Source organism: Canis lupus, chromosome 4 (assembly GCF_011100685.1).
Source record: "Canis lupus familiaris isolate Mischka breed German Shepherd chromosome 4, alternate assembly UU_Cfam_GSD_1.0, whole genome shotgun sequence".
Lineage (NCBI taxonomy): Eukaryota > Metazoa > Chordata > Mammalia > Carnivora > Canidae > Canis > Canis lupus.
Genome location: NC_049225.1, coordinates 22,113,126 through 22,251,300, shown reverse-complemented (window position 1 = coordinate 22,251,300; position 138,175 = coordinate 22,113,126). Strand labels below are relative to the sequence as shown.

General features: G+C 52.7%; 3 protein-coding genes and 1 long non-coding RNA gene across 8 annotated transcripts; 2 read left to right on the top strand and 2 right to left on the bottom strand.

Annotated features, from left to right (window-relative positions):
- Positions 1–3,618: 3,618 nt before the first annotated feature.
- Positions 3,619–4,134, bottom strand: LOC100684116 (histidine triad nucleotide-binding protein 1-like). Its single transcript, XM_038533726.1, has one exon. The coding sequence runs from the start codon at positions 4,132–4,134 to the stop codon at positions 3,790–3,792; it is 345 nt and encodes a 114-aa protein (XP_038389654.1). The 3' UTR covers positions 3,619–3,789.
- Positions 4,135–21,023: 16,889 nt separating this feature from the next.
- PRF1 (perforin 1) lies at positions 21,024–23,571 on the top strand. The gene is made up of 2 exons (NM_001197182.1): positions 21,024–21,566; positions 22,432–23,571. Exons 1-2 carry the CDS (start codon positions 21,028–21,030, stop codon positions 23,558–23,560), a joined length of 1,668 nt encoding a protein of 555 aa, NP_001184111.1. The 5' UTR covers positions 21,024–21,027; the 3' UTR covers positions 23,561–23,571.
- A 3,044-nt stretch (positions 23,572–26,615) lies between these two features.
- On the top strand, positions 26,616–27,950 carry LOC119871625. The gene is made up of 3 exons (XR_005357584.1): positions 26,616–26,795; positions 27,053–27,203; positions 27,384–27,950. It is a non-coding gene; the product is annotated as an uncharacterized LOC119871625 (long non-coding RNA).
- Positions 27,951–40,779: 12,829 nt separating this feature from the next.
- On the bottom strand, positions 40,780–135,183 carry PALD1 (phosphatase domain containing paladin 1). Of its 5 annotated transcripts, none has more exons than XM_038534218.1 (20): positions 135,162–135,183; positions 76,421–76,634; positions 73,445–73,547; positions 72,307–72,486; positions 70,801–70,965; positions 69,647–69,807; positions 69,349–69,424; positions 68,479–68,630; positions 68,035–68,134; positions 67,773–67,877; positions 65,541–65,636; positions 64,979–65,107; positions 64,183–64,299; positions 63,910–64,065; positions 63,411–63,593; positions 62,173–62,313; positions 61,980–62,051; positions 59,873–60,013; positions 44,498–44,653; positions 40,780–42,535 (listed from the first exon to the last, which is right to left on the bottom strand). In XM_038534218.1, the coding sequence occupies exons 2-20, from the start codon at positions 76,603–76,605 to the stop codon at positions 42,383–42,385; spliced, it is 2,571 nt and encodes an 856-aa protein (XP_038390146.1). In that variant the 5' UTR covers positions 76,606–76,634; positions 135,162–135,183; the 3' UTR covers positions 40,780–42,382. The 5 variants fall into 5 exon arrangements, with proteins under 5 accessions (XP_038390146.1, XP_038390147.1, XP_038390143.1 ...); XM_038534219.1 differs by lacking the exon at positions 135,162–135,183 and adding an exon at positions 118,527–118,547; XM_038534215.1 differs by lacking the exon at positions 135,162–135,183 and adding an exon at positions 117,875–117,995.
- Between the last annotated feature and the right edge of the window lie 2,992 nt (positions 135,184–138,175).

Below are 138,175 nucleotides of genomic sequence, written 5' to 3'. Positions count from 1 at the left end.
CTTCCTCGGGGACACACAGCACTTCCTGCAGCCTGATGGCCCCTGTGTCCCCTGCCACAATGCCCTGCAGCAGGGTGCCCTTCAGCACCTGCCCCTGGCACTCCCCAGCCACCAGCATTACCTCGCCAGGGCCACATCCAGCTCTTGTGAGGAAGTGTCCCCAGTATTTGGCGGACAACACCCATCATGACTGGCAGGTAGGGCTGGACATGGTCCAGGTGCCAGGGGTCAATGTGACTGTGGCTGTGGCGGGCCCCCACTCCAAGGCAGCCAGTGTCAAAGCCCCAAAGATGTGCCAGGACCGGTACAACTTCAACACAAACTTGGTGGCGTATCACTTCCACAGGTTGTCAGGCACGGGGGCGGGGCCTGCTGGGTGGCTGGGGAGGGCAGGTGAAGCGCTCAATGTGGTGTCTGCTCCCAGTAGATGCTCCAAACGGTCGTTTTTGATTTGACCTTTTATCCCCCAATATCTACAGTATGCACCCTCCCCTCACTGCCAGCTCCCCTGCCTCCAAGATTCTGCACCCTGTATGCATGACTCCTAATTGGTGCCCTTCCCAAATTGGTGACACGGAGGCATGGGCGGTGGTTGGACTGGGGCTGTGTACAGGCCCTGGGAGAGATGGGGAGGTCTGGCCCCAGGCGCCAGCTGCAGGTTTAGGAAAGGGCAGACTCTCTGAGAAGACGCTGGGTGCAGTCAGGGGAGAGGCTAGGAGGAGGGGGAGGGAGCACATAAAGATGACCCCACTGGTTTTTGCCTTGGTGACTAGGGGCCAGTAGGAAGCATCCCCTGAAATGGAGAAGGGAAGTTTAGGAGGGAGAGGATAGAGCTCCTCTGGAACAAGGTGAATGTGAAGTTTCTGGGACAACCAAGGGAACCCACCCCCTCCCAACCCCCGCCTGCAGTGAGCACCCAAGCCTGGCACCCTGGGGCAAGGAGAGATCTGAGAATCATCAGCCTCAGGGTGGCAGCGGAAGCCACAGGGATTGGTGAGCTGACTCTGGGGCAAGCGCAGTCAGAAGAGAGGCTTGATGGTGAAATTACCAGAACACGGACTCCTAGTAGCTAGAGGTCTTGTCCTCTGAGTTTTCTGACTCCTGGGCAATTTACTGAGCATCTTACTGGGATAGGATTGATTTTTAACCCCTTTTGCACATAAATCTCCAGCCCCTGTGTGCCAGGGACTTAATTCCCATCCTCAAAATGCATTTGCGCAGTAGGATTCTGAGGCCTTCTGCAAATAGCACTTCCAGTGACTTCCCCTCCTCTCCAAGGTGGATGGATATGCAAATTACATCTCCATCAAGTCCCTTGCCAAACTCTAGTGTTTGGGGCTTTTTGCTTTTATCTTTTAACTTTGGGGGTGAAAAATTTCAAATATATACGAAAGCAAAGAGTATAATAAGCCTCCATGTACCCATAAGCCATCTTTAATAATTAACTTGTAGCTAATCTGCTTCATTCATACACTCCCCACTTCCCTACACACACACACACAGGCACACACAGTGCATCCTCACTGGATTATATTGAGGCAAATTATAAATAGTTCAGTATATATCTTTAAAATATAAGATCTCTTTAAAGGAAGTAAATTTTTTTTTGAAGTGTAACATATATACTGAAAAGTGTACAAAGAGCATGTGCTCAAGAAATATAAGAAATAGACACATCTAACTCATATAAGTACCTCCTAGACCAAGAAATAAAGAACTGGGTGCTGTCTAGAAGCCCCACCACGTAGTCACCCGATCCCTAAACCTTCACAAAATGACCACCTTTCTGCCCTCTGCTACCATAGATGAGTTTTCCCTATTTCGAACTTCATATACATGGAATCATACAATTTACATTCTGTTGTGCCTGGTTTCCTTCATTCAACATTTTACATGCAAGATTCATTCATAATTGTTTCCTGTACTCTTTGTTGGCTATTTTGTTTTGCAGTGTAGAATTCCACAGCATGAAAAATACTACCGTTTATTCACCCATCCTATTATAAATGGACATTTTAGTGGTTTCCATTTGGGCTGTTAGAAATAGCACTGCTATGACCATTCTAGTACACAGCTTTAATTGGGCATAGCAATCATTCCTTGGGGGCATATGCCCAGGTTTGGGATTACCTGACCATAGGATATATGTATGTTTATCTTTAAAAAATACTACTAAACACTTGTGTCAATGGTTTGACCATGGGTTGTCTGTCTTTTTCTTATGGATTAGTAGAAGCTTATTTATATTCTAGATTTTATTTTTTTATATTTTAGATATTAATCCTTTGTTGGACATGTCTATTAAAAATGGTTTCATCTGGGGTGCCTGGGTGGTTCAGTCAGTTAGGCATCTGACTCTTGACTTCAGCTCAGGTCTTGATCTCAGGGTTGTGAATCCAAGCCCCATGTTGAGCTCCATGCTGGGCTTGGAACCTACTTAATTAAAAAAAAAAAAAAAAAAAAAAAAAAAAAGTTTTTTCCTGCTCTGTGGCTTATCCTCTTTGCTTCATCCATATCTTTTCATGAACAGAAATTCTTCATTTTCATAAACTCTAAATTATAAATTTTTCCTTTAGTAAGCCCTTTTAAAATCTTACTTACTAAATCTTCCCTCACCAAGGTCTTAAAGATGATTTCTTATGTTATCTTTTAGAAGCTTTACTTTTTTTTCATTTGGTTCTATATCCATCTAGAATTTACTTTTACATGAAGTCCAGGAAGGTTCAACATGCATGTTTTTCCAATATGAGTACTCAAATTTCACATACCATTTATTGAAAAGAACATTCTTTCATTGCATTTCAGTGGCACATTTCTCAGAAATCTGGTGACCGTAAATGTGTGTCTGTTTCTGGACCCTATTCTATCATCCATTGGTCTATTTTTCTATATGTATGCCAACATCATACTGACTCAATTACTATAGCATTAAAATAAGGCTTTATATTTGGTGGTAAAAGTTCTCCATTCCAGCTTTATACTTCTTCTATATATTCTTGACTATCCTTGGCCTTTTGCATTTCCATATAAATTTTAGAATTGACCTATAAAGTTCCATATTAAAGCAGGATTTTATAGAAATGCATTATATCTATTAATCAAATTGGGGAGCAATGACTTCTCTACAACTTTGACTCTCCTAATTCATGAACATGGTATATCCCTCCATGACGTTATTTACCTCAGTACTGTTTTAAAGATTTTAAATTTTATTTTATAATCATTGCTGGCACACTGACTTGGAATCCAGGGACATTACTAATTTATTGTTAATTCAATTGTTTATTATTAGATTCTTTTTAATTTTCAATGTACTCAATATGTCATCTTCATAAAGTGATAATTTTATTTCTTACTTTCCATTCATATGCCTTTATTTCCTTTGCTTACTTGTTGTACTAACTGCAACCTCCTAACTAACCACAACCTCCAATACAATGTTGAATAAAGTTGATGAAAGGCAGCACACTTGTCTTGTTCCCATTTTCCGAGGAACAGCTTTTACTATGCCACCATTAAGTATGATGTCAGCTGCAGTTCTCATCTATTTTTAGATTAAGAGTTTTTATCATGAATGGGTATTAAATTGTATCAAATGCTTTTTATATACTTTTTTTAACGATGCAACATTGTCTTTTATTATGTATGGGTTTTAAAAATTACTTCCTCAATCTATCCATACACAAGCAAAAGTAAGTATACTGTTTAACATACTGGAACTTAGAAATATTGATCATTGCCTAGAGAAGGGAAAATTATCCCTAAAACATGCTTAACCAGGAGGCCAATTCATCTGCCTGCCTCCAAGAACATGAGGATGAACATGATAGACTGTCCCCCATCTGAACCTTCATTCACCATCATTCGATAACCGTTCTTCAGGCCCAGATCAACAGCACATTTCTTGTCAACAATCATTAAATGTCCAAGAAGACTTTCATCATCATCTTCTGCTACAGAGATCTGAGATATATGTTTCTTGGGTATCACCAGAAAATGAGTTGGTGCTTGAGGGGAAATGTCATGGAAAGCAAGACACTCAAAAATGATTTTGGCTGGGATTTCCTTGCGGATGATCTTTCCGAAGATCGTGTCGCCTCCAGGCTGCGGCGGCCTGAACCTTGGCGATCTCATCAGCCATTGTGGCCTCCGCCTGCATGGCCGTCCTGGGGAGAGCTGCTTTTTATAACTTGAAAAGGATCTAAAATCCAGAATATATAAACAAGTTTTACAGCTCAACAATAAGAAAAGTAACTTAAAACTTTTTAAATGAACAAGGTATTTAAATAGACATTTCTCCAAAGAAGGTACACACAATGACCAATAAGCACATGAAAAGATGTTCAACATCATTAGGAAAATGCCAATCAAAACCACAATGAGATACCCCTTCACATGCACTAGGATGGTATAATCAAAATGACAGCTACAAGTGTTAACTAGGTCGTAGAGAAATTGGAACCCTCATACACTGTTGGTGGGAATGTAAAATGGTGCAGCTACTTTGGAAAATGGTTTGGAAGTTTCTCAAATAGTTAAACCCAGAGTTACCATATGACCCAGCAATTCCACACCTAGGTATATACCCAAGAGAAATGAAAATGTAGATCCACACAAAAACTTATACATGAATGCTGATAACTCCCTTGTTCATAATAGTCAAAAAGTGGGAACAATCCATCAACTGATCATTAAATAAACAAAATGTGGTATAACTATACAATGGAATACTATTCAGACATAAAAATAATAAAGTACTAATAAATGCTACAATATGGACAAACTTTGAAAGCCTTATGCTAATTGAATGCACCCAGACACACAAGAACACATATACTTGTGCTATGGTTCCATTTGCATGAAATTCCCAGAATAGGCAAATCTATAGATAAGGAAAGTAGATTAATTGTTGCCAGGGACAGGTAGAGGGAGGGGAGGAGAGAATGTAGAATGACTGCTAATAGATAGGAGATTTCTTTCCGGGGTAATGAAAACGTTTTGATAGTAGATAGTGGTGATGGTTGCACAACATTGTGCATGTATTTAAGACTACAAAATTTAAACTCTAAAAGAGTCACCTGGGTATCCCTGGGTGGCTCAGTGGTTTGGTGCCTGCCTTTGGCCCAGGGCATGATCCTGGAGTCCCAGGATCAAGTCCCGCATTGGGCTCCCTGCATGGAGCCTGCTTCCCCTCTGCCTGTGTCTCTGTCTCTCTCTCTCTCTCTCTCTCTGTACTCATGAATAAATGAATAAAGTCTTTCAATAAATAAATAAATAAATAAGTGACTTTGATGGTATGCATATCTTAATTTAAAAAAAGAGAGAGAGAAACAGTTTTATAGCCAGTGTACAGTTAAATTGACTTATAATCCAAATTATTCTTAAAAATGTCTCAGGAAGACATCACATTGGAGACAGTGACCCTGACTAAATCAGTTGATTTCTATATAAAGACAATATTTTATACAGGATCAAAAAAGAAAAAACATTTTTTTCTAGATTTGGGATTATTCAGACATTTTATTTCTTTCCCTGTAAATTTTGGTAAGCTATTGCTTTAAGGAAATGTATTGATTTTATCAAAATTGTCAAATTTATTGGTATAAAATTATTCATGATAACTTCTTATGATCTTTTTAATGTATGTAGGCTGTGTACTAATAGTACTTTTTTTTCATTCCTGATATTGTCAATTTATGTCTTTTCCTTCTCTTTGTCTGTATCAGTATTCCTAAGGGTTCATAAATTTTATTTATCATTTAAAAACCAAGCTATGGCTATTGGTTTCCTTTATTGTATATTAGCTTTCTGTTTCATTAATTTCTTCTCTTCATTATTTCCTTCTCACACTGTTTTGTTTTAATCTGTTGTCCTTTTTAGCACCTGAAGATAGTTATTTTGATTATTGATAGTAAGTCTTTCTTCTTTTGATGTATGCATTTATGACTATAAATTTTCCTCTAAGCATTATGTTAGTCACATCCCACATATTTTGGTATATCCTGTTTTTATTATCATTAAGTTGAAAGTATTTTTCAATTTATACTCTGACTTAGGGTTATTTTGAAAGAATTTAATTCCCAAACATTTGGGGATTTTCTTTTATTTTTTTGTTCATAGAATTGATTTTAGCTTAATTCACTGAGTTATAGAATATTCTCTGTAAAATTTCAACCTATTGAAATTGAATTCATTTTTAAGACTTATTTTAAGGCCCAGGATACAGCCAATTTAGAAAAATATTTAATGTGCACTGGAAAAGAAGGTGTATTTCTTTAGCACATGGATGCAGTGCACATCTATTGGGCCAAGTTTATCAATCGTGCTGTTCAAATCGTCTATATCAATACCAATTTTATTGTTGTCTACTTAGTTATAGAGAGGAGGGAGTAAAGTCTTTCACTGCAATAGTGTATTTACTCTGTCCCACTGCTTGAGTTTTCTTCTTTAGGTTCTCTTTTACATAAGAGTTGGATCTGCTCTGTCTTCCATATCTATCACTTTCTCCAATATCTTTTCTTTTTCACTTCCCTATTTATTTTTATTTCTTTTTTATTTTCTTCCTTTTCATATATTTCTCTTATGACATTATTTGTGTTATTTGTTCACTCTTACATTCACTCTTTTTTTTTTCATTTCTGAAATGGTTTTTCCTTTTAGAAAAGTTGTTTTTCTTAACTCTACATGAGTTCTTTTCAAGTCTTCCTTTTGTGCCATCACCTCATTCACAAATCTTTATAATCCTGAGTGAAGCTTTAATTTCATAGCTTTAGTCATTAAAAAATTTTTAGCTTGTTTTAAAATATTAAATTAAAATTTTCATTTGTTTTATGGGCAAATCTCTCTAGAGGCTTTCATAGTCTGATGGCCTGTTATTGTGCTCATTAATCTCTTTTCTTTTTTTTTTTTTTTTAATCTCTTTTCTTATAAGGACACTGAATGGAGCTGGTTTCCTTCTCTGCAATCCCAATTCTGTTGTCCATGTTTAAGTAAGATATGCTTCCCTGTACTCCTACGTGGGGAAAATGGGAGAGGATTTCTTGGCCAAGATTCATGACTCTAGGGCTCCATCTTCTGTTGTACTGAAAAATGTCTTTGAAATTGGTTTCAGAGGAGTTCAAGAACTGCTTGCTCTGTTACCCTTCCCTACTATGTGTGTATGTGTATGTGCGTTGTACACACAGGTGTTCACAGAAACTGGGGTCCCCTACTTTATCTGGATCTTCTCCCTACTACACCATCCTGTTGTTTACTTCCAGCCATTTTTCCTCAGCATAGGGCTTTGCCCTACAAGAGATATTTGACTGATGAGTTTCAACTATCACAGAGAGATGTCATGTGCTCTTGGGAGAATTAATTTACATCATAATTTACATAATAAAGCACTTCCCAAGGTGCCTGGCAGATAGTATTAGATATGGAATATTTATAATAGTTATAATTATTAATGCCTACCTCCTTGTACGGTACATACTAGTCCTACCCCTAAACGCAAGCTATTTCCTTGATGTGGCTCTCTTTCTTGCCTCCATACCTCTGCTCCTACTATTCCTTCCCCTGAAAGATCTCTGTAAAATCTCTGTCACCTGCCAAGCCTTCAAGAGCTTCCCATTCTGGCTATATGAGTAGGTTAACTACACCCAACCAAAAACTGGACTACTGTAGCTCATTTCTAAACCACACATACTAAACCTCCTCTAAGATTTTACATCAATGACCTAACTTTCATCTAGATTTTTTATTCTATGCCAAGCCCTTTACATATATTACTTCTTTTTTTTTTAATTCTTTTTTTTACTTTTTTTCTTTTTATTTATTTATGATAGTCACAGAGAGAGAGAGAGGGGGGGGGGGCAGAGACATAGGCAGAGGGAGAAGCAGGCTCCATGCACTGGGAGCCTGATGTGGGATTCGATCCTAGGTCTCCAGGATCGCGCTCTGGGCCAAAGGCAGGCGCCAAACTGCTGTGCCACCCAGGGATCCCCTGCTGTGCCACCCAGGGATCCCCCATATATTACTTCTTAATCAGCACCCTGATTATAGGTATAACTGGGTAGATATAATTAGTGGCCTTATTTTACATATATGGACACTGAGGTTGAAAGAGATTAGATACTTATCCCAACATTGTTGGTTGTCATAAAAGCAGGTATTTTGACCAGGCAGTCTGGCTCCTGAGACTATAAGCTTGATCATGGTTCTACAACTCTGGATTATAGTCTCCAGGAAGGATGGAGTCCTGGCTTATATGCCTTTACACTCTCTCTGTAATCATCAGTTCCTAGCAGCACCCAGCACACAGTAGGTGTGGAGCAAAGACTTCATCAATGAGGTACAATAGAATGCGCACAGTACATTGTGTTGCTTAAATGCACAGGGATCTGGGGTTTTAGGAAGAAACTTTTCTAGCTGAAAGTCAGATGGAAAAGTCTCAGACACTGTTCAATTTCTTCCAAAGAGTCATTAGTCAGACTCTTACTCAGAATTTCTTTTTTTCTTTTTTCCATTCAGGTTTGAGCTCGGTGAGATATTTATGTTTTCACAAACCCTTGGCCACTATTAACTCATCACAAAACTCCCAGACATGGCCAGGCACAGCCCTGAGAACATTCACAAAAGCCACACCAATTTTCTAAACTCTATAATCTGAGGGACCGCCACTTTCACAGAGAAGTCCCAGACCTACTGTTCTTTAATAGAAATATCAGAAAATTGAAAGCTTGCTGATGAGTTAGAAATCCAATTTTTCCAGACATTGGAATTTCACTTGGATGTGGATTTACTAGGCAGCTGTATGTGAGCTGGACTCCTGAGAAAGCACTGGCCTTGAGCCAGAAAACCAGGGTTTGGTCCCTGCTCTGCCACTTGTTGGCTATGTAATGTTGGGCAAGTACTTCTTCTTGCTGATTCTCTGTTTTCCAATTAAAAAAATAATTAGAGGGATAATGACATTCTGCTTAATGCCACAACATTGTTAGGCATAGCCAAATAATGTATGTGATAGTCTTTGTGAGCTAGAAAGTCTGTGCCATACAAAATCAAGAGGGTAAGCTGTGGGAGCCATTTGGAAAGGCTGGGCTGCCATTTTTTCAACAGCCATGACAAGACCATTGAAGCAGATGGCTGGAGCCAAGAAGGCAGCCTGATGAAAGTGAAGAATGGAGCAAAGAAAAGAAAGGAGATGAAGACTATGTCATCTGAAAGAAAAATACAGAACGGACAAAAGGAGAGACTGAGGAGCCTGATGTCTTTCCAGTTTCTACAAGTGCCAGCATTCTGGGAGATTTCCATAGTAGGCTCTCCTTATAGCAACCTCATTATTTTCATTGATTTAAAAAAGTGAGAGGGACACCTGGGTGGCTCAGCGGTTGAGCTTCTGCCTTCAGCTCAGAGTGTGATCCTGGAGTTCCAGGATCAAGTCCCACATCAGGCTTCCTATGAAGAGCCTGCTTCTCCCTCTGCCTATGTCTCTGCCTCTCTCTGTCTCTGTCTCTCACTCATAAATAAAAAAGTGAGAGACTACTTCTACTACTCATTTCCATGATATGTACATTAGCAATCTAGAGTCTTGTTTTATTAATCAATAGAGATTAACAAGGTGGGATAAACTGCAAACCAAGGGAATACCAATGCCCTTTTAGTGCCACTTAAGTTGGATGGATCTCACATAAAAATGTTGTCAGGAGGGACGCCTGGGTGGCTCAGCAGTTGAGCATCTGCCTTCGGCTCAAGGCATGATCCTGGAGTCCGGGGATCAAGTCCCACATAGGGCTCCCTGCGTGGGGCCTGCTTCTCCCTCTGCCTGTGTCTCTGCCTCTCTCTCTCTCTCTCTGTGTCTCATGAATATTTAAAAAAAAAATGTCAGGAGCACCTGGGTGGTGCAGTCAGTTAAGCAACCGACTCTTGATTTTGGCTCAGGTTCTGATCTCAGGGTCATGAGATCAAGCTCAGCATGGGGCTCCATGCTCAGTAGGGAGTCTGCTTAAAATTCTCTCCGTCTGCCCTTCCTCTCATCTAAATAAAAATAAAATAAAATAAGATAATAAAATAAATTGCTTGTGCATGCTCTTTCACTCTCTCAAATAAATAAATCTTTTTTTAAAAATGTTGTCAGGAAAAAAAATGTTGTCAGGGCATGCCTGGGTGACTCGGCGGTTGAGCATCTACCTTCAGCTCAGGGGGTGATCCCAGCCTGGTGATCGAGTCCCACATCAGACTCCCTGTGAAGAGCCTGCTTCTCCCTCTGCCTATGTCTCTGCCTCTCTCTTTGTATCTCACGAATAAATAAATAAAATCTTTAAAAAAAAAAAAAGGTTGTCAGTATGTAGCTACCACAAATCTAGTCATAGCCATCATCTACCATGGGTTTAGACCTCTTTGTTAAAACAGGAAAAAATTTCCCCTTCATCTAGCAGTGTGTGAATTAACTGGTGGTTACTATCCTTACCAGTCTTTTGAATCTTTTGGAATGAAATAGAATAGAATAGAATAGAATAGAATAGAATAGAATAGAATAGAATGAATAGTCTAGCACATAGTAGGCAATCAACCAATATTTATTTCATTCAATGCTATTTCATTCAATGCTATTGAATGAAATATTTATTGAGTAAATAATATTTGTGAGATCAAATATTATAGAATAATTATTCTTAAAATCTATCCTGCTGCAAAAACACCTAGAAAGGCTGAATTAAATAGAACGACATGTATCAGAAAGCATAGATGAGATTGAAAATAAGTAATAGATAGCCCAAGGAGTCAAAACTGAAGAAGTAAGAACAAGAGAGAAAAGCAGGGAGACCAGCTCTGGATGCCCTGAGGTACATTCCAAACCAGGAAAACCAGATCTGAGTTATAATGACGTATAATGAAATAGAAGGCAATCATGTCTTGGGGAAGGGAGAGGGGAATGGAAGCTGAGATCATCCCACATAAAACTTAAATAAATTCTCCATAGGCTAATAATGTCAATGAAAGCATAGACTAGAAAAAGGATCTATTTACTAGGAAAGAGAATCAAGAAAGACACTTGTCTGTCTCAGTCTTAAATCTGAGTAAAAGAACAGTCTCTCCTAAAACCTAATAACCACAGACCTACCTTCTCAACATCCAAATTTACACTACTGGTATGGGGCAAAATATGCCAAGCCAACAAATGAACATAAATAGGTGGGTGGGTAAAACTGGGAGGTGCCTCACAAAAGCAAGTGGAAGCCTACTTTGAAAGAATATTCTTAGCCCAGGCTTTGCAGGATTTCCACAGATAAAGAGCAGCCAAGGGACGCCTGGGTGGCTCAGTGGTTGAGCGTCTGCCTTTGGCTCAGGTCATGATCCTGGGGTCCTGAGATGGAGTCCCGCACCAGGCTCCCTGTGGGGAGCCTGCTTTTCTCTCTCTCCCTGTGTCTCTGCCTCTCTCTGTGTCTCTTGTGAATAAATAAATAAAAACTAAAAAAAAAAAAAATGCAGCCAAGCATGAGCACACAGTCTAAACTACAAGCAAAACACTCACAATATAAGTCAGCAAGAAGTGAGGTGAGAGTCCATTGATATAACAAGATAAATAATCAGATGCACCAAAGTCTTATTATTCTCCCATGCCTAGATGTAAAACTTGAAGTAAGTATATTTGAATGTTTTAAAACCTTTTAAAGAATATAGTCACAAAGTATAATCACAAAATTTGGAACAGAATGAAAACATAATCACAAATTTGGAACAGAATGAAATAGAGATTTTATAAATAAAAAATAAGCCATTGAAAGTAAAAATTAACTAAAGAAAAATCTGGAAGACCACACATTCTATAGGTAAGACTGAGGGAAAACCAACTCACTCATGCATTGCTGGTAGGGAGAAAACTGAATACCAACCCTATGGAGAATGTGTGCGTGTGTGTGTGTGTGTGTGTGTATGTAAAGTATGTATAGACATGAATATATATGTGTGTGTGTATATGTAAGTTGTGTGTGTGCATATATATATATTTTTTTAAATGTAGGCTCTGCACCCAGTGTGGAGCCCAACATGGGGCTTGAACTCATGACCTGAGATGACCACATTTAAAAATAAGTGTCAAGAGTTAGACACTTAACCGACTAAGCCACCCAGGTGCCCCTGTATGTGTATAGTTTTATATGTGTTATACACAACAAAATTAAATACTCATAATGTTCTGATTCAGCAAATGAGTTATGTATAGGTTATTCAATTGCAACATTGTTTGTAAGAGCAAGACTGTAAATAACTCAAATGGCCATCAATAGGAGGCTGTCCAAATTAATTATGTTTCATCTATGTAATGAAATACTAGGCAACCATTAACAAATAAGAGAATGAGGAAACTCTCTAATGTTGATAAGGAAAGATCTCCAAAACATACTATTTTAAAACAAAATAAAAGCACAAAGCAAGATGTATAAATGCTTCCTTTTATGTGAGGAAGGAAGAAAATAAGAAAACGTTTTTACTAGTATTTGCTTACATTTATGGGGCCGGGGGGAAACTCTGAGAACACACCAAAGAAACTAAAAAAGAAAAAAAGTGGCACCCATGGAGGTAGGCTAGAATGGGGCAGGAGTGAGGTTATTCACTAAATATGTTTTTATATTGTTTTTATTTTTGCATCTTGGGATATGATGATTCTCATCTAAAAATCCAATGGGTGGATTACATAGCAGATTAGACACAGATAAAGCAAGCATTAGGGAACTGGAAGGAAAAAGTAAAGAAAACCAATGAGCACATAGTACAGAGACACAAAAGGCAGAAAACAAGAAAAAGAGTATAAGAGACAAGGAGAGAGTGGGGGTGTCTTTTGCATTTCTGATGGGCATTCCACAAGGCAAAACTAGAGAGAGCCTGGAAGTTGGGATTTATTCAAGGATGATGGCCAAGATGCTTTTCCAGAATGGTGAAAGATGCAAATCCTCAGATTCAGGAAGAATAAATCCCAAAGAGGATAAGTTAAAAAGAAATAAGATCTAGATACATACTTTGGAGTAAGATTTCCAATATCAAAAATGAAAAGATCTTAGAAACAGTCTCTCCTCCCTCAAAAAAGATGAATTCTCTATACGGGAATAGCAGTTAAACAACAGCAACGATCAAAGCCAGGAACAGAGAAACGACCTCAAAGTGTTGAGAGGTGTCAACCAACAGGGACTTCAAAGTGTCAACTCGCTGAAACTACGATTCAAAACTAAGGGTGAAATAAAGACATTTCAAGCAAACAGAAACTGAGAGCATGTGCTGCCAGAGACGCTTCTAGTGGGTGTACCTAAAGAAAAAATAACTATCCAAGGAGGCTCGGAAATGAAAAAATAGGCAGCAAAGAAACTGACAAATGTGTGAATAAATATAAACAAATGTTGACTGTCCTTAGTAATAGCACCCATGACTAAATTGGTACAGGAAAAGCAAGAGCCAAAACCTTGTTGAAGTACCTGACAACAATAACCCTGAGATGGGAAAGGGTGATTTTAGTTAACGGCATTCTGAGATCATGAAATCCCTGGAAAGGAAAACAACGGGAAACGTTAGACCTTGCTAAGAATGCATGTTAGTGTTTTTATGGGCAACCGCTAAAGAATCAGAAAGGCTCTAAGAGTAAACCAGGATAGAGAAAAAAAATGTAACTTTTTAAAAGTTCGGTCAATCTAAAAGAAAGCAGGTAAAGCGGTGCCTGGGTGGTTCAGTTTGTTGAGCATCTGCCTTGGGCTCCGGGCATGATTTCAGGGTCCTGGGATGGAGCCCCGTGTCAGGTTCCCTGCTCAGCGGGGAATCAGCTTCTCCCTCTGCCTCTGCCCCTCCCTCTGCTCGTGCATGCTGTCTCTCAAATAAGTAGATAAAATCCTAAAAAAAGAGGAGAGATCATGGGAAGCAGGACAATGATCAAACACATCATCGTAGAAATAAATTCTCATAAAACAGTAAATATAAATGGACTTAATGCAGGGTGGCACTGCCAGCTACTCAGATTGGGTGACATCACAAAATCTGACTAATTGTGTTTAACAGAGACCCATCTAAAACATAAAAACAAAGGGAATTTAAAAGTAAAACAAAAGATCTCTACGTAAGTACTAATCAAAAGATGGTTGGCACACCGAAAAACGGGTAAGATGGTAAACCTCATGTTATGTGTAGGTTACCACATTTAAAAATAATTATATTAAAAACGAAAGTTGGAATAGCTTTATTAATATCAGACTAAATTGATATTGGGGGAGAAAACATTATTTGGTATTAAAAAGGATTAAAGAATTTAATCCACCAGGAAGACAAAGCAATACTAAACTTGTTTAATAAAATAGCCTCAAACATGTAAAGCCAAAGTTGACAGAACTATGGTTGCAGGAGGAAATAAATCCACAGGTCTTGAACAATCTGTCTTCACAGTGGGAGACTTGAACATGATTTCCTTAGTCATGTATCAAGAGACTGTAGATTTGAACACAGTACCCTGCATCAAAAAGTCAGCCATCAGATACTCTTCTCAAGCACACAGGAACATTTACAAAAACAAACCACAGAGAAAATTTCAACCAGTATCAAAGAACGGCTGTCATCCAGACAAACATGTCCTGCTATGGCATGACTGCATTAGAAATCACTAACCATGGGCAGCCCTGGTGGCCCAGCGGTTTAGTGCCGCCTTCAGCCCAGGACATGATCCTGGAGTCCCGGGATAGAGTCCCACGTCGGGCTCCCTGCGTGGAGCCTACTTCTCCCTCTGCCTCTCTCTCTCTCTTTCTCTCTCTCTCTATCTGTCATGAATAAAAATAAAATCTAAAAAAATAAAAAAGAAATCACTAACCAAGTGATAGTATTTAAAACTCCATTTTCTTGAAAATGTAAAAAGCATATTTTTAAGAAATTCACAGGTTAAAGAAAAATCATCAGGACATTTGGAAAATGTTAAGAAACCAGGCAATAATGAAACTGCTTCCTACAAAACTAGAGAGAGGCAGTTTAAAAGATTTTTAGGGCAATGTAGAGACTTCAGTGTTTACATTAAAAGAGAAGAAAAATGAAAATTAATGAGCTAAGGATTAAACTCAAGAAGTTAGTAAGGGGCCCCTGGAGGGCTCAGGCGATTGAGCACCTGACTTGGTTTTGTTTCAGGTTATGATTTCATAGTCAGTCGTGGGATCCAACCCTGTGTGGACTCTACACTCGGTATGGAGTCTGTTTCAGATTCTCTCTCCCTCTCTCCGGTCCCCTGTTCACAAACTCTCTCTTTCTCTCTAAAATAAATAAATAAAATCTTTTTTTAAAAGTTAGTTAAAGAAAAATAGAAGGAGCCCAAAGAATACAGGGGAAAAGGAAGGAAATGAAAAGATAAGAATGAAATTGGTCAAATGGGAAATAACGCTTCAATAAGAGGATCAATAAAGCCAAGAGCAGGTTCTTTGGAAAAAATATTAAAAAGAGAAAAATCGTTAGCAAGATCTAAAAAAAGAGAGAGGAAGAGAAACAATGATTTTTAAAAAACTGATCAAAAAGGGGGCATGGCTAAGATTCAAAGATATTTTTGCTAAGAGCAAGAGACAGAGACTACTATAAATAACTTCATGGCCACAACAGTGAACTTTCACACATATTGGAAATGTTCCTAGAAAAATGTAACTTGCCAGAAGTGATACCAGAAAAAAGCCAGAAAAGCCGAATAGAGCCATTACTGTTGAAGATATGAGCTCAGTGTTAAAAATCTGTCCAAGCACAAAACTGGGGGCCGGTCCTCCACAGAATGGAAAAAGAGGAAAGATTCCTCAGGTCTTTCCATGAGGCTGAGGAGAAAACAGCATCACCATGGCGACACATCTAGCCAGTGAGCAAGAACCCCAGAGGAAGAGGGGACCAAGAATAATCACGGGATGAAGGGAAAGCCACTGTGACTGCATTTGGTATCTTCAGAGTAAGCACAATAATTGCAATCTACACCTCTGTTTTGCTGAAGGACCTCACCGATTATGGTTTTTGTGTGTAGTCAATACAGTAGGTAGAAAAAAATACAGTAGGTAGAGTTTATGTAGTAGTTTATGTAGTAAATGCAATCAGGAACAACAGCTTCCTCATGCATTCTGTGTAGCTTTTCTGTCAAGGGTAAATATTTTGTCACCTTAGGAAAATAGACATCAAAACCATACCCACGTGCAAAAGAATGAAGTTGGACCCTTTTCCAAACACAAAAATAAACTCTAGGTGCATCATAGACCTAAATGCAAGAGGTAAAACTATGAGACTCTTGGAAGAAAGTATGGGAGTCAATCTTCATGATCTTGGGTTAGGCAAAGACCTCTCAGCGTATGAGCGTATGACATTAAAAATACAAGCAACAGAAGGACAAACACATACTTTGGACTACATGAAATTTTAAAAAGTTTTGTGCTCCGAAGGACACCCTCAAGAGAGTGAAAAGATAGTTCAGAATAGGAGAAAATGTTGGCAAATTGGAAAAGGGTCTCGGATCCAAAATATATAAAAACTATTATAAATCAACCACAAAAAGACAGATAACCCAATTCAAAAATTGGCAATGGGCTCGAATAGACATTTCTCTGAAGAACATACACAGATGAACTATGAGCAAATGAAAAGGAGGTCCCCATCATTAGTCACGGGGGAAATCCAAATGAAAACCACCCTGAGATGCCGCTTCACATCCCCGAGAATGGCTGTCATTAAAAAGTCCAATAAAAGCAACGATGTAGAGAAGTTAGAACCCTCCTACACTGCTGGTGGGAAAGTAAAATGGTGCAGCACATAGGAAAACGGTTAAACATAGAGTTCCCATGTGACCCAGCAATTGCACAATTAGGTATATACCCAAGAGAAATGAAAAGGGCACCTGGGTGGCTCAGTGGCTGAGCATCTGCCTTCAGCTCAGGGCGTGATCCCGGGGTCCTGGGATCGAGTCTCACATCGGATCCCTGCAGGAAGCCTGCTTCTCCCTCTGCCTATGTCTCTGCCTCTCTCTGTGTGTCTCTCATAAATAAATAAATAAATAAAATCTTAAAAAAAAAAAAAGAAAGAAATGAAAACCCAGGTCCACACAAAAACTTATACACAAATGTCCACAACAGCGTTATTCATAACAGCCTAAAAGTGGAAACCACCCAAACGGCCACAATTAATGAATAAACAAAATGTGGTATCTTTATCCAAGGGACTGTTATTCAGCCATGAAAAGGAATGAAAGACCGATCCATGGTACAACTTGGATGAACCCTGAAAATATGATGTTACATGAAATAAGCCAGACACGAAGGTCACCTCTTACATGATTCCATTAATATAAAATGTCCCACACGGGGCCATCCAGAGAGATAGAAAGTAGACCAGAGTCTAGTGAAACGAGCAGTGACCAGTGATACAGGATTTGTTTCTTCTTCGTGATCCCGGGGTCTTGGGATCAAGTCCCACATCTTGGGATGGAGCCCCACATCGGGCTCCCTGCTTAGCAGGGAGTCTGCTCCTCCCTCTCCCTCTGACCTTCTCCCCTGCTTGTGCTTGCTCGCTTGCTCTGTCTCTCATTAAAGAATTGTTAGAAGGCCCAAAGTCCTCCATTTGATTTTATGGTTGAGCAAATTAACCTGGCAAGGGATTCAAACTCTACTGGCAAGAGTCCAACAATTTGCCAGCGAAGCTGAGTCTAGAACTTGTTCCCTGTACTTCACCTGTCTCTACTACAGAACTAAATCCACAGTCTCAGAAAACTTTATTATTTATTTATTTATTTATTTATTTATTTTAGTCATTTGCATGTGATTTTTATGTAAAGGTGACAGCAGCAGTAACACGGGCATTCGACAGGTATGTTTTGAATCATACTAGCTTCTAAGTATTTTTTATGTTTCTGAAAGAACCATGGCACGTCCCTATCCTTTCCTTAAACGTAGAGATGTAATTTCTTTTGTGCACTAATATCTAAATTATTCAACCCTGAGGGCCTTTCCCTCCCTGTTTAAACTTCATTTCATTCTCAATATCTGACATTGAGAGGTATCAACCTGTTTTCATCAAAAATGACAGATTTCTCTGAATGCCAGTCCAGGAATACTAATTCACCCTGGGCACTTACCCAGTAACAGTCTCTTAGAAATTCCAAATATTAAAAGAAAAAAAAAGTTCCAAAGATGTTAATATACGTCTTCCCGCTGCCATGCAAACAACAACCCAACTCCTATTCATGCCCATGTGACAAAACTAGGCACAGACAGATAGCAGGGGGTCAGGAGGCTGCAATTTCTGGTGGGGAGGGGTCCCCAAGAGGAGGAGACAGGGCCTCCAACAAGGTTGGGTAAGCCCCTGTTCCCGTAAGATCGAGGCACTTGAGGAAGGACATACACTCAAGGGATGAGCTACCCCACAGTATCACACGTGGTCTGGGGTCTGTAGCTATTTGTTCCAGTCACGTACACCAGTTGGAGTATTACATTTTGAGAATAGCGCCCCACTTACCCAGCTGTCTTCACCTCAGACCGTGTGATTTGGGCCTCCAGAAGTTGTCCTGTGAGTCACTCAACCCATGGAAACCTCACCCCACCCTGACCTCAGGTAAGACAAAAGATGAAGACCCTGGCCGCTGGGCCCACCCACATCTCTCCCCCCATTTGTTCACCCACCCACCCTGTGGCTGCCACCTCAGGCCAGGGCTGGGGAGGGGCTGGGAGCTGATGTGGCCACCTGTTCTCCGCACAAAAGGGGGGACCGGAAACCATGTCCTGGGGTACGTTGTTTGGGGTCCAGAGCTGGGATGCAGGTGTGGGTAGGAAGTGGGCCAGGAGGTTGATTTCTCATGAGCTCACACTTGCTGAGGGCCAGGAGCTGTTCCAAGCACTTCACAGGTAGTAAGTCTCTCATTCTTCACAACCAATAGGGTCTACACTCTTATTATCCTCCTTTTTAGCTGAGGAAACTGAGGTACAGAGAGGCTAAAGAAGTGCACCAGGCCACATAGCTAGGGCCCAACGGAGCCGGCCCAAGCCCAGGCAGTGGGCTCCGAAGCCCCCGCGGTGAGCTCCCACGCTGCGCCACCTCTTATGTCTCACATGTGTGGTGCCATAGATCAGAAGCAGGGGAACGGCCCTTGCGGGACTGCCCATCAAGCCCAGAACTGAATCTCAAAGTCCCCAGGCCCCTGTGTTCACTCCACACGGAGCCTCACCTGTCTGTCCAGGTCCCCACACCCCAGGGAGCTCTGCTTGTGGGATGAGACCCTGGCCCCCACAGCTTGCTTCCTGGAGGGTTGTCAGAAGGGCCGGATGAAGAGGTGAGGACAGGATGGGTGCTGGTGGGAGGGGGAGAGCAGAAGGGACCTGTGGCCACAGCAGGAGGGGCGGGACAGGAAGCAGAAGTGATATAAACAGTGGTCTGGGTGATGAGCTGGGTGGTGAGCCTGCCGGGGTGCTGACACCATTTCAGGAGCGTCTTCTGCGGAGAGAGAGCATCTGTGGAGAGCATCTCAACACGGGACCCCAGGTAGGGAGGAAGGCGGGCGTCGGGGAAGCTGGGAGCCCCTGGAGAGGGGCATGGCAGTGGGGCTGCTCCATGTCGGGAAGAGCCTGATGGAGCAGGAAGTGCTGTCACCCATGAGACTGTGCCTTGTCACTGACTCTCTGGGTGGCCTCATGCCTGCTCTGGGCCTCAGTGTCCTCATAGAGATAGTGGAGACGTTATAGGGCATCGTCAGATGCGGACAGGGAAAGGCTGCTAGTAAAGCTAGAAACAGACTGCCTGGGAGATCGTATGATGAGGACCAGGTAGAGACAGAGCTCTGTGATTAAGGTCATGAACTGTGCTGGCCTCCCAAATGGGATGACCCTAACTGGGATGACCCCAGGGCCTTCTCCTCTGGACTTCCCCAGGGCCTGTGTGTCGCCTGGAATCCTACCACCCAGTCATTCCTTCGGGTGAGGCGCAGGGTGCCCCAGCTAGAACACAGGGCTCCTGCTTTCCAGAGCCCCCCGTGTCTCAGAGAAGCTGTGATCCCTGGAAGGTGCTAGAAAGGACCAGCCTCCAAGGGGTCCAGTTTGGATAGGGGTAGAGTGTGGAGACTCCAGATGATAAACAGGTCTGGGTGAGGCTCCAGAGCCACCTCAAAATAAGGAAGAAATTTCAATTATTGTTCAACAGTAGGCCTCAGGCAGCTCGCAGGCAGTGCCAAAATTCTGCAGGGCATGGCAGAGAATGCCAGAGGAGGCGCGGGCCTCAGGAGCCCTGGAGAGGGAACGTAAAGCCCTCCCCACACAGGTGCAAGGGCATAGGCACATGCCCAGCTTCCGGGCGGGAACACGGGCTGCTGTCCTCCCCAGCGGGAAGGTAGGGACCATAAGGGCAATGCGTTCTTTCTTTCCCGATTCTGTTAAGGGCTTCATGGGAGAGAGACCGAGAATGAGAGAGGAGGGGTGGGAAAAGCATCGCTTGTTCTGGGGCTCCAGAATCCAGGCCTCTCTATGGTCGCAGATGCCTCCCTAAATGTGTTATGTCCCTCTGCTATACGCAGAGCCCTGGCCCCACCAGCAGCATCTGTGGTCCTGGGGCCAGAGCCATCTCCCTGGATCCCCATTACGCCTTAAATAATGAAATCCCAGCGATGCCCGGATGGCTCAGCAGTCGGGTGCCTGCCTCCGGCTCAGGTTGTGATCTCAGGATCCAGGATCGGGTCCCGCGTTGGGCTCCCTGCAAGGAGCCTGCTTTTCCCTCTGCCTGTGTCTCTGCCTCTTTCTCTCTCTGTGTCTCTCATGAATAAATAAATAAATCTTTAAAAAAAAAATCATGAAATCCCAGCAAGGGGCACCTCCTGCCTGGGTGACCCCCTTGGGCAAGTCACTCCGCACCTTGGGCCCGTTTGCACGGGGGAGGGATGGGCCAGGTTTGTCAAGGCCAGCGCAGCTCTGACATTCGGTGACTTGCGAGATCTCCCCTTCCGTCTCCGCTCCATGTGCCGCGATGGCTCAGCCTCCACACCTCTCCTCTGCCCACAGCTTCCGGAGCCCAGACGCCCCCTGTCTCCGCAGCTCCATGGGTGCCCGCCTGTTCCTCCCGGGCCTCGTCCTGCTGCTGCTGCCCACGCCCACCCCAGCCCCCTGCCACACGGCCACGCGCAACGAGTGCCGGCGCAACCGCTGGTTCGTGCCTGGCTCGATGCTGGCCGGGGAGGGCATGGACGTGACCAGCCTCAAGCGCTCGGGCTCCTTCCCAGTCGACACAGAGAGCTTCCTGCGGCCCGACGGCACCTGCACCCTCTGCCGCAACACCCTACGGGGGGGTGCCCTCCAGCGCCTGCCCCTGGCACTGACCGACTGGCGCGCCCAGGGCTCGGGCTGCCAGCGCCGCGTGGTCAAGGCCAAGGCCAGCTCCACCGAGGGTGTGGCCAGGGAAGCAGCCAGCAACATCCACAACGACTGGCGCGTGGGGCTGGATGTGTCTCCCAAGCCCAACATCAATGTGCATGTGAGCATGGCCGGCTCGCACTCCAGGGTGGCCGACTTCGCTGCCCAGAAGACCCACCAGGACAGGTACAGCTTCAGCACTGACGTGGTGGAGTGTCGCTTCTACAGGTGAGCGTAGCAGGTGGGGGTGGAGGGGCTTGGGAGAAGGTGTGGGGAAACTTGGAGTGGTCTGGGAGCCCTGGAATGGCAGGGTGGGGACTCGGTGCCCCAGGAGGAGACACAACCCTGGTTCTCACACACTAGGTGGGACAGTGCCCCCAGGTCTCCTTCCCGGGGTCCCTGAACAGGAAAAGCCTCATAGAGAACAGGTGGAGGAGAAGCGAGCAAGGCTGTGCTGAGATCCCCAACACGGTGCCATTCAGATCTACGGAGTGCCCAGTCCCCTCTGTCCTGTGGGCAGGTCAGTCACCTGGCAGGAGATTTCCCATCACTGGGCCTCATGCACCCATCCGCCCACGATCATGTCTGCCACATATCAGGCTCTGTGCTGGGAATTAGGGCTACAGTGCCAGACAGCAGCATTACACCCCACCCTCAGGGACCTGGGTCTCACACCCCAGAAACACACGGTGTCCATGGAGGACCCAAGTCACCCACCCTGATTTCTCCCACAGTGAGACAGGGTGGCCAGAGCTGTCAGGATCTCAATCTAGAGGCCAGACGGACCAAGGCCTCAGGATGTAGGTTCCAAGCCTGGAAAGTCACCATCAGTGTAGCATCATCACCTTTATAACTAAAAAAGAACAGAGAAGAAAAAACTTAATTTTGAAATGGAAAAGGAGAGATTCAGCACACGTAGGTCACCACGGAGTGACAGAATGGGTTTCCCTGGCAGCTCAGCGGCTAGAGCTTGGGCTCGGCGCCAGGCCACCTGGTTCAAGTTCTCTTTCTGTCACCTACCCGTGACCCTGGGCAATCCTGCGGGAAGGCTGATGGGGAATGCTAACCATCTGGTGTTCCTCTCCTCCTTCAGTTTCCACCTGGTACACTCTCCGCCACTGCACCCCAATTTCCAGAGGGCCCTCAGCGACCTGCCCCCCAATTTCAACACCTCCACAGAGGCTGACTACCTCAGGCTCATCTCCAACTATGGCACCCACTTCATCCGGTCCATGGAGCTGGGCGGCCGGACCCTGGCCCTCACTGCCCTGCGTACGTGTGAGCTGGCCCTGGAAGGGCTCACAGCCGATGAGGTGTCAGACTGCCTAACAGTCGAGGCCCAGGTCAGCATAAGTGACCACGCCAACCCTTCATCAGAATTCAAGGCCTGTGAGGAAAAGAAGAAGAAGCACAAGATGACAACCTCCTTCCACCAGGCCTACCAGGAACGCTTTTCCGAGATAATTGGTGGCCACCATACCTCCATGAGTGACCTGCTGTTTGGGAACCAGGCCGGGCCGGAGCAGTTCTCAGCCTGGATGGCCTCACTGCTGGACAGACCCGGCCTGGTGGACTACACCCTGGAGCCTCTGCATGTGCTCCTGGAGAGCCAGGACCCACGGCGGGAGGCGCTGAGGCAGGCTGTGAGCAAGTACGTGATGGACAGAGCCCGTTGGAAGAACTGCAGCAGGCCCTGCCCCCCGGGGCAGCAGAAGAGCCCCCACAACCCATGCCACTGTGTGTGCCACAACTCGGGGATCACCAACCAGGACTGCTGTCCCCGGCAGAGGGGCCTGGCCCACTTAGAGGTTATGAACTTCCAGGCAATGGGCCTGTGGGGAGACTACTTCACGGCCACAGATGCCTATCTGAAAGTCTTCTTTGGAGGCCAGGAGCAGAGAACCTACACGGTGTGGAACAATAATAACCCCACGTGGGTGACGCGGCTGGACTTCGGGAACGTGCTCCTGTCCACGGGGGGGCCCCTGAGGGTTCAGGTCTGGGACCAAGACTATGGCTGGGATGATGACCTCCTTGGCACCTGTGACCAGAAAGCACAGTCTGGCTCACATGAGGTCAGGTGCAACCTGTCCCACGGTCACCTGAGATTCTCCTACATTGCCAAGTGCTTGCCTCACCTGACGGGGGCAACCTGCCTGGAGTATGCCCCCCATGGTCGTCTGGGAGAGCCTCCAGGAAACCGGAGTGGGCCAGTGTGGTGAGAAGAGTGGGCCTTGAGAGGACCTAGGGTGCCTAGGCCTGGACTGAATGGGGTTCTCACAGAGGGAGCCAGGGCCTATCTTCATACCCCCATTAGACAGATGGAAAACTGAGGCCTTTTTTTTTTTTTCCAACGAAGTGCCTGAAAGGCCAGCCCCAAGTTTCCTGTCCAAGGTGCCTTAGCTCTCTGATACACTTGTGCCCCCAAAACGAGCTGGGGCGAGGCCACAGCCTCCAGCCCCTGCTACACGGGGTCAGGAGCTGGGCAGAAAGCCAGGAGGCCCTTCCTCTTAGGCTGCCTCATGTCATTGAAGACCTTCCCTTGGGGATCCCTGGGTGGCTCAGTGGTTTAGTGTCTGCCTTCAGCCCAGGGCGTGATCCTGGAGTCCCAGGATCCAGTCCCACATGGGGCTCCCTGCATGGAGCCTGCTTCTCCTTCTGTCTGTGTCTTTGCCTCCCTCTCTCTCTCTCTCTCTGTGTGTGTGTGTGTGTGTCTCTCATAAATAAATAAATAAATAAATAAAATACTTAAAAAAAAAAAAAAAAAAGACCTTCCCTTGCGGCCCTTGGTAGTACGGGCAATCCTTCACCCTCTGGAGTCTAACCCTGCCTGCCCGGATGGCTCTGCCTTCCCTGTCTCCTTTGCACCACCCCCCACCCCCCAGCTTTGCCCCTGAGCCAAACCGAGAACTGTCTGAACCTGCCTGGTGCGTGCACTGCCTGAAGGAGGACTAATGAACGCGATGTGACGGTGACGGTCATGGCGTGGTCGTGGCAGAGGAGAGGATGGGGACCAAAGACGGCCCTGGAGACCAACTTCTCCATCAGCAACCCTGCACAGCCGGACAGGTGGCTCACCCCGGGGCAGGCTGGGTAATAAACAAACTGGCTTTCCCCCTTTTACTGGAAATGCGGGGACCCAAAATATTTTACTTCCCTCGTAAGTCTTGATTCAAGAAACAGCAGCACAAATTCGATGACCAAAGGCAACAGACGTTCAGCTCCCACCTGGGTGGCCACAGGGAGCGGTGGTGAGGACTACGGTGAGCTGACGGGCACGTGATTCATCTGTGCGTGTCGGGGGCGGGAGGGGGGCGGTGGGGTCTGCAGCTCTGCACCCACCAAGCACTCCCAGGCAGGAACGTTGAGTTGGGGGCTAGCAGGTCTTCTAACTGCTGCAAGTAGCCAGAAACCCCAGATCAACATCTCTAATTGTTGGCAATGCAGTGCACTTTGCAAAAATAAACCCACGTGGGCGTGGTAAAAGCCAAAGGAGAATGTGTGTGCAGGCCACGGTCCACCCAGAGCCATCGGCTTGAGAGCTGTAATTTCAACACAACCCGTCCGATGGGCTGAAGAGCTCTCCCCTGTCCCATGGCGTGAGGGGGGGAGGCGGTGGCTCCAACAAGGTGGTGCAAGGGGGAAGGCGGTGGCTCTAACAAGGTGGCACCTGAGGCCTCCTGGCCTTGGCATGAAGTAAGCCCTGGAGCCTCGGGTTCTGAAATCAAATGAAATGGTCTTTGTTTCAAGGGCTTGGGACACAGGCCTTAGAACACAGGCCCACAGGGGGTGGGTGGCGAGATTTGGGCAGCCTCCTGGAACTGGCAGGATTTGGCCGCGCGGGGCTGCCGTCAGAGGGGCTCCGAGTTGCTGGCGTGGCTTCCTGACTCTCTTTGAAACTCCCTGCAAAGTCAAGTCAGCCTTTTGAGGTCCGCGTGGACCTGACCCTCCAATGCCCAGCAGTCACATTACACTGAGCCTGATCCCCAAGTGGGGCGGGAGGGACTGGTTGGCTCTAAAAGCCTGGTTGCAGCCCATGTTCTTACACCTTTCCCTTCACAGCCACGCACACACCCAGGAACACAGGAAAAACATTGGAATGTCATGCTGGCCGCTGCACCAATCAAAAATAAACATGGGTGTGGGCCGCACCCCTCTGGGAAAGCAGGAGCAGGGCGGGCCTGGCTGGGGGGCCTGCTCTGACCAAAGAGGGGAGCTTTGTTTATGTGCCCACAGGACCAGTGACCTCCAGCCATCGCTCTGTGCCCAGTGCCTTGGTTTCCCCAAAGGCTACTCTTGATTTTTCTCCCTTCTCAGGACTGTTTGGAAGGGGGGCCGTGAGCCTTTCTAGAAGGTCAGTGCTACACATGGGGTACTGAAAGGTCATCTCGTTGCCCCTCCTGGTTTGACACATACGAAAGCTGAGGCCCAGGATGTACCCGTGGCTGCAGAAGTTACCGGCAGAGCCAGGTCTTTAGGTCCCAGCGATGCCACCCGACAGCGCCACCGAGAGCCCAACGGGCTCTGGAGAAAAGGGCCCTCGGCCAAAGGGGTGCGGGATGGCCCAGAAGGAGGAACGGCCAAGGCCGTGGAGGGCGGCTCGCCCCCGCCCTGATGGAGACCCAGTACGACAGCGCCACTTCTGCCCACGCTTGGGAGACTGTGAGCCCCAGGCCCCTTGTTTTATTTGTTTTGTTTTGTTTTGTTTTGTTTTGTTTTGTTTTAAAGATTTTACTTATTTATTCATGAGAGACACACAAATGGAGAGAGGCAAGGACACAGGCAGAGGGAGGAGCAGGCTCCATGCAGGGAGTCCGACACGGGGACTCGATCCGGGGTCTCCAGGATCACGCCCTGGGCCGAAGGCGGCGCTAAACCGCTGAGCCACCGGGGCTGCTCATGGTTAGTGATTTCTAATGCAGTCGTGCAAACAGACCTCCCTGAAATGATTATAATTTGAATGCCTCGTTGGCTTCCGCTATGGTCTGAGTGTTCGCGTACCCTCAAAATCCATATGCTGACGTCACCAGGCCCAAGGCGGTTGTATCAGGACGGGGTGCCATGGGAGGGCTGCCGAGGTAAAAGAGGCCTCAGAGACATCCGTATGAGGACCCACGGAAGGAGGTGCTCTTCAAACAGCAAACAGGCCCGCTGAGTCCACCGACACCTTGACCTGGGGCTTCCTGCCTCCGGAAGTCAGGGAAATGTATTTCTCCTATTTGTAAGCCCCCCCATCTGTGATATTTTGTCAAAGAAGCCCCAGCAGACCCACAGGGGCCCTGGTGACACACCACCTGTGAGTCCCTTGGAAAGCAGAGCCACCCCACCCACACTCAGCAGCTGAAAATGCCTGACTCTTGCTTCCCCATCGTCCCCTGCAACCAGGAAAGGACACGCGACGGGGTCGGCCCGTAGGAGGCACCTGCCCCAGGTGTGGGGGTCCCTTCAGAAGCAGAGGTGAGCCCAAGATTTGAGGACAGGTGATGTATGTCACAGGCAACTCCACGAAGCCGGGCAGGGGAGAGGAGGAGTGAGCCAGGGAAGGGGTGGTGGCCGGCCATTCAGCAGGTCGCCACTGTGGGCCACCAGAGCCAATGAGGAACACGTACCCCGAGTTATCCCAGCTCGGCATGGAGGGAGCTGGGTGTCAGCGCACCGCCTCCCATTGGTCATTGGTTGGAGCTAAATCCTTTTTCTGCTTATTTTAAATCCAGGCTTGGCTTCTGTTTCTGGCAAAACCCTGGCCGATGACACCACCCCATCTTCTCCCTCACGGCTCAGTTGTCCCCAGCACCTGCCTCCCCCCACCCAAGCGCATGGAGCACGAAACAGCTGGGACCCCTCGCAGGTCCCACGGTTCAGCAGGTGGTTACGGAGCACCTCCCGTCAGCCACATCCCGCAGATGTGCCATGCAGAGCACCCGCCCTCTTGCGGCCTGACAGACGGGGAGACAGATGTGCCCACGGACTGGGACCAGGGTGGCATTCAGGCCGGGGAGCTGGGGGATCTCGGCTGCATTGCTTTTCTCTCATCCCTTCCCCTAGGTCCAAGGGATCTCCTTCTCCTGAGACCTGGGGCTGGCACTGAGCACAGCCCAGTTTGGGGGCTTTGCTGAAGCAGCTCCTTCCCAGACCCTTCATCTCCCTTCCAACACACTGAGTGACCTCTGGGGCACGGCCCCCGCTGACGCAGAGGAGGACCCTCTGGAGAGCCAGCAGCGTGGGGGTAGGGAGAGCCCTGGGGAGGTGCCGGGGCCCTTGCAGCTTCGGGAGGCTGTGCATCCTCTCCACCATGTGCCTGATTGCCCCACGTCCGTCACCCACATCCTGCCTCATAACCACAGCCTCACCGGGACAGCGACATCTCCCGGACACGTCTTCCTGTGGCTTCTTCACGGATCCCTGGCTCCTGTCTGCCTCTCGGGGTCCCTGCAGCCCGCGGTCACTGTGGTGCTGGCACGCAGGCCACCTTCCCTCGGCCCACTCCCAGCCGGCCCCCACCCCCTGCCTGAGGCCCTGAGGGAGGCCCCCTCTACCTGCCCCACGGGGAAGCCAGAAGTGCCCCCGCCCCGGCCCAGAACAGCCTTCACCCAATGGCTGATGGGAGGTGGGTGGTGCAGAAACCTCCAGCCCCCTCCCCGTCGTGGGGGGGAATAACTCTGAGGGACGCAGTCGACCCTGACTCCCAGGGCCCCCCACAGGGGAAGCTCCCGTGCCCACAGTGGTGACTTGCTTGCCCGCACGTGCTCTCTTGGCTGGCCTGCCTCCTGGTCTCAATCCCTCCTTCCCCTACTGGTAGTTTCTGGAACCACTCCCCACATAGACTACCTGCCCGCGAATCCCCGCCTCAGGCTTTGCTTCCAGAGGAACCAGCTAAGGCACACATCTGACTGCGTCATTGCCTTGCCTAAAACTCTTCACTGGTTCCTTGTGGCTCCCGGAAGAAAGCTCAGACCCCCTAACGCGACCCACATGTCGGCTCCCTCTCAACTGTGCCCCTCAGCACGCCCTGCCTCACTGAGCTGCCCGCTCCTCTGCCGGCCGCGTCTCTCTCGCCCTTCCCACAGGCTGCCTCCTCTTTCTGCAACTTCTCTTCAGCTTCCAGGTCTAGGTCACGGCCCACTGTCAGGCCAAGGGTCATCTCTGTCTTAGTCACCGAGCATCAACCAGCGCAGCAGCGGCCTAACTTTGATGCTTGAAAAACATGGATGGGGCAGCCCGGGTGGCTCAGTGGTGGAGCATCTGCCTTCGGCCCAGGGCCTGATCCTGGAGACCCGGGATCAAGTCCCACGTCGGGCTCCCTGCGTGGAGCCTGCTTCTCCTTCTGCCCGTGTCTCTGCCTCTCTCCCTGTGTCTCTCATGAATAAATAAATAAAATCTTTAAAAAAAAGAAAAGAAAAGAAAAGAAAAACACTGGATGGGTGATTAGCTGGGAAATGGATAAATGAATGAATGGAACCCACCAAAGAGTCTTCCGGTCCATGCTTGAACTCTCCCACAGGCAGGGGACTCATTACCTACAGAAGCAGCCCTTCTACACGTGGCAGGCTCTAAGCGCAAGCCATCACGTTAGCCGGAAACCTGCCTTCTTACAGTGCGCAGCCCTCGTTAGCGGATCAGGGGTTCTGTGGACCTAAATTTCTGGTCCTGTCGGCGACTTAGTTGGGTGGAGGGACCAGTGCGGGCCATGGCTGCCTCTCACGCCTCCCTCTGTGAGGCCACCAGAGGGACCACACGCTGCCCAGTGGCGGTGCTGGCCCGGCCGTCACCTCTGCTCCTGCCAACTGACACGGGAGCCTCTCCTGGACGGGGACGGATGGCTCTTCAGTTACCTATGGCCTCTCATTCTTTTCAGTGGCCCCAGGCATAACCAAGTCGCTCCCAGCTGCGGCCGTTCTGTCTCTGGACACAGCTGGGGCTCACTTGGCCTAGGCAAGGTGTGATCCCAGGAGAGCAGCCCCACCCCTAACCTGCTCACGGGATCCCTCTCCATGACCTGCATCCTGCTCTCGGATGAGGCCTTTCCCAGCCAAGGCTTCCATAGCCCGAGCGGGCCCCCCAAGGGACTAGGACAGACTGAGCCCTTGCCTGGCTTCATTCAGTTCAGGACGGTGTGGGGGCCGGGCTGGGGGAGTGGGTCTGGCACAGCTGAGAGCCCCACCAGGTGGCTAGGGTGAGTGTCATGCACCACAGGAGATCAACCCCATCACAGACAGGACCTTCGAGAGCAGCCGAGGACTGACATCCAAGCCAGGCCACAAATGAAATGATCCCGGCCACACATTCACCCCAGATGAGCCAGAGACAGATCATATGAACCTTGATTTTGATCCAAGGTTGAGTCCCAACCTCAATTAGTTCCCTGTAGCACACTGCAATCACACACACCCCCTCCGCCCCATCCCGGGGTTCCCGGCCATAAAACAGGGGCTAGAACACTGATGTCTACACCACCTTCCAGCTTGGGCCTCAGTGGGCATGGCCGGATGGACTCAACACCTGGACCGCCCCCGGGCACACGCCCTGAGCACCACCCTCCCCCTGCTTGGAGGAAGCCCTGCCCCGCTTGCTTGCCTCTTCCCAAAGGCCCAGACACACCACCCAGCCAGCGGGACCCAGAACAGCTGCTGTTGTTCTGCAGACTGTGCTGGAATCTGCGTACGGCCGGGCTCCCTCTGCACATCTGGGACATCTAGGACCAGCATTAATCTGCACAACAGCTGGTCCCCAGCTTCCTCTTAAAAGGGCAGTGACGTCAGCTCTCTGGCAGGACACTGGCTTTTCCCTTGGGAAACCCAAACTCCCTGTGACACTGAACCATCCTGCTCCCCCCCACCCCCGGAACACGTCCTTGCCCCCCTTTTGTCCATGTTCACGGGAATCAGCACCTCTAGGACCAGGGACCTTTGCCTAAGGTCCCGCGCCGCTGGCAGAGGCGGTGACCCAGGGAGGGCATCGTACTGTCGTACTGTCCACACCCACCGCTCTCCCAGGGGGACGGGGGACTTCGTGTGATTTCATTCTGGAAAGCATTTTTCCAAGCCGCAGGAATTGAGAGACTCGCTGCCTTCCCTCGCCCCTTCCCTTCCATTCCTTCCCCGTCACCAACACCACAGATGAAATGCTAACAACATTTCTGCAGCGCTTGCTGTAGCGTTTGAAGGGCCAGACACGTATTGGTGCATTTAATCCCCATCTGAGAAATGATGTCCCTTCCCCCACTTGTCCCGAACCTTTTCCGCTCGTGCCACCGTCGGACTCCTGGGATGTCGAGCGCACATTTTGCACTGTGTCCCCGTCGTCGTCGTCTTCACCACCACCTCCATGCCTCAGAGTGGCTGGACGGGACCCACTTTAGGGGGATGCCCACAGGGGGAGGAATGAATCTCTCTATGCCAATCGCTTTTTACAAACGTCATAAAATATACAGAGTATGGCATCTTTCTAACCATTTGTGGGTGCACAGTTCAGTGGTGTTGAATACAGCCACAATGTTGTGTAAGCCTATTTCTGCTTAGAACTTTTCCATTGGGGATTCCCGGGTGGCTCAGCGGTTTAGCGTCTGCCTTCGGCCCAAGAACTGATCCTGGAGACCCGGGATCGAGTCTCGTGTCGGGCTTCCTGCATGGAGCCTGCTTCTCCCTCCGCCTGTGTCTGTCTCTGTCTCTCATGAATAAATAAATATTTTAAAAAAAGAACTTTTCCATTATCTCCAGCAAAAACTCTGCGCCCTGTGAACCGTGAGCCCCCCTTCCCGCCACCCAGCCTCTGTAACTCCTGTTCTAGGTGCCTCGTATAAGTGGCATCACACAATGTTTGTCTTCTGTGTCTGGCTCCTCTCACTAAGCAGTGTTTCCAAGATCCATCCACATCACAGCTCGTGGCAGGACTTTGCTCCTTTTATGGCTAAATAATATTCCAACCAACGTGTCCATCGCTTCGTTTGTTCAGTCATCTGTCCATGGACACTTGGGTTGTTTCCACTTTTTGACCATTGTGAACAACACCGCTTAGGAACCCTGGGGTGTAAGTATCTGTTTGAGTCTCTGCTTTCGCTTCTTTTGGTACATACCGAGGCGTGGAATTGCTGGGTCACGCTGTTGTTCTATGTTTAACCTTTGAGAAACCACCAAATTGTTTCCATAGCCGGCCACTGGCGTCTTAGCCAGTCTCTGCCCTGTCCTTCCTGTGTTCGAATCAGGACTCGAACACAGATCCACCAATGGGGAGACCATCCTCACGCTCACGCAGGGGCAGGGGTAGGAAGCTGAATGGGTGGGCGCCTGTTTCTGGGTGGCGGGGTTCTCTTACCCAGTATGCTAAGTCGTCCTGTCTTATCATAACTGGATCCGTAGCCCCGAGCACGGGCCTGGCATATAAGCATTGGTGAGTGAATAGATGTTGACATACATTTCTGCCCCCAAAGGACTTATGAGCCAGGAGTGGGTGAGACAGTGAACACAGGCGCCCAGCTCCTGAGAAGGCAGGCAAGGAATGCTGAGGCTGGGCTGGGCTGGAGGGAGAGCTGTGGGTTCCCCCATCCTCACCTTCTAAGGCTTCCCCTTGTAAAGGACCAGGTTCCCTGCTGCCCCATGGTGGTGTGGGGAGCTGATATACTTGGAGAAAGGAACCCCCCAGAGCCAGCCAAGGTGCCCCTGGTCACAGACATAGGTGCATAAGAGGCACAAACGTGAGGATGGGACACTAGGGGTTTCTGTTTGCTTTTACCTTCATCTACCATGACTGAAGTGGCCGCTATGGGGCAGGCCCTGTGTAAATATGCATTATTTCATTTTGTTTTCCTAAAGCCTCACTTACAGATAAGGAAACTGAGGCTCAAGAAGGCATGGTAACTTCTTCACATTCCTGCATTGCTGGATGCCGGAAAGGGTGAGATTTGAACCAGAAGTTGTGCTCCCCACGGTCCAGAGTACACGTCCTGCACCAGCCCCCAGACCTTCGCAGGGCAACAGACCCCTAGCTGCTGCAGACCTGAGGCGATGCCCACCACCCTAAATCTCTCCTTTCCTCCCAGACAGAGCTGAGGGCTCATGGGGGGCCCCTCTTTCCTCTCTGGCTCCCCACTCCTTCGGCCCAGGTCCATCCTGCCCTGCAAGCCTACCCTGGCCATTCCCTCTGCTCTCCACGGCATTTGGAAATGATTCACACAGGCTGCCCACAGCTCTCCGGGGGCTAGAACTAGGGGCATCCTGGGTTCCCCACCCTGGGGCACTCAGTGAGCCATACCCTCAGCTCCCACACCCACTCTCTGGACCAAAAGACCATGGGGATGGCTGAATTGGGAATTCCAGGAAGCTTGAAGGAAAAGTGGGGAGCATGCATTTGCAGAGCATCTCTCTGGAGTAGCCTGCAGACACTCCTCTGTCACTCTGACCTCAGCTGGTAGGCAAAGACTCCGCAGGCAGGACAGAACAAGGGCTTGTTCAAAGCCCTGCAGACTGGCCTGGCAAGCCCACTCCCTTTCTTCCCAAGGGCCATCCTCTCCCGGACAGGAGCTGTAAAGGGAGCAGCCAGACGCTGGAGGCAGCTCAGGGGAGGGGCCGGGACCCGACTGCAGCCTGGCCGGACCCCCACTTCCCACCCCTGATGGAGTGAGCTGGGCAGAGGAGAAGTAGAAAAGCCTGTGTTTAACTGGAGCCGGCAGTCTAAACATAAACATCTGTTTGTGATTTCAAAAACAAAACAAAAATATAGTTTGCAGAACCAATTCACGGGCAAATGAGATGGCAGGGAATTCTATGACTTTGTTAAGAACCCAAAATGCTTTCAAGTCCTTTGGAAACCATTTAAACTGTGCAAATGTGCTTATTAAGCAAACCGTGCAAATTAGCTTATAAACTCTGAGTGACTCCTTGTGACTCCTCTCTGGTACTTGAAGCAGGTGCTGCAGGGACCCCAGCCAGGGCACACGGGAGCTTATTCTTGACTAGAATCTGTAGCAAATGTGAAAATAATACTAGGGCTTTCCTTGGAAACACTTCAGTGATATAGACATCATGGTCATTTCTTCCCCTAATATGTCCCCACAACTATTAAAAAAAAAAAAACATTTGTTTATGGTCTTTGTTTTATCAATGAAACTGGGCAAAAGGGCCTTTATAGGTACCATCGGGAGGGAAGAGCATTCCCCAAGCCCTCCCAGACCAGATGTGTATGGGGGGCTACACCCTTACTTGTTAAGTGACCTGGGACAACTGGCTTCTCCAGCAACTACCCAGCCCACCATGCATCACTTGGACAGACTAACAGCTAAATCGCACGTGCGCTTCCGTGGGAAAGGACCTAACGTGGTGGCGCCTACAAACATGCCGAGTACAGCAGCATCAGAAAGGGACCCCGCTTATGGGCGGATGCCCATACTGCCTCTGGTTCCACAGACAATTGGGGAATCCTGCTGGAGCTCAAGGAGAGCATCTGGGGCAGGGGAGCGTTAGCAACTCCATTTTAGAGATGCAGAGACTGAGGCTGGGGCCATTGAAGCAATTGATCGGGCACATATTAGGTGCACAATAGCACCTGTCAGCTGAGGACTCACCCATGGAGACGCTGCACACTCATGGAGACAGAAGGACCCAGGTCCTCAGCCCACTGCTCTCCCCTCCCCTTCCAGAGACCTGCTCCCTCCTCAGCAAACCTGCCCTGGAAAAACCTCTGTAGGAAGCCAGGTCCTCAGCCAAGGAGAGAAGGGGCCTAGCAGAGGAGAACCAGCCAGTGTGCTGATGCTGACTTGACAGGGAGTCGCAGGCAGGACAGACCAGGGCCTGTCTGGACTGCAGTAACCGCGCATGCAGGAGGGAGGGAGGGACCCTGGCAACCACAAGGGAGTGGGGTCATTACACATGGCCAGCTCCTCCAGCTCCCTGGAGCTTTCATAACCCCCCCAACCTCCCCCCCACCAGGGTTTCCCGTCCAAGGGGGTTAGATGCAGCAGGTTGCTTGGGCCACTCAGAGCCCACATTCTTCAGATTCTCTCCCAAAACCCTTAAGAGGAAATTGAACCCAATGCACAAGGACATAACCTCCCTCTGTGAAATGCATAAACACACCTGTGTTCGTTCCCCTCTGGAAAAGCCGGGGAAACCGCCACCCCCACCCACCTTGCTAGAAATACCACCCAGGCACCCAGCAGAGCCCGTGCCCAGGCCGCTCCAGCAGGTGCCTTTCAGAACTGTCTGCAGCTTCTAGGACACAAGCTCTAAGCAGCTGCTTCTTTGGGTAGATGGAGCAGAGCGAGGCTTCCAGAGGCAGGTCCACATTGACATTTTCAGTCGAGGACAAAGGAACAAAATAAGGACCTGGACAGTGTGTTACAACCCCTTTGTCTACTTGAAAACCTGTCATTAACCCCCACTCCACGAATTTGTCCTTGATTTGGGGGGTTAAAATGTCCCCAGATTTCCCTGAAGATACCTCCAGCAGGCTCAGGGAATGCGTGCTGCCCCCATCTCTTACAGGTCCAGGGGTGGTTACCACTTGCCCCCATACTAGCTCCTGGCAGTCTCACTATTCCTAGCTGGTCCCCTTAACCTGCGCACACCTCTGTAAATGGTCCTTGCATTAAATTCTCATGGCAATCCAAGCTAAGGCTACCATTCATTCTCTGCCAGAATCCTGATGGCCACAGGGTCTGGCATACAGTATAAACTATTTATATTTAAAAATTAAGATTAAAAATATGCTCTGATTTCCCTTTTCCAACCCAAAGTCCTTAAGATGTCATAAATAGTGTACAGTTTTAAAATTCTATGCCAGTTCTGGAGTAAGAAGAGGTCGGTTGGAAACTGTGACAAGTCCCTGAAAGATAGAAGACCCGTGAGATGGGTCAGGCAAGGGGGAGGGCAAGCCCACAGGCCGTGTGGGTAAGGCCTCTGTGAGAGGATGAACCTGCTTTAAGGAAGCTTCCAGCTCAGAGATGCCAAGCCAGGAAGCAGGATGAAGCCTAGGCCCCCATTGTGGCATGGCTAGGAACATTCCAGCAGAGGCATCTGGAGAGTCTGACTCACCCTGGGCCCCCTAAGTAGCCTGGATCAAGTCAAGGTAGCAGTGGAGGTTACCCCATGTAGTAGCAGGGAGCAAGGCACGGAGGGCAGCACCCTGGAGTACACCTAGCACCTGGGGGCATCCCTGCCAGAAGGGCAGCCACTGGCCCGCACTGGTATCAGCATGTCCCATCCCTCCCCTGGAGTTGCCAGTTCAGGCTGTGCTAAGTAGGCACGGATCTTACAATCAGGTTAGTCTGAAATCTCAAGACAAAGATGAGCGCACAACCAAAATTCATCAGCCGCTGGGGACAACCGACAACACGAAAGACAAGCACCCCACTCACTGAAGAACGAACACCCAAGGAACCAGGACTAACCAAATCAGCCTTCAGATAACAAGATCTTCAAAGAGATGAGGCTTTATCCAACCCCATAAAAGAATGAACTAGAAATGTTATACATTTAAAATGTGACCGGAGGGCGGGGATGGGACTAGATCCACTACATACCTCTCAGAACGGCTAACGTTACAGATACAGATGATACCAAGTGTTGGTAAAGATGTAGAGGTACTGGAACCCTCACACTCTGTTGGTGGAGATGAAACTGCTCATCAGTGTGGCAATCTCTTAAAAGGTCTAACACACACCTGGCGTGTGCGTCACTCTCCTCCTAGGTATCTAACCAAGAGAAATGAGAGCATATGCCCAGGGTGCGCCTGGGTGGCTCAGTCAGTTAAGCATCTACCTTTAGCTCAGATTATGATCTCAGGGTCCTGGGATCAAGGCCTGCATCAGGCTCCCTGCTCAGCAGGAAACCTGCTTCTCCCTCTCCTTCCACCCCTTCCCTGACCTGTGCTCTCTCCCTCTCAAACATATAAATAAAGTATTTTTAAAATAAAATAGTGACTAAGACCAGGTAGACTGAGTGAAAGAACTTGCTGTACATCTAGCCAACTACCTATCTATGAACTAAATAGATCATATTAAACATTTATATACCTATTAATCTTTTTTTAAAAGATTTTGTTCATTTATTCATGAGACACACAGAGAGAGAGGCAGAGACACAGGCAGAGGGAGAAGCAGGCTCACTCGCAGGGAGTGCGATGTGGGACTCATCCTTGGACCTCAGGACCACATCCCGAGCTGAAGGCAGATGCTGAACCGCTAAGCCATCCAGGCGCTAAGCCATCCAGGCGTCCCTAGGCCTATTAACCTAAGAAAGACAACCTGATGGAAAAATAAACCCATAAGAGAATAAATTCAAAGGGCCAATAAACATATGAAAAGACGTTCCATCTCAATAGTAATTGGAAAAGTCACATTAACATAAAAATAAGACTACTGTTTTCCTCATCAGATTGGAAAAGTTAAAAAGATGGGTGACCTCAAATGTCAGAGTAAGAAGGGGGAAGTGGGTATTGTCATAAACCGGTGGTATTTAATTCAGCCCAGAAGACGGCCTCACATAGTTCAAAGAGAATGACAGTTCCTTCAGGAGAGTGTAGACATGCTGTCCCATAGGCTCTGCGCATGGGTGACGTGAGCAGATGGTAGGAAAAGGAAGGAATCCACTAAGAGGAGATATGAAGTCACACTTAAAAGGTCCAAGTCTTAGAAAATCTGTCACTGTGACTCATAGGAAACAAGCATTTCTTGTGGGCGTTGAGGGGAACCTCTTGAAAGAACATACGGGTTTGAACAACATCGAGTCCGAGAACCACAAGACCTTGAGGGAGGGTTTTCAGAGAAATCATCTGTCCCCCACAACGCCTGCCCCACCCAACCAGAGAGAGCTAGGGCACTCCTCCAGAAGGATTCCAATCCTTGAAAATGTCAAAGAGGATTCCACTACCAAAGAGAATCCCAATATTGCTAGCTCCGACACCCACCTCTGAAATGAGCTGGGCCTGGAATCAGACACTCTCTGGGCCTCAGTATCCCTATCTGTAAAATGGGAATCCTAAAACTACCTTGGGGTCTTGTTGGAGTACCAAATGGGATGTGACTATAAACAAAGCCAAATACAGCACCTGACTAAGTCATAGAGAACCTAATAAAATAAGCAAAGGTTATTGATCTAAGAACCAATAGGCTGAGGGCATAGAAGGACGAAGGGGACAGGCTCTAAGGGAACGCATGTGTCTGATGACATTGTGAGGCTAAAAATAATGAAACATATATGGGAAAGCAAGCGTTACCATTTTTATAAATCAAGAAGGAAAAGACAAACGCCCCAAAGAAAAAGTCAGCAAAGGACACAGACAATTCATAAAAAAACACAAGTGGCCAATACACACGAAATTAAGTTCATATTAAAAAAAACACAAAAGTAAACAAAATTATGAGATTCTATTTTGAGCCACAAAATGGCAAAAACTTTAAAAGTGTAGCAAGCAGTGCTGGCAAGAGTGGGAAACAGCATGCTCACGTAGGACAGCAAAAAAGGACCTTTCTAGAGCACACACGGGAGGTGCATATTGAAAACCTTTAAAATGGGGTATTCCCTTTATTTAGAAATAATCGGAGGTTTGCACTGCCACGTGCAGATTTGGGGGTATCGACTCTTTCTGTCCTCGTCTCTTCTCCACCCCTCTTATCCACAAGGCAGACAGAGCAGCGGTGTCCTGGCCACAGTCCGTACGACCCGTGGCCCCTCCTGGAGAAGGGAGGGCAGGGCAATTTTCTGGAAGCCGGGTTGTCTGCCCTCATCCAACTGCCAACAAATTTAAGAAACACTCTCTGGTCAGCTCACCCAGGGATCCGCCCTGATGCCGGCTCCCTCTGGGCCAGGCTGCCCCACACCTGCGCTGGTTGTTAGAGACGTCAGCATGGCTTCCCTAACAGCCACCTGAGACACTGAGGAGTGCCTTCGTCCCCTCGAACTGGCTCCTCCGGGAGGGAAGGAGACCTGGGGGGAGCTCAGCCTCCCGGGGAGCTGGGGGCACCCAAGGGCCTCTGGCTCCCCAGCATTACCCGCCTACTGGCTCAAGCTTCCCCGACTTCCAGGGAGTCTCCCATGTCCACGTCACTACTGTGGTGACACCTCAGCCGGACTCCTTTGCTCCGGGTCTCATATTAACAAACTCAGCAGAGACCATTCCTGCAGGAACTCCCCTGCGCTAAGGCACGGCACTGGGCCCCTACATCAGGTTTGATCTTCCCCTACAGAATAAGTATTTTAATCTCACTTACAGTGGGGACGCTTGAGACTCAGAGAGACAAGGTGACTCACCCACAATCTCAAATGTCAGGGTACGCAGGCTGAAAGCATTCTGGCTCCCGGAGCAGAGAGGGGTGTGCTTCAACAGCCAGAGGGTGGAGCGGGGGTGGGGGCTGGGGGGGATAAAGAGACTGGTTGAATTTTCATAACTGGCTGCTGACCATGCCTTACTTATGTGAGAAACAGACAAACAGCCTATTGTAAGGTAAAACCAATGTGAAGATCTGATGGTGCGGGTTCTGCTGGGGGTGAGGCTGGGGGACCCGAGGTTGGACCTGGCAAGGAAGACCTGTCAGGTAACATCTGGGTGGGTGCTCCATTTTTCCAGCTCATCCTAAACTGGTTCTTGGGATGAGCAGAGAAGCCAAAGGCCCTCTGAGGGGTCCCCCTTCCACAGAATATGGCCAATTCCTGGAGTCTGGTCCAGGCAGGGAGAGTAAGCAGGGTCAGAAAGAACGCTGATCATTTGTGCTGTGGGGGTCCTGGGGTGAGGTGGCCTGACTCCAGGCCCCAAGGTCCATGTCCTTGGTGTTTCTTTGTTCTAGAAGCTCCGTCAGACAACAGCAATGGAAGCCAGGACCCCGGGCTGAACTCTGACCTTGAACCGTACTCACTGCTCTGCGTACGGGCAGCCTGCGCCATCTCAGTTCTCGCCATACCCAGTGTGGATGACTTGTTGACTGTCTTCCCCGAAATACCACAGGCCCTGGAAGGCGGGGCTGTCCGTCACAGCCCAGTTGAATCACTGCCCACAGCCCACCTACGTGCCGTCTCCAACCTACACCCTTAGATACAGAAGCCTGCATGTGCTCATTAGCACCCACAGGTACGCCCCTAAGTCGGGTAGGGTCCCAGGGAAGGCCCATCTGGTCTAGGCCCAGGGGCAAACTGATGTGGCAAGGTCCCCAGAAGACTCAGAAGCCTTTGGGAAAGAACACAGGGTAAGAGAGTGGCAGCTGGGCACATCGAGGCTGCTGGCCTAGGTGCTGGGCCCTCAAGGGGCTGGCGGAGGATAGGGCGACAGCTCAGCCAAGGGACCTAGGCAAGTTCCTCAACTACAAGTAAACGCAGACCCCAGGCCCTGTCCTACATGACACCGCCTAACCTGGGCACTTGAGCAAGGGAGGGCCTCAGTGATGTCTGAAGTTCCAGAAGCAGTAGGGATGCCCCCACAGTGATGACCAGACACAGGATAAGTGAGAGACTACTCCTGAGCACCCCAAAAGGATCTGCAGGGAGACTTTGCAAAGTTGGCTAAAACTGACTGCAAGCTTACGGCATGTCAGGGTCTGTTCTAAGGTCTCAAGTGTATTCACTCATTTAGTTATTATTTTTTGTATTCACTCATTTAACAGAGGCTTCCGATGCCCTGGACCATAGGAGCTACGGGCATGGGATCCAGTACTGCCACCTACCTGCCAGATGCCCTCCCACGGGCTGGACAGGCCCAGGGAGCCTGAGGGGACACACCCGTGAACACAGCATCCGCGCTGCTATATCCCTACCCAGACCTTCTGACCCTGGGCCAAGAAGCGTCCCCTCCAACACCACGCACACCTACGCACACATGCCGGTATGCATGTCTCTGCGTTCCCATTCAGAAGCCACGTGGAGCATCCTTAGGCTCTGTCGTGCTGGGAAATAACCCCAGGAGGCCTCCCCTCCCAGGCTGGGAAGATCACCAACCCTAGCACATGGAGCTTTGGGTTCCATTCTGACCACCTCCAGCTGACCGTGGAAATACAACCCAGGGGGTCTTATTCCCCTAACGCTGGGAGAGCATGGAGAGGAGCCTGGGGTCGGTGCTCTCTGCCTCTTTACACACCAACCTCTCGATGCCATTGTGTCCAAGAATTTGGGGGCTAAAAGAGGCCAAGCAAAGCCTGCAAGAGTGAGAGGAGGGAGTAGAGCCTGAGGTTCACCCTCTGTCACAGCCCCTGAATTTCCATGTTGCTCCATGTCCCTGAACAACACGACAGTCCTTCACACTTCAGCATGAATTAGCCTGTTACATGGCTTTCTTCAAGGAGAGGCTCAGCCCTGGGCATCCAGAGTGAGACAGTCATACATTAAGGATGTGAAGAAAAAGAGGGATGTCTGGAAAAACCTACCTTCTCTGAGAACTGGTGCTTTCAACTCACCTTGCCCACCCATTACTCTGAAGGAGCATCAGTTCTAGAACGTACTACAGATGTTAGAGCAGACAGGCACACTTCACATTTAGCCATTTTTAATGCTCAAAAGCTCTGTACAAAAAAAAAAATCACAAATGAATCCTCACAACACCCCTGTGAGGTAGGTAGGCAAGTATTATTCTCCCATTTTACAAACGGGGAAACTGAGGCAAAGAGGCGCAGCAACCGGCCAGTGGTCCCAGCACCGCTGAAAGTCAGGGCCACCCGTGAGAACACAGAGGATCCCTCCCAGTTCAGCCTAATCTCTGACCCCTCATCTAGACCTTGTCTGCAAAGAAATGAAAACTCTCTAATAGATGCAAAAATAAAAACAAAAACAAATGGGAAAAGGTAGTGAACATACAGTAGTTTTGCAGAAGACTTCAGCCAAGAAGGCCAAATGTTTTCCAATAGTGGGTAGATGTGAACAACTCTGGCCTCTTCTCCCGTGACCAGAGACACGTCCACCCACCTGTTTTTCTGCAGAAGTGCACGCACCCACCCAGGGAGGGCTCCCGGGCCACCAAGAGCCAGGCCAGGAGGGCGGCCTCTGCACCAGCCACAGCCCCCAGGGCTTTGGTGGACAGTGGGCCCCAGAGGAAGAAGCGCAAGACTCAAGGCCCAGCAGCCTTCCCACTGTGGGGACAGAGCTGTTCCCGAGGCTTCCCGCTCACCATGCCTCGGCCCCTCTGCTCCCTCTGGAGTGAAGCTCAGGGGTCCTCAGCAAGAATGGCCTGGAACTTCCCTTGGCCCGGAGACTCACATACTCCACTGTTCACTCAGGGTCACCCAGCAGTCCTCGGGGCTCCTGCTGTAGCGGCGGGGGACATGGGGCCCAGCGGGGCTCCAAGGCAGGGAAGACGTGCACAGGGACCTGCCTCTGGGGGCTTGGGCTCTCTCTGCACCTCCCACCCTGGCTCCCAGGGAAATGGAGCAGGCCTCTTCCACGGGGCTGCATCCACCTAGAAGGGCCTTACCCCCGACAGGGACTCCTCCCTTCTAGCTCCTTGGGGACCTCCTCGGTCCCGCCGGCCCCAGGGGAGGGACAGGGGGAAGGGAACAAGAGGCAGAGCCTCCGCCAGACCCAGCAGGACAGTAGTTGTGCTTCTTGGAATCTCCAGGTTGGAGACAGGGCATGAGAGGCAAGGAAACTGGTACAGCTGCCGGTGAGGTGACAAATCCACCAGAGCCTGTCCACTCACTGGGGAGCCAGGGGCCCCAGGGCAGGGCTGAGGCAGCAAGTGGGGAGAGGCCGAGTGGGGAGGGCAGCAAGAGAACACAAGATGGGGAAAGCAGCTCTGCACCCAAGGCTGTGAGGACCTCACTGAGGCGGGAGAGGAGGGCGTGCATGGACATGGCGAGAGCTTTGGCTGGCACTGAGCTCCTTGGAAACCGTCTGCAGCCTGCAAGGCACACACGAGGCCTTCCCAGAGGTCCACGCGGCTGCTGTTTACAAGTATAACTGTGCGCTACTTGTCCTATAAAAAGCTGGTTTTAATAAAGGGTGCCCACCCCACCCCAGGCTCTCTGGGAAGCTGAGGAATGGGCTCCTCGGGACCACTCCCCCTGAAGAGCACCTGGTGCACCCCCAGCCTGCACGGGGCCCTGTAAGAGGGGGCGGCAGGGCCTGGGGCAGCACGTCCTACAGGAAGTCTCCGGCAGCTGAGGGCTCCGGGCTGCGGCTCTGCTCCTGCCACCTGCAGCGCAGTCTGGAGAAGGGCTGGGCCTGCACGCTCTCCAGCTCCGGGAAGCCCAGCTGATTGAGGATCTCGTAGACACCAGCCTTTGATGCCACCTGGGGGAAGACAACAGAGATGGGGGCGGTACTCTCGGGGAGAGGTCACCTGCCCCCTGCCACGTCACCACACCCTCTTCCCCTCAACGGGCTGCCGAACACACAGGTGAGCCTGGGGCCCCGCACGGCCTTCTACCAGCTCTGCAACCTGAGCAAGTTTGCCTTTTGGTGACCAGGAGCTTCAGCTTCTTTATAACGGGGACAACAGTGTCTATGCCCCAGGACGATGATGGAGGGCTCCAGAAGCCCAGAAAGCACCCAGCAGACAGTAAGGAAGAAGAGTGGCGCAGGAGGCCAAGTACCCCTGTGCCCATGAAGCCCGGGTATTCCCACTGAGATGCTCAGGGTCGCAGGCCCGGCTGCTCTGGGCATTACAGCCAGGACCCCACAGAGGGCTAGCGAAGGCGGCATGGGCGTGGGAGCCAGCAAGAGCCCTGTGGCTGGCTGTTGCAGTTGGGGACCAGGCAGGCAGGCAGGGGCTCCCTGGACATTCTCCATCAGCCCTGTTGCCCGGTGGCCCCAGGCCTGGCACTAGATGCAACCCATTCAACAATCAGCCCCCTTCTCTCTCCAGCATCCTAGAAGATGGGGAGGATGTGCTCCACTCAGACCAGAGGTCCCAAGGCAACCCTCACCCCCACCCTCCATTCATCCCCAGGAGGGAGGGACTGAGAGCCCCTGAGGCTGGAGCCCATGCTCCTGGCTGAACCAGCTCTCTCCTTCCTTGACATCCCCCAACATGCACCACCCAGGCTCAGCTGGGGAGGGCATCGCACTCCTGCCCAGCCTCTGGTTCCCCCAATTTCCACTCTCCAAACAGAACCCAAACATAAGTGTCCTAAGCTCCCCCCAATACCCAGGGGTCCAAAGAGGAAGCTAAGCCCAGGCCTGCCCAAGAGGATGGCCCCGATGTGGCCTTGGTGGGATCCAGCCCCTAACAGGCTTCCTGACTTTACACTCATCTGCCCAGAGACCACCCTCAAGGCTGGTCCTCACTATAAACCACCCAGCAGCCGCCAGGCACTGCAGTGGCCCCCCGCCCCGCCTCTGTTCCCTGGCAGCTCTGACCCCACCCGCACAATGCCTAGGCCCAGTGCCCCTCCTTATCCACTCTGGCTGGGGTCACCAGTCCCACCCTCCCACCCACCTGCCCCACAGGAGCTAACTCCAGCCTTGAGTGCAGATTAGAACTATCAGGACAGGCTGGCAAGGCCAGGAGACGCCAGCATCCTGGTGGAGGGGCAATTATAGGCCGCTCTGCCAAGGGGGGAAGGAGGCCTGTCTCCTGACCTGGAGGTGCTAAGGCAGCAGCTCTGCCCCTGTAACCACCAGCTGAGCCAGAGAAGAACTAGAAGAACCAGGAGGCAATGTGGGGTGGGTGTGGAACAAAAGGCCACATCTCAGGCCAGACGTGGTGGGCTCGGAGCGGAGGGCCTGGCTCTGCTGCTGACCGAGGACAAGTGCCTCACCGGTCTGTGCTCAGTCTCCTCCACGTGAGGCAGACCTGCTCACACGGGGCCTGGCAGACGGCCCCCCACGTATCTCATGGAATCCCCATCACATCGCTCGGGGGTGGCACCTACAGAGTCAAGAGGATCTCCCCCCTAGCGCTGAGGGTCAGCTGGTCCAAGGTCATAGCTGGAAGGCGGCAGGGGACAGGCCACCACGCCACCTTGCGCCTCGCAGGGCACAGCGAGGGGTGAACACAGCGATCACAGGAAGCACCCAGAGAACGTCAGTCCCGGGGTGGGGGTGCCCAGAGCAGGGCCCAGCCTGACGCCCTGCCCCGTGCTGCTCCCCACACCCTCCCTCTCCCTTTGTCCACTCATCCCACTTTGCCCAGCCGCCGGCCAGGTGCGGACGCCGGACTGGACACCCACAGCTGAACGAGACAAGACCTCGTCGGGGAAGCCTCCTGTGGAGAGCCGATCGCTCCGGCCACCGGGAGCCTGCGCCTCTCACCTCCCGCATCCACGAGCTGAAGGGCCTCCGCCAGGAGTCCGCCTTCTCCAGGTGGAGGTAAGCGTTGAAGAGCACCAGGTACACGTAACGCTCCAGGTACTGCAGACTCCGCAGCTGCAGCCTCCTGGCCTCCTGCTCCGATTTGGCCGCTCTCGCCTGCAGGACGGCACGGGGTGGGAGTCGGGGGGTCCTCCCCACCCAACAGGCAAGGACACACCACACACGCTCTACACACCGACACACTCACACCCCCACCGCCCTCGGCACGAGGCCGGGACAGGAGGCAGGGATTGGGACAGCACAGTCAAGGGCATCGCCCTGGCTCAGGTTACAGGGGAGCCCAGCGGATGGCAAGGAGAAGCCATCGGGGCTCCAACTGGGGGCACAGCATGGCCTCCCCGCCACCCCCGCGGCCTGGGCTCCCAGGCTTCCAGCTGCTCACAGGCAGGGCAGTGTGTCTCTGCCAGGAGGGGGACCCTCATCTTGGCCTCTGACCCCGACTGGTCCTTCACTGACTTCATTGCCCTTTTCTCAAATGGCTCAGGGGCAGGGGCAGGAGGGGGTGAATGAATACAGCCCTCCGGCCCTGGCCCTCCTCCCCCAAGGCTGGAATAGATCCTAGAAAGGTCACCAGGGCAGGGGATCAACAAGAGATACAGTGGCTGAGGAAGAAAGATGGGGGGGGCGGGTGTTGGGGTGAGGAGGAAGGCATCAATCTTTTTAACAAGCCATCTTGGGCACCTTCTAGGAGACTGGTGCCAGGTGACACACTAGAGAGATAAAGGACTGCCACATGATTAAAGACAGGCTTCCCAGAGAGGGTGGGATTTGGCGGGGCAGTGTGGGCCCGGGGTTTGGGGGCAGAGAGCAAGCAGCCCACGGGCCAGTGCAGACATGAGGACGGTGCCCAGCAGGCGGGGAACTGGAAGGGGCTGGTCTGGCCGGAACGAGGCTGGGAAGAGACAAGAAAGGGGCCTGGGCTGGCAGCCAGCTGAGGAAGCCCACCCTCTGCCCTAGCCCGGCTTCCCACCCCGGCACACAGATGCCAGGCCCCAGCCCAAACCAATCAGAGGGGAGCCCGTGAGACACGGGATGCTCCTGGGGAGACTGTGTGCAGCCAGGGGTGACTCTGTGCAGCCAGGGTGCAGCAGCATGGCATTAGCTTCCGAGAACCATTGAAGGTTTAGGGGTAGGAGTGACCGGTTAATAGAAGGCTCACAGGAAGCTAATGCTCAAGAGGAAAGGGATTTAGATGGGGTCCTCTTGGGGCTTTCTCAGTGTGGACATCATAGGCACCCCAAGACGCACAGAGTCAGCTTCCCTGCTGCACGGGTGTCCCTGCACCATGCCCGAGATGCTCCTCTGACCCAACACAGATGTGCAGCTCACCCAGACGGGGAGCCCAGGAGAAGGAACGCCACACTTCACCTCACCCCTTCTCACCGCACACCCTCCAGGCCTCCATCCGGGCCCCCAGCAGCTCTCTGTACTCCAGGAAGAAGACAGAGCACAGGGGCTGCTCCCTCAGGCACCCGGAACATCCTCAGGAGGGCTAACAGCCAGCCCTGGGCCTCCCAGAACCAGGAAGGACCCCACTCTTGCCCCCACCCCAAGCTAGGCCACAGCTGAAAGCCTACCTGGATGGGCACACCTCAGCCCAGTGCATCTCCTCTGGGCCACTGCCCCCGACATGACACGACCCACAGCCCCAAGAGCCAGGAGCCGTACTGGGACTGTCTGCAGGGCCCGTGGTCCCCCCTCTGTCTTCTGCCTCAGGTAAGAGCCTTCCTGGGGTTTGAGTAAGTGCACGGGAACCTGCACAGCCGGCCCACCCACACCATCCAGAAGGGGCTCTGGAGCACTGGGGATGGGGCGGGGGTGGAAGGTGGGCAGTGATGGGGCCCAGTCGGAGGGCTCCCCGACTGGGCTCTGGGCCTGGTTCTGCCATTTAAACTCTCAGCTCCCATGTTCCCGGAGGTAGGACTGCTCAGGTGCAGAAGGTACGAGGAAGCACCTATAAACCACGAAGAGTCACAGCAAGCCACGGAACAGCAGGGAGAGCTACAACACGAGGACGAAGAGGGCACAGGCCCCATGTCCACGGGATGTTTCTTGAGCGCTAATTGAAAGTAGTTTAAAATGGCTCTTTCCTGGCCAAACTGTGGGGGAGATTCCCTCCTTCTTCCAAGAAAAATGTTCAATAAGCTCCAGGGATGGAGACTGTTCAATAAGCAGGCAGTGGAAGGGAAGGGGGTGGAAGGGCCTCGTGCAGGGCAGCATTGCCCTCCTTAGGGATAGCGGAGCGGTGGTGTACTGGCCATACTTTGTCTCTCAGTAAAACCTTTTGTTTTTGTCCATTGCCTAATTTCTAAACAAAAAAAAAATTTTTTTTGAGCACCTGGTTGGTTGATCCTTAAGACAAGAGGCACCTGGTCCTGCTCCAGTCATCTCCTACAGCAGCCATGGGGCCATTGCCACCCTCACCTCTGCCAGAAGCCCTCACTGGCTCCTTTGCCTGTAGGATCAGGGCCTCACTTGCCTTCCATACCCTGTCCTGGGCCCCGGTCTCCCCCCCATTGCCTCCTCCTCTGTGCCCCCTCTCCTGTCAGTCTACCTTGGATACACCCACTCTTGGCCCCTTCCTCCCCTCCCCTCCTCAGATCACCTTTCTGCCCCCTCCCTCTTCCCACCGCACCTCAAATACCACCGCCTCTTTGATGCCCATCCTGGTCCGGTTACCCGCCCTGTCTCAATCCCCTGGCCCGGCTACTGTGGGTGCTCTGCAGTTGTCCTCTGTGCCACCCCCCTCCCCCAGCCCATGAGGGTCGCAGCAGGTGAGGGCTCTGGGGCTGGCCCAAGAGCACAACCACCTCAGCCTTGTCCTCTCCAAGCCCCGGCTCCCATGGGGACAGGGGCCTGCTCCTCCCAGAGACACCAGAGAGGACTGGGTCTGAGGAATATTCAGGGCAGAGAGGCTGGGTAATTCCTTCAGAGCCCTACCGGCAAGGTAGGATAGAATTATCTCTAAATTCGGACCCCAAGTAAAGGTGACACCTGACACCCCCTAGAAGGTTCCGTGGACACATCCTGCACGATCATAGTCTGTGATTTGAGATGATGGCCCATCTTCCTATCAAGGCCCTGGTTTCCTTAAAATCACCCCATGTGGGCACTGTCTGGGGAGGAGGCTAGGCCAGCCTCCTCCTGTTGATAAAAATAGTGGAGCTGTTTTTAAATGGCCTGGCAGGCTAGGCTGTCATTAGCTGTGGTGGAGCTGGACAAGCCTTGTTCATCCATTGGGACTGGGCCCTAAAATAGAAGGGGCCTAGGAAAGGTGGCCAGGGTGCTGGGCATTTCAGCTTGAGAAGCCTGCGGTCAGCCGGCGTCAACGTGGGCCGAGCATCGCCGGCGGTGGCTCTCCGGAAGCGCTGCTCTTTCTTGGCCACATGGAAGATACCCACTGAGGCAGGGCTGATGCACCTCCCCAGGTGTGTCCAGGGCCTAGCACATGCCACGTGCCAGAGTGAGCATGTCACATCCAGGACTGACTGTTAGATCCCAACATGCTCTCCTGGCAACCCTATGCAGAAGAGGGACACCCAGTTTGCAGATGAGGCTAGACAAGGTTGTTACTGCCCAGTGTCAGAGTCCCCAGGTAAGACACAAATTCCAAGTGCCCAGCTTGCTGACACCCTGGGCCCTTTCGCCTCAGTCAAGCTCAACCACACCCTGCCTTACTCTTGCCTCTATACCCTTCCCCCCAGCCCTCCTCCTGCCTGGAAAGCCCTTCCCCTTCGCCAGGTCGGGCTCTGCTCCACTTGTCCCTCCAGACCCAGGCCGAGCCCTAGCTTTCCTGAAACCTGCTCTGAGCGCTCCAGCCTCTTCTCGGCCTCTTCTGCTCCCCAAAGAGTGATCAGTCTTGAAAACAAGCCTGGGGTCAGGCTCAGATTATAAGGAGGTTTACATCTTCCCTCCTCCCCACCCCCCCAATGTCAGCGCCAGGGCGCGGACTAGGTATGTGGCAGGCACCCGGCTGGTGGATGAGCACGGTCCCCCCAGGCCACTCAGCAGGTCCATGCTTCCAATGCCATCTGGAATCTAGATTCCAGACGGGACACTGGGGACCCCACATGGTACCTCCACCCCTGGGGAATCCAGACTATGACGTGCTACTGCCTGCCTAAGGGCTCCTGGTAGGTATCGATCCAGCTCCTCAAACTCACAAAACACGTCCCAGGAGAACCTCCTGAACTCTCCCCAAACCTGCCCACCCCCGTGTCTGCCCATCTGAATGTCCCTCCTTCCCGTTGCTCAGGCCAAAACCCGGCCCTCCTCCCTGACTTTGCCCTTCCTCAGCCCCACAGCCAACCAGTCAGGGCATCTCGTCAACCACTTCAAACATTCCCAGAGGCCGCTCACCTCTTACCACCTCAGGCCAAGCCACCTCACCTCAGTGACAGCCCCTGGCTGGCCTCCCAGGCCACCTTCATCCCCAATTCGTGCAGCCTATTCTCAACAGAGCCCCAGAGGGAGCCTGCTAGAACCTGGCTCCTCTGCTCAACCCACTGCACAGGCCCCCACTGGCACTCAGAGTAGAAGCCGACGTCTGTGAAATCATTCGGGCAATCCCAGACCGGGCCCCATCCCGCCTACCTGACCCCTGACCTCTGTAGCCTCTGACCTCCTCTCCTGCCTCTCCCTGCCCCTCAAACATACCAGGAAGCCCAGCCCCCCCCCCCATCTCAGGGCCTTTGCACATGCTGTATCCCTCTATCTGGATGTGAGCATGGCTCCCCCATTCGCCTCCTCAGGTCTGTGTTCAAATGCTACCTTTTCACCAAGCCCCTTCCTGACCCAGACCATTTGTAAAACTGCAATCTTGCTATCCCCACAGATGTATCTTGATGTGACACGACATGACTTTGACTTCTGTATTGTTCCTTGTGTGTCTCCCTCACTGCAGTGTGGGATCCATGGGGGCAGGAACTTCCCTGTTCTGCTCATGAGGCATCTCCAGAACTAGCACAGTGCCTGGCACTTAGGAGGGACACGGTAAATATTAGCCAAATTGGTGACTAATACTTCTGTCTCCCATTTCTGTTAAGCCCTGCATCACAGACTGCCTGGGGTTACTCAGATCAACCCTCTGCTTTCCAGAAGGGGAGACTGAGGTCAAAGAGGTGAGCCAACCCACCAGGGTCCCATGGAGAGCTGGACGCAGCACAGGCTGTGCAGAAAGAGAACCCAAGGAGAGAAACAAGAAGAGTAGGTGAGGCCAGGCTCAGGGTGTGAGTCCGTCCAAGCCAGATGACACCCCCATTACTGGAGCCTGCCTGCTGCCCTCTCCCTGACCCGCTCAGTAGGAAGGAGCAGGGCCCAGCGGTCTCTGCTGTCCAGCTGGGGAGGCAGCTGACAGCCCTCGGAGATGGCCAGTCTCTAGGGGTGAGGGGCCAATCTCTAGGGCCAGTCTCTGGAGCACCGACCTCACCATCCTTCCCAAAGCGCAGTGCCACCCCCTCCTTGTCAGACCCAACCAATCAGGGCCAGCTGCTTCCGGGGGCTTCCTACAAGTCCCCGCAAACCCTGTCCTGGGGCCTGTCCTGGGGCCTCCAGCACAAGGAAGCTTTCTGTACCTCATCCCCAGAGGAGAAAAAATGGCCCTTGGCCCATAGAAAAGTAACCAGTTTTCCAAAGAACACATCTCATTCAGTACTGTCAAAGCATGAAGGGACTAAGGCTGGCACCACGGGCTTCTCTGTGTGCCATTCATCCAACAAACGTTGTTTACCCGTAGGCCAGGCTCTGGAATTCAGTGCCAAGACATGGGCCTCAGGAGCCCACTGCCCAGCACATAACCCGGTGAGCCAGCCAGGTGTCCCAGTGCCCCCGCCCACCGCACCGACACCCACTCCCATCTCACCTGGTGCCCAGGCTGTGCTCACCACCACCCTTCAAGCCAGGTGGAGAGCATCAGTGACCCCAGGTGCTAGATGGGCAAGAAAAGGCCCACACAGGCCAAAGCAATTCGCCCAGGGTTGTGCGGGGAGTCAGTTACTAGCAGAGCCAAGGCTAGAACGCGGGGGTTTCCATCCCAGACCGTGGGCATTTTTGGTTGCTGGACAAGCGCGCCCTCTCCTGGCAGACCAACAACGTGGCCCAAGAACAAAAAGGCCTAAGGAAGGTAGGAGTCAGTTTTCCTGTTTCATCATATGGTGACTTATTCAACCTTCTGTCCATTCATCCACTCACCAGACAGACGTCTGTAGAGCCCTACTTGTGCCAGGCAGGGCCTGGGAGTCAGGGTTCCAGAGAGGAGCCCTTGCACAGCAGAAGAGAGATGAGCAGCAGACAGAGGCACCCCCGCTGACAACCACAACCCTAACAAGGTCAGCAGTGAGCACACAGGCAGGGTCTCGCTGACGGGCGGTGTGCCGCGGCAGAGATCTATACCCCTCCCCAACCACTGAGACTCCCAAGCCTGATGCTGCACACTTAGAAACAAGCCTGGCCCACTGCAGGTGCTCAGTGGATGTCTGCTGTGGAATAAACCAGAAGGTCCCCCTGGAGGGTGGAAATTGTTTCAGCTCAGCCACACAAAGGGAAGGAGAGGAAAGCAAGAGGTCTCAGCCACTGCCAACATGTGCTCTACACACAGATGCGTGCACACACACATATGCATGCACAAGCATGCACACAACATACGCACATACATGCGTGCACACAACGTGCACATGCATGCACATATGCATGGATGTGCATGAGCACAACACAGGCACACAACATACACACGTGTGTGCATATATGCATACATGCACACACGTATGCACACACACACACACACATACACTGTTCTGACAGCCACTCGTCCACCCACTAGCTCTATTTTGGGCTGGGTGTGAAAGAGCCTCGGGAAGCAACCCTTTCCTCCCGTCATATTTTATGTGACAGCTCACAGAGCCCCAGGGCTGCTCTAATTGCATGACGCAGGCCCTGGAGACACATTACCTACTGGAATGAGGTCTCCAGGGAATGACTTTGGCCCAGCCAGAGCTGTGGAGAGACTGACAGGGACCCCGCCTGGGGCTCAGAGCCAGCGCTGTCTCACTCTATATTTTTCTTAAAATAATAACCTTAGCCTTTGGGGGCACCGAGCTGAATCTCTGACCTTTGGCAACTCTGCACCAAGCCAGACCGGTGTGAGCAGTAGAGGCCCCCTGGCTTCCTCACTGGCCCCTTCCTTTTTCCACCACAACAAAACTGGCCCCCTGGGTCGTGGCCGTCAGAGAGAAAAGGAACTGGCCGAGGAGCTGGAAGGGAAGTTCTGGTCCTGCCTCAAGCTGGTCATGATGTCATTGGGCCTCTGCGCCTTCCTCAGTAAAATGGTCTAGTAAAGCCCACCAACATCTCCTTACCAGCCACTCTGAGGACCAGAGGAGACTAAAACTCTAAAAGCACTGCTCAAAGTTCAAGATTGTCTCGGAAAAAAATCTCCATTTGAGACCAAAGGACATTTCATTTCTCTCGGTGTGGCTACGTTTATCTCAGTTTTTCTTCAAACGCTTTCTGAAGGGACAGACGGGAGACCCATCAGACTGTTTTAAACACAGAACACTAAGGATGAGCGTCACCAGCCCAGGCTAAGGGAAAGGCTCCTGGCATTAATGACTCTAGCAGGCCTTCCTCCAGGAGCTCTGACCTTGGTTTGTGTCACAAATTTTTTCCCCCTCCAGGCTCAGCAGGAAACAACTAATCCACCAGATGGTGTCACCACTGTGGGCTGGTGGCCATCCCAGATTCTCCTCAGCCTGGGGCCCAACCTTGTCATCTCTATCACAACCTCACCGAGTGGCTTAGTTCAAAGAGCTTTCTCTTTCTTTTTCCCTTTTGAGGTGGTTTTTTAAAATGCCCTGAGCATGCTGGCGCCCTCGCACACGCAGGGTTGATCAGGTCCTGGCCCAGTCTCACTGACGCTCCAGAGAGTGGAGGACACAACCCTGGGCTGCAGCTCAGAGGCCAGGCAGCCTGGGACGGGCCCAGGCAGACAGAGGAGCCAAGACTGTCCTACCAGGGAAGGCCTGTCTCTGTGGAAGACGTGTGTGCACGTTGGGTCCCATCCCCCCCGTCTCTACCTACGACTCGAGTCTGGGATGTGCTCTTGACCTCTGGCCTCCTCAGGCTGGGAAGACAAGGAGCACAGATTGTGGCTTCTAGTTCTCATTTTCTCCCACAGCAGCAAGGGCTCGAGGTGGGAGGGCAGTGAAACTGCCTCCTCTATCCAGGGAAGCACAGAGGCCCTGATCTGGGTGTCACACTCTGGGGTCCCACTCTCCTTCTGCCCTCCACCAGCTGTGGGCTGTTGGGCAAACCCAGCACCTCCCCTTCCTCAAATGCAAAAATGATGTTACAACCTGCCCTTCACCAGGCACAGGTACGGAGTAAGGAGGGAGCCAGACCAGGGATGTGAAAATGCACAGTCAGCCTGCTGGGGGCATCTCCCACGCTGGTTCTGAGTTACGGCTGGGTGTGGGGGCTGGGTCCCCTGGCCTCCAGCACTGGCTGCCAGCAAGTCCCAGCTTCCCCTCGGGAGCCCCTGTGTCCTCCTTCCCCCAGCCCACCCTGGTCACCCAGACCCGCCTCACAGACCCCAAGTCCATCCAAGTCTGGAGGAGACGCAGGGCTCACCACATCAAACACGCTCCCCCTGGGCTTTAGGAAGCACCTCCCACACCTCCTTTGAACATGAGCAAGTCAAATGAAAAACCAAGCCCTGCGCCTGCCTTCCTTCCTCCATCACACCTCGGGGAAGTACCTTTCTGGAATTAATGGAGAGGGAATGAAAGCGCCAACATATCACCATTTATGCAAACCCTCAATGAAATAAAGGATCCAGGGGAGGGACGCCAGCAGCTGCGAGACTGCAGGGCCTTCTGTACCCCTGTGGCAGCACACAGCATCACCGTGTCTATACCAGCCAAATACCAAGCTGGATCTGATCAAGCCTCCGGCTCTACCCATTGACAGGAAACACAGGAGCTGTGGCACAGCACAGTTAAACCCAGGGATGTGGGATGCCTGGGTGACATGGTGGATGAGTGCCTGGCTTTGGCTCAGGTCGTGATCCTGGCATCCTGGGATCGAGTCCCACGTCGGGCTCCCTGCATGGAGCCTGCTTCTCCCTTTGCCTGTGTCTCTGCCTCTCTCTGTGCCTCTTATGAATAAATAAATAAATAAAATCTTTTAAAAAAAACTCAGGGGTGCAATTAGCCAGGTCCAGACTATAGGATGCCTAGTGAGCAACCCGATCACCTCAGGGGCTATGTGTCAGAAGAAGAGCTGTTCTAGACTCCACGGGCCACACCAGCCAAATGTGATCTGTGGCTCTTGTTTGGATCCTGATCCAACTGCAAAGACTTTGTGAGACCACTGAGAAAATCTAAACACTGCCCAGGTATTGAGTGGTAAGAAATAACTTCTAGGTTTCAGGGACAATAATGGCTGATAATTCTCTTTTTTTAAAAGGTTTCCTCCACCTTAAGGTATGTACTGAAATACTGACAGAGGAAGGAACTGAGGCCTGGAACTTGCTTCAAAATGATCCAGAGGGTGGGGCTGGGGGCTGGATAGGCTTTAGATGAACTAAGTCTAGCTCTGATTGGTCATTCCAGAAGCTGGGAGGCAGGCACACAAAGGTTCGTGAAATTATTCTTCCAAGTTTGAAGGCTTCTGTTCGAAATTTTCCAAAATAATTTAAAAGAAAAGTAAGATCTGACCTTTCAACGTTGTCAATAATCCTAATTCCATGCATCAGCCTACAGAAATTGTCTGCACCAGAGACAGAGCAACATGCAGTATGATGCTCACCACGCATCACCTGGCCAGAGAATGACAGCGAGCCATTGGGCCGCCTCTGTAGGAACAGCACATGGCCACGGGCACTTCTGCTCGGCAGACGCCGTGACCGGTAAATAGGATGATGGAAGGCTCTTTGGCAAACAGGATAAAGTGTCCCTGAGCTGAAACTATGGTCCGATGTTGTCTTTATAACAACCAACAAGCTCAAAACAGCCCCCAACCTCACCGTGCAAGCCCACAGGCAGAGGCTCCTGCACTCCGAGCCCTCCTTTCTCTTCCACAACAGGGAAGGGACCTCAAATGCTCCCACTCTTCTCTGCCAGGGACCCTGAAATCATTTTATTGCTGGAAGAAGCACACACGTCGAGTTCCAGGAACTGTTTGCTTAACTGCTAATTATTAAAGTTTAAGTTCCCCGCTGGACCTGGCAGGGGCCGGGGAAGGGAAATTCAGTATTTGGGGAACCTGGGGGGTTGCGGGCCAGGAATCTGAGGTACCACATACTGACGAGGGTTTCAGAATCCCACGGCTGTGGGCTCCCAGGAGGAAAACTTGAGATGGGCAGAATGTGGACAGGACCTAGAATGTTCCCAAGCAAACAGAGCCGATGTGGGTGATAAATCCCTGCCCGGCCTGCTCTGGGCAGACAGCTACAGGCTCCATTGGGCACCGAGTGGAGACTTCCAGCCCTCTGGTTAGAGGGCAGGGGTTTAAATAAATAGCCAGGTACCAAGGGCGAGAAACAGCTGACAATTTCAAGAGAAGTCAGTTCACTGGAGGGAAAGCAGGTGCCTTTCTGGAGCCTCAGGAAATGAGGCCCACAACCCACCAGACGACAGGGATCAAGACCCTCAGGTAAAGGGTGACATGGTCAGGGAAGAGGTTTGGGGCTGGGAGTGAGGATCGTTGCCTCTCATCCCTGCTCTGATAGCAACTCACATGGGACTCAAGACAACCAGCTCTCTGGCTCCTCTGTAAACAGAGGGGACAAATGCCCAGTAAGCCCTTGAGCACCAAAATCTGAGGGTCTCTACGGAGAACATCACAGGACACCTGGCCCTACAGTGACCCTCAGAGCTCTCCCATTAGTTTAACATGTGTCATAGGCCAACCCCATGTTTCCTGTCCCTCATGTCCTTCCCACACACAGCCCTGCCCAGGAGCAGTACTGGTCTAGCCTAGCAGGTGGGGACATGGGCAGTCAGAGAGGATGAAGGCTGCTGTCCGAACCCAGGCTCCTCCAACTCCCACGTCCGCATTCCTTCTGCCTGTCAGCCCACAACAATCCAACCATTCCCAGAGTCCACACACCCACACCGAGCAGGCCAGTAGTTGGGATTAGAAACATTAATCTACTCAAGAACTCTACCCTGAGATAATGTCCATTCTACTTTTCTGGTACTAAGACATCCTTTCTTTTATTTATTATTTATTCATGAGAGAGACAGAGAGAAAAGGCAAAGACACAGGCAGAGGGAGAAGCAGGCTCCCTCTGGGGAGCCTGATGTGGGACTTGATCCCAGGACCTCAGGATCACACCCTGAGCCAAAGGCAGACGCTCAACCACTGAGCCACCCAGGTGTCCTAGTAGTGAGGTGTTTAAATGTTTGCTTCTTTCTTTCTTTCTTTCCTTCCTTTCTCTAAAATGGACACACTGAACAAGGTTATACACTAGCAATGCTAGGAAGGTCCTTCCCCTTTTTAAAAACTGGCCTGTGACATCCCAACTACTGGGCTTAAGGTTGCTTTTACCTCTTTCTTTGTTTTCTATCAGCAGTTCCAAGACTTCTAAGATTAGTGTCCTTAGAAGAAAAGATACCAGAGGGCCCCTTCCTTCCTTCTCTCCCTCCCCACTATCTGTCCACATATAGGCACTGAGGAAAGGCCCTGAGAGGACACAGTGAGAAGGTGGCCATATGCAAGCAGGATGACAGCACTCACTAGAAACCAAGCCAGTCAGAACATTTGCCTTGGACTTTCCAGCCCCCACTATATGAGAAAATAAATTTCTGCTGTTTAAGCTATGCGGTGGCGGTATTTTGTTGTGGTAGCCCGAGCTGACTATTGCACTTAATGATGACCTCTCTCCTCTCGAGGTTTTGGTTTCATCTGCAAAAAAGTGAGCCAGTCACATTCTGTGAGGCCAGCAAGACCCTAACACCAAACCAAAGATATCAAAGGAAAAAGAGAACTACAGACCAGGGCAAGGTCTCTTAAGAATCCAATGTAAAAATCCTCAACAAACTGAATCTAGCAATGTAAAAAGATACACACCATGACCAAGTAGGATTTATCCCACTCGGATAAATGCAAGGTTGGTTTAACACCCAAAATTCAGGGACACCTGGGTGGCTCAAGTGGTTGAGTGTCTGCCTTTGGCTCAGGATGTGATCCCAGGGTTCTGGGATCGAGTCCCACATCAGGCTCCCTACATGGACCCTGCTTCTCCCTCTGCCTGTGTCTCTGCCTCTCTGTCTCTGTCTCTCTTGAATAAACTAATAAAATCTTTAAAAAAATAAAACACCCAAAGTTCAATGAAAGTAATACACCATATCAATAGAATAACGGACAAAAACCATATAATCATCTCAACAGACATGAAGAGGCATTTGGCAATATTCAACATCTCCTCACAGAAAAAAAAATTCAATAAACTAAGAATGGAAAGGAACTTTCTCAAGCTGACAAAGAACATCTAGCCACAGTTAATATCATACTTAATGTGAAAGGCTGAAGGCTTTGCCTCTAAGATCAGGAACAAGTCAAGGATATCTGTGCCAGCTACTTTTACTTAACATTCCACTAGAGGATCTAGCTAGGGTGATTAAGCAAGAAAATCAAATAAAAGGCATTAAATTTAAAAGGATTAAATTGAGAAATCAACTCTATTTACAAAAGCACAAAAGCAGTAAGCTGCTTACGAATAAATTTAACATAAGAAATATAAAACTTACACTCTGGCAACTCTCAAATATCTTGTAAAAAAGTAAACAAAAGGGGATCCCTGGGTGGCTCAGTGGTTTAGCACCTGCCTTCAGCCCAGGGCGTGATCCTGGAGTCCCGGGATCGAGTCCCGCATCAAGCTCCTGGCATGGAGCCTGCTTCTCCCTCTGCCTGTGTCTCTGCTTCTCTCTCTCTCTCTCTCTCTGTCTCTCATGAATAAATAAATAAAATCTTAAAAAAAAAAAAAAAGTAAAGAAGATCTACGGAAATGTCAAGACATCTCCTGTTCATGGATCAAAAGAGTAAGTATTGTAAAAAAAAAAAAAAAAAAAGAATAACTATTGTTAAGATGGCAACACTCCCTAAATTGATCTGCATAGTCAATGTAATACCTATCAACTCTCAGCTGGCTTTTTTTTTCTTTCAGAAATTAGCAAGCTAATCCTAAATTTCATATGGAAACACAAGGGACCCAGGATAGCCAAAATAAATTCTGAAAAAGAAAGAGTTGGGAGAACTCATTTCCTAATTTCAAAATTCACTACAATATCACAGTAACTAAGACAGTATGCTACTGGCCTAGAATAGACAAATAGATCAATGGAACAGGATTGAGATCTCAGAAACAAACCCTCACATTTACAGTCAATGGATTTTTTTAGAGGAGTCAAAACAACTCCATGAGGAAAGAACAGTCTTCTCAACACATGTGCTGGGACAACTGGATATCTACATGCAAGAGAATGAAGTCGGATCTCTACCTCACACCATATATAAAAATTAACTCAAGATGAATCAAAGACTAAATGCAAGAGTTACACTATAAAACTCTTAGAAGAAAACTACTTACTTCTTAGAGGTAAATTCTCAGGACCTTAGATGAGGCACGACATCAAAACCAGAAAGTGATATAGCCATATAACAGGATACAGGTCATAAAAAGGAGTGAAATAATGATCCCTGCTAGAACACAGATGTAACTTGAAAACGTCACACTGAGGTAAAAGAAGCTGATCACAAGGACCATATATTGTATGATTCCATTTTTATGAAATGTCCAGAACAGGCAATTCCATAGAGGCAGAAAGTAGATGCACGGTTGCCTAGGGCTGGGGGAGGGGGAAACGGGGTGATGAAAACGTTCTGTATCTGGCTGTGGTGACGGCCACACAGCTCTGTGAATGTACTAAAAACCACTGACTTGCATACCTTAAATAACTGGATTGTATGGTATGTGAATTCTATTTGCATAAAGCTGTTATTAAGAAGACAGCAAGAGGGTGAGACAGGACTGCACAGATCCCCCAGTATGGCCCCCCACCAGGAGCATCCGTGTCATCTAAGAGCTCACCCAACATCCTGACCTATGGAATCAGAAACTCAGACCTGGAGCCCAGCAACGGGGGCCCTCCAGGTGACCTTGAAACTCACCACAGCTGGGGACTCCTGCTTAGACTAGATGGTTCTCAACTTTGACACTGCATTGCAATCACCTAAGGAACTTTTAAAAAAAGACCCACACCTTAGCCCCCAAGTAGACCTACCAAAGTCTTTAGGGATAGAACTCAGGCATGGTTATGTTTCAAAGCTCCTGTGTGAAACTAGGGTGCAACCCGGGTTAAAAAGGCAGAGAGAGTGAAGGCCTTCTGCTCTTCAGCCTCTTGGAGAGTTTGTCCCAGGCCCAGCTCACTAAGGCCACCTGGTGGCCATACGGAGGAATGACTGAATTTTGCTTCTGCTCCACCCCCACCCCACCTGCCACCCCCACCACCAGGGAGCGCTGGACCCACCGGTTCCAGGGATCCCTCTCCTCTCACCCCTGAGGTCAGCAACATCCTGGCCTCTGGAATGGGGGTGGGTGAACTTTTCCCAGAAAGTCATATGACGGGGCCAGGGGAACTGTGTATGACAGTGCTCTGCTGACAACTAAAAGAAAGGCACATTTTTTTCCTACACAGGATGAAATTATGGATTTTTACACAAAATTTGTACTTTTATGGAAACCTTTTAATGTTTATAATTAAATGAGTTATCCAAACACAATTTTTAACAGAAGAGGTCAATCTGGGGGCCAGCCCCAGCCCCCAGGCAGCATAGACATACGTGTAGGTCCTGAGTGGTAGGCATGGATCAATCATCAGCCATTAAAACACTGAACGGCTGCCCTGCCAGTCATTAAACAGTCACCTGCCAAGACCTTGGAGTGGCCAAGGCCAATATGACTCCTGCCAGGGACCCTCAGCACCCCCATGACCCAGAAACTGAAGGGTTAACACAGGGCAGCACTGGAGTCTAGGACAGGGTGTGTTCATTCTGACTGGCCACATGGCTGGCCGGTCCCAGGGCTGCCACAGCTGTCAAACACTCTGAACATCACTGTCACCAGAGCATGCAGCTCATCAAGCACTCCCAAATCAAGCCAGGATGAGTTGAGGCTGGGCGTGTTTCCATTTCACAGATCACTTCCAGAAGGTGCAGAAGTAACAGAACCGATGAGGGACCCCTGGCCACCTCACATCCAGTCAGCCACAAGCTCGCTGTGCACTAGGGGAGGGGCACCTGGGTCGGGGCAAGGCTCACCTGGCGGTAGGTGCAGATGATGATTTCGCGCAGGTGGTAGTGCATGGGCGTCATGGTCTCACTGACCGTGTCCAGGGCTGCGTCTACCTCCTTCTTCACATGGTGCCCGTCGGGCAGCAGCTGCACCACCTTCATCACCACCTGGGGCCCGAGGAGCAGAGAAAAGTGGGGGGTAGGTTGGACCCCCAATCCCAGCAACAGGCTCACCCCACACTAAAGGCCACCTCAAGGCCCATTTCAACAAGTGGTGCTGGGAAAACTGGATCTTCACATGCAAATTTAACTCAAACCAGATCAAAGACCTAAACACAGAGCTAAAACCATAAAACTTACAGAAGAAAATAGAGGGAAACCTTATGACATTGCATTTGGCAACGACTTCTTGGATATGACATCAGAAAGACAGGTAACAAGAGAAAGGACACCGTCCACAGTATAAAAAGGCAACCAACAGAAGGAATGGAATTATTTGCAAATCACATTATCTAATAAGGCATCAATTTCCAGAATATATTTAAAAATTCCCATAACTCAACAACAAAAAACTGAATCAAAACTGGGCAAAGAACTTGAACAGAAAACATAATAATATTTTAAAATTTTGGGATCCCTGGGTGGCTCAGCAGTTTAGTGCCTGCCTTCAGCCCAGGGCATGATCCCGCAGTCTGGGGATCGAGTCCCACGTCGGGCTCCCTGCGTGGAACCTGCTTCTCCTTCTGCCTGTGTCTCTGCCTCTCTCTCTCTCTCTCTGCATCTCTCATGAATAAATAAATAAAATCTTTTTTTAAAAAATGAAGCAGATTATCATACGATCCAGCAATTCCACTTCCAAAAGTGCAAGGAGATATTTGAACAGGCATGTGTACTCCCTTGTTCACGGCAGCATGATTCACAATCGCCAGGAGGCAACAATAACCCAAGTGTCCACTGGCAGATGAGTGGATAAACAAAATGTGGTATGTCCAACACAACAGAGTCTTACTCAGCCTTCCAAAGGAGTGAACTCTAATAGACACTCAACATGGATGAATCCTGAGGACATGATGTTGAGTGAAATAAACCAGACACAGAAGGACAAATACTGTATGATTCTACTTATATGAGGTATGTGGAACGGTCAAGCCCATAGTGGCAGAAAATAGAACCGTGGTCACCAGCGACTGGGGGCAGGGAGGGATGAGGAGTTACTGTTTTATGGGTATGATCAGTTTGCAATGAAGAGAAAGTTCTGGAGGGCTGGAGGGTGGTAACGGTTGCACGACAAAGTGAACGTACTCAATGCCACAGAACCATACACTTAAAAAATGGTTAAAATGGTAAATTACATGGTATGCGTATTTTACCACAATTTAAAAAATAAAAATCTAAGAATCAGCCAATCAGCAGGGATTAGGAAGAGAGGAGTTTCAGGGGAGGGAAGAGCATATGCGAAGGCCAAGAAGCCGAGGAAACTTGGCAAGGTTGAGGGAGAGCGCAGAGGCCAGGGTGATAGGACGGCAGGGACAGCAGGGGAAGGGAATGTGATGAGGCCAGCCATCTAGGCGGGAGCCGACCACGGCCTCGACACCAGAGAGCCACATGCCAGCTCTGAGCTCCACATCCCCCGGCCGTAGGATAGGGTCCCTGCCGCCCACTTGCAGGGTGTCTGGGATGATGGCGTGTGGCAGGCGCATAGTACAGGAAGTGTCAGTGGCCGTCCATCCAGTGCCCTGGACTGAAATGAGGGTGGAGTGGGACACGCCACAGCCCCACATCAAGGTCACCAGCCACAGCTGGGGCCCAGGCACCTGTTGGGCAGTCGTCAGCGTTACCCAGACAAAACGTGGCCAGAGGCCTCCTCCAGGGCAAGGGGCAGCCAAGGGCAGGGCCAGGCAGGGGGGTCAGTCGAGCCCCCCCTTCTCCAATAGCCATCTGCCAGGGCCCAGGGCCACGCTCACCCGGCTGCGGTTTGCTCATCTGTGAAATGGGAGCAGGGGAGCACTCAGAGGACAAGGAGGAAGATGGTGATATGAGTAAGAAGAGCTCTGAAGACCCCCCAGACCTGCAGCAACACTTGCCCTCTCCCCTCACCCAGCTATCCCCGCAGGGCCCCAAGGGGCACGCTCACCTCAAACTCGCCCTTGGTGAACTTGGCATCGGGCACACTCACGAGCTCCTCCTCGCCCACCTCGGGGAAGCCCTGAGGGAGGACAGCGGCTGGGACCGGGAGCACCTCCGTCCAGGTCGCGCCCTCCCCTGCACACCACCTCTGTCCCAGCGGCGTCCCGGGCCCGGGTGCCCCCTGCCCTGTCCACACACACCTGCATGTGCCAGAAGGCGAGCACGGCCACCACCATGGCTGTCGTGGTCCGGCCCTGGCCGCTGAGGCAGCTGAACACGAAGCCGGTGCCCGCGTCCAGGGCGAGGGCGGCCCGCAGAGCCTCGAGCAGTCGGTCAAAATCCTGGGTGGGGAGACCAGGGTGTGCGTCGGGCAGCGGGACCCCGGGCGGCCCCCACGCACCTGCCGCTCCCAACGGCAACCCCAGCGCAGCTGTCCTGGGCCGGCCAGGGCCCCGGCTGGGTCACGCTCACGGCCCAAGTCCCGCAGGTCACGCCAGACCGCGTGCTTGTAGTGAACTGTCACCTGCCTCCAGGCCCCGGTCACACACGTGAGCGCGCACGCACACACGCCGGCACACTCCACCGGGCAGGACACGAAACGTGCGTATGCCACTCCCATGTGCCGCGTCCCCAGGGGACCCCTGGCGGTGATGGTGCCTGTAAGGGACCCAAGCCCCCCCCCCCACACACACACAGCCGATCGCTGCAGCACAGGTCCACCAGGGGGCGACAAACAACCGGCAACCAGAGGATCACCCCCTGCACCTGGCAAGTCCCCACAGGCGCCCGCACAGAACCACACCCGCGTAGACACACCACCCAAACAACCGAGGCATCACACAGGCACACAGTGACCCACATGCCGTAAGTGAGGACACACACACCACGGACGTATCCATGGACCTTGAGACACCCAAACAGCCCAGACTCCCACAGAGGCACGGGCCTCCAGAGACCACACACATAACACACCAACGACCTTGGTCATACGCAAGCACTCCACGGCTCCCTCCACACACACACCACACCACATGGTTCCCCAGCCACGCACCTTTCCCCTGGTAAAGACAAGACGTGCATCACAGACTCCACACCAGTACACCCACCACACACACGTACATGCTCCACAGGGACCCCACACACCCTCCAAACATGTTTCCCCAACAAACACACATTCACTCAAACACCAGGGACGTGCTTCCCACACACACACACACACCTACCACACGTAATGAACACACAGGTGCATACGTGCCCTGCAGACACGAAGCTAGGAGTGCTGTGAATAACCCACTCGGTCGAATCGGAAGGTTCGTGGAACAGGCTCCCAGTCCCTCGGGGGAGCTGCGCCCAGGACCAAGGCCCAGGCCAGAGCAGGGGATGGCAGGAGAAGGCCTCCTCCCCCTCCCCAGAGGCCCGGCCTGCACAGCCCCCTCACCTTCTCGCAGGGGGCACAGAAGTCTGGCACAGGGATGCGGTGGTACGTGAGGCCGGGGTAGGTCCCCCGGTGCTGGCCGAAGACCTCCTGCATGGTCAGGCATGTCTGGAACCTGCGGGTCGGTGGACCGCCCGTGCCCGAGAGAGGCGTACTCAGGTGGGCCTTCAGCTGGGACTCCAGGTGCTAGAGGAGGGTGGGACAGAGGGCTCAGGCCACTGAGGTAGCCGCCAGGCTGACAAGAGCCTGACATGACCAGGACCAGTCTTGGCTACTGGGTGCACCCCTGCCCCTTCCTGAGCCTCAGGGGTCCGACCGAGAGCCAGGGAGACAGCCAAAGTGGGAGTCCTGATTCGGTCACTCCCTGAGTCTGCTCCTCTTGAGGCCTCAGTTTCTCCAACTTACAAGAGGGGCATGGGACCTTCTGAAGATCCTCCCAGGCCAGTTTCCCAGAAGGCCTCCGAGGCAGGCATGTACAGAAGGCAGAGGGGGGGTGCCTCACCTCAAGCTGGTCAGAGGCCATGGGGGGCCCAGGACACCGCAGGCTGTGGGTGTGCCCGTCACACTCCAGCACGGCCTCCTCCCTCAGGTTGACCCATACAACATGCCGTAGCTTCCTCTTGGCATCAGTCAGGTAGGCCAGGACACTCCCCAGGGCCTGGGGGGACAGGAGGGCCATCAGTGAGTGACAGGGCTCACTCAGGCTCAACCTTCCCCCCCACCCCCCGCCCTGCCCCGACACTACGAGTGGACCTAGGGCCCCTAGGGTGGTCACCTTGGTGCTGGGCTGGGCCGTGCCATAGATGGGCATGCGGGGCACCCGTCGAAAGTTGGCCACATCCATCTCTCTGATGGTGCTGAGTGCATCTGGGGAGACAAGGTCGTCTGCCACCTGTGGGGAGAGCAGCTGACTGAGGTTCAGAGCCTGGCCCAAGGTGGGGCAGAGGAGGCGCTTTACAGTTTACAAAGTTACACTTGCACTCTTGCAACTTCATCACTGTGCTGGCGAGGAGAAAAGCGACAGCGCCCACTCTCCAGATGAGGAACCTGACGCTCAAAAATGAGAGGCTGGTGACAAAAACATCAGAACCAGGACTCCCAGGGCACCTGGGTGGCTCTGCGGTTGAGGGTCTGCCTTGGGCTCAGGTCACAACCCCGGGGTGTCGGGATCGATTCTCGCATCGGGCTCCCTGCATGGAGCCTGCTTCTCCCTCTGCCTGTGGCTCTGCCTCTCTCTCTCTCTCTCTGTGTCTTTCATGAATAAATAAAAATAAAACCTTTACAAAAAAAAAAAAAAAAAACCAGAACCAGGCTTCCCGCCTCCTTGCCCAGAGCACACGGGTTTGAGAATGAGGAGAGCGACTACACCAGTGGCCAAAGCTACAAACGCTCCTGGGGGCCTGATATCAACTCCACATCACTCAGAGGAAGACCCTGCCGCCCCAAAGGCCATCGCCCCTTTGCCTTCTGTGAAGGAGGGCAATGCCTAACCCGACCCATCAGGCGTCAAGGGCCCGCCAGCCCCGGGCCCACACCCATTGCCACTCCCCCAGCCAGCCAGCCACACTCACCAGAGAGCCCTTAGTGATGAGGTCCCCTGGGGCCACAGGGCCCGCGGAGTTCAGCGTCACAGGCAGGCGGTACAGCTCAGGATGGGCACACAGCCAGCGGCTGAAACTGAGGGCAAAGGCCAGCGGGTACTGCAGCCCGAGGCAGAGAGACGGGAGTTCAGGGGCACGAGGCCATCCCAAACTCTCCCAGCCTGCCCTGTGGCGGGGGAGCCCCCAGAGACACCCATCACGGTCCAGGGCAGGGATGAGGAAAGAGGGCCAGGAGGTCTGAAGCAAGATCCTTCCAGGCCCCAAAGCCCCGGCAAAGGGTACAGAGCCTGGGGCCAGGGGAGAGAGAGCTGGGTGCTCCCTCGGCCTGACCCACGGCTCTGGGACCACCACTCTAACTGGGTCTCTCCATGCGCCCCCCACACCCACCTTCCTCTGGAACCAACACAGATGTCCCCACTCCCCTCCCCAGCTCCACGGGGGACGCTGGCAGCCCCATGCCAGTCACCACGGGGGACAAGGCCGGAGGGACCCCAGGAGGATGGCTGTGGCCCTCCCCTTCCCCCAGCCCCACCTGTTCATGCAGATAGTAATTAAACAGGATCAGGTAAAAGTATTGCTCCAGGCTCTGCAGTGCCCTCTGCCGGACACCGTGCTGGCTGCTGCGGCCCTGCGAGGAGGTGACAGGGAGGGACACCGGTGGTAAAGGGCTCCTGGCACCACCCCATCCCCATCCCGTCCCCGTGCCCATCCCCGGACGGGCAGGAGGTAAGCCTCAGAAATCCCCCGGAACACAGTCTACCCCTCCTTCATAACGCAGTCCTGCGAGGCTGGAAATTCTCCCAAGTGGCTCACGCTATCCCCTTGGCTGTGATTAGTCTGTGGCACACCGAAAGCGTTGGTGGCTACCCCAGCACTACTGCTATCGGATTGGGGACCACCTCGCCCATAGGTTCTGAGCCCAGAGATAGGCTGGGACCCCCTCACCTCCACGCCCACTCTGTGCAGCAGGTCGTGCGCTTGTATAATCAAGGTGAGGAAGCAAGTCTATAAACACCCACCTCTGAGCCAGAGGCCCCCCACCCAGAACTGTGACCCCACCACAAGGAAACAAAAAGACCCTCCTCACAGTGCTCCAAGAGGGCCATTATTTTCACCCTCACTTCTGAGAAATTAAGTGACTTGCTCAATCAGGCCTCTGATGGCAAGGAGAGCTGGGTCCCCAGACAAATGTCCTAACCCCAGCCCAGTGTGCTCTGGGGGTAAGGAGCCATCAGAGAGGATCCCAAGCTCCCTCTCTCCACCTTCGCATCTCAGGGTTCTCCTGTGGGGTCACAACCACCTTCTGGAGGGCAAGTGAGGCTCATACAGGCCTGAAAGGAAGGTTATGCTCTTTGATTACATTTAACCCCATCGTTGGGAATCCAGGCTAGAGCTCGGCAAACTTCTACTTCTTTCAAAGGCCACGTAGTAAATATTCCAGGGCTTCTGCTGTACCTGCCTCACTCTGCCACTGCAGCCTGAGAGAGCCACAGACGGGACTGAAATGAATGGGCAAGGCCATGTTCTAGGAAAACTTCTTTACGAAAACAAGGTGGCCGGGCTGGATTTGGCCCATGGGTCATAGTTTGCCAACCTCTAATCTAGCTAAGAGAAAAAAAAAAATCCTAAATATAAAACAGCTTTGCTTTCATGAAATTATCTTGAGGCAAAGGAATTTACACAGATGAGAAACTGGAAGCAACTCAACTGTCCAAGGCCCATCCAAGGGAACCGTGATTAGTGAGTGAATCATGGCAGGTGACATTCCAAGGACACCTGCTCTGAGCCAGGCTCCCATCGAAGGGCTTCATGGCTCATATCTCAGCTGATCCTCACAACAATTCTACGGGGTGGCTACTGTTACTGGCCCTGTTTTACAAGTGGGGAAACTGAGGCACAGAGCCGTGAAGCAGGTTGCCCACGTCCACTCACCTATATAGGTGGCAGAGGCAGGACCGGACCCCAGGTGGTCAGGCCAGAGCCCATGCTCTTAACCTAGCAGGCCAACGACGGCTGACGTCACAGAGCCAGCAAGCATGGCCATGACGAAAGCAGGGGTGGCACGGGAAGCTGAAGAGAAGGGCTACCAGCAGGCCGCAAACGTGCCCTGGAGCACCCGACACAAGATCGTCACAAAGCACGTAGGAGGAAGCCAGCCCCGGATGCTCACAGCAGCTACACTGGCATTATGGGTGACTTTCTTCCCTCTCCAATTTCTCATTTTTCCATACCAGACTTTTCAAAGTTATTTTTTTTAAGTGTTAAAGAAGAAAAAGTCTCTGCCGGCCTTAGATTCCTTCCATGCACTGTCATGCGCAAACACTGTCAAGACAACCGCCTCTCCCCAGAGCGCAGGGACAGGGCGCTGAGACAGCCCAGAGCCCATCACTCTTCCAGACGCAGCGGACTGGACCAAACCCCAGCCGACCCAAAGCAACAGCAAAGCACTGATTGGCAGGAGGAGGGGAGCCAGGAGCGATCTGGGAAGTCTCTGGACCCAGAGGCCCCCCAGCACCCCTGCCAGCAGCCCCTTCCTCCATCCTGTTTATTCTGCAGCAAGGGGACCCGGCCAGGGAAAGTAAACTTCCCCTCTTCCCTGTCCTGTCCTTCCTGCAGGCCTCGCTCCTGCATCGCCCCTTCCTCTGAACACCTCTCTCCTCCGGGAGAAGCAGCAACCAGAAGAGTCTGTCGGACAGAAAGCAGCCAGCAGGCCTCACGGAGTGAGGTCGCAGGACTCAGCAACCGCAGACCGTCCGGGCCTCACCTGGGCTGGGCCCTCTGGCCGGGTGCCTTCCAGCTTCTTCTGGCGTTCCAAGACTACCTCCTTCAGGTCATGCAGCTCTGCGCAGGCGGTGAGGGCTCTGTCCACCTGGTGCCCCGACCAGGGCAGGAGGGCAGCAGGGAGGGAGCAGGGCCGGGGGAGGATGGCGGGAGGTGGAAGGGAAGAAAGGTTTGTCAAGAAGCTGCAGCTACGGGGAGGAAGCGAAGCCCACTGAGGACCCCCCGCCCCCAGACCCCTGGCTCACCTCCTCCACCATCTTCCTCCCCTGAGGCACCATGTGGAGAAAGCTCTGGATCACCTGGAGCTGCTCCAGGGGCAGTGGCTTGGTCTGCAGGGGGACAGCCCTGACAAGGAAGGGGTCAGTAGCATAGGCAATACCCCCAAAGGCCTCTACCTCTGTCCCCCCACCACACTGACACTTCCCATTCACACGGCTGCCGAGAAGCCCTGGACTACAGGGTCCAAGTCTTCCTTCCCATTCAAGTTGGGGGAAGCAAGGGGCATGCTCCCCACTGGGGAAACTGAGGCCCAGAGAGGTCAAGAGACTTTTTCCATGTTACTCAGCAAGTCTGTGGCAACCCAGGAGATGAACGCCACCTGCCCCACCCCCAGCGCCGGCCCTGGGCTCCTGCCACGTCCCCAGACTCCTTCCAGCCCTGCCCCCTCCGCTCCTCATCCTCACACTCACTCGGGCCTCGAGGCAGCCCCACTGTGGTGAAACAGGACGAGGGTACCCAGGGTCATTCCCAGGTTGGTCCTGCCCACGCCCGTCTGGCAGCTGAAGAGGAGAGCAGGGGGAGGCCCGTGGGCATCTCGGAGCAGCAGCAGGCTGGGGGTTTCCTGGGAAAGACCAGAACCATCAGCAACAGCATGACCTGGAAACCCCTCTGCTGGGACCAAGCCTTGGAGGTCGGGGGGATCACAACGTGGGCCTACCTGTACCCTGCAGTCTTTGGCAAGGATGGGGGCGGGTGCCTAGACAGGTGGCTCAGTCTCTCTTACCAAACTTCAAAGCCTAATCTGCCCTATCCGCACCAAGGAGCATGGCCCTGCCTCCTTCCCAGGCCCTGGCGGAGCTCAAGGAGTTGGTCTGAGAAGTGAGACTGCTCAGAGGGGACAGGCTTGTATTAACACCCCCCAAGCCCCGAAATACAAATTAAATAAGGTGGCTCTTCCACAGGGGCTGGCAAAGAAACACCACCCGCACTCAGGAAACACCAGCCCAGGAGTCTACGGATAAGAATTTTTTAGCTCCAGTAACTTGGGTGTCTAGACAGGTGATTTGTCCAAAGATCACACAGCAAGTTAACAACTGAGCCTGCCCAGAACCCAGGCCTTCAGACCGTCAGCGCTGGGCTCTGGCAGCGGAGAATGTACAAATACACACTCCCACAGAGATACGGACATTCCACCTCCTACACAACACTTTGCTCTGAGGAAAGCCAGAGGCCACACTTGCCCTGAGCTTCACCATGGAGACAGGGCCCAGACCCAGACCCGCTCTGCAGGCACCTGTCCCTACTCTGTGCTCCCACCAGCCCCTCCTGCCCTGACTTACCCGGAGGACACTCACAAAGGCATCAAACTCGGCTTCCAGGGGGGCCCCTTGCTCTGGCAGGGGCAGGCGGTGATACCTGCCAGGCAAGGGGGAGAGACCCATCAGGCACAGCCCAGGCATCCCCCCCACCCCTGCATTCCTGTGGGGGAAGAGGGTGTGGGGAACTAGCCCACCCTGCACACAGTGAAACTGAGGCCACAGCTGGAGAGCAGGGCCAGAGTGCACCCATGCCCAGCACACTGGCATCCCGTGTGGCCCAAGTCACCTGGTGACCCCGGGTGGGACTGGCGCTCAGTACCTGTAGGTGGGTTGCAGGAAGAGGGGCCGCTGGAACACCTCCTTGGTCACGAGCACGTCGTCCTCGCCCCGGATGGTGACAGCGTGGGGCTCCCCCAGCAGGTCCTCAATGTTGTGGTAGACGTGATACGTGTTCTCACTCAGCTGGGCAAAGTCGTGGATCTACAGGAGGAGTTGGGGTGGGGGGCCATGACTGACCTTCAGGCCCCTCCTGGCCTTCCTGGCTGAGCTCTAGAGGGACTGGACCCCACAGAGGCCACGGATGGGCCGCTCTGCCTCCAGGGGGAAGCACCTGGCCACAGGGAAGTACTCTGTGCCCTGGGAGTCCTGACAGGACGGAGGTGGCCCATGGCCTGAGGGCAGCCACCCATGTACAAAATGACATGGCCCACACTGGGGCCACGGAGGAAGTGCCCCGCCCTGTGGACAGCAGGAGCCAACTAAGCCATCAGGCCGAAGGACAGGGGAAGCTCCTTCATCTGGGCACCAGAGGAGACGAGGAGGTTCCTGCCCGGGGAGTCTCTGGGGGCCCCGTGACCACACACTCCAGGTACACACCCCCACGGTGTGTCAACGGCCTCAGGAACTTGGCAGGCCTCCCATGTTGTGGGGGAGGAGAAGAGAGGCACCTCAGAAACAGACAGAGGCCCATCGGGAGCAGTGGCGGCTCATAGAGGGCTGACCCTCAGTGTTGGGGCTCCTCGTCTGATGCTACTTCCACTCCCTCCTAGACAAGGGTGCTGAGTGTGAAGGAGGTGTGCAGGGAGGGAAAGGGGCAGAGGCAAAGAGAGCTGGGCCAAACAGAGGCAAAAAAAAGTCCTTCCTGGGGTGCTGGGTGGCTTGGTCGGTTAAGCTCAGGTCATGATCCCGGGGTCCTGGGATCGACCCCCATGTCGGGCTCCCTGCTCAGAGGGGAGACTGCTTCTATCTCTGCCTCTGCCACGACCCCCTGCTTATACTTCCCTGTCAAATAAATAAATAAAATCTTAAAAAAAAAAAAAGTCCTTCCTCTGGCTTCCCATGAGCCTGCCTTCCAGCCAGCTGCTCGCCCAAGCCGGGGAGGGATGTGAGTGGGCATAGGCCAGTGAGGGCCGATGAGCTGCCCGCGGCCTGCCAGCAAATGGGGGCCCCCCCACCCACATCAGTGACCCTCACCTCTTTCCGGATGGCCAGCTCTAAGCTCTCTACTTGGATCCCAGGTCCAAGGCCCTGGAGGTTCTCGTGAAGATTCTGCTTATCTCGGGGTGTGTAGGGCACGAAGTCCTCGTCGGCGCGCAGAAAGAGCACGGGCTCCTCCCGCACACAGAAGATGATGCACCCCTGCCAGGAGCCCAAGGCGGAAGAAGCTGTCACCACTGTCCAGCACGGACGCTCGACCTTCTTAGCTCTGGGCCTTTGTGCAGGCTGCTCCCCGCTCGTTGAGCGCCTGTCACCCCCCACCCAGTCCCTGCAACATGAATCCTGCCCAATAAGCAAAGCTCAGTCCAAATGCCACCTGCCCCCGACTCTCCCTCTTCTCGGGCCAACAGCCCTTTGTCCGAAGCTCATGGTGGTAACTCCTACTTCATACTAACATGATCAGTGAGTACATCTCCCTTCATGGACTACAGGTTCCTTACACATCCCACTAGTCCTAGCACGAAACACTGGATCAATCAAGTGCTTGACAGACACCAGGTGAAGAAATGAATGTCCACCACCATGATGCAATCATTCATTCACTGAGCACCTTACACCCAGAGAGGTATGTGGGCAGACCCTTCCCTGTGGAACTTGCTGTCGGGCTGAGAAGACGGGACCTGCACAGAGCTAACACCCCACCCCACTCTGGTTCACTTGAGAACTCTCCAGCTAAACCTCAGGTCAAATCAGGCGTGGGCTGCCCACACTGAGCCTGCAATCACAGCGGGCCCTCAGCCTCCACCCTGCAGACACTCAAAACCCCACCTCAGCATCAGGCAGGAAAGAGCAGACATTAAAAGCAGGCATTTAGGGATGCCCGGGGCACTCAATGGTTGAGCGTTTGCCTTTGGCTCAGGGCTCAGGGCATGATCCTGGGATATCCTGGGATAGAGTCCCACATCGGACTCCCCACAGGGATCCTGTTTCTCCCTCTGCCTGTGTCTCTGCCTCTCTCTCTGTCTCTCTCATGAATAAATAAATTTTTTTAAAAAATACGCATTTAGAGTCCAGATGCCTAGTTTGGGTCTTGGGACACCATTCATAAGCTGGGCCTCATAAGCTGACACCACTCATTCATCCTCTCTGGGCCTACGTTCTTCCTCTGAAATGGGAGGAACTGCCCTGCCTTCATAGGGTTGACACAAGCATATGTCAGCTCTGGTCATCATGCTGTGGCTCTCTCATTATCACCTGTCCCCTCTTGTCACCCTGTCACCCTTCTGACTTCTCCGAGGTTCTCAAAGTTAGGTGTATAAGGGCTCCTGACCTTAGGGCCCCCATAGCCACAAATGACATGGCAATAAATATTGGCCCAGAATCTCAACCATGCCGACCACAATGATCATCATGGCATTCAATGCCCAGCAGAGCCCAGTCTGCGTCCCCAGCCACCCTCCCTATCATGTGGCCAGGGCCCTCCCGGAAGCCCCTGTGCCAGATTTGGGGGGCCGGATCCTGCCTGGAAGCGGCGCTACTTACCCTGTGTCCGTCCTTCTGGAGTTTCTGGAGAACCTGCCTGAATCCAGAGAGGCTGGGTTGTCCCATGCCAAACACGGTGAGCCCACCCCGCACTTGCCGAAAGTTGGGGGCCCCACAGCCCCGCAGAGTGCCCAGCACATCCATCTTCTCAGCAACATCCCGCACCAGGAAGTAGCGTCCCTGGCAGGGGGAGAGCCACAGGGGGTTACTCAGATGGCTCAGGGACATCTTCCGTAGGTGGAGTTCTATCCCAGGCCCCAGAGGATGGGGAGCAGGGAGATGGGGCAGGGGACATGCTCTTCAAACTGTCTGTAGGCTTTTCAAAAAAAACAAACAAAATACATGACCATCTGTGATCCCAAGAAAGGTGTCATTTAGCATGGGAAAGGGAAAAACAATTCCTCCTGGTGGGGAATCAGAGAAGGCTTCACACAGGAGGCAGCATCAGAGCCAGGCCTTGAGGAGAGACCAGGGAGAGGCACTCCAGAGGAAGGAGACTGAGGCTGGCCCTAGTGTGGGGCCCAAAGCTCTCCACGAAGAAGGCAAATGTCTCCCTTGGCCAGAGAAAGGGCTTGGAGAAAGGGCCAAGTAGTGATCACAACTAAGGCCCCAGGAAACAGCTAGAGGAATCCTGCACTAGCCCCTTCCTGAGGCCCTGGAGCTCTGACGACGGACGGGGCTCCTCCCTCCCCGGCTGGCGTGGATGGATGCACTGACCACAGAGTAAAAGTCATCTGCGCTTGGAGACCTCACTTTCTAGGGTAGAGGTGAGGGGAAAAAACAGCTAAGCCAGAGAAGTTCTGGGACTCAGAGACTGGGATGGAGATCCCCAGGCTGGGGGGAGCAGGCTGGGACCCTGTCTCTGTTCTTCCTGCTGCTCAGAGGGTGTGGTGGGGGCAGGCTGGGGCCAGGCAGGGTCCTGCCAGAAGAGAAGAGCTGGGGGCTCCACGGGGCAGGGGGAGCGGCCCCCAGAAACCAGGGTGTGGGAGGAAGTGGATAAGGGCCCCAGAGGGTGGGGTGAGGACAGAAGCAGAGAAGGGAGGAGCCAGCGGGGAAAGCAGGAGGGAGGGACACTGGGAGGCAGGAGGGTGGGAAGGGATGGGAGAGGCTGAAGGGGGAGGGCCCGGGCTGACCTCACCTGCACCAGGTAGTGCTCAGGGGTGGCGTCTGACAGGCGGCCCAGCGTGTAATGGGCCTTGAGCAGCTCATCATGGATCTGGAACTCCTCCTTGCAATTATACCTGCCAGGGCAGAACAGAGCCCAAGTCAGGAAATCTTCACGATCTGACTAACCCCCATCCTCACCAGACCCCACAACAGGGCCACCCCACCCTTCCCAGGCCCTGGGCCACCCCTCTGTGGCAGAGATGGCCTGCTGTCCTCAACATCCACCCTCTCCTTCAAGAACAGAACCCTGCAATTGTGACTGGGCCATCCAGCGGGGAACTATATTTCCCAGCCTCCCTTGCAGCTATAGGATGGTCATATGGTTACGTTTTGGCCAATGGAGGGACACCTGGGTGGCTCAGTCAGTTAAGCATCTGCCTTGGGCTCAGGTCATGATCTCAGGGTCCTGGAATCAAGCCCCTACAGGGCTCTCCGCTCAGCAGAATGTCTGCTTCTCCCTCTCCCTCTGTATACCCTTTCTCTCTCTCTCTCTCTCTCTCTCTCTCTCTCTCTCTCTCTCCCCCTTTTTCTCTCTCTCCCTCTCCCTCTATTGCTCTCTCTCAAATATATTAAAATCTCTAAAAAGAAAAAAGTTCTAGCCAATGGGATATGAGGAAAAGTGCTATGTGTACAACTTTTGGGCCATTCGCTAAAGAAAAGGTGGGTGCCTTCTTCTCTCCTTCTCCCTGGCTAGCACCCAGAAGTGATGGCAAGAAGTTGATGCTGATGATGGTGGGGAGACAAGAGAGGAGGGGCCTGGCTGACCCAGAGCCACCATTCCAGGCTGGAGCACCTCCTGGACTCTAGTGTAGAGAGAAGCTTTGGTCTTGTTTAAGGCCTCCTATTCAAGGGTTACTTGGGTCCCAGGTGACCCTTCCATCAGATTGTCTCTCAGAACAACACCACACTGACAATCCCACAGCACAGTGAGGTGGCTCAGGACACAGGCTTTGGGGGTGTGTGACCTGGGCACGAACCCAGCTCCACCGCTCGGCAACCCTGTGGCTTTGGAGTTACTCAACTCTCTGTGGCTCCGTTTCCAGTAATCCTCACCTCCCAGGGCGGCTGTGAGAATTCAAGGCACGGCTGAACGTAAGCGCTTAGCCAAGGGCCTTGGGCACAGGGTTTATTAATAGAATTACTTTTACTAGTAGCAATGCTACCTCTACACAGGGCCATTTCAAACAAAACTAAGAGGTACAAAACTAGAGTTCTGCAGATGCTAAACCAGGGTGGGTCTGTGCGCTCAAGACACGACAAGCTTCCGTGCCGATTATAACAAATGGATAAGACACTCGCGCTTCTCTGGTGTCTGCTCCTCTGCTCCCTGCATCTAGGGAAGGCTGGGCGGTGGAATGAGTGGGACAGGGGAGCACTAGGCGAGGAGTCAAGAGACTTGGGGTCCCGCTATCAGCTCTGCCTCCATCTCACCACGTGGTGCGCAAATCCCTCTACCCCCAGGAGTTCCAGTTTGTGCTCTTAGATCCAGTTTTCACACCTGATCTAAAACGTATAAGATGAAGAGTCAGCAAACCTTTGATAACAAGAACTGGATAGTAAATAATTTTGGCTGGGGAGCCATACAGTTTCTGTTGCAACTACAAGTCTGCTACTGAGGTGTTAAGTATCCACGGATAGCATATAAGTGAATAGGACTGGCAGTGTCCCAATAAAACTTTATTTACAAAAACAGATGCCAGGCGGGATTGGGTCTGTAGGATACAGTTTGCCAAACTCCGTGTTGGGTGATCTCTAAGGTCTCTTCCCCCCAGCCATGCTGCAACCCCAGGGGTACTGTACTCATGCTGGATCCAGGAAAGACACACAGTCCCACTGTGGCAGATTTCTTCAGCAGCCCCGTGACTGTTCTGAGCCACAGCACTTGGTTAAATATCTTGCATGTCATCCCCACATAATCTGCTAAGAAAAATGAGACCCAGAGAGGGAAGAGGATTTGCCCCAGGTCACAAAGCAAGGCCCAGGACCAGTGTCTTCAACACTGCTCTCGGGGGGCCAAACCTAGATGTGTCACCCCTGGGAGAGGGAATACAGATCAGGTCTCTTCTCTTCCCCTTATCAGGAGCACAGTAATGGATTAGGACTCTAATTTTCCTGCCAGGCCTCAAAGCCAAAAGGCGGATTTATCATTCCCGGCCCTCAGGTCTCCTTACACAGAAAGTCCCATCTACTAGGTCTCTGCCAAACTTGCATGTGTGGAACACAGTTCATTCTTAGCTCACTGTGTCCTACTTCCTGCGTCCAGGAGGGGCCCAGAGGCAGATTCAACAGAAGATAAGGCTTCTCCATTCACCAGGAGACACAGCCAATGCTTCTTTTGTCCTCTTGGCCTCTGGCTCCCAGCAGCCCCTCCTTGACTGACCCCATAAGGGCAGACAGGGTTGCAGAGCCCCCTTCCAGACCCCTTTCCTCTGGGTGCATGTAGTGCACTGTCTCAAATACAGTGTCAGAACAAACCCTCAGCCTCCTCCAGGAATGTCCCTCAAGGACTTAATTAAGAGAGGTGACCAACAGCTTCCAGCTTTTTAGCTCACAGCTCTTTAACGACCTGGTATTAACCTCACTTTCGAGCCATAATTACTGGTTGTGAAAAATAAAAATCTAAGCTTTATACATCCAAGTATATAAACTCCCTTTGAAAATGTTGGGCCAAAAATTATTTTCAAAAGGGCGTCCCCCCACCAGCCACTCCTCCCTCTCCGTGCCTCATGTCCTCATGCCCATAAGTAATATGAGCCTAGAGACCCACTCAGCCACTCGCTTGCTGTGTTACTCCAGACAAACTGCTTAACCTTTCTGGGCCTCAGGATCTTCATCTAGGAAAGCAGTTTGCAGACTAAGTGCTGGGTGCTACCCCTCCTCCAGGCCGCTGCCCCAACCCTGTCTTCTAGGGACATGGTCACAGCCCCACCCCACCCCCGCCACTCACGTGATCACGACGGGGGCCACTTTGTTGGGGATGATGGACTTGGCCTTACTGTTGTGCAAGCCTGTGCTCTGGAAGGAGTGGACGCTGAGTGAGTGCGGACCGTCCATCGTGCCTCCGCCCTGGAGGCCCTCAAAGGGGGCGCCCGCCGAAACTGTCTGCTGGGCGGTACTGGCCGTTGTACCCATAGTCTGCCGGCAGCCTCAGGACCCCAAACCTGTGGAACAAGAAGCATGTGGTAGAGGAAGGGGTAGGAAAATCCAGGGCAGGAAGGGACCTGGCCCCCTCCACCTCCGCTGCACAGATACCAAGTCTGAGACCCAGAAAGGGCCAGCTGGCCTGTAGCTGGAGACAGGGCAGGTATGTGGCCTACCACGTGTTCATGAGGGCCTGCTATGGGCCTGGCCCTTTGCTGCTGTTTTCGGAGGGTCATGGATATGAAGAGACACAAAGACATAGCCCCTGACCCCTTATAGTCATACTCCCCCGGCAAAAATATGACTGTCAGAAAGGGGTTAATCCTCCACACCTGGTCAGGACCTAGGGCTGTAAGTGACTGGGTCAGGCCACCCAGAAACCAAACCCCGCTGACGGGGAGGAGTGCAAAGACCTAGGGCAGGTGCAAAGGGAAGTCAGGCTTGGCTCTGAAGAGTGTGGATGTGGGGTGCCTGGGTGGCTCAGGTGGTTAAGTGTCCGACTCGATTTCAAACACAGGTCATGATTTCAGGGTCATGAGACTGAGTCCAGGGTCAGACTCTGCACTCAGCAGGGAGTCTGCTTGAGATCCTTGCTCTCCTCTCTCTCTGCCTGTTGCCTCTCTCTCTTGCTCTAAAATAAATAAATCTTCAAAAAAAGAGAGAGAGAATGTGGATGGGAACAGGATGCTGGATGACATGCTAGCCACAAATCTCACGAAATGAGGCCAGAGACATCCAAGGGTTCAGTGAAAGCACCAGGCCCCCGAACTTGCCATCACCATCATCAATATCACCAACAGCCGAACCTTCCACCCATGTGAGGCAGGCTGGGCACCCTGGTGGACGCAGTGATCCCCACCCCACAGTGGTCTCCCCTCCCAGAGAAATACTTAAGGATGCACGCAGAAATCAGGCTTCCGGGGTGTGTGGTTAATGGAAGTGTTATTTAGGATGGCAAAACCCCGGGAACAACCTCCAGCCAACAACAGGGGCTTTGCTGAATAAAGGAGGGGGCATCACTAAGGTGAAAGGCTAAACAAAAAAAAAAAAAAAAAAAGAAAGGCTAAACAGCCATTAAAAATACCACAGTGATGGATTTGAAAAGACCTCGAGGACACAGGGCTAGAAGGAACAGGTTGCAAGGCAAGAAGAGGCTACAGTCCCTTTTTAATTCATGGAAACGTATCAGAGAAAAGTCTGGGGGACACAAGAGGCTAATGTGAGTTATCACCATGTGAAGAGTGTATTTCTAACTTCTCCTTTTGCTTTTTCTCCCCTGAACACTGGGTAATAAAGTTAAAGCCTACTGAGGACAAATAAGAGAACATCTAGGGAAATAGCCAGAGACCAGTGAGGAGCTGCTGGAGGGCGTGAGGAGGACTGGCCGGGGTTGGAGGACCAGCCCTGGGGAGGAGGGAAGGGGCTGGGAGTTCCTCGGGCCCCAAGGGAAGGGTGACGATGGGCAGAGACAGGCTCCAGGGCTCTGAGGGTTTAGCAGCCCTTGGCCCCAGTCGACCCTGATGATCTAGGATCAGGACAGGAGGGGGCCACCCGGCCCGCCCATCCCCAGCCCCATCTGCACCCTGACATCTCTGCACTGCAGAAGCACCAGGACGTGACCATCCGTCAGTGGCCACTGGCCCGGTGTGAGCTGCTCCGTGTGCTGGGGACGGTCTGCTCCAGCCACGCTCCCCAGCCCTCCCTCTCCACACCAGCAGCAGCACCTTGGGAAGTGGGTGGCAGAGGCAGGGACAGCGTGTTAGTGTGAAGGCTGAACACACTGTGCCTTCTCTCCCCTAGGCCCTGAGGACCCGGGATCCCTCTCCCCAGAGCCGCTGAGACAGATGACTAGACTTACCCATCCCTCCTCGAACCTTCCCCAACCACCACCTGTCCCTGTCTTTCTCGGGTCTGGAAACGGCTCCCTCTCTCCCTCCAGCCCTGCCTCATCATCCTTGAGATCTCCCAGCAGCCATGTGACAGCTCTGTCAACATGCACACCTTGTGTTTATAAGAGCCCCACCGTAGCCCATCCTATTTCTCCCTCCCTCCCCCTCTCCATCTCTGACAAAGGTGAAGGGAATGAGCCTCTGTTCCCAAACAGAAACACAGGCTGCTCGGAGAGCACGAAGGGCTCCACAGTGGGCCCCAGCCTGCCACAGCAGAGCCAGAAACTTTTCTCCACTTCACTGGCTTTGGCGGGCTCCCAACACAGCTCACCAAAGTTCCCCAGACCCCTCTTAGCAGCCTGGCCCAAGGAGGAATGGACGACTACAGTCTCCTCCATGAAGAGGAGCACGGGAAGCCACCCCAAGTGAGGGTAGGAAGGACAGGACGTGGGAAGGGCCTACAGAAGGCAGCAGTTGATCACAGCTGCCCAGCCCTGGCCACGTCCTGCCCCCACCCCCGGATCGAGCTGCGGCTGACACCCCCACAGCTCTAGCTCCAGCCACCCCCATTTCTCACGGGCTCCACAGGCGACAACAGGCCCCAGCTGGGCCCTGTAAGGACAGCTGGGAGACAATACACATGTGCACAGCTGCAGGCTACAAGGGTGGGGGAAGGACAATCTCCTTTGAAAGTTGACCAGCTTCCAAACTGTCTAGAGGGTGAAGCCCCGGGATCCCCAGGCCTCCCACTCTGCAGATCTCCCCCCATCCTGAAAACCTCTCTCCACCCTGCCTGGAGTAAGTCTCGCCAGCACAGGGGCCTCATCCTCCCCACATCTGCAGCCATAAAATGGCAGTAGGGATGGGACGGTCCAACAGCTTCTTCCCGATTCAATCGGATCTGACTCCTAAGACTAGAGGTCCTGGCGGTCAATGCCCAATGTCCCTAGTGCTCAAACCTCTGCTTGAGGGGAGGGTGGGGAGAGCGGGGTGGGAGGTGGGGAGACTGAAAAAAGGGGTCCATGGAACCTGGATGGTTTGTAAGCAATTATGCTGGTCCAGAACTTCCTTCGATCATAAGTGAAGGCCATCATCCCCATTGCACCCCAGGGCCTGGGACGTGGTCCCTAGAGCTCACAGGCCCTTTTTCACACTGCTGTTGTGCAGATGTCTGGAAACATGGCTTGCACACATCCCTCCTCTGAAACCACAGGGACCCGGGGCCCTGCCCACAGGCACTGGGGTGACATGACTGACCAACTTTGGGCAACTGTGTGCCCAGTGGTCCTGAGCCCCCCAGGCTCTCACAAGTGACCTTATGAGCCAGTGAATTTCGAGGACATGAGAACAAAGCGTAACCTCACTGTGCAAAGCGAGCTAAAAAGATGCTGCTGTGCCATTTGCAAACTGGGGTTCTCGACACCAGAGACCAAAAGGACAATCAGGATTGGCTGGGTGTCCATGGTGCGGACGGGTGCCCATCAAAGGCACACTCCAGCTCAATGCCCCCATCCAAGCAGAGCAACAGCAGCCCTGTCACTGTTGTGTCTTTACAAAATAAAATTTAACCTCGGGTCTGGAAAGGGCTCCCTCTCTCCCTCCAGCCCTGCCTCATCATCCTTAAGATCTCCCTAACAAGGTCATAGGTTATCTTGTTAATAAAATAATAACCGATGACACGTGTTACTACACCACCAACTTGTTTTGTAGTGTTTCAGCTCTCCGAATACGACTCACTTCCTGTGTAATCCCATAGTTTGTGCACCTGAAAACATTCTGGAAAGGTGCTCCATAAGTTTCTGCCAGAGTGTGAGAGTGGCTCTTGGAGGAAAATTAAAAAAGAAAACCCTAATTTGAGGGAAGAATATTCCCCACCAAACATAGGTCCTCTTTCACCTTCTCCTTTGCTGCTGCTTGTTAACATTTCAAAGCACCCCTGAGGCAGTAGGCACCCATCAAGCCCCTGAGATCCAGGCCCAGGGCAGCCCGGGTGGCTCAGCGGTTTAGTGCTGCCTTCGGCCCAGCGCGTGATCCTGGAGACCTGGGATCGAGTCCCACGTCGGGCTCCCTGTATGGAGCCTGCTTCTCCCTCTGCCTGTGTCTCTGCCCCCCCCGCCCCCCGTGTCTTTCATGAATAAATAAAATCTTAAAAAAAAAAAAAAAGATCCAGGCCTTACCGCATCCATTTCCAGGGAGAATGGTTGACCTCTGCTAAGTGACAGCAGTTGACATGTGCTCCTCATCAGTTTGCCTTCCTGCCTCTTCACAGCTGCCCTGAGAGCCAGAGCATGCCCCACGCTCTCCCTCCCTTGCTCTTGGATCCCCATTCATCCACTCCACGCTCTGCCAGAGCATCCCAGACAAGGCCTCCCAGACGGGGAGAGAGATGCACGGTTTCCCACGGAGGGATCAAGGACTCCAGGCCCCATTTCCCCCACAGAGACCCTCAGTGATCAGCTAGGAAGCCACAGAATCATCTGGACTACACTACCATGGCATGTGAGAAAGTCCCCCACATGGACGGACACGCATCCTCCTGCCTCCACACGCAGTCATTCCTGAGACAAAAGAAACTGCGCTATGGAATTGGTGGCAGAGAGGTGACCTTGTTTCCCCAGGAACAATTCAACTTCAGGAGCTGGAACATTAGTTCTAGCTCATCCACTAACTGCCTGATGCCACAGCACAAGTGCCCGGGCTGCAGAGGGATGAGCTTTCTCGTCAATGGCAGCATTCAAGCCGAGGAGGTGCTGGCGTATGGGGGACAGACAAGAGGTTCAAAAGCAGACTCCTAAGGTCTTGGCCCCCAAACACCTCATGAGTCGAAGTCCAGTTTTTAAAAAATATTTTATTTATTTATTCATGAGAGACACAGAGAGAGAAAGAGGCAGAGACACAGGCAGAGGCAGAGAAAGAGGCAGAGACACAGGCAGAGACACAGGCAGAGACACAGGCAGAAGCAGGCTCCATGCGGGGATCCCGACGCAGGACCCGATCCCAGGTCTCCAGGATCACACCCTGGACCGAAGGCGGCGCTAAACCACTGAGCCACCCGGGCTGCCCAAGTCCGTTTATTTTCAGGCGGTTCTTGGTAGGACTACACTGTCTCCATTCTGGCCTCAGTTTCCCCATCTGTAATCAAAACTCACACGTCCCCTACCTTCTTTGTCCCTGTCGTGGTGCAGTAGCCATGACCTCCGGGCCTGGCAAATCCCGTGGGCTTTTCCGAAGCAGAGTCTGGCTCTTGAGACTGAAGTGGAGAGCTGCCCATCCCCGTTCCTTCCTCTGCCCTCCCTCCCCACCGGGATGGACCCCAGGCCCTGACGCAAAATCCCAAGTCCCACCTCGGGGAAAGATGTGACTACAGGCCACAGCTGTCACCACGGGCCCCCAGCAGCAGCTTCAGAGCTGGCTACGCCGCTGGAGGCCAGCGAGTCCAGCCCTCTGCCTCCACAGGTGAGGAAACAGAGGCCCAGAGAGGGAGAGCGATGTGCTCGGGTCACAAGGACGAGGCCGAAGCCGAGAGCAGCTGCCTCCCAAGCCGAGGCTCCTGGGCTGGGCCATGCCCACTCTGGCCCGAGCAAAGGGGGAGAGTCTGCTGTGAGCACAGGGAGACGGTGCCGAGCTGATACTGACCGAGTGTGTAATGACACTAGCCAAAGCACGGGGTGTGCTCCAAAGTGTGTGAGTCCCGTGCCTGCATCTGGGGGGCAAGGGGAGGGTCTCAACGGTGACCCTGACTGCAGAGAGGGGGTGTCGGGAGGGCCGATGGGCAGATCTCTGCGTGCAGAGCACTCGACATAGAATATCTCATCTAAGGGGATCCCTGGGTGGCTCAGCGGTTTGGCGCCTGCCTTTGGCCCAGGTCACGATCCTGGAGTCCTGGGATCGAGTCTCACGTCCAGCTCCCTGCATGGAGCCTGCTTCTCCCTCTGCCTGTGTCTCTGCCTCTCTCTCTCTGTGTCTATCATGAATAAATAAATAGATCTTTTTAAAAAAAAAAAAGAATATCTCATCTAAGCCTGACCAAAAGAGGCACCAACTCTTACAACATGGTCCCAAGTTAACAAGAAAGCCAATGAAAAATGAACAAAAGATGGGGCATCCGGCTGGCTCAGCAGGTGGAGTATATGACTCTTGATCTTGGGGTTGTAGTTTTGAGCCTCACACTGGGTACAGAGATTACTTAAAAATAAAATCTTTGGGGGCACCTGGGTGGCTCAGTTGGTGAAGCATCTGCCTGTGGCTCAGGTCATGATCTCGGGGTCCTGGGATCAAGCCCCAGGTCAGGCTACCTGCTCAGCAAGGCATCTGCTTCTCCCTCTCCCTCTGATCCTCCCCCTGCTGTGTGTGTGTGTGTGTGTGTGTGTGTCTCAAATAAATGAATAAAATCTTTTAAGAATAAGATAAAATCTTTTTTTTTAAACAGGCGAAAGATTTGACAGTATGTGTGGGAGCCAAATAAGTACATAAACACACACCTAGCATCATTCATCATCAGGGAAATACATTAGAGTAACAAATACTAAAGACCAACTCCAGGGCAGCCCGGGTGGCCCAGCAGTTTAGCGCTGCCTTCAGCCCAGGGCATGATCCTGGAGACCCGGATCCCTGCGTGGAGCCTCCTTCTCCCTCTGTCTGTGGCTCTGCCTCTCTCTCTCTCTCATGAATAAATAAATAAAATCTTTGAAAAAAAAAAAAGACCAACACCATTAAGCGCTGGTGAGGATGTGGAACAAAGTGGATCCCAGACACGGCTGCTGGAGTGTACGATCGTGCAGCCTCTCTGGAAGAGAGCTTTACAGTCTCTCACGGTCCAGCAATTCCAGTGGGATGTGCTGCAGGTGTAAATGTGCGCACACATTTCAAGGAATTCGTACAAAAAAAAAAGGGAATCCCATTAACAATGTAATGTATTGTGTCGAGTCATGTCAAAATGATAATATGGGCTGATATATTGGGTTAAGCAACGTCATTAAAATTACATTCATCTATATCCTCTCACATTCTTAACGTGACCATTTAGAATGAGGCAGGTGGTCCAGGTGACATCTGACTGGACAGTGCTGCGGAGTCTCAGGGCTCCGCAGTCCAGGGGGCATCCCGCGGCCCGCTGTGGGGGGTCGGTCAGGGTTAACCCCCAACCCTTGCCTTGGGTGAAAACTGAAGAAGCCTGTTCCAGGCCCAAGGACTCCCAGGAACCAGCGCCAGCATTCCCAGGATGCTGGGAACTCAAGGAAGCTGTCGGTGACTCTCTGATGGCCTGGCACCCAGTCGGGGACACAGTGGCTCTGACTCCGGGAAGCACGGGCTCGGGGGCCCAAGTCTGCTGACTCGCATCTCCACCACTCCTCGGGGCCCCTGGGTGTGTGGCTCACCTTCTCTGGGTGTCAGTTTCCCCTCTAAACGGAGGAGCATCCCTATGCCACCTGGGTTGGGTGGCCTAAGTGTGTAGAAAGCAAGGGCTAGCCAGCCTGACACCCAGCAGGGCCTCTGACCCCTCAGGCCCTCTTCCCCTCCCAGGGGCCCCCTCCTCATGCACTTCCCTCCCTCTCCCCGCTTCCCATGTCCCCCCCCTGCCACGGCTGGATGGGAACCTCCCTGACAGGGCCGGGGCCTGACCCAGACAAGGCCTCTGGAGGGAAGGGTCAGGAGGAGTGAGCGGGCTCGGCAGTCCACTGCCATCCGGGGCAAGCACCAGGGCAGAGCGGGCGAGGCCACAGCAGCTGCCCTACCTGGGTACCACAGGTACAGCTCCCCATTTCGCTCGGTCTGCTGGGCCACCCAGGGAGGTTGCCATCCGCTCCTGGCCCGAACCAAGAACCAGGACAGCCCTGCTCCGGGTGGCCCCGGGCAAGCCCTCTGCCCGTTCCAGAACTCTCCCCACAGAAGACTGGGGTGTCCCCTCCAACCTCCTCCAACCTCTGCCACCACCCAGTCCAGGCCACCAGCTCCTCACGAGGCCAACTGCTGCAGCCCCCAGCAGGCCTCTCCTTCCCCCCACCTGGGCCTCCCGACATCCATCTGCCATGCGACAGCCAGAGGATCTTTAAAACCCTGAATCAGGTCACATGACCTCCTTATCTGGTCACACCGCAACATCCAGCCCCCTGTGCCAAGGAGGCCCCACCTCCCTGACCTCACTCACCCTGCGTGACCTGGCCTCCATGCTCCCGCCACTGGCCACAGGCCCCTCCTGCTTCCAGCGCCCCAGGCCCACTCCCCCTCACCAAGGCTGCGCACCTACCGCCCCTCTGCCAGGAACATTCTTCGGCTTATTCCCAGGGCTGCCCCTTCTTGCAGTCTTGGCTCAAATGTCCCTCCTCTCGGAGCCGCCGGTGACGCTGTCTGCCCACAGCACCCCCCACCACAGCCTCTGTCCATCCACGAGCCCTTTCATTTCCCGGCTGCCTCACTATGGGGCTGTCCCTGTCACCTCAGTCTCCCCCAGTCCCTCAACAAGCTGGGACAGTGCCTGACTGATCCACACCGCGGCCCCAGAATCAGGACAGCGCCCGGCAGATGCTCAGGAAATATTAATGAGATGAACATATGACCAGCCTCAGGCACCTGCAGCTTCTAAAGACGCACAAAGGAGCGGGCACCTGGCCCCAAGGAGCAGGTCTCAATCCTTCACAAGACGGGGAGGGGGAAGCCGCTCCCACCCAATCCTCCTCTTGCCCGGGACTGCCCTCCTCCCTCCAGCCTCCCACATTCCACCCTCCCCTGGAGGTTAAAGCCCAGCTCCTCCAGGAAGCCCTCCCAGACTACACACCCACCCGCGCCTCTCCACACGCACGGCCCATTGTGATCATCACAAGATGGGACACTCCATTCCCTTCCACGGCACGTTTTTCCTGGCGGGGGCCATCCTGTGTCCTTCCTGGCTCCTGTCAGCTGCCTGGCTCAGGGGAGGAGCTGCACACATAATCACAGAACAAATCAGCTCCATCTCTTTACCTCCCCACCCTGCCGGGCTCACCGCGGATGGGAACAGGGGTGGCACTCAGCAACACGTAGGCACAAAAGAACAGGAAGGATGTTTACTTAAACACTGTGGTACTTAATCCTGAGTGGGAGGGACAGAGAGAGGTATTTACTTTCCTTTTGCTCATCATCGCTTCTCAGTCTCCTACAATGGACATGATTACTCCAGGAACCTTTTTTTTTCAGTATTATTTGTAATAGTTTAAAAGTTGGACAAAGGTCCCAGCTCCTCACCTAGGGTGCCCCCGAGGCCCCAACGATGCTCCTAGCTCTGTATCCACCGCCCCCCATGCCCTCTGCCCACTGCCATCCACGTTTCCATAATCACTCCGTGCACAGCCTGGTGGCATATTTCATGTCTTTGTGAGGTTTTTCTTCTTTGCTAATGTCAACAACCTTAAGAGGAGGTGAGACAAGGTTTATGACCCCCACTTTATAGAAGAGCCTCCAGCTAAGCAGAGCCAAAGACATGAATTCCTCCCACGTTCCACTGCTGGATTGGAGGCAGAGTCACATGGTTTCGGCCATGTGCATCTCTGAGGGTCACCCGACCCCATCCCTCCACAACCTCCAACCCTCAAGCCTCCTTCTTTTGAAAACTTGAAGATCCAAATATGAAATAAAGCCACCAGGGCTGGGATGCCGGGTGGCTCAGTGGTTGAGCGTCCGCATTTGGCTCAGGGTGGGATCCCAGGGTCCCAGGATCGAGTCCCACATCAGGCCCCCCATGGGGAGCCTGCTTCTCCCTCTGCCTGTGTCTCTGCCTCTCTCTCTCTCTCTCATGAATAAATAAGTAAAATCTTTTAAAAATAATAAAAAATAAAAATAAAGCCACCAGGACTCTGGAATCGCAGGAAATCTTCATCTGCTAAACTGTATGTTTCTGAAATGTCTTCTAAATTGAAGGAAAAAAAAAGATCTGAAAGTTGGGCAGCCCAGGTGGCTCAGTGGTTTAACGCCGCCTTCAGTCCAGGCCGTGATCCCGGAGACCGGGGATCGAGTCCCACGTCAGGCTCCCTGCGTGGAGCCTGCTTCTCCCTCTGCCTGTGTCTCTGCCCCTCTCTCTGTGTGTCTCTATGAATAAATAAGATAAAATCTTTAAAAAAAAAAAAAAGATAGATCTGAAAGTTAAAACCAGAAGGTGGAGGAATGTTTGGAAATATTACCACATACTCAGCAGGCGGACAGCCACTGTGGAATGGGCCTGGAGGTCTGGGCTTCAGCCTGCAAACTACAGGGAGCCTTTGAGGATCCCAGGTCTGGCAGGGACAAGCCATCCTTGTCACCCCCTAAGATGATGTGTTGGGGTGGCCTTGGAGCCAGGAGTGGACAGAGTGGGCATAGTGCGTGAGGGGCCAGCCAAGGAGCTGTGGCAAGGGGGGGCCAGCAAGGGGCAGCAGGTCCCACCGAGGATGGAGCACCCAGGCTGGGAGAAGCTGCAGGGGGAGCGCCAGCCCCTGCCTTTGGCGAGGGGGAGAACACACCTCCAGTTCAGCTCCCCTAACAGGTGGAGGACAGAGAAGGAGCTCCCACCTGCTCTTCCTCCAGCCAAGACCTTGGCACTTGTCACCACATGCTCCTGCATGGCCCCCGAGGCTCCTGGAATTTGGAACCCTCAGGAAGGAAAAGGGTCCCTTCCAGCACCTTTAGGTGCCTGCCTCCATCCTGGGGAGCCCCCCACCTCTGATGCTCCCCTGCAGGTTAGCTCTGCTTGACTAAAAGCTCTGTCTCAGGGCGCCTGGGTGGATCACTCAGTTGAGCATCTGACTTTGGCCCCACTGCTTGTGCATAAGCACGAGCGCGCTCGCTCGCTCGCGCTCTCTCTCTCTCTCTCTTTCTCTGTCAAATAAATAAATAAAATCTTTTTTAATAAAAGGAAAGAAAGAAAGTTCTGTCTCTACAGGAGCTTGGATTGGGGAAGGGGGAAAGATTAGAATGAATTTGGGGACAGGTGGGAAATTTTGAATACAGACTACGTGCTGGATCAGTACGTTAACTCCTGGGGTGTGATGATGTTGTGGATGCCGTGTTCTTGGGAGATCCAGGCTGAAGTGTCTAGAGATGAGATGAGACACCTTGATGTCTGTCACTTGCAGATGGCCGAGAGACAGAGTCACAGAGACACAGAGACACAGAGGGCACAAGCAAATGGAGCAAATGTTAGCCACTGGTGAGCTCAGACACTAACTATATTCTCCCCCCAACTCTTCTGGAGGCTTGAAAGTTTTCCAAACAAAAAACCGAGGATGAGGGACACCTGGTTGGCTCAGCAGTTGAGCATCTACCTTTGGCTCAGGGTGTGATCCCAAGATCCGGGATCAAGTCCTGCATCGGGCTCCTTGCAGGGAGCCTGCTTCTCCCTCTGCCTGTGTCTCTGCCTCTCTCTGTGTGTCTCTCATGAACAAATGAATAAAATCTTTTTTAAAAACTGCAGATGAAAATATGTTTAAAATAAAAATTTTAAGAAGGTAAGCTGCCCTATGAGAAGCTGGTCTTCCACACACTGCCCCCCTCACCCCAGTTCTCCCCTCCAAAGAGACGAAGAGACACAGGAAGCATCTCATCTAGAGGGAGGAGGTCTGTAGGACCCCTGCAGTTCTGTTATTTTTCCGCTCTAATTAGCAGCAAGTACTGAAGAATCAAGGGGTTTCCAATAAAAGTGCAGATCTCTGGTTTCTCTTGAAGGCACCGAGGCAGGGAGGCAGTCCTGGGGCCTCGAGGGGGAGGGCGAGGTTCCCAGGGGCAGCCCTGCAATCGCTGCATCCTGTCTGCCTCTGTCACAGCACCTGCAGCCCTTCTGGGAGTCCCCTGGCCTCGCGGCCACCCTCCAGTGGCGAAGCTTGTCCTTTCCCCTGGCCCCAGCAGCCCGGACTCTGAGCCCCTCCGGAGAGGCTGGCCCACCTCCCTTGTTCTGACCACTGGGCTGCCTCCTAACCCTACACAGCTTCTCTGCATCCTCTGGCTGGTCTGGGACATGTGGCTTTCTGGTCCCTGGATAAAACTGACCTCCGTGTCGGGGAGACTTCCCGGTCCCCGAAGTGCTGGTCCAACTTCTTAGCCTGGGGGCATCCTCAGTTTGACCAAAGTGCCCCCAGGCCTCCAGCCCCTCCCTTCCTGCCATGTGTATTAATAAGCCAGGTGAGGGGGCAGGAACACACCCCCTTCCTTCCCTGCAGCTACCTGTGACCAGACCCAGCTAATGGAACATGAGGGGCAGTGTCGCGCAGCAAGTTCCAGAATCTTCCCTACGAGCCCTCCCTCTCCCCCCCTTCCTCCACCCTGCTGTCTGGAACACAGATGGGATGACTGAAGCTTCACAGCCATCTTGAACCACGAGCACATGAAGCCACACCCTCGGAATGGTGGAGGTCAAGTTCCCCAAGGAATCCGTGGCGTGGAACCACCACGCCAGGCGTGGGCTGCGAGGCTCTGGGTTCGGACAGGACATAGAAATAAACTTCCATCTTGTGTAAACCACTGCTGTTTGGCTTGTCCTATTACTCGCAGCCAAATCTAATCCTGACTAATGCACTCCATTATTTTTAGGTTTGACCCTCAGTGACCGACAGGCCACATGGCAACAAGACAGAACTTACTTCTCTCCCTTCTTGCAGGAGAATGTCAAGTTTCCCTGCTGGTAAGAGTCAGGCAGAGCGACACCAGGATCCTGTGAGCCCAGCCCACGCGGGGGTGTGGGGGTTCACAGAATATAGAAGACATCGTCTCCAGCCCCCAGGGCCCATGGGGTCACTAAGGAAACGCACGCAGGACATGATTACAGCACCAGCCACTGCTAGATGGTGGTCCAGCAGCTCCCCCAGGTCAGCCGCAGAGGTCTAGAAAGTTCCAAGCAGCTAAATGTCTGTTCCATGCTATAGAGAGAGGCTTGGCCTCCATTGCTCCAAAAACGCAGAGAGAGACTACAAGTGTCTCCCCACCACCGGGAGTCTCTCTGTGGCCCTCTTGGCCATTCTGGAAAACAAGAAGGTGTTATCTGGATAGGAAGGGCCCTGCTGGTTGGCTTTTTCAGGGAGGAGCAAGAGGAGGGGATGTAGCACTTCCCAGGGAGGGCCCAGTCTGCTCTGGGAGGCAGTCATCCTGCTCCTGAAAGAGTCTGAGGCACCGTCCATCTCCAGGATCCATGCACCAGGGACTGGGAGAGGGGAGGCCAAAACTCAGGCGGGGAGGACCCTGGGGAGGAAACCTAGAGTTTCCTGAGACCCCACTCAGGGCCCTGGGCCTGCTGATACTCATCTGGCTGCTTCCTGGAACTGGGCCCCAAAGGGCCAGTGAGAACTTAGGCTGGACCCCACTTCTGACCTCCAGTAATGTCATGGGGGCCAGAGGCTTCCTTTCAAAGAGCCTGGAAAATCCACGGCCCAAGGACACCTGGGTGGCTCAGCGATTGAGGGTCCATCTGCCTTTGGCAGGGCGTGATCCCAGGGTCCGGGATCAAAGTCCCACATCAGGCTCCTTGTGGGGAGCTTGCTTCTCCCTCTGCCTGTCTCTGCCTCTCTCTGTGTCTCTCGTGAATAAATAAATAAAATTTAAAGATTTTATTTATTTATTCACGAGAGACACACAAAGAAAGAGAGTGGCAGAGACACAGGCAGAGGGAGAAGCAGGCTCCATGCAGGGAGCCCGATGTGGGACTTGATCCTGGGACTCCAGGATCGTGCCCTGGGCCAAAGGCAGGCGCTAAACCGCCAAGATACCCAGGGATCCCAAATAAAATTTTTAAAAGAGAAAAAAAAGAAAATCCACAGCCCACTTCTGGGGTCTGTCCCCATCCTTCCACTTCTGTGGCTTCCAGTCTAGACTCTCCTGCCTGGCACTCAAGAACCCCCTTCCCGTCTTCAGCAGCCCCACTGCCTTCCACATCCCCAACATTCCAGGCAAGCCCTGGTCCCAGATACCCTATGGTACAGAGCAGAAAAAGCTCCAGTAAGTGTTTCTCGCCAGCATGGGCTTTCGGACAGGTCTCAAGTTCAGCATATCCCTCCCTGGGCCACACTTCATTGCCATCTGGAAAGTGAGGGGGCTGGACAGGATGGGAGGCTTTCAAACATTTTAGCAGCTGAGCCCTTTCAATCCTTGATGAAAGTCCAATGTGTAATGCAGCCCGATGTGCAATACAGCCAGCCGCAGAGCCACTCCGCTGGCTGCCAGCTTAGGAAGGGAGATGCAGCGTGTCCTGCCCCAGCCCCACCCGGGGCCTGCTCCCAGGGACAAACAGCTCCAAGGCCACTGGCCAGAGATGCTCAAAGCCCTCCCTTGCTCCAATCTCCCAGGACACATCCAGCCCTTCCCTGTCCCCATGCATCTGTCCTCCCTGGTCCCATAACCAGGAACACCATCCGCACCCTCACCCCCTCACTCCCTCTTCCTCCAGGGTTTGCAGCGCGCAGCCTGTGCCCCACACGACCCCAGCCTGAGCTCACTGGCCTGGTGTTTGGTAAGTACATGCTCCATCTCCCCACCCGGGATCCAGCGCTCCTCCAGAGCCCCCACAGAGCAGAATCCACAAATGTCATTTCCCTAAACAAATTTCACGCTCATGACCTCATTTCTGCTTCGGAACAATCCTCTGAGAGAGCCAGAAGCCCAGGCCACTGTGCCGTTCTGCAGATGGAAACACTGAGGCCTCTGAGAGTTCACTGGGTGACATAACAACAGAAGCCGGCCTCTGGTTCCACAGCCTGGTTCTACTGCATCAGCACCCACGCACCCTCTCCCATTCCTCCTGACACGACTCTCACTTTCCCAAGACACGATGGGAAGGTTAAACCAGGGACCTGGAGGCACAGAACAAGCTGGTCCCAGAAAAGAGGACTCCTTCCAGGGCCACAGGCTCTCATGCACCCCAGGCAGCCAGATGCCCGGGGCGGGTAACAATGGAGCTAAAAATAGGGCAGGAGGCTAAGTGGCCAGCTGCCGGAAACATCTGCCTCTGCTGCAGAACAAACATGAGGGAAGTCACCATGCTGCAGGGTCCCTACCGTGGGGCAGGGGACAGCTGGGGGCGGGGGAGGGGAAAGTCAAACCTTCAGGTCTGCACCCTGGGCAGGGGCTCAGACCAGCCCCCACCCGCCCTGGGCCCCATCCCTCCCCACACACGCTATAGACACACACGTTACACCTTGTGCACCAACATGTATCTCCGAGTTAGAGTCAGATGCGCCTTTGAGACCCCAGTCTCTTCCTCTCATTTTACAGAAGAGGAAACTGAGGTCCAGAGTAGACCAAACAACTGCCCACAGTCATGGAGACAGTGGACAGCAGGGTGAGGAGCCGGGGTTCCATACCCCTCTCCTCTGCAACTCCCTGGCCATCTGCTTCCCGGAGCATGTCCATCCAGGGCCGGGAAAGACCCTGACCAGGAAGGGCCTTCCCGCTCCGCAGAATGAAGCACACCAAGCACAGGAGACAGATTAGCACAAAAGACTTCAGCTCAGGGGCGCCCGGGTGGCTCAGTGGTTGAGCACCTGCCTTTGGCTCAGGTCGTGACCCAGGGTCCTGGGATCGAGTCCCACATCAGGCACTCCATGGGGAGCCTGCTTCTCCCTCTGCCTGTGCCTCTGCCTCTTTCTCTGTGTCTCTCATGAGTAAATAAATAAATCTTTTTTAAAAAATCTTAATATAACCCGTAAAGGACAAGGCTGGGCCATCTCTCAGTTGGTCCAACACAGTTTTCCTCCAGCGAGTGGCAAATGAGGTTGGAGAGCCACGCACCGGCCTCTGCTCATCTGCTGCACATCTTCCTGCCCCACTTGCTCCCTCAGCCTAGCTGACTCCCATCCCCTGAACCAGGAGCCTCCTCCACGTCCCCCAGGCCACATCGCACCATGGCCGTAGCCTCCCTGAAGCCCACTGGGCTGGGGCTGGGGCTGGCCTTCGATGGCATCCCAGTGTTTGGCACAAAGTAGCCACTTGAATGAGCAAAATTGGACAGATTTTTAAACAAAAAAACCGATGAGCTCTGTGGGTGTCCATGCTGTGAGCACAAATTAGACAAAACAGGTGGGTTTTAGCCCGGGGCCCAGAACACAAAAGGCACTCTATAAATGCAGCCCTGTTTCAAGTGCCATAAGAAAATGGGGCTGGGGTAGGGGGAGACACTGACCCCTGGGTCCCATCTGGCAGAGAAGGTTAATGAGGAAGGGACGTGAAGGCCAGAGGCTGTGGAGGCCCCTTCCGGCCAGGAAAGGGCGAAGGTAACTCTGAGGGCCCCGTTTGAGAAACAGACCCTCCCCTGTAGAATTGCCTCGCTGAGACCCCTGGTCTCTCGCGTTGACTCACACTCCCAGGGGGACAAGAAAAATGCAGCATCTAAAAAGTCCCCTGGGCTCCTCACTCACTCCTGAGGATTGAACACAGGATTGAACACATTAGTAGCTTGACCAGGATTTAAAATCACAAATGAGGGCAGCCCAGGTGGCTCAGCAATTTAGCGCTGCCTTCAGCCCAGGGCCTGATCCTGGGGTCCCGGGATCAAGTCCCGTGTTGGGCTACCTGCATGGAGCCTGCTTCTCCCTCTGCCTGTGTCTCTGCCTCTGTGTGTGTGTGTGTGTGTGTGTGTGTGTGTGTCTTACGAATAAATAAATAAAATCTTAAAAAAAATAAAATCACAAATGATGAACTTCTAACCCCAAAGGGCTTACAGCCCCACCCCCTCACCCCAAGTTGCACTTCCAGGTATGCGTAGCGGGCTGGAGCCCGAGGGAGGCTACCACCGGATCACAGTTCTAACGGCAGTCTCCGCAGAGCCCAGGTCCCCAGTGCCTTCCAGTGTCCACAAGGTCCAGACTATTCTCAGGACAATACCAAGTATCACTGCCTTCTCGCCACGAATGAGCATGCTGATGGAGCAAAGCCACAGCAGTGGGGGACACTCAGCAAGAGGCATGGCACTGGCCCCCAACAAGGCTACCCGTCACTCATGTAACAAAAGATGCCACTATCACTTAAGAAGGTCTTTGATGAGGGGCACCTGGGTGGCTCAGTGGTTGAGCATCTGCCTTTGGCTTGGGTCATGATCCCGGGGTCCTGGGATCGAGTCCCACATCGGGCTCCCTGCATGGAGACTACTTCTCCCTCTGCCTGTGTCTCTACCTCTCTCTCTCTCTCTCTGTATGTCTCTTGTGAATAAATAAATAAAATCTTAAAAAAAAAAAAAAAGGCCTTTGATGAGGGCACCAGGCTGGCTCAATCAATAGAACACACAACTCTCCATCTCAGAGTTATGAGTTCAAGACCCACATTGGGTGTAGAGATTGCTTAAAAATAAAATCGCTTTTAAAAAGTCTTTAATGAATCAGTAAAATTAATTTCACTGAAGCAAAGGCCTTGAGTACATGTCTTTTTACTACTCTGTGAGATGACCGAGCATGTACCTGGGCAGGTGTCTGAGGGAAAGGCACCTGTGAGCCAGGCTGAGCTGTCAGCTCAACTAGCATCTTTGTTCACAGAAAGAACAGCCAGCAGACAGACAAACACCAGTTACTCAGAATTGGTTAGCTGGCAGACATTTTCTTAAAAATGAACAAGGTGAGCCTGTCCTTTCAAGGAAAACAATTGACGACATTTGTTGCCAACGATCAAGTTCGAGCTTTAAGGGAAACATCAGAACTTTGGAAAACTGGCATCAGCCGTTGTGAGTCTGACCACTTCCCCAAACATAAAGACTTTGCAATGATATGGGTGATGATGTTAACATACATAATTTCTGGATATTGCTGAAATGAAATGTGTCCACATTTGGAAGATCTGTGTAATTCCATGAATCAGCATCTTCCCGATGACTAATATGTAAATGTCACAAAATCACACCTGTGTCAAAGATCCATCCAGGCAGGACGGTCTGATGGATTTTAATGCAACAAACTATGAAAAATTCATTAATATGTTTACAGATTCTACATTTCAAATGGCCTTTAAGAAACTATCACATGTTGAATTTTTATGTAGTCTCAAAAGAAAATATCCAGAGGCTAATAAAATATTCCTCCCTTTTCCAATCACTTATCTGGGTAAAGCTAGATTTTCTTGGGGATCCCTGGGTGGCTCGGCAGTTTAGCACATGCCTTCGGCCCAGGACGTGATCCTGGGGTCTCAGGATCGAGTCCCACATTGGGACCCCTGCATGGAGCCTGCTTCTCCCTCTGCCTGTGTCTCTGCCTCTCTCTGTGTGTGTGTCTCTCATGAATAAATAAATGTTTTTAAAAATCTTAAAAAACAAAAAAGCTAGATTTTCTTCATATACTTCAATCAAAACAACATATCACAACAATTGAATACAGGAACCCAAGTGTCTGTTATTAAACCAGACATTAAAGTGATCTGCAGAGGCACCAGGCTGGCTCAGTTAGCAGAGCATGCAACTCTTGATCCAGGAGCATGAGTTTGAGCTCCGCCTTGGTGGGGAGATTACTTCAAAAAAAAATTTTTTTAATCTTTATAGTGATTTGTAAACTGCAAAACAATGCCACTCTTTCCAATGTAGTTTATTTGGGAAAACAGCTCAGTTTTCAGGAAAAAAAAAATTGTTTATGTTAACATGTAATGGGTTTGCTATTATTTTTTAAGTAAATGTATACATATATGTTTTAAAATATATTCAGTTTTAATTTCTAATATGGTAAATATCAACTTATGTATATAACCCACATAAACAGAAATGCTTTGGAGTCTTCAAATTTTAAGAGTGTAAAGGAAGGTGTCCTGAAACTAAGAAGTTTCCAAATAGCTATGATTTAACTCCCATAGTAACCCTTTGATGATCATGTATGAGCTGGTCCCATTTTGTAAGTACAGACCCTGAGGCACAGAGAGTCTGGGTGACCTCCCAAGGGCACACAGGTGGCAGAGAGCTTCCAAGTACATGCTTTCACCCTCCAAATTATCCCTCCCCTAATACCATGCTCCCGAAGGAAGTGTAGAAGGATGAATAATGACTTACTAAAAAAAAAAAAAAAAAAAAAAAAAAACACACACACATAAGTGAAAGAAGACAGTTTGGGGGCAGAAAAGAACTTTCTATACAAAATGCTAGGGAAGACATACAGGTAAACATCAGTAGATCAGACTACATAAAACATGGTCAGCTTTGGGGTGCCTGGCTGGCTCAGTCGGTGGAGCTCTTGATCTCAAGGTTGTGAGTTCAAGCCCCACGTTGATTACTGGAAAAATAAAAATCTTTTTTAAAATGACCAGCTTTTGGGATCCCTGGGTGGCGCAGTGGTTTGGCGCCTGCCTTTGGCCCAGGGCACGATCCTGGAGACCCGGGATCGAATCCCACATTGGGCTCCCGGTGCATGGAGCCTGCTTCTCCCTCTGCCTGTGTCTCTGCCTCTCTCTCTCTATCATAAATAAATAAAAAATTTTTTAAAAATCTTAAAAAAAATAAATAAATAAAATGACCAGCTTTTAACCAACACAGAAAAACCACGAAGCTGAAAGGCAAATGGCAAACTGGATAAAGATATTTTTGACAGTTTTTTATTATTTATCATATTCAATACAGCTTTTTTTCCAAACCAGAAACCAAGTATATCTTGAGACTGTAACAGACCCAAGAAACCCCAAAAGCCCAATCCAGAAATACAAATGGACAATGAATGTCAGAAAAAGATGTTCAACCTTACTTGTAATTTGAAAACTGGAAACGACGAAACGCCACGTCTTGCCTATCATGGTGTCACAGGTACAACAGCAGGACACACCCTGTGTCAGCATGGGTGCCAGGATGGGTGGGCTCTCCCTGAAGCACCAGGCAGGATGCAACCTGGCACTGCTCCCTAGCAGCTAATCCGGCAATAATTCTAAAATACCTTAAGAGCACGCAACTCTTTGATCCAGCCAAGTTTCCTATCCGTTGAGTCAATGCAAATAATCAGAGATATGGCCACAAAAATGTTCGACACAGCTTTGCCTAGTTTAGCCAAAGACTGAGAACATCTTTCACATGAACAGTGGTCAAAGTCCAATGTATCGCAGACGTCATCACGCAGTCATTAAAATGGATAGAGTGTCAGATGGCCGTCACTTAACAGAATGTGGAGGGAAAGAAGCCAACATCAACAAACACTGTCTGATTCCCTTCATCTAAAACTCAAACACAGGCCGAACTAATCTATGGTGTTGGAAGTCAGACAAGATGTCCCATCTGGAGCAGGAAGGAAGGGACGGCGGTGAGGTGTGGGGATCCAGGGTTCTGGAACACTTCTGTTCCTTGACTTGGGGGGAGGCTCTGAAGGCTGTGCTCATTTTGTGTAATCAGAGCATGTACTTGCGATGGGCGTCCTTTTCTGGGCATGTGAAACTCCAACTTAGAAGTTTCAAAAATAAGAAGTAACAGTTTACTTACATAGGAAAATGTCTATTGTATGTTTAGTCACCAAAAAAAGGCAAAGTGTACACACACACACACACACACACAGAGAGGAAAAATCTCCAGAAAGATACATCTCAAAACGTGCATGGTGAACTGTCCATGGCGAGCTGTGGTTATCGCTGCAAAGTGGAGTCACAGATGGTTCTTCTAATCTTCCTGCATATCTTTATTTTCTCTGACGTTTCTTTTTTTAAGATTTATTTATTTATTTATTTATTTATTTATTTATTTATTTGAGAGAGAGTGTCAACCAGACCCCCCCACTGAGCATGGAGCCTACCACAGGTCTTAATCCCAGGACCCAAGATCATGACCTGAGCTAAAACCAAGAGTCGGATGCTTGACTGACTGTGGCATTCAGGAACCCCTCTCTGATGTTTCTATGATGAATGAACATATATTATTAATAGAAAAAAAGAAGGAATGGGGCACCTGGGTGGCTCAGTCAGTTAAGCATCTGCCTTCAGCTCAGGTCATGATTCTGGAGTCCTGAGATCGAGTCCCATGTCCATTGGGCTCCCTGCCCAGCAGGGGGTCTGCTTCTCCCTCTGCCTCTACTTGCCACTGCCCTTATTTGTGTTCTCTCTCTCTCTCTCTCTCTGTCAAATAAATAAATATTATCTTAAAAAATTAAAATCTTTAAAAAAAGAAAAAAGAGACAAGCCCAAGAACTGCACAGTATGGCCGCTGACAACCGCAATCCGGTTTGTGTGTCAACCCTACAGCCTGAAGAGCCCCTGACCCCACTGGAAAAGCTCAGGCGACTGAGGGTGGTCCTGAATTGCCGCCAACGGCTTTTGCTAAACACTTGCCCACGGAAATCATTCGGATATAGGAATCAGAAAGCCCTGGGTAGACCCCAGCCCTGTCCCCCTACCAGAGGCCTGGGCCACCTCCTTAGCCTCAGTTTCCCTGTAGTGGAAAAAGGGTTAAATGAGGTTACAGATGTCCCAGCCTGACCCAGTCAGGGCCCAGAGCACATCTGACACACAGGTTCTCCCAGTTTCCACAGAAGAAGAAATGGGGGCCCAGGAGGCTGAGTGACAGCCCTGGGAGATGCCCAGAGAGCCTCCCCGGCCATCAGTGCCCCCACCAGACGGTGCGTGCCACACACTGGATTTGACCTCGGGTAGCCTCCCTTGGAATCCACACCCATCATCCCCATGAAACCTCCACGTGGAGGGCCACGGCAGGAAAGGTGGGTGGCGGATCCAGACAGGAAGTGACCTCGCCGGATGAATGACAGGCCAACATTCCACCGGGAGCCCCACCTGCTGGGGACCTTCGGGGTCATGGGAGCCAGGAGTGGGTGGGCACACGGAGGCCAAGGAGGAAACAGGATTTACTGCAGAAGGCCAGCCACATGGCACACTTCCCCAGGCAGGGAAGTGACTTCATTTCACAGTGTCGCCCTCACTTCCGTCCCTCACGTGGCAAGGAGTTAACCCTGAGAGGGCCATGCTTCCCTGGGCTCTTGCCAACTCCACACGAGCCAGGGCAGGAGAATCCAGGCTTTCTCCTCTCCCCCACTCCTGGTATCCCCAATCCACGGATGAGGAAACTGAGGCTCAGAGAGGCTGTCCACGAGACAGGGACTCCAGGACCTTCCCCACTACACTGAGCTGCACGGAGAAGGGAGATGTTAATTCAAGGTCAGGAACTCAGGGAAGACTTCCTGGAAGAGGAGACCACTGAGCTGCTACTTAAAAGAGGAGCAACATTTGACGGACAAGAAAAGCATTCTGCAGGGAGGAAACTGCACAGAGAAAAAGAGATGCTTGGCGCTGTACAGAGTATTAAGTCCAAGTATTATGGTACTTGTGAGGCCAGAATACAGGATGGGGTGGGGTTGGGCTGAACCCCAACTGCCTTGGAGACCGTGCCAGAGAGTCAGGATATTGCTCTATGGGGTGAGATGTGCTATGCAGACTGGGGTGTGAGTAGAGCTGCACGATGGTGCCCGTGTGTCAGCCTAAGAGGGCTGCACGGAAGAGGCAACACCCAGGGAACCACCTCAGCAAGGGCTTGTTATTACTCTGGGACCCCTGAGGCCCACAGCTCAGCAGGCCTCACCGTGCCCCCCACCTCCACCCAGGATCCCCAGCTACACTGGGCTTCTCTGTAAAGGAGAGGGAAGGAAATCCATAGTACCCACACACTGTGAGCCGAGGTGTGCATCGCATGCCAGACCGTGACACAGCAGGGCGCCGACGACACCGAAGGCGCCAGCCTCAGCGCCATGACCACCGGCTGCGTGATCTTGACAGAAACACTTCACTTCTCTGTGCCTCCGCATCCATCGGATGCAGACGGTGTGTCACGGCCACACTGACCCACGGGCAGGCGGAGTGAGCTGGCCTGGGTCACATGGCAAAGCAGCAGCAGAGCCAGGATTCAAACTCGGGCCCACCTGGCCCTCACACCCAGGCTTCTCCCAGCCCTTCAAGCAAAACAAAACCTGAAACCCAAAAGCTGGGGCTCTCCAGGCCTCTGGGCGGTTTCTGGCGGGGGAAGAGTCTTCCCACCCCAAACCTCCAGGAACCAAGGGAAGGGCAGGGAGAAAACAGTAGGGCACGGCAGGGGAAGAAAAATATTTTCAAGTTTCTCCCTCTTCCTGTTTATCTATCCTCTTGATCCAGAAGCTTCTGGTAGCTGTTTGTCCAGGGAAAGTCCTGCCAAGAGTGACATCCTGCCATCCGCCGCCCTAGGCCCAGCAGCCCCTGCCCGGCCTGCACTGGGGGCAGCGGGGACCACTTCCCTGCAGACCCTGCCTCGCCAGGGGGGCTGCTGCAGAGCTGGGCTCTCGACCGATGCTGGGGCCCAGGACTGAGGACCCGGCCAGGGAGGGGAGGCCGCTGCCACCCCCTGCTCAGCTCCAGCTGGCACCAATCAGCTCCACACTCAGCTGCAGAGAGGTGATGAGAAGGATTCAAGGAAATGAGGCCGAGCCTGGCCTGGGTGCTGCAACGGGGGTGGGAATGCAGAGCACAGGTTGTGCAGCCAGGCTGACCTGGTGTCCGATCCTGGCTGACCCCCGACTTGCTGTGTGACCTTGCCCAAGGTACCGAACTTCTCGGAGCCTAACCCCCTGATGTGTAAAATGAGGATAATATTGGAACCTGCTTCATAAGGATGTGCTGAGGATTACAGGAGACAATGTGGGGAAAGGGCTGGCACCTGGGAAATGTGAACAAATATTATCAATTCCCACTCCTACCATCAAGCTGACCCCCTCGCTCAGTCCTGAAGCTCCGAGCTACGTTTCAAATAAGCTCAGGGGTACCTGGGTGGCTTAGCAGATTAAAAGCTCCGAGGTATGTTTCAAATAAACTCAGGGGTACCTGGATGGCTTCAGCTCCGGTCATGATCTCAGGATCTCAGTCAGGATCAAGCCCCACCCTGGGCTCCCTGCTCATTGTAGGGAGTCTGCTTCTCCCTCTCCCTCTGCCCCAGCCCACTCTCCCACCTGCTTGTGCTGTCTCTCAAATAAATCAATAAAATATTTTTTAAATAAAATTAAATAAATAAAATGAGCTCAAAAGAACAATTATAGCCTCAAAAAAAAAAAAAGAATGAAATTCTGACACATGCTACAACACAGATGAGCCTTGAAGATATTATGCTAAATGTTTAAATAAGCCAGACACGAAAGGACAAACATTGTATAATTCCACCTACATGAGGGACTTAGCATAGTCAAAGCACAGAGATAGAAAGTTAGAAGGGTGGCTGCCAGGGGTCGGGGTAGGGAGGGTAATGGGAAGTTAGTGTTTAGAAGGCACAAAGTTTCAGCTTCAGAAGAGGAAAAAGTTCTGGACATGACGATAATGGCTATACAACGGCGTGAATGTACGTAATGCTATTGATCTGTACAATTAAAAATGATTAAAGGGGTACATTTTATGGTACATATATTTCATCTCAATTTTTTAAAAAGGGCTCATTCCAAAAAAAAGGGGGGGGGGGTTGTGATGCCCATATTAAGATTTGTCCCTGTCCTTGGATAGTCCAGGGTCAAGAGGCAGGACAGGCATGCAAAAAGCAGAAGGTGCCACCTCCCAGGGAGCTGGTGCCATCAGAGACCCGAGTGCTGGGTGCTGAGGAAAGAGGGGCACGCATTGCCTCCTGGACCCGGCTGGGCTGGGAGGGGAGGCAGCCCCTGAGCCCACTCAGCCAGGCTCCTCCCAGGACATGATGGGGTCTGGGCGAGGCAGCCCCAGGCTCCTGCACCCACCAGGAGCACAGTAAGTGTGAGAGATGCAGGGCCCCTCTCACACCTCGTGCCTGTGTGTGCACACACTGGCACACACACACACACACACACACACACACACACTCCCAAGGCCAAAGACACCAGAGCAGCCCTCACAGGCCAATCCCACCTGTGTCTGGCCAGCCCAGGCACCAACATCCAGTAACAATGGCTCCTTATGAACCCCAGCACCCACCACCCTGGAAGGTAAACTGCAGCCTGCCCACCATCTCCAGGGCCAGCAATGGGGAAGGAGGGGTGTGAACAAGAACTGCTTACTGGACACACCCCGTGTAAGAAGACCTAGAAATATGACCCTCCAGAAGCCCCCTGACCTCTGCCTGACAACCCTACTCATAGGGCTTGGGTGAGAAGCAGGCCACCTCTAGGGAGTAGTAGGTGGGTAAGAACAGGAGTGAGAGGGCCGGTGGGGGGAGGGGTAGACTGGCTGAGGTCCATCGTGAGTCACTGTGTGACCCTGGGCAAGTCACTTCCCCTCTGGGTCTTTTGAAGACTCCTTAGCTTCCTTCTTGGTAGAATGAGCCTCTATCCCACCACCCAATGGCCATACATCCTACAGAAGTGTGTGCGTCCACCACAAGACGAGCAGGAGTGTTCAGCAGCTTTTCTCGCCATCACTAGAAGCTGGAAACACACTGAAAGTCCATCTACAGGGAAAAACCAATGTGAGGTGGTAACGCCTCTACAACGGAACACTACAGAGCAACGGAAAGGGACAACCCGCCGAGGCCTACAGGATCACAGATGAATCTTATAGAGTTGATGCCAACAGAAAGAAGCCAGAAAAATCCAGATAAAAACAGTTCACATTCTGGGGCACCTGGGTGGCTCAGCGGTTGAGCGTCTGCCTTTGGCTCAGGGTGTGATCCTGGGGTTCCAGGATCGAGTCCCACATCGGGCTCCCTGCATGGAGCCTGCTTCTCCCTCTGCCTCTCTCTCTGTGTCTCTGATGAATAAATAAATAAAATCTTTTTAACAAAAAACAGCTCATTTTCTCTGGTGCCATTTACAGAAAGTTCAAGAGCAAGTAAGACTAACCCTTGGTAGGCACTCCAAAGCACAGACACTTGAGAGTGGGGCTCAGGTAACGGACTGGGAAGAGGCCCCAGGGAACCTTCCAGGGCACTGAAAACGTTCTCTATCTTGGTCAGGGTAGGGGTCACACAGGTGAAATACACCTGCATCCTTCTCAAACTGTGCCCAATTTACCGTCTGTAAATGAGACCTCAATTTAAAATAAAATGCCTAAATAAATAAATAAATAAATAAATAAATAAATAAATAATAAATAAATAAATAAATAAATAAATAAATAAATAAATAAATAAAAATGCCAACAGCGATAACTCCTACTCTGTCTTCCTCTGAGGACCACGGTGAGGCTCTGCTGAGTGCGCATGTGGACAGGGTTGGGTGGCGATAAGAACATGGGCTGTGAGACAGAAGGACCAGGGTTCAAATCCTAAGGCTCCCTCTGACTGGGTCCATTTTTTTTTTCCTTGCTCGGTTTATTTTTGGTGGTGTTGGCCAGATTTTTTATTACGGGTGTATTTGTATTTACTGTCCAAACCAGGTGAAGACGCATAAAGAAAAGGTTTATGCCCTTCCCATCCTCCTTGAGGCCACCTCTTAAAAACATCCTCCTGCAACAAGGCTTCTCAAACCCTTAAGTAGACAACACGAACACCCCTCCGGTTCATACACAGACCTCCCACCCTGTCTGCTGACAGGGCAGGCCACTGACTGCGGTACTGCTCATTCAAGTAACAGCTACTAAGCATCGACCATGTCAATCAGCCAGACACAGTCCTGTCCCTTCACGGAACCGACATTCCCACAAGAGAGAGAAAAGAGAGGGCGAGAGGGATGGAAGGACGAAGGAGTCAACCAAGAAATACAATGATGACACGTGTATACGTTATATGCATCATGACGTGGACGCCAAGGGACTGAGAAGCTCAGATGGAAAATGAGGGAAAGGACCACGGTCACGGAAGGTCTATGCTATGAGATCCGAAGACAGGGAAGGTTCCAGCCACAGGGGCAAGCACTCCAGGCAGACAGAACAGCACGGGCAAATGCCCTGGGGCAGGGGTAACTCGGAACTGAAAGGAAGAGCATGTGGTCTCCAGCGAACTGCTGCAAAATCCCCGTGCACACGGCCTTCCATCCTGATAGTGCACATCTGTAGCACAGGCCACCGAAACTCATACTGCTGAGATAGAAAGGCCTGTGCATTTAAAACCACAGTAGGGGGATCCCTGGGTGGCTCAGTGGTTTAGCGCCTGCCTTCGGCCCAGGGCGTGATCCTGGAGTCCTGGGTTCGAGTCCTGCATCGGGCTCCTTGCATGGAGCTTGCTCCTCCCTCTGCCTGTGTCTCTGCCTCTCTCTCTCTCTCTCTGTCTCTCATGAATAAATAAAATCTTTAAAAAATAAAAATAAAAAAATAAAACCACAGTAGACTCTGTAGTCTTATTTTTCCAAAAGGCAGTAGCATTTTGCCCAGCAGCCAGCATGGCTGAAAAGAGCCGGTTTCCTCCCATCTTCACCAGTTCAAGAAGTCATCAATCTTTGTCCTTTCCGACCATATAAAATCTCTCCACGTCCTTGTCTGTGGAGTGGGGTCGATGACAGTGCCTCTGCTCCCGGCCTCAGGATGCTACTGTGAGATTTAAGAGAGAAATAAATTCACCTAATTTGCTAAGCTCGGTTTGCACAGAGGGAGCACTCAACAAGCGGGGACAGCCTGTTACCACCATTTCTGCACAAATGCCAGGAGACACACGTGTCACCTCCATAATCACCATACCAATCAGGCCAACTTGCTAAGGGGAGCTGTGAAGGCTCAACCCCCATGATGTGGCTTGGCGTTCCCTGGAAACAGGGACAGAGGGAGAAGGAGGCTGAAATCATGGCTCAGCATACAGCAGTGAACTGGCTGGGTGGGAGTCCAGAGACTAGTCAGGGCAACCTGAGACTCAGCTTCTTCATCTATAAAATGGGCTAACTCATACGTGCTTCCTGCAGACATTCGACGGATGCCCCTGGAGCACCTACCATGCAGGAGGAATTATTCTAGGAGCGGAAGATGCAGAACAAAATCCTGCAGCAGGCCCTGGAGACCCGTGAAGAAGGACAAACTGGTTTTAAGGCCAATGTGGAGAAGCCAGCACAGCATGCCTACAGGCTTCACTGCCCACAGAGCCTGGGCCACGGCCAAGGTAGGGAAACTGAGAGAAGCAGATTCTACAGTGGACACCTGTCATTTAGACGCCAGAAAGACACGGAATGAGCTGAGGAGGAGGGCGGGTGGGAAGCTAGCCCATTTGGTTCCTGTAGTTCCCACCTACCACCCCAAGCAAGGACCATGGGGCTCAGGCCCCACATCTGCACCACGCAGGAAGTCTGCAGGACCCACGAGGCAATGCAGGGCTGTGGGTTTTCAGGCATTGGCAACACAACTTAATCCAGACTCCACGATGTGTGCTCTGGGATCTGTGAGCTCTCTCTCTCTCTCTCTTTTTTTTTTTAATCGGGATTTAATTCACATACCATAAAATTCACCCTTTTGAAGTACAATTTGGTGGCATTTCATACATTCACAAAATGTTGCGCAACCATCACCGCTGTCTGACTGCAAATATCAAACCCAAAAAGTTAAACACACAGTTACCATATGACCCAGAAATGCCATTCGAGGTATATACCCAAGAGAACTGAAAAGAGGTATCCAAACAAATGCTTGCACACCCATGTTCACAGAAGCCCCATTCACAGCTGGCGAAAGGTGGAAACAATCCAAGTGTCCCTGAACTGATACGTGGATAAACAAAATGTGGTCTCTCCATACAATGGCTTTCTTATTCAGCTATTAAAAAAAAAAAAAAAAAAAAAAAAAAAAGGAAGCATGGCTACATGCTATAGCACATGTGCACCTTGCTTGATAACATGATTCCAAGGGAAAGAAGCCAGACACAAAAAGTCACATATTATATAATCCAACAGGTGAACCCACAGAGGCAAAATGCAGATTAGCGGTTACCAGAAGCTGGGAAGAGGGGTGGAGGGCAGGGTGATCCCCAGTGACTGCTTACAAGACAGGGGGTTTCCTTTTGGGGCAAAGACAATGTTTTAGATGTTTGACATCATCAATCAAGGAAATACATATCAAAACTACCTAACGTCCATCAGGACAGCTATTATTTAAAAAAAAAAAAAAGCCACAAGTTTTATTAGCAGGATGAAGAGAAACTGGAATCCACACACGTGGTCAGCAGGGATGTAAAATGATGCAGCCGCTCTGGAAAAGGGTACCGAAGTCCCTCAAAAAATTTAAATAGAATTTACCATAAGATCCAACAATCACACTTCTGTGGACATTTACCCAAAAGAATTAAAACCAGGATCGCAAACAGATATTCACATACCCACGTTCACTGTGGACAATTCACAATAGCCAAGAGGTGGAAGCAACCCAGATGCTCACTGACGGATGAACGGATAAAGATGTGGTCTGTACGTACAACAGAGTATCATTCAGTCTTAAGAAAGAAGGAAATTCTGCAATGTGCCACAAGGTAGATGAACCTTGAGAACATTATGCAAAGTAAAATAAGCCAGTCACAGACAGACGAATGCTACAGATTCCATTTATATGAGGTACCTAAAGTAGACAAATTCATACACTCGCAGAGTGGAATGGTGGTACCAGGGGCCAGCGGGAGGGGAAACGGGGCTAGTCATCCACAGGCATAGTTTCAGTGAAGCAAATATGAGTAAGTCTAGAGATCTGCTGAACAACATTGTCTCTATAGTCATCCTGTATTGTACACTTAAATTTTTATTAAGAAGGTAGATCGCATGGTAAGTGCTCTTACCACAAGAAAATAAAATTGTGAGAAATGTTTTGGACTTAACACAGAGGTGACGGTTGGTTGCACAACGTTGTGAATGTACAAAATGCCACTGATTTAACTCCGCATTTTAAAACAGTTAATTTGGGGGCAGCCCGGGCGGCTCAGCGGTTTAGTGCCGCCTGCAGTCCAGGGCGTGATCCTGGAGACCGGGGATGGAGTCCCACGTCGGGCTCCCTGCATGGGGCCTGCTTCTCCCTCTGCCTGTGTCTCTGCCCTCTCTCTCTCCGTCTGTGTCTCTCATGAATAAATGAATAAATTTTTTTTAAAAGTTTATAAAACAGTTAATTTGGGCTAATGTGAATTTTACTTCAATTTGTAAAAAAAAAAAAAAAAAATGAGCACATCCCCTGGGTTGTCTAAATGACCTCATAAGCAAGCACCACCATGCAATTTGGGGCTGAAGTCGGTCCCCGTGTTTACAATCGAGTTCCTTTTCTGTGAAGGCCAAATGACATCATTGCACATGGTACAAACAAAGGTGGTGGTCCAAACAGAGGAGGGGTGGGGTGGAGGCTGAGCCACCGGGTAGCTAGCCCATGGAAGCCTGGATGTGGCCAGTTCAAAGGCCCTCCTCTCAGGAGTCAGGACCATGTTCGTGTTGACAGCATCTGTGTGAACTGAGCAAAGTCCACCTCTGTCTATGCCAAATGCCTGATTCCCACAGGAAGCGGGTTTAAGAGCCACTAGATGCAGAGTTCCATAACACCACTATTCCGCTCTTATCTTCCAACAAGCCAGCTTCCCAGATACCAAGTGGGGCACTACCGAAACATTACTCACTGGCAGGCTGGCTCTAACGTGAGTGATCAGAATTCACTCCAAACCATCCAACCAGCCAACATCATTAATGTCACTCTGTACAGCAAGCTCAGGTGACAGAAGCAGGGGAAGAGACCCAGCTCTTTACCATCAACCCACCATTGGCAATTCGGGTGCAGCTTACATCCTTCCAAAACATTAACATTGTTCCTTTGCAATGGGTTGGCTTTCTCCTCTTATTGGTATTTCACATTTATTTCATGGTTATGGAGAAACTACATAACTCTAAGGCATTTACATCTAGTTTTATATTTGTACACATTTCAGTTACTCTAATAAGAAAACTTAAATCAACAAGTGAGGTTTTTTACTTTCTTTTTTTTTTTTTAAGATTTTATTTGGGAGCGTGCGAACGAGAAAGCATAGAGGGAGCAGGAGAGGGAGAAGCAGACTCCCCCGCTGAGCAGGGATTCCGAGGCAGGACTTGATCCCAGGACCCCGGGATCATGACCTGAGCCAAAGGCAGATACTTAACCGACTGAGTCAGGGTCTTGGGATCCTGGCTCAGGTCCCCAAAAAGGGATTCCCTTTTTTTTTCTTTTAAAAAAAGAGTGCACAAGGGGCACTTGGGTGGCTCGGTGGGTTAAGCATCTGCCTTTGTTTGACTCAGGTCATGATCCAGGGCTCGGGGATGGAGCCCAGAGTGGAGTTGGGCTCCCTGCTCAGTGGGGAGTCTGCTTCTCCCTCTCTCCACCCCTCCCCTCATCATGCTTGCTCTCTTTCTCAAATGGATAGATAAAATCTTTCAAAAAATAAATAAAATAATAAAATAATAAAAACTTTAAACGGGAGGCCACAAAAAAAACCCATACACTGTATGATTCCATGCAAAATGTCCAGAAGAAGCAATTCTACAGACACAGAAAGCAGACCAGTGGGCTGGGGTGTGGAGTGACAACGTACACAGAATATCTTTCTGGGGTCCATGAAAATATAATCAGACAGCGGTGACTGAGGCAGGACTCTGAATATACTAAAAGCTACTAAATTCTGTGGGTTTTAAGATTGTATTTATTCATGAGAGACACAGAGAGAGAAGCAGAGACACAGGCAGAGGGAGAAGCAGGCTCCCTGTGGGGAGCCTGATGCGGGACTCAATCCCAGGACCCCAGGATCATGACCTGAGCTGAAGGCAGACGCTCAACCACTGAGCCACCGAGGCGTCCCAAATCCTGTGCTTTAAATTCGTGAATTGTATGGCATGTGAATTGTATCTCAAAACACTATTTTAATTTTTTAAAGATTTTATTTATTTGAGAGAGAAAGCAAGAGAGCACAAATGGTGGGGAGCAGCAGAGGAAGAGGAGGAAGCAGGCTCCCCACTGAGCAGGGAGCCCAATGCAAGGACTTGATCCCAAGACCCTGAGATCATGACCTGAGCTAAAGGCAGATGCTTAATCAACTGAGCCACTCCAAGCACCCCTCAAAAAGCTATTTTTACAAGGGGAAGGGTCCACATGTTACCCAGGTTTGAGCAGCACTAAGCTGGAGAAATCACAGGGAAATCAGGAAACCCACCTGTTGCTAGCTTCCCTCCCAGGCTCACTCCCCTCTCCCTCCTCCTAAAACCATCCCCAAGGGCTCAGAGAAGGAGACATGAAACCTGAAGTCACAAGACAAGCCCATCCTGGAACACAACTCCCATCTCATGGAGCTCACCTCATACAATAACAGTAATTTTGAATTATTAAACTAGGAGAAACTTTAAAATGATTAAAACAATCTATGTTAGGGATCCCTGGGTGGCGCAGCGGTTTGGCGCCTGCCTTTGGCCCAGGGCGCGATCCTGGAGACCCGGGATCAAATCCCACGTCGGGCTCCCGGTGCATGGAGCCTGCTTCTCCCTCTGCCTGTCTCTCTCTCTCTCTCTCTCTCTCTCTGTGACTATCATAAATAAATTTTTTTAAAAAATTTTAAAACAATCTATGTTAGTGAATATGCACAGAAATTCAATCATTTATATGCAGATGACAATGAGCAAGGAAAGAAGCAGGACAACAGATGCAGAGCCTCCATGACCCAATCTGGGGGGGCGGGGAGTCGTAGAGCCAGGCTCATGCAAATGTGGGCACAGGAGGCTGCTCTTCCTCAGGAGGCCACAGACATCCCCGCCCTGTACCCGCACACCCGCACACCCAAGGGCTCCTGTCACCTCAACAAGGTGCATTTTCACCACAACAAGAAGGGAGGCCTCCAGGGTCCCTTTTTGGTCGTCCAACAAATCACCCTCTCCTTGGGCCTACTCCTTCCAGCGATACGCCACGGAGCCAGGAAAAGGGAGCCCCTGCGGCTGCCCCCAGTGGGAGGCGGTAGTGACGGCAGCAGGAACGCACACCCACCCAGATGCCCAACTACCACGCACCCACCCCAGGACAGTCTGATCTCTTGTGTCCCAATGCCTCCCTCCTCCAGAAACCTGATCTGAATGGACCACCTGCAGGAAGCCTGCATCCTGTCTCCCCAAAGCCTGGCTGAGCCCCAGCCAGAGCCAGAGGGCAGGGACACCTGCTCCCGTGGCCCAGGCCCCCATCTCTGGGCCCTCTGGCTCTCAGGGTACGGCTCCCAGGGAGGGTACGTGAAGCACCAATGGCAGTGCTGGGACCCTCCCTAAGAGCAATGGCTAAGGAGTGAAAAAGCAGGCCCCAGGGTCATGGACCAGTGTGACTGACACCCCCAAATCAACACTACACAAAGTCACAGAGGCACGGAAGCAAAGTGGATGGATACTCAGCAAACCGCTGACGGTGTTATCTCCGGCGAAGAGAGGAAGTGGGGCAGGGGTGGGGTCTGTTTTACTCTCTCTGTACGAAGCTGCTACTTGAATCTTTCATAAATTACTTTATATTCTTTTTTATTAGAAAGCATTTTCAGGGATGCCTGGGTGGCGCAGTGGTTTAGCGCCTGCCTTTGGCCCAGGGCGCGATCCTGGAGACCCGGGATCGAATCCCACGTCGGGCTCCCGGTGCATGGAGCCTGCTTCTCCCTCTGCCTATGTCTCTGCCTCTCTCTCTCTCTCTCACTGTGTGGCTATCATAAATAAATAAAATTAAATTAAAAATTAAAAAAAAAAAGAAAAAAGAAAGCATTTTCAGGGATGCCTGGGTGGCTCAGTGGTTGAGCATCTGTCTTCAGCCCAGGGATTGGTCCTAAGGTCCCAGGATCGGGTCCCCACTTCGGGGTCCCTGCGGGGAGCCTGCCTCTCCCTCTGCCTGTGTCTCTGCCTCTCTCTGTGTGTCCTCTTATGAATAAATAAATAAAATCTTAAAAAAAAAATTTCAAAAGCAGGGGAGGCAGGCATCCCCTGGGAACCTGATAAGCAGTCCCCCCACACCCAGAAATTCTACTCAGCAGTCAAAAAGGCAGGCACAGCCGAAACGTCCAGCAATGTGGGCACATCTCAACACCACGTGGAGCAAAGACGTCAGACAGGAGACTACCTATGATGTGAGTCCATTTACGTGACAATCTAAAAAAAGCAAAACCAGAGGGACAGAAAGGATATAAGTGGGCCCAGTGCCAGGGGTGGGAGTGGACTGGCTGCAGCAGAGCTCGAGGAACCTTCCAGATGGTGACGTGCTCTCAGACTTGACCAAGGTGGTAGCTGCATGTCCCTGGCACTTACCAGCACTCATGCAGCTGTGCACTGAGAATACATGGATTTTATGGTTCATATGCTTCCATATAACTTTTTTAGGGGCACCTGGGTGGCTCGAGCGGTTGAGTGGCTCAGGCCATGATCTCAGGGTCCTGGGATCAAGCCCCATATGGGGATCCCTGGTCAGCCCGATGTCTGCTTCTCCCTCTCCTTCGGCCCCTCCCTATGCTCGTGCTCTTGCTTGCTCTCTCTCTCTTTCTCTCCAATAAATAAATAAAATCTTTTTTAAAAATGTTTTAAGGTGGGGATCCCTGGGTGGCGCAGCGGTTTGGCGCCTGCCTTTGGCCCAGGGCGCGATCCTGGAGACCTGGGATCGAGTCCCGCGTCGGGCTCCCGGTGCATGGAGCCTGCTTCTCCCTCTGCCTGTGTCTCTGCCTCTCTCTCTCTCTCTCTCTCTCTGTGTGTGACTATCAGAAATAAATAAAAATTTTAAAAAAATGTTTTAAGGTAAGGCAAGAGGTTGGAATGGAAATTAGCTCCTCAGTGGGTCCGGGCTTTCCTTTGCCGTGATGAGTATGTTTTAGACCTTGGCAGAGGCAGTGGTTGAATGACATGTAAATGCACAGTCCACTGAAATGTACAATTGAAAATGATTAATTTTATATCAAGTCAATGTCACCTAAAAAAATTTTTTTAAAGATCTTATTTATTTATTCATGAGAGAGACAGAAAGAGAAGCAGAGACACAGGCAGAGAGAGAAGCAGGCTCCATGCAGGAAGCCCGATGTGGGACTCGATCTTGGGACTCCAGGATCAGGCCCTGGGTCGAAAGGCAGATGCTCGACCACTGAGTCACCCAGGTGTCCCCCCAAAAAAAATTCTTTTAAGGTAGGGAAGGTAAAACATTATTATGCCCATTTTGCAGATGAGGAAATTGGGCTCCAAGGCAGCGGTGAAATGCCAGTCCAGGGCTTATCCACCTCAGGCCCAACTCAGGGCCTGGGAGAAGAGAGACCTGCACTGCACCTCCCTCAAGGGCTCTGTACCTCGGGGGGTGGGAGGGCCATCTCCAGGGAGGGCCCTTCTCCCTGGAACATCTGGAAACCAGAGCTTCCCAACAGGCCTTGGGGTGAGCCAGCAGAGCGGCCCCTGCAGGAGACCTCCAAAGCCCATGAGATTCCATGCAAGGGCAGGGCTGCCAAGCAGGTGCTCACATCGAGGCTGAACCGCTAGGCCAGGATGCAGGTGGGGAGGGGGCGGTCATCAGATCCAGCCTGGATGAGGTCTTCCAGGCCCTGGATGGCAGGGCCCTGACGGAGGGCTGTCCCCGAGAGTTAAGAGGTCAGCACCCACGTCAGGGACCCCAGGAGGCAGGACTCAGTAACCACAGGGCAGCAGTCAAAGGGGACATGTCTGGCAGTCACTTTGGAAGTTTTTTGTTGTTGCTGTTGTTTTTAAGATTTTATTTATTTGAGAGACAGAGAGTGAGTGACAGAGAAGGAGCAAGGAGAGGGGCAGAGGAAGAGGGAGAAGCAGACTCCCCAACGAGCAGGGAGCCCGACATGGGGCTCGATCATAGGACCCCAGGATCATGACCTGCGCTGAAGCCAGATGCTCAACTGACTGAGCCACCCAGGCACCCCTGGCAGTCACTTTGTGACCAGCAGGAAAGGGTTAACTTCTTCAATGGAATCCACAGTTCCCGGAAAAGGAAAAGGAAAAGAAAAGATGAGGAAACTCCCCTCTGTGCTTTCTAAACATCCAACAATCTTCAAAACATCCAAGAGTCCCTGTCCTGCGCTCTGGAGAAGGCCTGGACAGAGGCCACACAGCCTGCAGACAGGCAGTGACTGGGGCTCGGCAGGCAGCAGAGGCTGGCAAGGCCAAGGTCAGCCAGGGGCACCCACCTCTCTCCTCCTGCATGGGGCCAGCGCAGGCTCTTAGCAGTGGGGCTGCTCCTCAGGGGCGAGGGCGGGAGGCCCAGCAGCAGACCCACAGCCCTCCGAGCACCACACCCTCCCTGGAGTTTCCAAAAGCCCTAGCTCTCTGGGAGCCCACAGGGTCAGCATGACACACCCAGTTCCCAGATGCTCCCTGCTGCCTGCCTCAGACATGTAGGTAACCCCAGAGGCCCCATGCCTCTCTCATTGGAGTACCCCAGCCAAGAAGGGACACCCCTCGGAGCTAAAGCCAGTCCACACATCAGTTACATATATATAATATTATTTATATAAAATTATATAAATAATATATATATGTATATAACTCATATACATATATAAATGCTTCCCAAGGTCCCAGAATTCCACCATTAGACATTCACTCCTTAGGAAAAGCTAAGGAGTTTTCAAAGGCTTCAGTTCATTCCCAAGATGGGAGACCTATTCACCCATGGGTTTCTTAACTAGGAGCAAAAAACAGGCATGTTCCTGGGGCAGGAGCAGTCTGGAGCCCCAGCTCAAGAACAAGGGCCCCTGGAGAGGGCTGGCAGGCACTTCCAAGAGGCAGGAGGGTCTCTGGAGAATGACGGTACAGCAAATGGGATTCCTAAAAGGGAAGTAAGAGGCTCAGAATTCTGGTGGGCCTCCAGCTTGTGTCCTAACAGGGAAACCAGGGCTGCCTCAAGCCCAGAGTGGGAGGGACAAGGGTTTTCTTGACAGGGCGAGGGGCTAAGTGTGGGTCCCCTCTCTAGGGGCATGGACCAATCTGTCACACATCTGCATAGGCCTCTCTTTCTGCTTGGGGAGGCTTTCCTCACCCTTGCAAACTCTGGTCCATCCTTAAAGCCCACCTGAAGCATCGCCCCACCCCCAGGCAGGCCATCCCCTCCCTCCAGCTGCGATCACAGCTAGCACAGGCCCTGGGAAGGTGCCAGTCGGGTGTGGTACAATGTATGTATGTGTCCCCGTCACCCAGCAGGGACTCATTCTCACTCACCTTTGGTCCCCCGCACCTCTTACTGAACCCAGAGCCAGGAGCCCCAGTCGGGAGGCATGCCAGGGCTTTCCAGCCATGAGGCACTGTGCAAGCACCCAGGCCTCACACATCTCTCCCTCTTGGAGAAAGTAGCAATCGTGGAAATAACAGCAGCACTCGGTGTTTAGTGAGCACTTACTATGAGCCTCATGCTACCCCAAGGGCTCTCCACGCACCACCTCCTTTCATCGTTGCAACGTCCCTATAAGGGAGTTACGGTCATTAACCCTGTTACACCAGGAATCAGGCACAGAGAGGGTACACACAGCTAATGAGACCAGGACCCGGAATTCAGACTCTAGTGGTATGGTTCCAGAACCAGTGTTCTTAGCCACTACAGACCCCCTGGTGGGGAGGAAGATGGTCAGGGAGCAGCCGACAAGCTCTGAGTGGAAGAGAACTCAGAGATTTTAATGACCAGTGCCTCCCAGGCCTTCTCTCTCTCCAGGCCCCAGCCAACGACCCAAGAAGAGCCGCAGAGCCTCTTCCCAGAGCGAGCCCGCTGCTCCCAGGCCCATCCCTGTGCTGAGTCCCAGTCGTAAGAAACGTTAAAGGCCCCGCAAGCACCTTGGCCCACACCAGGGAGGCACACGGCTGCCTGCTGGGAGGCAGAGCCATGATTCGGGGCTATTCTTAGCAAACCACTGGCTCCCCTCCCAGAGGCCTGGCAGGCAGCAGGCCTAAGCTTCCCAACGCCCTGCCTGCCACTTCCTGACCCTGCATGTGGAGTCCCGCAGGACTAAGGAGTGGAGTGGCTGGTGGGCGAGGGGTGAGGACAAAGCCCTCCAGCTTTCAAACGAGAGGTGTCTACTTGCCCAGCCTTCCCAAGGCCAGGCAGCTGGCCGCTGGAACAGCTCTGGGGGGTCCTGGCCACAGGGGAAGGCTCGTTATCAAAGATCCACTGGCCGCACTCACTCTGTGCCATACCCTGGGCCGTACGCCTTCTTCTTCTTTTCTCCCATTTAGTCCTCAAAACACCCTCAAGGACTAGGGACTTACTGGCCCCATTTTAAAGATGAGGAGTTTCATGCTAAAGGTAAATCAATTTGGACATTAAGAAACCTGCCCAGGGTCACGCAGTGAGTTAGTGTCAGGCTGTGTCTAGACTCTGGGTTGGCTCTAATCTCCAGGCTGGACAGAACAGAAGTGACCACAGCCAGAAGGTGGGGGGGGGGGGGCCCTTCCCTGTCCAAGCCCAGGGTTTCAGAGAGGGGCAGTCCATACCTGAGAGCAACAGTCTCAACAAAGACACCCCCCGCGACCCCCCTGCTGCCACAGGTCTGACTTTTCTCTTCCCTAAGAAGGGTCCCTTCCTGGGGCACCTGGCTGGCTCAGCCTGTGACTCTTGATCTCAGGGTCAGGAGTTCAAGCCCCACATTGAGTGTAGAGAAATGATCCCTTCCCCACTGGAAAGCCTCAGGCTTGGGCTCCAAAGGAGAGTCCCCGGCCAGGTTCCTTCCCTACACAGGCCATACAGCCTCACTTCAGGAAACTTCTGGAAACCTAGGATAGATGAGACTTTAAGGTTCAAGGAGCCCCTCCTGGTGCTGAGGGCATGCACCCAGCCATGTAACTTAGGAAGTAGGGAGGTCAAATGACTCTCAGAGTAAAACAGAGAAGAGCAAGCCCTGTGGGGTCTTCAAACCCCAGTGGGGGCCTAGAAACAAAGCCACACCACAGATCACCTGTACTACCACCACCACCCAAAATGGGACAACTTTCCGCTGCCACACGGAGTCACAAGGGCAACTGAGCAGTGCACACTGCAGGCTATACTTTGGAACCCACCTGACCATGTCCTGGCCTGACATATATGTGTCCACTTCCCCCAGGAGCCCACGGCCAACTCCACATCTGGCTCCAGGTACTTGAGCTCCTTCCATGTGACTCCAGGCCCCGAGTCTGTGGATGTCAGGTCACATCCATGCCCATCATCCCTATGCCTGCCCACGACACATATGCCTCTTGTGGGGAGGCTCAAGTCCCCACCAAGGTGTAATCCATCTCATGTCTGTGGCCCATTTGTGGTCCACGCTTAGGTGTCCACATGGTCTGCCCCGCACACATCTGTACCCTTGGGCTGCCTGGTCCACCTCTGCTGCCTTCCTGCATCTGTCTTCATTCTTGTCTGCATCCAGTTCCCCTCTGCCTCTGCCCACACAGCCGTAAACCCCAGCATGCGCACCAGTATCCCCCACCTGTGCCCGGGTGCCCCTGCATGTGCCGACTCTTTGGAGGCGGGTGGTATATTCACACAAGTGCTCACAATGCCAGCCATGGGCCGCGGGGCGAGCTCGGCAGCCCCCTCTCCCAGAACAGTGCCCAAGGCCATGAGCTCAAGCACAATGCCACCTCCACCAAGTGTTCCAGAAAAGCAGAAACCTGCCAGGGACGATGGGGGAGGGAGCAGAGCCCCAGACACAGCAGAACTTCAGAGTGAGGTCAGTGCTGGCCCGGGACCACCCACATCAAGCCAGCCCAGTCCTTTGGCACCCCCAATTCCATCAATACCCACATCAATACCTGATGGCCAGCAAAGGGGAGAGCGCCCGCCAGTCTGTGCTCACAGGAAACTCTGGCTCAGGGCCTCCAGCCTTCCAGCCTCATCCCCAGCCCTGGGCAATAGAGGCTCTTCAGAAATGAAGTGAGGACTTCCTCCCTGCTGGCCTCTGAACCTCCTATAGGGTTGGACCCAGACCTTAAACCTCAGAGGCCCCAGGGAAGCTGGGAGAGTCCCGAGCTCGGCCTGACTCCAAAAACCAAATGGGTTTCTATAGAAATCTACCGGGGGGGGGGGGGGGGGGGGGGGGCTGAGAGTAGGGCTGGGGACACATACACTGGGATGGGGGCACAAACACGCAAGAGAATCCCTCCTGCTGCTCCCTGTCCACGGAGGTGGAGAGGTCCTCACTACCAGCAGGGTAACAGGGAGGGATGGGTATGGTATAGATTTAAACATACATATGATTGCCTGGGAAGGGATCCCAGGACCCCTGCCCCACCGCCCCCCCCCCCCATTGATGGCAGCCTACATCACTCATTTAGCAATTAATCACATGTAGCCTCTTGGCACTTCCACTATTATCAGTCTGCGCCTGGTATGGAACGCCTGTATCAGCAAACTTTCTGTATGTGAGTCTTGCACTCTCCACAGGCCTGAGCCACCTGAGGACCACACGCTGGGAGTCCTCCCACACTCCCACCCTCCCCAGCAGAGGCCAGGGCCAGGCACTTAAGAGGTGCTCCGTCACTGGGTCCAGCTGCTCTGCGCAGAAGCCAAGGAGTTGGTGCCTAGACCTTTGGTTGGAAGAGTCAAGAATCCCAGAAGTTTCCTGAAGCCATGAAGCTTTCTTCCATTTCTCAGTCCCCAAGGGATAAGAACAGGTTCCGACCGTCCTGGCCACTACAGTGGCAGGTGCAGCCGGCCTCCCACACCCCACTCTGCTTTCTGACAAGTCCCTGGCTCTTCAGGAGAAACCTCTGGTGATGAAAAGGGATCCTCCTGGGAGACCCAGGTCTGCAGAGGGACAGGGCCAGAGGAGCTCAGAATCAAAGCTGGAGCCCACTGGGCCCTCGTAACTCGAAGCCGTTCCATGGGCCTCAAGTCCTTTAAAGATGCGCCCGGAGACCCCCCACGTGTGGATCACGAGCCGGCTCCCCCCTCCAACGGGCGCGGGGAACCTGGCTCAGGGCAGTGCCCCCGGCCTGGCCCCAAGGGTGCAAGTGCTGCCCGCCCACGTTCACCCCAGTGCGAGGGGCACCTTGGGGCAGGACCCAGCCCGGGACCGGCGAACGGCTCCAGAACCGCCCGCGCTTTATCCAGGTCCCGCTTCTCCCTCGGGCGCTAATCCCGGGCGGGTGTGGAGGGGAGCCCAGGAGGCGTGCGCTCCCGGGGCCGCGCGTGGGTGGTCCGAGCAGCCCCGCGCAAGGCCAGGGGTGCCCCGGGGACTCCGGGCCTGCCCTCCCGTCGCCAGCCCCGGTCCGGCCGCGTGGGTACCTGCCAGCCCGCGGCTCCGGGGGGCATCCGCGCTCCTGCGGCTGGCGCGCTGCGCCCGGACTGCGGGCGCCAAGTCGGGCGGCGGCTGGGCGCGCCCCGCGCGGGCTCGGGCTCGGGCTCGGGCTCGGGCTCGCTCCTCCCCGCTTCCCCAGCCCATCCGTGGGCACAGGCGGCTCCGGGGCCGGGCAGGCCGGGCGCAGCCGGGCGAGGCCGGGAGAACCGCAGCCCGCGCGCCGGGCGGGAGATGCGCGCCCCGACCCCCGCGGCCGCGCGCCGCGCCGCGCCCGAGCCCCCCACGCCGAGGGGCGGACCCTGCAGGGCCGCCAATCCCCGCGCCCGCCCCCGGCCCGCCGGAGCCCCCCCACCCCGCCCAGCCGCCGAGGGGGCGGGGGGCGCGGATTTAAAGACACACTCACCCGGCCGCGTCCGGATCGGCCTCCCGGGGCCGCGGCCGCGGGGCGGGGAGCGCACGGCTGGCCCCACCCTCTCCGCCCCGCTTCCTCCCTCCGCCCGCCCACCCTCCGCGGGGAGGAAAAGTTTGGGGCGGGGGAGCCTGCCTGTGAAGCCAGTTCCTCTTCCCTTGTCATTAGTTCGGCTTGTTCTGGAAGATGCCCAAACCCTGCACCCAGCCTCCCGGGCTGCAGAGGGAAGCAAGCGCGCCTCGCCCCCCCCCCCCCCCCCCCAGGCGCCCGCTCCCCGGGAGCTCGGCGGCCGCGGCTCCCTCGCGCGCTCCGCTTCCTGAAGCCGGGCCGGCCTCGGCGGGGCGAGACGAGCATCGGGGAGCCCGAGAAGTGCCGCCCTGTGCTGTGCACCCTGAGCCTGGGCGACGGCGCTCTCCGGGCCGCGGCCACTCCGACGTGCACAGGGCGGACTGCCCTGCCCAGCCCTGGACGCCCCTCGGCCCGAGGCTTAAAGCAAAGAGCGCGGCAGAAACTTGGGAGAGCGAGGGGACCCTCGGCCCCCGTCCCCCTGCCCGCCCGCGGTGACACTCGCGACCCCGCCCCTTCGGCGCCCAGCGGCCCACGCGGGCCCGTGGCCGCCCCCGCCCCCGCACCCACGTGCGCTCACTCTCGCCGCCGCCTCCTCTCCCGAGCCCGGCTTTGTTGTGGTTAGTGAGTCACTTCCTCCCTCTCTCCGCGCTCGGAAATCCTTCTTCCTCACCTGTCACTACCTGTCTCGCCCCCACGCGGGCCGGAGGGGGCCTCGGTGGAGCCGGCTCTCCCCAGCACGGTGGCCTCACCTCCTTCCAACATCAGGCCGAGGGCGCTGGGCTGGGAGGGGGTACCCAGCTCCCGCATTACCCCCCCCCCCCCTTAGCCCTGGGAATAAATGAAGACAAAAGGAACTGTTGTACTCCGGGGGTTCTCTTACCAGGTCTCCAGCACCCACGTTTCAAGTGCTTCATTCACCTGGAATGATTTTGTGAACTAACTACTGTCACTGACCCTATTTTAGTGGATGAGGAAACTGAGGCCCCCGGAAGGCCTGCCCTCAGCTGCAGGCCGGCCTCTGCCCACCCAAGATGTGCCAGGAGCCGCCAGAGAAGCACACCCGACAGCCTTCAGAATCGGGCAGAGCTAGGCTCAAACAGGCCCACAGTCTACAGGCTGTGTGGTCTGGGATGCGTGATACAAGCTCTCTGATCTCCAGGTTCTTCATCCATAAGCCCGCCTGGCTTCCTTCCAGGGGGTGCTGAGAAGCCCAGAGCTGGGGTGCCTAATGCCTGGGGTAGCATGCTGCACATGGTAGGCTCCATCCTTGGGCACCGTTCCCCTCCTTTCTCCTCTTGCCACAACCACATAACTCACCCCACCCCCTGCCAGATTCCCCACTGATATCCCTGCCTGCCATCCTGAGGATGCTGCATTCCTGGACAATGCCCCCTTGAGGCAGGACTAAAGTAAGGGTATACCCTGCACGAGCATGAGCACGCACACACGGGTGCATGCACACATACATGCATGCATGTGCATACAAATACACACATGTGCATACATGCTGCTCCCTCTCCCTCACTCTCCAGCAGATGCTGGGGGCTGCGTCTGCATCCGTCTGTTTCTCTAGACTGAGCCCCTGGAAGACAAATTTCTGACTCTGACCTGTCTTTTGGTCTCCAGCGCAGTGCCAAACTCACTCATTTGTTTTCACCATGGACACAGTAGGTGTGCACCTACTATTCTTGTTGAATCAAGCAGAAAAGCCCAAGGCAGAGGTGTCCCCAGGACAGCCAGCAATCACAGCCCTTCTAGCTCCAACAGACAGCCTCAAGGCTCAGCGGGTAGACCCAGAGGTAAAGGACCGGAGGCCTGAAGCTATTTCAGGGTCACATCCCAGACTCCATCCAGACCACAGTGCTCAGCCTCACCAGCCCACCCCCAGCTCCTGAGGTTCCACCAAGTCCCCACGGGTCATGGGGCTGAGGGTCCTCCCAACCACAAGAAAGGCCCAGGACCAGATGGGCCCCACCCTGGACCTGGGAGGAAGAGAGCAAGGAAGGGACACAGAGCAACTCCTAGGTATGCCCAAGGGAAGGCACTCTGCTCCCTCCCCTGCCTGAAGCAAGAGGCAAGAATCCCTACGCCAATACTTTGAGCCTAAATTGCCCCCAGAAGCTTCTGAGACATCTGGAAGCTTGGAGCAGAAGCCCAAAGGTCCCTGGGAGAGGATCAATGGTCCCAGAATAGGATTTCAAACACTAGAGGGCTCAGGACCTATGCCCACTCTGCCGGCACCCCCACCAGCTAGTTCTACCACCACCCCACATTCTACATGCATAAGCACCCAAGACATCACCCCAGCATAAGCACCCAAGACATCACCCTATCATCTAAAGAATGCCAGGAAAAAAAAAAAAAAAAAGAATGCCAGGGCCCCATGGGTGGGCACTTCTGTGTGTATACATACATGCTTGTGTTGCTCATGTATGAGCTCATGTTTGCAGAGACGTGAATAAGGGGTATGCATGTGTGCACAAATGTCCAATGGGCGCGAGTGTGGACGTACAAGTGAGCCTGTGTGTGTGTGCAACAAACCAACCTACTGCAGCCCAGAGTTACAGAGAGTAGCCAATAGCCCCACTACTCACAATTCCAGAATTGCCAGTGGCCTCCACAGCCCCCTTGGCCCAAGCAGGCAAGGTGCTGGTGCTCTTGGAAGAGAACTCTCATGTTCAGTCCCCGCACAGAAACACAAACTGTGGGAACCCCAGTTGCCTCATGGGAACACTCAAGCCAAGAATTATTTCCTGACAGGCACACAAATGCCTCGCCGGAAGGCAGAGGAGCTGAGTTCAAACAGCAAAGATGAGACTTGGCGGAAGATGAGAAACAGGCCCTCCTGTGCTTCTCGGCTCCTTGCTCCCAGCTAAGCCCACCACAGGCCGCAGGAGGTTGGGCTGGAGGAAGGGACGGAGTCAGGACAGGGAGCCGACCCAGCCTCGCTCCCCATGGCATTGCTCTGGTGGGCCCACCAGGGTGGGGGGGTGTCTCAGAGCCTGCGGTCTTCCCCTTGAGCCAGATGGCCCCTGAGCCTCCCTATCACACACCTGCTGTCTGAGTCCCAACACAGACCAATTCCCACCTGCCCTGGCCGCCTGGGGTCCTGCTGTGCCTGTCTGGCTCTCCAGGCCCACTGCCCCATTTCCAGGACTCAGCACCCCTCTTCGGTTCAAGCCCCTTCCGTGTACGGCCTGGGGCTTACAGACATGGACTCTGAGCAGAGCTCTGGATCTAGCCTCCCTAATGTTACCACCATGAGATCCCTACCCTAAAAGTCCCCACATTTTTCGAGTTTCCTTTTCTTCATTTGTAAAATGATGTGAGTGGTTCCTGCCTCCCAGGAATGTCTGGAGGATTGAAGGGGTGCCTGGCACTCAGCTGGAGCTCACTGATGGCACCTATGGCTAGCGTTACTATTATTGCCACCTGAGCTTGCACTCTGACCCAGCCCTGAACCTGCCAGGGCAGAGGTGTTCTTCAAAGGCTGCATTCACATTTTACCTCCTCCAAGCAGTCTTCCCTGCTGACAGGATCTCTGTCTCTCTGGACTCTTTCCCCCTCACCTCTGCACAGGGCCCTGGACCTGAGCACTCCTACCAGGCACAGGATACATGTTCAACAATTGGCATCATAGTCATCAGCAGGATCATTAATGTTATTGGTTGTACCCTCTTTTGGGTCTGGGTTCAGGGATGACATCTCCTGTGACTGAAATTCACACACCTGGTTCCAACTTTTTTGACCGAGACTCCAGGTAAGAAATAGGTTTAACATTGGGACCACCAGAAGTGAGATCATTCTGGAGGGACTCATGCTATGAAGTAACACAAGAGAATAGTAAGGAAGAGCGTACTACAGGGCTACTTGAGAAATGATGGAGGCCTCTGAGCCTCCGGGCACGCATCTATAAAAGGATGACTGACACCCGAGCAGGTGAGTGTCACCATTAAACAGGGTGATGAATGCACTGCCCCGCGGCACCACCCTGGCACAGAGCAGCCTTTATCACCACCGTGTTTAGATGGATACCAAGGCCCGATTTGAAGGGAGGCCGTGATGAGCTGCACAAGGCAGTGCAGTGGGATTCAGAGGTGGATGAGGGGACAGTGCCAGCCGCAGCACAAGCCCAGGACCTAAGCATGTATTTTTTTCTTAAGATTTTATTTATCCATTCATGAGAGACAGAGAGAGAGAGAGAAAGAGAGACACAGGCAGAGGGAGAAGCAGGCTCCATGCAGGGAGCCCGATGTGAGACTCGATCCCGGGTCTCCAGGATCAGGCCCTGGGCCGAAGGCGGCGCTAAACTGCTGAGCCACCCGGGCTGCCCTGACCTATGCATGTATGGACTTGTCCCTCTGCACACCCGCCTGGCCCGTCCCTCCCCATTCCGCCCCCACTGCTCTATTCCAACCCTCCTCACCACGATCCACCCTAGCTCAGTTTGCGTGTCCTCTCTCGAAAAGCTAGGGCAATGAGGAGTTAACTTCCTTCTAGTGGGGCGTCCCAGACCATGCAGAGCCAGATACCCCGTGCTCCCATACCCAGCAGCCCTCACAGCTCTACCCTGTGCTTTGAAGGGCTCCCGGCTGATCGGACCACACCTGCCCAGGAACATGGGTGCCGGATCTCAGCAAGACAGCCAGAGGGTGCAGATCTGAAACCCAGCCCCAGGGAAATGCCGAAGGGCCCAGGTCTATCCAGCTGGGGCAGAGAAAGCTCCAGGGGAGGACACGGTCCTTTCAGCCCTGCAGGGCTATCAGGGTGACCATGAGGACCCTGTCTCAGGGAGAGCTGCTCAAGCACCCCAGCTCCATGTGACAATGTTCTCTAAGCACCTACAATACACCTGACCCTGGGCTCAGGGCACAGAGGTAAACAAGACCTCACCCTGCCCTAGGTGCTCACAGACCTGTGGGAGAGGCCGACAAAGAAACTGATAGTTTCCCAGCCAGGTGTTTCCTGCGCAGGGAGCGGGGATGGGGGGCACCCAGCACGACCTTCCAGGTCAGCTCAGGATGCAAGTGGGTGCGCTGCAAGGGCCCTGCCAACTCTAGCCACGTGCAGTGCTTCATTCCAGCTTGGGCATCAGATGGACCTGAGTTTTAATTCAGTCGCTGCCACTTGTTAGCTGTGTGGCCTCAGGTGAGGCTCTGAGCCCCTCTGAGTCTCTTTTTCCATATCTATAAATTGAGAATAGTCACGGGGCGCCTGGGTGGCTCAGTAGTTGGGCATCTGCCTTCGGCTCAGGTCATGAACGTGCGGTCGCAGGATCGAGGCCCGCATCAGGCTCCCTGTAGGGAGCCTGCTTCTCCCTCTGCCTGTGTCTCTGCCTCACTGTCTCTCATGAATAAATTAAAAAAAAAAAAAAAGAGGGAGAGAATAGACACATTTACCTCAACTGGGTAATTAAAGCTCTTAAAAATGCATTGTCTGAGAGGAAGCTCAATACATAGTAGTAGCTGTGGCTACCATCATCATCAGAAGAGCCCCTCCGAGGCCTGTTCCTCGCCTTAACGTCCTCCCTCCTCTGCCTTCCCCAGCCAGCACTTGTCCAGTGCCTCCCCAGGACCTGCAGCGAATCCGCCGCCCCCACTATCAGAGAGGCGCTCCCAGTGGCCTTCTGCTGGGTCTCCCCGCAGAATCCCAGGCCCTGGACACTGGGAATAATGAGGTAGGAGGTGGGGGGAGCTTGAGACAGCGTCTGCCAAACCCTGGGGCAGGGAGATCGTCCACTCCTGAATAAACAGGCTGTCACCCCTTCCCTCCCACCCTCTCCCTCCTTTAAATAACCCAGATCTGTTGCCCAGTTGTCTCCAAGCAACACCACTCGGACTCCCAAGGATGCCTCACTGTGACAGAGCCGTTTATGAAGATGCTGTAGGGAAGGTGGGGGCAGGGCAGGGGCGAAGGGAGCTACAGAGGCTGGACACCGCGTCTTCCCAGGGCCTCCGTGTGACAAGCTCCTGGGCTGATCCCTCACCAGGCCAGTGGGCGGTTCTTGCTTACCAGACACATTCCAGGAGAGACCGAGGCCTTCAGACTTACAGGGAAGGTCCCAGGCCCCAAGCAGCTCGGGACACACAGGAGCCAGCCAAGTGCCTTGCAAAGATCGCCAGCCCAGGCTCAGCCTCCTGGGCTCTGGTCTCGGTGTCAGCACTCACTAGCTGTGTCATCCCAGCCCAGTCACTCACCCTCTCTGAGCCTCCAAGAACCGTAGCGCTAGAAGACAGCTTCAGTGGGGGGCACAAAAGGAGCACTGTCACACTTTCCAACAACGTCTATCCAAATGACAAATGTACAGACTCTGCTTCAGCAGCTCCACCTCCGGGAGTTTCGCCTACGTGTGTACACACGCACAGATTGGCGACTGCACAAGGCTAGTCAACGCTTTGCAACGGTGAAAGATCGGGAACCACCAAAACGTCTGTGGAGAAGGAGAGATGGCTAGATGGCTAGATCAACTCCGGAGCATCCAGAATCGGGAAATACCACGCAGAGTTCTTAGCACACAAGGCGGGTGTATGTGGGCTGATGGAAAAGGATGTCTAGAGCCGGGAGCAAAGTCTAGACGTGGACGAGGCCACGGACGGTCAGGGCAGCATTGTCTGGGACGGTGCAGGGATGGAGGCAGCCTCAGGGCCCATCTCCACAGGAGTGGCTGAGTCACATGGACCCCAACCAGGGAATCCTGTGCAAGCTCCACCCAACCATCCAGGTGTACACACAGAAATGGGGAGCGAGGGTGAAAATGCAGTGTTCTGGGACAAACTAATAAACAGAACTCGATCGGCCACATAATACCACGGATAGGAAGGAACGACGTTTATCTATAGAAAAATACCAAAGTCCTTTGAAGTCAGGATGTGTACATTATGTGAAAACATTTGTCAAACACAGTACCATGGGTGCTTGTGAGAAAGAAGAATGAGGGACGCCTGGGTGGCTCAGCAGTTGAGCATCTGCCTTTGGTCAGGGCGTGATGCTGGGGTCCTAGGATCGAGTCCTGCAGTGGGCTCCCCGCAAGGAGCTTGCTTCTCCCTCTGACTGTGTCTCTGCCTCTGTGATTTGTTATCTCTTAAAATATGTCTTAAAATAATGGGGTGGGGGGAAAGTGAACTCATAGGTCTGTATATACACGTTCGGTGTCCAGCAGGGCTGCGGAGGATGCTGGGAAGGGGGCTCAGCCCCCACAGGGGACATGGGCCCCAGGAACGGCAGCCAACTTGCCTTCCACTCACTGTCCTTTGGTGCCGTAGACTTCTTTACCCTGTGCATCTAGGACACGTTCTGTTAACTAAGTCATTTTTAGTTTTTATTCTACACATTTTCTATACGCACAAAAATAGACACCAGTACAGTCGATTCTACGTACCCATCACCCGGATGCGACAACTATCATGGTTTTGCCGTGCCTGCTTCACCTGCTGTTGTCTCTTTTTCTCTTTGGGTTTCCTCGCTGGAGTATGTTAAGGCAATCCCTCGACATCACACCGTTTCACCCCCACCCGCATCAGGATGCATACAACGGATGTAATAAATGCAGTTTAAAGGAACAAAGGCCGAGAGGGCGAGTCCATGCACTTCGCCAGGCATAGAAGGATTCCCTGTATGAAACCCCTGCCTCTGCTTGACTGTTCCCAGAGACCAGGAGCTCACTAACTGACCCAGTCTCTTTTTTTGTCCCTAATGGCCTAGAACTAGGCCTCTCAGAAAGGACAGACACCACCCCAGTGTCCCTTTGCTGTCTTAGAGGCACCCAGCAGTGGGCCTGGGCCGCTCCAAGCCACAGGGAAACAGGCCAGCTCATTAGGGGCTGTTCCTCTCCAAAACAAACTCGGAAGCATAATGGCACGCCATGCATATTCACAGAAACTGGAGGCCACTGAAGCTCTGCTGGCTTGGAGGGCCCGGCCTGCACCCCCCAGGCCATCTGAGACAGGCATTCACTGTGCTGGCAGTCAGGGCCAAATCCTGGGCCAGGACTGGAGAGTTGGTCTCTGGCTTGCCTATGTGTGCATCTGAATTGCCGTAGAGAAAGGTTCAACCTCAGACCCCTAGGCTCCACTCCAGTCCTCCCACGCCAGGATCCCCAGGGCCGGAGACTGGGAAAGCCCCCCTGGCTGGCTGGTGCTAAGGCTGTAGTCATGTCTGGTGTTTGGGAACCACTGAGCCAGTAACTCCGAGGCGCTTTTCCAGCTGCAACTGGCCATGCCAACTCTAGCACCTGCCCTTGTACGAGGATGCTCGTACCTTCCCCACCCATCAGCACCGATGCAACATTCCCACCTGCAGCTGACACGGCCCATGGTGATGCCAGTTCCTCTTAAGAGTGTGCAGGCCAAGGCTCAGAGGAGCCCATGCCGCGCCCCAGATCCAGAGTGCTTTCTGGAGCTAGAGGCAACAGATTCAGAGACGGCATCCTGCTCCCTCCTCCGCACAGTCTTCTCTCCTCCAGGAAAGGACAGACACTGAGCATTCACTGTGTCACGGTTCGTGTGCATTAACTCACTGAAGGCTTGCCTCCATCCCATGATGCAGGAGTGTCCTTGGTCTCCTTTAGCAGACGAGGAAACTGAGGCTTGGGGAAGTGAATTAACCTGCCCGGGGTACACAGCTGGAATCTCACCAGGCCACCTGACTTCAAAGTTCACCTTTCTCTCCCCATAACACTTGGCTGCCCTCTTACTCCAGCAATTGAGTGGGACATCTGAGGTCCCCTCCGGCCTGCCACCAAAAGCGACACCACTTTATACCATGTGTCAGTAATGACCCACAGGAAAGCAGACAGCAAGGCAGAGTGAGCTGTGCAAGAGCCTTACTGGGGAGAATGCATGTGAGAGACTGGGGAGAGGCAGGAGTAGGAGGGAGAGCATTCGGAATGCACTGCAGGCCTGACATCTATGAATGGGTTGTGGGGGGGATCAGGCAGGAAGGAGGATGGGAAGGAAGAGCCAAGACCTGGCACAGCCCTGAATGCACCACTGCCAGGCCCAGGGGGCAGCCAAGGCAAAGATTGCCCAGTAAAGCAGTCCTCATCTGGCAAATGTGGCCCTGCCAGTACCTTGGCTGGGCTCAGCCACTGGCCAGGAGCAGCCCAGGGAGATGGTGCCCCGCGTGTGAATGCAGCAGCCGATCCTGAAGGCAGGGCAGCCGGAGGGAGTGGGGCAGTCTGCTTAGGGCATCCTGCAGCAAGTTCTCTGGAAGGGAGCTCAGAGCAGCACACCTCAAGGCTGCCACCCGCCCCCCTGCATGACTCATTGGTCATGGCTTACCTGTCCCTTCCACCGCCAGGCCTCCTGGAGGGCAAGGGACTGTGCAGTGCTCATCACTGCGTTCCAGCCCAGGGCATGGCATATACTAGGAGCTTAATGAATTCGTGTATATTGGCCAGACCAACCCTGCCACCACTGCAGAGCAGCTGCTTTCCCTGTAAGAGGTGTTCTTGGCAGAGAAAACAAGGAACAAAATCAAGCCTGGAGTAGTTACCATATGCCAAGCTTGGGATCAAGGTCCATAAAATGCTTTTTGGGTTACAGAGGGCTTTCTCGAATTTATCATGTTGGTTATTCTCAGCCAAACTGGGAAGTAGCTGCCTCTCCCACCTCCCAAAGCAATGAGGCTCTGATGGTGATGTCACTCATCTGAGGATGGCTCTCCTGAGGCCACACCTTGTCCAGACAGCAGGTCCACCAGAGGCCCCGGGCAGGGGCTCCTCCTGGGACAAAGACAGAAAACTCCACACCTAAGGCCCAAAGGGAGCTTCCTTCAAAACCTTGCCTGGTGCCCCTCATCCAGTTTTGTTCCCAGGAAGACAATCAGGCAACCCCTCCAGCTAAGTGGAAAACCAAGGGGTAACACCCAGGCAAGCTGGGTGTTCAGGACCCTGACCAGGCTTCCGGAGACCCAAGACCCTGCCCCAGCTCCTGCCTCACCAAGTCCACATGGGGCAAGTCAAGGGACCTCTCCAGCCTTGTCTGTAAAATGGAGTAAGTAATTCTTGTCGTACACAGAAGCACAAGAGGTAATCTCCTACTCTCCTCACACCCATCTGTGGTGGGTAGGTGGACAGCTGCCTATCTGGTGGCAGGTGACAAGCTTCAGACAACTCTGAACTCTGTCAGGATGAGCCCCATGGTTCCCCTTCCATGAGACATCAGGGCTGAAGGATCCCCTGGGTGAGGATTTAATGGAACTCCCCACCTCACCCAAGAGTGCTCCCCACAATAGCCCTGTCCCTCACGGAGTGGTTTCTAGGTGCTCCACACTGTGTTAGATGTCATATCCACAACCTCATTCCTCACTTTTGAAAAGGATATCCCATTACTCTTATTATTTTATGAAGAAAGAGTGAGATTGAGGAACTCACCCAACGGCCCCCAGGCCTCTCTGACTCCAGAGCCCTGTGTCCAGCCAGTAAACTGCCGCCTGACTGTAATCCTCCCCAGGCACGGGGAGCTCACTCCCCAGAGAGTCTTCCCTGCAGAACTGCAACAGGCATGGGCATGAGGACGTCTTTCTTCTTTTTCCTCACATGAATCTGACACCCACTTCCCATCATTCCCCTCAGTCCTCAGCTGGTCCTATCCCCTCCCCTCCGGGACCACCAGATCACATTTCACTAAGTACCACTTTCTTTCAAATATTTGAAAAAATACCCATCTCATAGCCGGGCCTCAGATGTCTTCAGCTGTTAACACGCCCAGGGCTTCCAAGCTGGTGGGAAACTTCCAGAACCAGAAGAAACCTTAACTATTATTGTACCTCCAGACTCCCCCAGGAGGCTCCTTCCCAAGAGGGTCAAGAAGAGAATGAAGCGCTTCTTTCTCTCACCACTCAGCACGCCTCCTACCCCCCAGGAAGCTGCTCTTCTGGCTCTGACTTCACACCAAGCTGATGTTCAACATTTAGAAACCTCTAGACAAATCTGCTTCTGGGACCAGCAGCCACCTCCCAGCCCGTGGGGGTGCAGTGCCGAGCTGCTGCTGGGCGAGGCAGTGAAAGGGTTAAAATGCCCTCCATTCCAGTGTGAAGAGAGAGGGAGCAGCCGGGATGGGGGCAGGAAGGAAATGAAGAGCCCAGTGCAGGCAGTCAGGAAAGCCCCAGCGGGGTCTTGGAGGAGAGCGTGCTGAGCGTCCCACTCAGGGGCCCTGGTTTCCCCACAAATCCCTTTGTTCCATCTTCCCTCGCTTCCTCTCGGCTTCCCCCCAGATTACTCAGGGCAGGCCACCTCCCACCGCCCCTCTGAAAACCACTATTCCAAAAGCCTCTTTGAGTTAGTAGAGAGTTCCATTTGGGGATAATGAGAACGTTCTGGAGATGGACGGTGGCGATGGTTGCACAATGCAAATGTACTTGCTGCCACTGTACCATACACTTAAAAGTGGTTCCAATGATCAATTTTATGTGTATTTTACCACAATTTTTTAAAAAAGGACAACCCACGGAGTGGAGGAAACAGTCACCCACACCCACACCCACATCCACACAAAACGCCTCCAAGGTCCCAAGGTCCAGCTCTGAGGAAGGAAGACTAGTAGGATGTGGGAGGTGAAGACCCCGCACAGCCCCAGGGCTGCGGGGGTAAGTAGGGGGGCACGACCCTAAAGTCCCAACACCTCTCTCCCCTCTCTTCTCCCTGGTAGCAGCCCAGGAGCAACGGGTACCTGTCAGGACAATGAAGGCCAGGAGACCCCCAGTCCCCACCCCAAGTGAGAAAGTCCTGGGAACAACTCAGATACCCATCAGGGGAGAGTAGATAAACAAATCACGGTGTCATGTCATAATGGAAGAGCCCCAGCAGCTAAAATGAATGAACTACGCACACAATATCCTGCATGAGTACCACAGACTCCGTGAGTAAGAGGACGGCAGATGAAGAGGTGGCAAAAGATGTCCTCCATGGAACTGAAGTCCTAGCCTGTGAAGGTTGAGGTCAGACAGCGGTCACCTCTGTGAGGGGCGACACTGACTGGGAGGGGGCCTGAGGGAATCTTCTGGGGCACTGGGCATTCCACGTGTTGCTCTAGGTAGGGGTTACGGGGACGTACACATCTGGGAAAGCCCATCAGCTCGGGACTGTGGTCTTTTCCTCAGCCTCTTCACCCCCCGAGTTCCAGCCTAACTTGTTTGAGTTCTTCAAACTGCCCAACTACGAGACCTCCTCAGGGCCTTTGCACTTGCTGGTTCCTCTTCCTAGAATGCTCTTCCTCCTCCAGACCTTCCTTCCATCTGCGTAGGCCTTTGATCAAATGTGGCCTCCTTGGAGCAGCCTCTCCTGCCACCCCACCACTCATTCCAAGCCCTGGGATGATCCCCGCATGGCACCCATCACCATCAGATGTTTCCCTTGCTCGGTTTGCTTGTTCAAGTCTTTCCCCCACTGTGACAATGTCTGCTCTATGAGAGCAGGAACTTGTCCCTCTGGGTTCATATCTTAACTCCACCTGGAGGAAAGGCTGGCAGACGGTGGAAGCCACTTAATAAATATTTGTGGGATGAACAGGCCATCTCTAGAGCAGGCTAGATTATGTCTCGCATCTTGACTCTCTTCAAGGTAGTGAGAGGAAATTCATTTTTTGTTTTCTCAACCATCCCACAAACATGCCAGACAGGCCACTATGGAATTTGGGCACAACCCAAATTCCTAAGGGGTTCACCACGGAGCAGAGGAGAAAGGCCCATGCCAGACCTTTCTAGTAAAGTGTGGGGAATGGGCAAAAGGGGGCCTGTGCCCAGGGCTGGGGGAACACCCAGAGTGAGCGGCGACGCTCAGCTTCCCAGTTCCCAGGGCGGGACACTGTGGTGGGCTCCGGGTGTGGCCACGGCTGCCGAAGCCAGCTGAACGTCTGGGCAGCAGGAGGGCCTGTGCTTTGGCAGGAAGCCACCGCCTTCTAAAAACCCAGACAGCTCAGCCAAGGCCAGCCCCTGTCCCGCTACAGGCCCCATCACCTGCTGCCATGGCAACCTGTTCTGTCAAGCCAGTGGCACTGAGTGCAGGGGGCGGGGCCACAGTGCCAGGAAGGTGACAGGGCATCTGCTGGGCTCCCCTCTCCTGGCAAGGGAGGCACCTCGGTCTGCCTGAGCTGTGGCTGGGAGAGCTGGGTGCTGTTCCTGGGCTTTTTCCTATATGGCTGTGTGCACACGTGCTGTGCACCTGCACACACGGTGCTGCCCAGTGCCACGGTGGGCAGTCCCTCCCGCATCTGCCATCGGGGGGCCCGGCAGGGGGGAAAGGAATTGTTCAATTGAGCCCTTGTTCCCTGACATTTATTTCACACCATTCTAAATACTTTCCACGTATTTCCTCATTCTGCTCTCACAATGACCCTAGGAGGCAAGTGCTAGTCTCACGTTTACAGAAGCAGGTGCCCGGGTGGCTCAGTGGTTGAGCATCTGCCCTCAGCCCAGGACGTGATCCTGGGGTCCCGGGATCGAGTCCCCGTATGGAGCTCGCTGCAGGGAGCCTGCTTCTCCCTCTACCTGTGTCTCTCCCTCTCTCTGTGTGTCTCTCATGAATAAATAAATAAAATATTTAAAAAAGAAAAGAAGACACAGATCGGTTAACTGACTTACCCCAAATGTCACAACTAATAACAACAGAGCCAGGATTAGAGGCCCGGCAACTAGGCTCCGCAGCCTTAACATTAACCACCCAGGGAACAGCCTTTCCATGGGACCAAGTCACCTTGTTTTCCACTAATCGTTAGTTTAGGGACGGAGCTTTGCACTGTCGCCAAGGGGAAAAATGGGTTAGCTCCGGTCTCTGGCTTAAGTTACCACAAAACCCCTGCAGGAGATGTGGGCAAAAACAACCAGGGCGCAATACTTAAAAAAAAGTGGGGGAAGTGAGTACCTGGGTGGCTCAGTCAGTGGGGCTCCCGGCTCTTGATTTTGGCTCAGGTCATGATCTCAAGATCATGAGATGGGCCACATGGGGCTCCACGCTCAGTGAGGAGTCTGCTTGAGATTCTCTTTCTCCCTCTTCCCCTCTCTCCGCTCCCTCAAATAAATAAGTAAATCTAAAAAAAATAAAAATAACCATGATGTGGAGTCACAAGTCTCAAAGAAGTGTGGAGGGAGGGCAGACTGGCTCCAGTACCTGCCTTATTTATTTATTTATTTATTTATTTATTTACGCTCAACTGCTCAACTGCTGAGCCACCCAGGCGTCCCTGCTGTACCTGCCTTTTTTTTTTTTTTAAGATTTTATTTATTTATGCATGAGAGACATATAGAGAGAGGCAGAGACACAGGCAGAGGGAGAAGCAGGCTCCATGCAGGGAGTCCGACGTGGGACTCGATCCCAAGTCTCCAGGATCACACCCTGGGCTGCAGGCGGCACTAAACTGCTGGGCCACCGGGGCTGCCCTGTACCTGTCTTTTAGATCTCCAACTGGGAGGCCCTGGGACCTGAGGAGTGGCCCTGGAATGGAAGGACCCATGTTCTGTCCTGGGAGGCCACCTGCTGGACAGATAGCAACGGGACAGCCTCAGCAGCCAGCCTCTGTCCTCTCCCTCACAACAGGTAGCTCCTGGGTGCCCACGGTGTTGGCTAAGCCCAGTACTAGGCGTAGAGATGCCGAACAACACAGACAGTAAAGTCAACAGCACGGCGGCACTCACTGTCTGGTCGAGGAGGCAGACATAAACCAATGGCAGATGTAAACCAATCACAAATAAAGACACAACTAGAACTGACAATAAGTGCTCTTGAAGCTACAGGGTATTCAGAGGGAGCGTGAGGGGGGCATCACTGGACAGGGTGGCCGAGGGAGGCTTCTCTGAGGTCTTATCTAAGCAAAGACTTGGAAGTGGAACAGGTGTCTGCCAGGTAGAGTGGGAGAAAGAGCATTCCAGGCAGACAGGACAGCAAGGACAAAGGCCCTGGGGTGGAAGCAAGCTCATCAAAGTCTAGGACCCGAAGGATGGCTGGTGTAGCAGGGAGCGATGAGGCCCACAGGCGGGAGCTTCAGGAGCTTGTATGTGCTCCTAAAGGCGGTGGGAGGCTCTGAAGATTCTACACCAGGAAAGTGCTGCAGTCCCACCTATGACAGCAGCCTCCGTGGGAGTAGATCATGGGGGGCAGCACAGGAAGACCAGCAAGAAGGCCAGTGCAGTTGTCTAGGTGAGACACCATGGTGGCTGGGACCAGGGTGCAGAGAAGATGGAGAGGGACAGGGAGGCTCTAGAGAACCATTTTGGAAGCAGGATCAGCGGGGTTGGTATTGGATTGGATGTGGGGTGTTGAGGGAATCGGGGGTTGAGTAACTGGGTGGAGGGAGGGGCTTGAGTGGATGGGAACAGTGGGCAAGATACACAGAGCTCAGTCTTGGATGGGGTGCGGAAGCGCAGGTTGCCTCCAGGGAGCCCAAGGGAGATGAGCAGGGGATGGTGGATCAAGGCCCTCGGGCTCAGAGGAGAGGCCTGGGGCAGAGAAAGGCAGGGCACCACTGGTATGGGGGGGCTTTAAAGCCTCGAGGAGAAGCGAGTAGTGCGAAGAGAGGAGAGTCATGGGAGCAGAGTGTGGGGGTGGGGGAACGGGGACAGGGACTGAGCGGGAACACCAGGGAGGTGGAAGGGAAGCTAAGTGGCACGCAACCCAGGGGGTAGGGAAGTGTTTCAATTGTGTCACAGGCTGGTGTGAGGTCAACTAGGGCCAGGACCATTTGGCAAGTGGCCCACAACCCAAGCATGGTGGGTGGGGACAGCAGGAGGCACTCTAGGGGGTGAGGAGTGACCCTGGGAGGCAGGGATTGTGCGGAGCCAGAACCCGTCAACAACTCCGCGGTGAGAAGATGTAGCAGCTGGAAGGGAATCGGGGTGGGTGGCTGTAAAGATGGGGTGTCAGGGCACAGTGGTGTGTCCTGGTGGGATGAGGGGCATGGAGGCAAACGACCCAGCAGCTTTCCAGAGCCTCTTCCTTCTGCTCCACCCCCCACCCCCCTGTTCTGTAGTCAATCCTGTAAGGACCACACCTTCCTCTGATGAGGGAAACTGAGCCCCACAGAGAAGCTCCAGGTCACATGAGGGCTCTGCCCAAGCTGGCTCCTTCCACAGGTGGCAAAGGGGGTGGGTGACCAGGGGGGCCAGGCCTTTTGGAGTCCTGGGAAGCCAAGAATCACGTGGGTGGTCACATGAGCCCCTTGACCGGGTCTGCATGCCCGGCCCTCCTGCCAGGCCTGCGCACCCCCACCCCCATCCCCCACCCCCACCTTTCCCCCACCCACGTGGCAGAGGACCGCAGACTGAGGAGGTACCCAAGAGAAATCACTTGTTGTAGGGCCTGAGCCTCGTACTGCCGGGGGAGGGAGCTATTAAAAGAAAATACAAAAATACAAATACAAAATAGGGTGGGCGACCTTGGAAGCTTACACTTCAGGAGCTTCAGGGGGACTCCCAGGACCTCCCAGTGCCCACTCTGTAGAGCTCTGAGCACCCCATGAGACAACTGTGCCCTGTGTTGACCGTGGGTCTGGCTCAGGCGCACGTGCCCTGTGACACACCGCAGCAGCTGCTCGGGTAGCCCGGCTCCTGCGGGGCTGGACCATGGTGGGGAGAGCCCTGATCTCAGGGAGCCCAGTGGTGGCAGGAGCTCCTGGGGGCAGGAAGCGCTGAAGACAAAAAGGGGGATTAGGGCAGCCCTGGTGGCTCAGCGGGAGGGGGGGCGTGATCCTGGAGACCTGGGATCCCTGTGAGGAGCCTGCATCTCCCCCTGCCTGTGCCTCTGCCTCTCTCTCTGTCTCATGAATAAATAAATAAAATCTTTAAAAAGGGGGGGAGGGTTGTGTGTGTGACCCAGGCTGCCTGTGGGACCCCACCGCAGAGCCAGCCCCGCACCAAGTGGGGGCTCTGCAGATGGCCCTGAACCCTAGAGGCCAGCGGCAGCAGCAGAAAGAGGCCAAGGGACAGAGCCCAGGGTGGGGATGCGGCAGGTGCAGGGGGACCATCCGACCCCCGCTGACCACCCGGCTGCCCGAGGGGGAGCTCACATCCGAGGGCCCCTGGTTTGGCGAGACCGTCTGGGACCGCAGGGCCGGGGAGCTGCCCCCCCGGGCGGCGCCAGATGGCGCTCAGGCCGGCTCGGGGCTGGGGCTCGGGGCTGGGGCTCGGGGCTGGGGCTCGGGGAGGGGAGGGGAGGGGAGGGGAGGGGAGGGGAGGGGAGGGGAGGGGACGCCCCGCCGCCCTCCCGCCCGCGGGGGACACTCACCGCCCCGCGGCCTCGGGCCCGCCGCCCGGCGCTTTCCCACGGAGGAGGGGGCGCGCTCGACCCGCTGTCCGGTCCTCGATCTCCGCGCCCCCCGCGCCCTCACATCCCTTCCAGACCCTTCTCGGGGAACAGGGCAGGCACGCAAGGTTTGACTCCAAGGCCCCGGCTCCTCCTCTCCCTCGCCGAGGCCACCACCTCCCAATGACAGCCACCGGCCTTCCTGGGGAAAGCGAGCCCTCGGTAAGAAGAGTACCCTTTTGGGCCTCACGTATTAGCACCTACTGTACACAGGGCGCTGAGCGCAGGGGTCAAAGGAGACGTCTGCCCCCTGGAAGCTCAGGATCCAAGAGGAGGTAGGCAATAGGGGGCATGATGTAAGGGCCCTGGAACGGCGCCAGATGCGCAAACAGGCTCTACGAGGCCACGTGCCTTGGCCAAGGTCAGACTGGTCTGGGTGGAGCGGAGAGGAGGTCCTAGGAGTCCCAGCTCCCTTCACCTCCCCTCAACATGCACACAAGTCTCACTGGTATGAATTTTCTTTTTTTTTAGAAAGAGGTTTTTAAATTTTATTTATTTATTCATGAGAGACACAGAGAGAGATAGAGACACAGGAAGAGAGAGAAGCAGGCCCCATACAGGAATCCTGATGTGGGACTCAATCGGGGACTCCAGGATTACGCCGTGAGCTGAAGGCAGGCACTCAACTGCTGAGCCACCCAGGGGTCCCCACTGGTATGAATTTAAACCAATACTTTCTTCCCTGTCTGGGCTCCCCCCACCTGGGGTGGGGGTGGGGTTTCTTGGCTAGATACCCCAGCAGGGCAGGGCCCTGTCAGTCTCTATTACCAGCCCCTCCAGCCCTGCTAGGGCAGCTGAGGACCTGAGGCAGGGACAGGCAGGGAAAGATCCTGTGATGTGGGTGTCTGGGTGGCTCTGCCTTCAGCTCAGGTCGCGATGTCAGTGCCCTGGGATCAAGCCCTGCATCAGGCTCTCTGCTCAGCAGCGAGTGCGCTTCTCCCTCTGCTTCTGCTTCCGCCATCTCTCTGGCTCTCACTCTCAAATAAATAAATAAAATCTTAACCAAAAAAAAGGGTCCTGTGATCTTAAATCTTACCCGTGGGCAAAGAGCAGCACTCTGAGGCTGCAGCCTCTGAGTGTCAACTGTCAGGGGAGTGATCAGGGTGTAGGGGATGGATATGAGAGCCACAGGATAATGTGGGTGGGGAAGTCTTGAAGATTTATAACACCTCAAATCCTGGGGACATTATCTCAGCATTGGATTACCTAGTCCCTGTCCCCCAAAGATGCGAATGTAGTAAGTGGGCAACAAGGCACAGTGCCACCACCTCCTGTGCCCGCCACCCTCACACCAGAGTGAAGGCAAGACCAGAAGAACACCCTGGGGTCTTAGCTGTTTGTCCCCTTACAAATGATAGGATGGGGAATGGAAGTTAGAGTCAAAAGGGACCTGAGCTCCAGTTCCAGCTCAGCTGCTTAATATCAGCGTGACCTTGGCCAAGTCTTTAAGCAATCCAAGCCTCGGTTTTCTATCAGTAAAATGGGAATAATTATACCTATAGAATACAATGTGAAGGGGGTGCCTGGGTGGCTTAGTCAGTTAAGTGTCTGCCTTTGGCTCAGGTCATGATCCCAGGGTCCTGGCATGGAGCCCTGCATAGGGGGGTCTGCTCCGTGGGGAGTCTGCTTCTCCCTCTCCCTCCACCTGCCACTCTGCCTGCCTGTGCTTTCTCTCTAGCAAATAAATAAATAAATAAAATCTTAAAAAATAATAATACAACGTGGAGGTTTCTCCTTGGAGTTGTGCACGAGGCATGCGTCCAAGCACTCAACACTGTGCCTGGCACAAACTTGGTAACAACTGTTTTCCAACATGTTTTTCCATCTATGGAATGGACATGCATTTGGCACAGCCCCCAGCTCACCCCTAACCCCCAGGTGTCTACAGCGTCTGTGAGTAGCCACAGAGTGAAAGATCCTGAGGGTGGGGGAGTGGGTGAGAATGTATTCAAGTTCCTTCCATTGAATGGTCTGCTCCATGAAGACTCTTCCTGCCCCACCGGGTCCCTGGTTAATCATATTAGCTCTCCTGGGCTTTCCTGCATACCTAGCCAGGTATGTGCATCTCCCCTCAATCTGCCTTTGAAGCCCGGGGCCCTTTGATGTGAGTGGGGGATGCACCAGCCTGGGATCTTGCCAGCCTTGTGGTCAGTAGCCAACAGGGCACGGGGCTTGGTGGAGTTTGGAAATAAGAGTGTGTCACCACCCCCACCCCCAACCCCCCAACCACCACCCTGCCTGAGTTACCCGGAGTGCAGGCTTTGGAGTCAGACCACCTGGGCCTGGATCCCAACCCTGCTTTTAACTACCTGCATGACCTGGGGCGATTTACCCAGCCCCTCTGAGCCTCAGGCCCAGAAGCAGCTACCTCGTGGGTTTGTGGAAAGACAGAAGAGAGAGTAGAAAAGAGAAAGAGATGATGCTGTTTTGCACCATACTCCTCCAGTGAGTCTACAGACCTAGAAGACTTTGGTATTCCTTTTTTTTTAAGACACATTTATTCAGTGTCATGAGCAGACTATAACATTTACAATCAACACCATGGGTGCAAAAAAAAAAAAAAAAATCTACATTAAAACCCTTTGTGGGAATGCTTTACACTTTCCACAGAACAGAAACTAAAATAACCTGTTATACAATTAGTCACTAATACAGTCCTCGAGTTTTTTGCCAAAACACATGAGCATTGCCTAAAACATGTCTTCTTTGTAGCAGGTAGGCCCTGCCACCACTGTATTGGACTGAGTTCAAAAATCTGTTGTAACCTGTAGATTTCCTGTCACTTCTCTGGCCAAATCCGTTATAGCCATCCCCACTACCACTATATCCACCACCCCCTCAACTGTCACCAAAGCCATCTCGCCCACTGAAGTTCCCTCCACGACCAAAGTTGTTAGTCCCACCAAAACCACCTTCACGACCACCACCGAAGTTTC

What these genes read in the sequence shown, in the direction of transcription:
- LOC100684116 (XM_038533726.1), bottom strand. Translation starts at nt 4,134, where the DNA reads ATGAGATCGCCAAGGTTCAGGCCGCCGCAGCCTGGAGGCGACACGATC.
- PRF1 (NM_001197182.1), top strand. Translation starts at nt 21,028, where the DNA reads ATGGGTGCCCGCCTGTTCCTCCCGGGCCTCGTCCTGCTGCTGCTGCCC. An exon ending in GTGGAGTGTCGCTTCTACAG is followed by an intron (nt 21,567 to 22,431) that starts GTGAGCGTAGCA and finishes CTCCTCCTTCAG; the next exon opens with TTTCCACCTGGTACACTCTC.
- PALD1 (XM_038534218.1), bottom strand. Translation starts at nt 76,605, where the DNA reads ATGGGTACAACGGCCAGTACCGCCCAGCAGACAGTTTCGGCGGGCGCC. An exon ending in AGCTGGCCATCCGGAAAGAG is followed by an intron (nt 69,808 to 70,800) that starts GTGAGGGTCACT and finishes CTCCTCCTGTAG; the next exon opens with ATCCACGACTTTGCCCAGCT. An exon ending in GGAGGAAGATGGTGGAGGAG is followed by an intron (nt 67,878 to 68,034) that starts GTGAGCCAGGGG and finishes TCGGGGCACCAG; the next exon opens with GTGGACAGAGCCCTCACCGC.